The sequence below is a fragment of the Anas acuta genome, chromosome 1 (assembly GCF_963932015.1).
Source record: "Anas acuta chromosome 1, bAnaAcu1.1, whole genome shotgun sequence".
In the NCBI taxonomy this organism is placed as follows: Eukaryota; Metazoa; Chordata; class Aves; order Anseriformes; family Anatidae; genus Anas; species Anas acuta.
This window is the reverse complement of record NC_088979.1, coordinates 25446432-25568327: the sequence shown is the minus strand read 5'-3', so window position 1 is coordinate 25568327 and position 121896 is coordinate 25446432. Positions and strand designations below refer to the sequence as shown.

Here is a 121896-nt window from a genome sequence, read left to right as displayed (position 1 = left end):
GGACCAAAGTGGCAAAGAGAGGTATTCAGGGAGTTGCATTACATCCCCCTTCTCCCTCCACACACACATGCCTTGATGAATTTGCACTGCGGAGCTGTAATTCCATTGTGGCTTTCTGATGTCTACACAAACTGCATTAGCTTTTCTGTCATGTTTTACAAGGAAAAAAAAATTTGGCGAAAATGTCAGCAGGATGATATCTTTAATCATATTTATTGATTGACTTCAAAAGGCTCAGTGCAATTTAACTGGAACTCTCAATGCAATCAGAGGCAGGTTCAGCCAGAACCTATTCCTAGCATCGCCTAGAGCCCTAAATTCACAAGTACCTTTTGTCTCTGGTGTCCTCCTGTATGAGTGGCTGTAGCCACTGGACTTACCCGATATTTCTCTTTCAGCCTGTCCTTATTACAGCTAATCCAATATGCTACCCAATACAGCTGATCCAGCATATAGTTAGAAATGGTTTGCTGTTCTCTGGCCAGTCCCATGAACCGACAGGACCATTCAAAGCCCCTGTGGAAGTGTTACTAAGTCCTATATACAAAATATTTTATTTCCTTGCGTTGCTATTAAAGTCTGAGTGGAAGTCCTATGTGACTGGCTCCTGAAATCACCGGTTGGATTTTCAGGACAGCGAACTCAAGGTGCAGACTGCTCGGCCAGCGGGACCCCCACAGCTGTCTCCTGTGGGTGAAAGCTTGGGGGGGGGGGGGAAATTTCTGCAAGACACAGCACCTGGGTGACTGGGTGACAGGAGGAGCTGAGGGGGGAGCTGGTGGCATCCCCTGTGCCCTCAGGGGGCTCAGGAGCACTCAGGACCCCCATGGCGGGGAGCCATGGGGAGTTGAAATGGCGGCGCCTCAGGGCTGGGGCAGCTGCGGGTGCAGGACAGGCAGAGAAGGGCTGGGTGGGGTGGGCTGGGTGAGGGGGCGAGCTGTGCGTGTGCCCAGTGTGTGTGCATGTGTGAGTGTATTTACGATTGTGTGTGCAAGGTGGGGACAGGCTTGTGTGTGCATGAGGGGCAAGAGGTCTGTCGGGGTGGGAAGCAGAGGCGCCATGGGGTGAGGGTTCAGTGTGGGCGGTGGGGGTGTGCAGGGTGAACTCTGTGCGTGTGTGCGTGAGGAGTGAGTGAGCATGTGAGGAGTGGGGGTGTGAGGAGAGAGTGCGTGAAGAGTGTGTGTAGTGTGTATGTGTGTGAGAAGTGGATGCGTGAGGAGTGTGCGTGTCAGGAGTGAGCGTGTGAGGAGTGTGTGGGGGGGAGTGTGTGTGTGTGTGTGTGTGTGAGGAGTGGGTGCGTGTGTGAGGATGGTGTGTGAGGAGTGGGGGTGCGTGTGAGGAGTCAGTGAATGTGTGAGGAGTGCGTGCGGGGGGGGGAAGTGTTTGAAGAGTGAGTGTATGAGGAGTGTGCCTGAGAAGTGTGTGTGTGTGGAGGGGGAGTGCTTGACGAGTGAGCGTGTGAGGAGTTGAGTGAGTACGTGAGGAGTATGTGTGTGAGGAGCATGTGTGTGAGAGTGGGTTTGAGGAGCGTGTGTGCGTGTCAGGAGTGAGCGTGTGAGGAGTTTGAGGGGGGGAGTGTGTATGTGTGTGAGAGGAGCGAGCGTGTGAGCAGTTTGTATGTGTGTGTGTGTGAGCAGTCTGTGTGTGCGTGCAGTTTATATACGTGTGTGTGAGCACTGCCTGTGTGTGTGAGCACTGTCTGTGTGTGTGAGCACTGCCTGTGTGTGTGAGCACTGTCTGTGTGTGTGTGAGCACTGTCTGTGTGTGTGTGCGCGGGGCGGGCGGCGGGGGGGAGCGCAGGGGCGGGCCGGCGGCCGCGCTGGTGCTGGCGGCGCTCCAGCGCGGCGCACTAATACAGGCAGCCGGCTCCCGCCTGACTGACGCCGGCCGGGGCTGCTGCTGCCGCTGCCGCTGCGCCCTGGCCCCGCCACCGCCGCCGCCGCGCAGCTGCAGCCCCAGCCCCGCTCCCAGCCCCGCTCCCTCCCTGCGAGGCACCGAGACCCCAGCCCGAGCCGGCGGCAGGTAAGAGCCGGGGCTCCCCGCCGCGTCCCGGGGCGGGGGCCGCGCGGAGCCGTCCCCCCGAAGTTAGCGGAGGTGGAGATGGGGGGGGGGGGGAGCAGCGGCCGGTGCCGGTGCCGGTGTCCCCGCGGCGCTGGGGGGCCGGGAGGGGGCCGGGGCGGCGGGGGCAGAGAGGCAGAGACAAGGCGACGCCAGGGCTGCGAGCGAAAAGGAGGAGGAAAAAAAAAAGAAAAAGAAAAAAAAAAGAAAAAAAAAAAAAGCGTTTTTATGGATGGCTGAGCGCTGACAAGCCTCCCCGCCGTTATGATTGCTTTCCCTCTGCTTTAAGAAGGAGGGGGGGGGAGGAGAGCAAAAAAAAAAACTAAAGCAAAACAACAACACAAAAATCCCCACATGACACGTTTGGGAATAGTTTTCCTTTCAGAGGTTGCTCGCTGCTCAAGAAATGCCGCTCCTGGACACGCTCCCGAGCAGAATTTCGGGGATTTGGTTGCGGACCAAACGCCGTCCTGGGCTGCCTGGTGCTGGTCACCAAAACCCAGCAGCCCACCCCATGGCAAAGCCAGACCCATCCCAGCTCTGTCCCCGCGCCCCTGCAGCTCTCAGCCTCGGGAGCTCAAAGTTTGGCTAATTTGCAACAATTCCGATATTGTGTGGCAACTGCGTTTTCCTCCTTTGATTTTATGGGTAAATTAATTTGATGCTAGCCAGGGCTGCTTTAAAAGAAGGCTTAGTGGGAATAAAAATAAATGACACACGCTTGCATGCTCACAAACACACACATACACACACTGTTAATTACTCGCATTTTATAGATTAATGAGGAAAAAACTCAGCCCCGAATGGTCAACTTCTCAGTGAATGAACTCTCCCTGGGTAGCAGTAGGAAATGATGTGCACGTCTTTGGAATGTGTTCAAGTTTGGGGCTGTTTGGGGAGGACACTGCAGATAAGGCAAGTTTCTCTCCTTCGTACCTGCGACGTGGAGGAGCGAGGGGCTTTACACAGCCTGTCCGTGTGGTAGGAGCGACCTGCTCGTCTTCGGGAGCGTAAGCTCGAGAAAAAAAGCCACAAAATTCTTCCCCTCAGCGACGGTAGGACAAATGTCATCAGTCCAACAAGCCTCATCCGTTTTCATCCAGCCAGACAACTCCCTTCTTCGTCCAGATTTGATAAGTACCAGTGTCTGGCTGGTTTGTGTTTGTTTCCTGCTAGGTTTTAAAACAGAGGCTGGGAGTGTATTTTTTTTCCTATTTTAAATACTGAGTTAATTTGGTATAGTGGCTAAGATAAACATGAATTTTATCAAGAAGTATACGTTGTGTTACATTTACTGAGTTGTGCAGTAGTTTCCTTTTTCTGTCCCTTGCGATGTAATTAACAAACACTTTCTACTTCACCACGTTACAGGCATATAAGCTGATAAGCTGTAATTCTGCAGAAATGACTGAAATAGGGGTTGAGCGTGTTTCACCACGCATCCTGGTGGTAATCAGGGTTTGTGTGTTGATAGGGGCTGGAGACAGATGCTTTTATCCACATGCAGCAACTGAAACAAACACGCACCAAGGTTTACTCTGAGCTGTCAGCCGCACAACTCTGTGAAGAAGTTGAGCGCTAATATTTTATTAATGCACTTGTCCAAAGCTAAGGGGCACACGCGCGTATGACAAATATCCACAGAAGGTGGAGAGGAGTGCAGAGGAATTGGGGAGCCGCTCAGGTCTGGAAGCTGCTTTCACACGAGCTGGTAGCAGTGCCCCGTGCTGCCTTCGCTGGGGACGGATCAAGGCCTAATGCAGTAAAATAGGAGCAGAGAAGTGTCGGTGTAATGTATCACATAACATCTGGACAGTTAATCCTCCTTTCTCCCCTTTTATTCTTTTACAGACTTGGTGCATTTCACATTTGAATCCTTAGCTATCTGCTGTTATCAGCCCGGCAGATAGCGTGTCATCTAATCCTCCGCTGAATGCTAAAGTGCTGTAATTCTGATGGCCAGGCTAATCTGTCGCGATAAAGTTTTATTTTTCCATTGTTAAATTCAAAGGACAATGACTGCTAATTACAAGTGACCTCTAACCAAAACACTAGCTCGTGTTTATCACCGGTGCTGATACTTGCTAGCAGTATTCCGGCATCAGCTGCACGAGGCACCCGGCTTCAAAGAAACCTAACAGAAGAATTCAGGGAGCCAAAAGGGGGGAAAATACATGTGCTCTAGGTAATTTGCTGAAAAAAAAAAAAAAACAAAAAAAAAACGTGGTAAAAGTGTACGTAGATTCTATTTGCTGTGCAGCATATCTATTACAAACAATAATAATGACAGGGATGGGGAAGAAATAATTAAAAATTTCACTTAAAATATTTATGATAGCAGCACAGCAAATACATACATACAGAAGGCTGTTATGGTAGACTGCGTGGTTTCCTGCTGCAGGCGGGTATAAAGAACCATTAGAGTTATTGTACATTAACAGCCAAAGACAGTAATAGCAATGACAATTTGAGAGAATCACTGCTTTCCTATTACTGTCTTTGAGGACGTTTGTTGTAAGAAATATTAGATTGAATGCAGTGTAATAAAATTAATTTTTCAAAAATATTCTTAATAATGTTGGAATGGTAGTAGTGTGGGAATTCTGCAGATAAAGAGGTGAATTGGAGAGCTTAGGGCTCCGTGTATTCACGAGAGTAGCTGAAAACCTTGCTGAGCTTTTGCAGCTGAGGGGATCTAATAGACTGTGGGATCGGAGCCCAGACTGAGATCCTGACGGGTGTACGTACACGTTTACATCAGAGCAGGTGACACTCTGTCTGTTCAAGTTTTCTTTTTTTTTTTTTTGTGCAGATAGCTGTGATTTTAGACAGATTTTTCTATAGGACTGCTTGCAGGTTTCTGCAAGAACTGTTGCAGCATCCTAGACAGATGCATCCTAGGCAGAACAGTTTTCCCTGAGGTTCAGCTCCTCTGGACAAGGGCACAGCAAGGACACCGTGGAGGTGGACACAATTTCCTAGCTTACACGGTTGCCACTGTAAAAACAGAAAGCAGAGAGGAAAAGAAAATCTGATAATCGACCTTGTGGTTTATCTTTATTTATTTATTTTTGAGGCAGCGGGAAGCTCTAGGTGTGTTGCTCCCTGGGAGGAGAAATGCTGTATCTTTCCAGCATCCTTCTCTCCAGAACTTGTTTCCTTCCCACTCTTCTTCATTGTCAGTCACACCACCACCTCCTTCCCTCTGCCAAACTCGGCATCATCCTTTGACTGCTGTGTTTCCTCACAAGCCTTGGTACTCCCAGATGTCTCCTGACACTTCTTCTTCACGTTACTTCTTACATCCCCCCTTCCTTTCGTTTGCAGCTGCCAAAGCATTAGTCCACGCAGTGGCACCCTTCCAGCTCGATACTGCAACCTCCCGTTTCCCAACAGGCTCCCTTCTTCCACCTACGTTCTGTTCCCAGGCAGCACGACCCCTGCCAAAACCCCGGATCTTTTGTTTTCCTTTCTGAAACGTCTCCACGCAGGCTCCCGTTCTGGAGTCTTTATATACTCCTGGTTTTTAGTCAGGCTTTGAAAGATTTCCCCGCTTCCAGGGTTCTCCACAGCTATTGGCCTCGGTCCTGCGGTCCACTGAAAGGCAGAAAGGAGGAGGAAAGAAAATGACCAGATCCTTGGGTCGTTACAGTTTGTTCTGCTTCAGGCTTCCTTTCACCCTCATTACCTGGCTACAAAAGGAGCAAGATTGGTCGCTGCTTGATAACTGTTCTTCTGTTTGTTCTGCCCCGGGTTGTGCTTGGCCATGCAGCTGCGCTGTGAGGAGCACGAGGCAGCGGGCTGGTGGTGGTGGTACCCTTTCCAGAAGGTGGTGTTTGCTCACAGCAAAGCTCCGTGCAATTAGGAACACTTTATAATGCAAATAACCATGCTGCCGAGGTTGTAGGTGCACTTAAACAATGGTTAATCGCTTTGCAGTTCCTTGCCATGCCTTCCCTTAATGAAAAGTCTTTTTATTTATTTTTGGTAAAGCTTTCCCGTGTAGCGTTCCTCATCAGGAGAGTGCAGAGGGCTTTGCAGGACGGTCCTTGTCGGGATACCTACATGGTAGGGCACCTGAAGGAAAATCATTTACAGGATGGGGTCCCACATGCTGGGCTCAGAAGGGACCGAAGGCACCAGGAGCTCACATGGCTCTTTGGGACTCCCTTCTGGTTACTTGCTGGCCTGGCCTACCCACACCTACTTGGCTCCATCAGACGAGTCCAGCTGCCAACATGCAGTTTCTTACCCCGCAGCGTGTGAGGTAGATAATTTATCTCCTTAATTGAGAACTCCTGGATTGCTTCATGACAGGCATGAGGCCTCCACAGAGACATCTAGGATAAGGAAACTGAAATTCGTCCCTGCGTGAGGCAGCTCCCTGCTGCTTTTCTGCTTCTTGGTAGGGACCTGTGTGGGGTCTTGGGCAGATCTGAGTGGTAGGAGGGGAGAGGAAGGGGAGAAACTGAGTTGGGATGTTCCCTGGGCTCCTGGGGTGAGTTTGCAGAAGAGATGCATTTTTTCTGAAGGCTCAGGGCCCTCTTCCTGCCCTTTGCTCGGTACCCTGCGTTTTCAGGAGCTGGCTGTTACCACGGCGTGTCATCTTGCATGTCGAAGAGAATCCAGCCCTCATTTTGTGCTCCCAGGCTCACACGGAGGCACGTGAAGGCTGTTTAATCCCATAAGCAAGTGTTCTGCCTTGCAGAGAAGCTGAGCACCCACGTCTCTGGCTGAAGTTGCCGGGGCTGGCTGGCCGTCTCCTCCTTCTCTCCTCACAGAAGGCAACTAGGTAGGCAAGTTCCTGCTCCTTTTGTTTCCAGAGCTGGTGTGGTGAAACAGCTTCCACCGAGAGTCCAGGCACATCCAGATACTCCTCATGGAAAGCACCTCAGTGCGAGCCTCGGCCCCTTGTCCAAGGCAACCCCGGCCAGTGAATCAGATGAAACCCACTCATATCAGAGCCCACCTGTCCTCCAAGCCTCTTCTGAACAGTTTTAGGCCCCGTGGATGCTCCTCCCTTCCCCCCACAGGGTTTCAGGAGCCGTGAGGGCTCCATTAGCGCAGACGGCTGCGGATGTCGGAGCAGGAGAGCCCATATGTCAGTCGGAGCGCATTAGCAGCTTCCCACAGTGAGAGCCTTTTAGGAGAGACAGGTTTGCATGCGATACGGGTTGAAGGCAGCAGGCTGCTAGCGTGATTCCCTGCAAAACTGCTAACGCGGGGAGTTTCGTGGTCAGGCTGAGACCTTGCAGATCTGCCGCCGGGAGCCAGCCTCCCTCCTTTTCCGTGTGTCCCAGCAGGAAATGAAGGTGTTGGGCACCTGAACGCCGCAGAGCTGGGCCTCAGATCTCCTGGTGGGCAGATGGCGTGTGCTACACGGGGAAAATCAGTTGCCTTACCCATTTCCCGTGCACACGCTGTGAATGTCCAACTCGGGCTCAGAAAGTGCATTCCTCTCTAACAGAGACACTAAACTTTCAGGATAGCCTCTCCATCAGACCTGAGTGCCAGATCCTAGGTGAAGCAGCTGTTCTTCAGAAGTATCCCTATTCACAGCATTCTTCACATCTAACTCCAAGCAAATCCTTTCCCTAAAATGGGTGTTTGGGAATTTCTCCAAGAATGCCAGTGATTGATAACAAGGATTACAGGATCTGATTAGTGTGGATATAAACTTCAGGCCAGCAATGAAGCTGAAATTCTTTTCTAGTCCCCTTCTTCCTTTGTGAAGTGTTTGTTCTGGAGGCACTTGGCTGCGTGCTCTGTATTAGAGACGAGTCAGCGTTTATTTTAAAAGCAGGAACTCTATTTTTTTGCGTTATTTCCAACTGTTCCATTTTTAGCAACACCGATGGGTTTTGCTACAGTTTCACTGGGAATGGTGGGCATGTGAAGAATGCGGGACCGACTGTCTATAAAATGGGGATGACCAGAGCCACGAGGAGATGTGCTGGCTCCCCAAGGCAAGTTGATGCACCTCCCCATAATATCCCACTGCCTTCTCCCACTGATATGTCCTCAGAGCTTCCCCGCAGCGTGTTTACTCCTTGCGAGTGTTATCTCAGGAGGGGAAGGTGGTTGGGAGATGGGCACTTTGTCAGAGCTGCTGCTCTGTGCCCGAGCAAAGCAGCCCAGGAAGGGCTAAGGCAGGGGCTGGGTGAGTGGTTCGTCTTCCTGCCCGCGGGGAGCAGGGCGTGGGGCAGGGGAGAGGATGTATCCCTCCGGGGTTGCATCTCAGAGACTTCGGTGTGGCCCAGCCAGGGAACGCACTGTGGTTGACTCCGTATAAACATCACAGCCCCTGGTTTCCTTTAAAAATTAATGCCGAGGAAGGAAGCGCGGTCAAAGAGAGATCACAGTGATAAGTTGGTCCGCTTTCGTGTTTTTGCACAGATTTTGGTTGTGGTAATTCTCTGTGGTGCCTCCAAATATTGTGGGCGATTTTCAAAGGTGCAAATTAGTGAGAATTTCCAGTCCTCTGCTTTCTCTGCTTTTGTTTTTGGTGTTTTTTTTTTTTTTTTGGTGAGAGTGTTTATCCTGAGCAGCGGGACGCAGGTAGCACTGCCTGAGTTAGCCTAGGGCTCGAAACCAGCGTAACCGTGTTAGTGTAGTGCTGTGCCTGAACAGAGAGGCTCACGGGCTTCATTGTAGAGGGCCATAGGGCTTCTCAGTCCCTTCTTCCTCCCCAAGGCCAGCACAGCTATTCCTGAAGAAAGCTGTGTAACTCAGAGGGGCTGTGGGGTCTCCTCTTTGGGGATCTCCAAAAGCCGCCTGGACGTGGTCCTGGGCAGCCTGCTCTGGGTATCCCTGCTTGGGCAGGGGGGGCACCAGGGGCCTGCAGGGGCCCTGCCAACCTCAGCCACCCTGTGGTGCTGTGATCTGCTCTCTCAGACCTCCAACAGCAGTAAGTATCCAAACACATAGCTCTACTCTTACACATTTTCATGTGGACTTGAAAGACAGATTGCTCCTATCCTACTTGCAGCAGCCTTTTGCACATTAGCGTGCTGTCACCACATCCATGTCCTTCCCTTCTTCCCGGCTAACACAGCTTTGCTGATTCTGGTCCCCAAAAGATGAATTCATTCTGCATTCAGCCTGGGGCTGCACCATCTCAAAGATGCACTCGCTCAGAGTGGTCCCACCCCAGCGATTAGTACATCCTTTCCCAGTTAGGCACCACGGACAAACCAAAAGCAAACTGGGTACTTAGTTTACTTTTGTGACTGAATTTATGCCTCTTAAACACAGCCACAAGTGTTTGCCCTGTGGAAATTTATGTGGCTGTGTTAAGCTGTGCAGCTCATGTGTCTGAATCCGTCCTCCTTTATAGCAAACGAAGATGTGTTACTCCTGTCAAGAGAAGCTGGACTGTGCTGAGGTAATATCTGAGTGGTTCCACAAGCTCAGAGAGATTATGTGGAAGTCACAGACATTTAGACACTGGCATCAGACGTTGTCCTCTTCTAATCCTGGAGCTGAATGCAACGAGGGCTCCGCAGTGTGGAGGAGCAGCCAGAGGAGCACGAAGGGCTGTGGGATTTGTCTTTGATATCGATGGCTTTGCTCAAAGTTCAATGCAGAAAGGCTTTCAGACCAAAGTTGAAATAAACAAGAAAATGAGTTTCAGAAGTTTGCATTATTCATTTAAGCTTATAGGAATAAACAATGAGATGCTGCCAGGGCTGTGTGAAACATGGGTAAATTTGAGTCTCAAGTGCTTTACCTCATATCATTGCAGCTGTTTTCAATTGGAGCACTTCAGGGTCAAACCAGGAAGAAATTTGGTTTCTTAATTAAAAGAAAAAAAAAATCCTTCTTTACATCCTATTTAATTAAAACCCTGGGTGTCAGGTTCTGTGGTTGTGGAAGAACTCGGTAACAATGCGATGAATAATTCATTCCCTGTGTTTTGTTGGGTGCAAAAGGCAGTGGTTTTGGATGGGTTCATAACAACACCCTCGTCTTTCTGGTCCCCATCCCGAGAAGGAGCCCGGGGGATCCCAAATTACGCCATGGGTGCCACAAGTGGAACATGGGTCTTTCCGAGGTGATTTGCATCTGTCAGGGGTAACATGGGGCCACTGTTCCCGAGCCGTGAGCTGCCTGCTGGAGCAGCAGCACGTGTGTGTGTGTGTGTGGCTCACGTATGCATTTCCGTGGTGCTCTGCAGGGGTAAATGCATGCATAAAAACCTCCCTCCCCTGCCCTGCTCCCAGCAGCTGTGCCTGCGAAATCCTGTGCCAGTGCCAGGATCTCTGCCTCAGACTCAGGGTGTGTGAGCAGGCCCAGGGCAAGCTTGGTGAGGTTCCTCACTCCTTTGAGACCCAAAGTATTTGTAAACAGTCTTTCATTTCTTTATTTTAAAACCCTTTTTCCCCGCTGAGCAGTGGAAGATCCAGAGAGCAAACAGCAGTGACAACGTGACCGAGGAAGATCTTTGCCAGCCTGCAGTCCTCCGTCCGCTGCAGTATGCTGGCTGCTCTCAGCTGGGCACTAAATTGATTTGAAACCAAATCAAGTCTCAATTACAGCAATATCAGCTCTGGGAGAACTCACGTCCTTTTCCCTTTCCTAGGAGGTAGAAGTAACTCGCTCACTGCTAGGTAAAAATAACCAACCGCGTGCGTGTTCACAGCATTCCTTCTCACATTGTTCGACTGAAATAATATTCTCCCGTCCAATTCTGTTGTGATTTAGTCACCGAGCTGCAGACTTCCAGCTATAATTGTCTCGCTGTTCCGTTTTCCAGCCGCGTGCAATCTCCAAGAACTGTGCAGCTTCTGTCTAGACGACCCTCTGAGAGATCTCCCTCTGTGGCCTGGCTGAGCTGTGGCAGTGACACCGAGCCTGGTGATGTCAGCCATTTTCGAGACTGATAGCCGTGCCTCTCACAGCTCACTTAGCCGAGGCAGGGCCGAGCCTCGGAGTTCGATTCTGGCACCAGCTGCAAGCCCACATCTGCACAGACGTGCACACGCACGGATACGCTTTTGAGGATGGCCTGGGCACCGTGCTGGTGTTGTTTTAAGCCTGTTTCCACCAGCATCCGTGCAGCACTCCTCCTTGACTTCTTGCATAGAGCTTGAAGCGAAATTTAACGAGGACTGATCCCCTACGCCCACTGAAATTGAATTAGCAGGGAACTTCGGCAGCACAGGGACCTGCGCAGATGTTCTGCTGGGAGATGATGCAAATCCTAGTGGCACAGTGGATCCTTTTTGCTTGAAACCAGATCTAAATTTCCCCAAGTCTTCCCAGAGTGGAGGTGTCGGCGTGCTGCCACATGAGATACAGAGGGGGGCTCATTCAATTTCCATGAGCTCTGGAAGGAGCCCCTCTTACTGGCTTCAGCAGGGCTCGGCTCGGGTCAGGGAACATCAAGCCCACAGGGATGGTGTTTCGTCTGCTTCTCTCCGGTCGTGGCGTGTCAGGCTCTTCAGCAGCACAGGGGAAGTTACTGTAGAGGAGTTCCTGGAGGAACACGTTTCTCCTGTTGACCTGAGGGCCTAAGGGCTGGTTCTGCACTGCCAGGTGAAAAATGTGCTTAGGAGCAGGAGGAAGTATTCCAGTCCCCTCTGCTCTGTGTCCATAGCAGTCATTCATAGCTGAGGTGGGACTCATCTCGCCCAGTGTTCGTTGTATGCAGTGCTGGGTTTTGCTGATCTTTTTTCTGGGTGGAAATAGAGCGGAGAGCTCTGTTTCACATACCCACACGTACTTCTCACATATGTATTCAGGGATTTCAGGGTGACTAGGTCAGATAGGAGTGTCAACAATTTGGACGTGTTTATGTGGCCATGTAAATTCTACCCCAAGGCTGTCTCCAAACTAGTAAATTAAACATGCCTGGTACTGTTCTTGGCCTTGAGGCCAACTGGGAGGGAGACACTTGCTTCCATGCACTAGGTGTCTCATCCTCCAAAACAGGGTGGCTCTATGCAGACTTCTTATTAGGAGTGAGCCCTGCTCCCTGCTAACTCCTGAATCGTGCGCAAGAATGATGTGAAAGACTGCTGCTTGGCACAGATCAAAGCCATTTCAGATACCGTGGTAACAATTTACACTGTACATAATCAAATTCTCATGCTTATAAATGTTCCCCAGCATTGTTTAATCTACTAGCTTAGATGTAGCTGAGGTGGGCACCCTGTGTTTAGGGGGAACAGAACAGGTGAGCTGGGCTGAAATGTTTCCAGTCTCACCTTTTCCTGTTCCTGCAGACCACAAAACCAAAAAGTTTTGGTCCATGCTTACATGCAGTATGGCTTCTGTCTCTCCCATAAAGCAAATTTTAAACCTTAGGCTTAAACTTGGCAATGGAGTAAAGACGTAGGGCATGGAAGACTGACCATGTTTGGTCTTGACTAGTCTCTGACCAGCCAGACAAAGCTTCCCATGTCTTCCAAGAAGAAGGAATCGTGTTAGTTGTCCCCTGAATGATGCGTGACTCATACAATAGTACATCATGCTGTCACTGAAGGAGATAGAGGCAACCAGACCAGAACTCCCGTCACGGTATGGCCAGGGTGTGATACATGTGGTGGGGATGTGGATCACAGCCGTAACACTTCCCTACCCCTCTGTGTTCCCTAGCGGTGAGCATCAAGAAGCAAGATGGGTCGTCAGCACGGCAAATGTGTCCAACACAGCTCTAAAACCTTCCGGCATCGGAAGTTTCCAGTTGGGTGGGCAAGTTGCCTGGTGGAAAAGGCGTGCAGTTTAAACAACTGCTGTCCTAAGAGATCATTAAAATGAAATTGTGAATTAACATCTCTATCTTTACAGCCCTGGAGCAGAGTGGCTGCCTAGGTATTTCATAATGGGGTATCTAAGCCTGGCAATACAGGGCTTATGCTGCTAAATATGCTGAATAATATGCAGTATTATGTAATTTAATAACATTAAACTCGGATGTTCTGATAATTCTATTATTTGAAAGCTGTTTAATGTGTTTAATGCCACTTATATTTTGTAAGTCAGTCGGATTTGGGGCAAAAAAGATTTTAGGAGAAACTGGGGGGAGAACGATAGGAAATTGTGCAACGTACTTATCTGAGACTGCATCACATGGGCTGCAAAGCACTGCTTTTGCTTTTATACACATACCCTTGGCGACTCTCCCACTAGCAACAATAGTGCTCAGACTCATACTGATGTCACTGTTGAGTTATTTAATTTGACCGAACGAGATTAATGTGTTTATTTAAAACCCCGGTCAAAATGGAAAAGAAAAGCTCGGGACAATACTTCGACGTGAACACGTATGTTTTCCTCTCTGATGATTGCAGCGTCGCCTTAACTTTATCGGGGCAGCTGTTGACACACGCTAACGCCCGGGAGACCCCCGCAGATAAGAAGAGCCGGCCCTTTTCCCCTCCAGCAGAGCCTCCTGCACCGCTGCTGGTACCTCAGGCTTTCATCCCAGCCTCTCCTTTCTTCCTCTTGCTGCTCTCAGGGCTGACCCGCAGCCATCCCAGCCTTTGGCAGCCACCGGCGGGTTCTCTGCAGGCTCTGATGGGCAGCAAGGGACAGGCACCTGGGAGGAGCTGGAGCCCTGCAGGCTGAGCCCGATCCCACGAGGCCTGCCGGCCCCAAAGTTCATCCGCAGTATGTTTTACAAACAGCTCGAGGGTTTTTTCCTGGGATAAATCATTCTGAGCTCATTTCTTTCTCACTTGTTCCTTCTAAGTGTCTGGAATAAACTTCGGCTCTGATTCAGTATCAAGGATCCAGTTAAACGCTCCAGGTTGTAGGATTTTTGCAAATACAGAGGGAAAGAGAAGTCAAGGATCTGAGGTTTCTCATTGCTTGCTGGGCCAAGTTTAAGTTTGAGCAGTTCTGTGGGGCTGCTTATTGATTATTGAATGGTGCAAGTGGGGTGCTTGTTGCCGTACTCTACCAAGAGCCTCTCTCAATGTCTAATGACAATCAGACACATACACAGAATAAAAATAAAGCAATTGCACAACCCTGACCCTAATTCTGTGGTAGGCATGTGAAGCAAGGTGGGTTTCCTTTCCCTTCCAGTTCTGTAGTTGTTCTGTCCCTATTTTCACGCTACCTCCTGTCCCCTGATGCTTGGAGTATGGACCTCCTGGTGGAGCAGCAGCTACTGCTGGAGCTTGTGACATGCCAGGGAGGCTCCTTCATGCTCTCTCTCCTTTGGGACCCACAAGGGCCATCGAGTCCTACTCCTGGCTCCACGCAGGACCACCCCAAAATTAAACCATGTGGCTGAGAGCGTTGTCCACGTGCTCCTTGACCTCCAGAGCGTGCTGCAGGGTTGGGTGGTGCTGGAGGTGTCAGACCCTGCTCAGGAACCAGGCTTTGGGACAGGCCTCCTGACCGGTGTCCCCAAGCGCCCTTTGAACTCATTCTAACCGCTGTGAATTTAGGAATACTGCAGAATAACACGGTTTGGGAAGCCCTGCTGCTGCCACCACCAGGCAGCATCTCTCTGTCTCCTCGGTGGCTACGTGGGGGTGAGAAGGACCTGCTCTTCCCACAGGGTGGTCACGGAGCTGCTGCTCCGGAGGCATCCACTCACCAGCTGCCTCCATCTCCTGTTTTAAGTGCTTTGTGCAGTCCTTTGGACTTGGTATGCACAGGGGGTCCGTGAACTATATTTAAAGCAGTAAATAGCTTGACATACAAGGACGTTTTTCCTCAGAGTTCCAGTCAGTGGAAATATGTCATTTTCAGCTAAAATTAGACTGGCTCCAGCTACATTAAGAAAAGAAGAAAAAAAAAAAAAGTAAAATAAAAACAAAGAAAAGCCCTCAAGAACTAAACTCTTTCTGTTGGACTTTGTCAGAGTAGCAGCTCCTAGCAGAAACAACCCAGGATCCATCCAGTACAGACTGTGTCCAAAAGCCTGTGATTTTCATCCAAAAAACTTTGAATTATTGGAGACAGCCAAACAGACTGGCTGGGCAAACAAGGTTTTCTCTTGCAAAGTGAGACAATGTAAATAAGCTTAGAGAATAGTGATAGATCTTTCAAGGCACTAAATGAAATCTGGGAGTAGTTGAATTTTAAAAGAATTTCACAGTTAATATTGTACAGCTCTTGACAAGCAGAGTGAGATTGGAGGGGCAGAGAAGGAGTTGAATACAGAAAAATATCCTACTTGTTGCTCCCATACAATTTGCTATTACAGATTTAATTTTGTAGAAGACGCATGAGCTGAACCTACAGCTACCAGCATAGAAAAAAAACAAACACACTACATTTTCTTTCACAATAAATACACCCCCAATCTGCAACAATTTTCCTATTGCATTCAACTCTGACTACAAGTGAAAGTGACTGGACACTTTCTGAGGTCCAGCTGTAAAATGAGTGTGGAGGATAGTGGGGAGGAGAGACTTGGACACAAAATAAACACCACCAAACAAAAGCAAAACAAACAAACAAAAAAGCAGAAAATGATTGAAAATTAAATGCACATTTTGAATCATTTGTCTTTCAAAATATTCTGCTGAAGGAACAATGAAAGGAGTGTGTGAAGCTTAACTCTGTACTGTGTTGTTATTCCAGGCTTCATCGGCAGTTTCTTGATGTTTGGGAAGTTCTGAGACCCACCCTGTTGGACTACTCGTGACCAGCACCTGAGACTACAAAATCCTCTCTTGGAAGGAAGCGTCCATCTCAATACTGTAAAAACTCTGCAAGCCTTGCAAGGCAGGAGAGTGATTCGTGCTTCCGTTGACACTGGTGTGTGATCTCTGCTTCTTATGCACTCCAGCACCCCTATCAGCTCCTTGTTCTCCTTCACCAGCCCTGCAGTGAAAAGGCTGCTGGGCTGGAAACAAGGAGATGAAGAGGAAAAGTGGGCAGAAAAAGCTGTTGATTCCTTGGTGAAGAAGTTAAAGAAGAAAAAGGGTGCCATGGAAGAACTGGAAAGGGCTCTAAGCTGCCCGGGTCAGCCCAGTAAATGTGTCACGATCCCGCGTTCCTTGGATGGGCGGCTGCAGGTGTCTCACCGCAAGGGGCTGCCCCACGTCATATACTGCAGAGTGTGGCGCTGGCCTGATTTACAGTCTCACCATGAATTGAAACCACTGGAATGTTGCGAGTTCCCATTTGGCTCCAAACAGAAAGAAGTGTGCATTAACCCCTACCATTACCGGCGGGTGGAAACCCCAGGTAATTATTTCACCTCCAAATGATTCACATCTCTCCCTTAGCTCTTGTACTGGCAGGTCTGTACCTGGTGCATCCTAACGAGTCCTCCTTTGGGATCTGAAGAGGCAGGCTCTGTTTGATGGTGAAGGACCCTGGCTCTTTCCCTGCCCAGGGGCATCACAGTCATGGCCATGTGTGGTGAGGAGCTCCTGGCAGGGGTCCACGTGTCCTTGGACCCCTGAAGGATCTTGTCCAGGGTGCTGAAAGCGAGGTTCCTCTCGTGGATGTGGGTGCTGGTCATCCTCTAGCCCTCTCCCTATAGACCAAGGTCACTGCTATGCCCATGTGCATGAAGGCTGGGCACCAGCCTGGTCTTACCACCTTGGCTGGGTTTATGCCTCATTGTCTGAAAACCAAAAATCGTCTCATTGATCCAAAGGAAAAAGGTATAGCTCTCTCTGTAAAGATTAGAGTTGCAGTAAGATGGCTTGTTTTGCCATGGTTGTGAAACCAGCTCAGTTGACTCCTCTTAAAATGCCTGATGGTATGCCTTCAGTGGGATTTAATGACCTCAGTGGGTAGTTTATGTGGAATAAATCCCCCAAGTTCTCATAAAACTTTTTTTTTTTCCACCGATGATCCTGTGTAGACTGGACTTGGTCAGCGTTGAAAACTTCTGACCTGACTGAAGGGTCATTTAGTTGGGCTTTGTGTCAATGAGACAGCTGTTATAAAATTGCAGTGTTCACTGTTGACTTCTGTAGGCATCTTAGAAAGCAGGGTAGAGATCTCGAGCGGTCAACCTGTTCCCCTCTCCCCCCACTCCCAAGACAAAACTAATTGCCAGCTACATTCCTGACAGATGTTTTTCTAATTAGCTCTGAAAATCCCATGCGATAGAGGCTCCACAACCTCCCCAGGCAAAAGAATCTATTGCTTTGCTCTCCTTGCAGTTCAAAATGATTTCTAATGTCTAACCTAGCTCTCCCTTGCTGCCAAAAAATCGCAGTAATTCAATTTACTAATGGATACGGTTGGTAAGTGTATACTTATTATTCTGTGATTACTCTTTGTCTGGCATGAACTTTACTCTGAGGTGACATTAGGATCAGATAAGTGAACTGTGGGATGTTTCTTTTCACACAGATGAAATAAGGGAGAGACATTTGTTAACATTTGTTAAACAGGGGCTGTTCCCCTTCCTGATAGTCCACCCGCTGCAGCAGAGCTGTCATTTTGAAGTTGTATCTGAGCTGCTGTAAACATTGTCACGACTAAAATTTTACAGCTGCGGGGAGTGGTGCACGTTGTCAACAGTTTTCAGTGGAAAGAGCTGATCTTCTGCCTTGCTAACGTAAACTCTTCGAGAAACTAAGAAAAGATGCTCATAAAATATCCCATGTTGTGTATCTTTCTCCTTGAAAGCTGCAGTCTCCAGTGCCTTCTCATTTCTTCTGGTGTAACTCCCGCGTAGCTAATGGAGTCTCCTCAGCGCCGTGGCTGACAGCTCTGCACGGGGCTGTTTTAAACCCCCATCTTCTGATCTGGTCAGTGCTCACCGACAAGAAACAGTGCTGGGATGACCCAGCAGCTGCTAAATGGCTTTCAAGGCTGATACACAGAAGGTTTCAGCTGTGAATATGTCCCTACCATTAAGCCAGTGAAACAGACTGGCTGTGTCTGCACTAGTACGTGGAACATGGCCGTAGTATTGCTGAAATGCCAGCATGCTCCCCAGCACAGCCGTGACCTGTGCTGGCTGGCATGGACCCACACAAACACTTTTGGGCACCTTTGATGTGACCACCTTGTTTTGGAGGGGAAAAAGAAACAGCTTACAGCACTGCCAGTGGCAGTAACGCAGCTCGGGGCCAGTCGGAAAGCAGTGCTGCAAATGGGGGTTGAGGGAAGAAAAGAAATGAGCTTGGTGGGGAAGTTGAAGCATTGAGATCACCACAAAAAAGGCTGGGAGCAATTGATCTATGTGCCAGTCTGCTCAAACAACAGTCCTATTTTTTTTTCCTACAGGAAATCTTCCACGTCTAGGCTCTTCCATATTACTTCCATACCAGTGTCTGTCCTTTTGGTGCTTACTTTCATCACTGAGTCTGTCTTGCCGAGTCAGCCCCTCTGTGGCCAGGTTCATTACCTTTTATCCATAATGAGTGAGTCGTGTCCAAGATGGGAGGGCCTCATCCCTTCTCAAATGGCCTGGCAGATCCCTTCACCAGCGCGTGTTGGTCCTCAGGCTGCCCAGCCATGTCATGGTCTGTGCTGACCAGTGCTGCACAGGCTGTGTGGCTTTTGTTGCTGCTGCAGGTGTTCTCAAGTGGATCTCCCCCTTGCAGGTCTGTTGACCACAGGTGCCGTTTAGGAAAGAAACAAAAAAAGATTTCCTCCGTTTGTGCAACATCACAGTGCAGGTAGGGGTTAGGCCACCTAGCCTAAAGGAGGTAGAGATGATGGTTAGACTCCCTAGGTTAGATTCCCTCTTGAAGGGCTTGTCATAAGTCTGGATGTTTCATTTTCAGTAGAAGCTGCATTTCTGGAAAAATACAAAGCCACCTAAACACTCACCTTATTTTTATATGAGATCATTGATGTGCACTGTGGCTGTAGATAGCAGGAGCCGAAGTGAACTTAGACCAACTGATAGCTTTCATCAACCCCCTGTAGGACTGCAGTGTGGTATCTTCCCAGTTAGAAGACCACCTGATGGTCTTACTGTTGGCCATGTGTTTGATGTTTGTGAATGGTCCTGGGCATAGCGAACAGGTGGAACATGTGGGTCTCACCAGAGGATGGACCTCTGAAGGTAGTGGACTCTGCAGAGATGGGCTGATGTGTCAGAAGTAGTAGCACGGATGTTGTACCTGGAATCAAATAGTGAGGCAGACAGCTTGCTTGCTAGCACCTGAGGTCACAGGCTCAATAATCACAGTCCCAGCCAGGTTTCTAGCAAGAATTGTTGCAGCTGAGGAGAACAGGAGAGAGCCTAGAGCAGGAGAGGCAGTGGTGGCAGGACTTGGGACATGCCTGTGTTTGCCTTCAGTTGAACAAAGGTTGTCAAACCTTGTCTCTTTGCCCAGAGAAGCTGTGGGTGCCCCATCCCTGGAGGTGCTCAAGGCCAGGCTGGATGGGGCTTCGGGCAACCTGGTCTGGTGGGAGGTGCCCCTGCCCATGGCAGGGGGTTGGAACTGGGTGGTCTTTAAGGTCCCTTCCAACCCAAACCATTCTAAAGTGATTCTATGGTCTGTGAACACTTAGGGATACACAGAAGGAAGGATCCTGGCTCTGAATAGCAGGTAGAAGAAAAAGACCCCACTGAGTGGCAAAATGCAGGTAACTTGCAGGTAAAATGCAGGACAGACTGACCCTGATGCACTCAGTCACTCAGTCTCATGCCTTTGGTCACAATTCCTTCAGAATGACTGAGCCTTGGAGGGCGACCTCCGTTACCAAAGGAACAAGGAGAACAAGGCCCTCAGGGGATTTTTTTTTTAAAGCCACAAACAAACAAACAAAATCTCTGAATTCCTCACCACCACAGAGGCTTCAGCCCTCTAGGCAGCCACAGAGCAGTCAGTGGAAAGATTGAGTGAGGTGGCAAAAACTGTACAGCGGAGGAGCAGAAATGAAGAGTGCCCTGGTCAGAGCTGGGAATGAGTTCAAGGCCTGAAAATTCCTCTTGCTGACTCACTCAGGGCGAGTCAATGGCTTTCCCTGGCAAGTGCTGTTCACACATCTCCATTCTCAGCCCTCATTTAGAAAAGGAGCTGCTCCGAGTTCTCACAGGGCTGAGGAAAGCAGCTTCCCCAGCAGCGGTGCCCACGTGGAGGTGCCAGCACTGCTCAGCACCTCTGCTGGGTGTGGAGGCATCCCCGGAGTTCTGGCGGGTAAGAAGTTAACTTCTACAGTGAACCCCTGCCATCACTCCATTATTTTTTTTTTTTAAGTTTTTAGTGCTCAGTGCTTCACTTCACAGGTGACTGTCAAATGCTCTGATGGCACATGCCAGTGGCTGGGCAGGATCATGGCTTAACCCTGGCCCAGCATCGGCGTGGTGCCCCGAGCAGGGACCTGAGCTGCTGCTGGGACCAGGCACAGCTCCTCCTACCAAAACAGCCCCAGCTCTCCCTGCAAGCAGTGGGTGCTCATCTCCCAAGGAGGGTGTTCCTGCAGCCTCTTCTCATGCACATGTTTTGCATTATCTCTCTGGTTGCTTTATAGCAATTACTCCTCTCTTTCATTACACTGGATAAATGAGAGTTCGCTGTAATTAAAGGTGCTAGCTAACCTACCTAAAAAGAATTGGCCTTACCTAAACGGAGCTCTTGGGCCCAGACAATATGTTTAAACACGTTCAGACAATATATTTGTGTCAGCATTTACAACCAAGGGTGCCCGTTGCTGTTTGTTTCCGTAAGCCGATAAGGATGGACTGAAAGATTATGTGAGGCTGGGTTTTAGGCCAGAGGAACTCGACACCAGGTCAGTCGATACAAGCCTGCAGGATTGTTCCCGTTGTTGGGACAATTCATCCTTGTCACAAGAACCCAAATTGCCTCCCTATCTGTTCTTGCTTTTAGATCTTGGAGATTCATTTCCCCTGCCTGTGTTTAAGGCCTTAACAAAGGCAATTAGGTGCTGAATGAGCTAGTGACTAAAAGAGAAGTCTTGTGGTACGTTATAGGTGCTATTATCCCCTCCTGCAAGGACTGCAGAGGGACCCAGTTAAAGCCCAAAGCTGAACTCCCATGTGCAGAAACACTTAGCAAGCTTCCTTGTGTTCCAGCCTCAGGGCTACATCTTGTAGGTAGGTCACCTAGTAGGGTTTCCAAAAGTGTTCTGGCTCCAGTTCTGCTCTTGCTCCTGATCTGTCAGAATCCAAAATCCGAAATCATTCAGGTGAACTTTGGCTTTCACAGTGCTGCAATATCACAGCACAGTGTAAGATCCAAGTGAAAAGATTTAGTGAGGAGAGATGCTTTCTTCTATTAGAAGCATAATTTCTATTATTTTTCTATTTTACACAGATGAATTTGGCTTTCAGTTTTCTGACCTGCATTTTTCACGTCCCAATTATCAATCATTGACATTTGTCTCCTCATGCTAGATCTTTTCTAACTATATTGCAAGAGATAGATTAATATTACTGCGATATTCAATTGCCATTTACATTTCATTTTAAAGATCCCACTGTCTGGCTGGCAACATTTTCAGGTACCTGAAAACCTTTTAAATCTAGTCTCCAGCTTCTGGTCTGTGCTTTTTTTTTTTGCCAATCTGGTGGTAAAATAATGCCGTGTATTGCAGACTGCTATTAATTGATATTAAACTTGGCTCTGATTTTGGCAAAATCTGATTATAATATTAAGCAAACCCCTGATACTGTCATCCTTTCAGGAAGGAAAAGTAATTTCGAGACGGAGGAATGTGTCTGTTGCATTCCTGTAAGAGGGCTGTGTGCCCATGCTGTACATGTGAATTTTATGGTACCTTGCTTAAGTCAGGAATGAGTCCATATTCTTCACATGGAAATGCAGAAGCTGGCTGCAAATCTGGGAAAAAGGGTCCCAAATCATGTTTTGATTCTTGTTTTTGGACAGGTTTGTTGCCGTTCAATGACTTGTATATAGACAGCAATATTTGGGTAGCATGGAATATAGCTCTTTTTGACTTACAAAGAGAGATACTCTCAGGAGTGCAGTTTAAATCGATTTTTATCCATTCTTGTTTTTATTTTCAGTCCTACCTCCTGTACTCGTTCCAAGACACAGCGAGTTTAACCCTCACCTCAGCCTCCTTGCCAAGTTTCGAAATACTTCTCTGCACAGCGAGCCTCTGATGCCACACAATGCCACCTACCCCGATTCTTTCCAGCATCCCCCATGCACCCCTTTTCCATCATCACCCAGCCACATGTTCTCCCAGTCGCCCAACAGCATCAGCTACCCCAACTCACCAGGAAGCTCTTCTGGACCAGGGAGCCCCTATCAGCTCACAGGTAAGAACGAGCTCTCAGACATCCCAACAGAGGCTGTTGAGGCTGTTGCCAGGGTCTGGGATCAGGAGGCAATTCTATGTGCTCCCTCCAGACTGTAGCTACAGATTGAAATGTTGGACAGGATGTATTTGGAATGGGATTTCTTGGGACTGTCTCTTAGTATTGTCTCCCTCCTTCTAATGGAGGCTCAAGGAACTGAGAGCTGTAGTCATTCCACTCCTGAAGTGCCTGAATAAACTTTCATGTTTACTGTAAGGGAGAAGTTCAAAAGAGGAGCAGGTGTGCCCGGCCACCTTCTGCCCAGAGCTGCCCATCCAAGCTTCTGGGACAATCCATGGAAAAGAGCATTTGCAACACCTGTATCAGGCAACTTTAATGGAAGTGGTCAGGATAGGGATCTTTACAAACACCAAGAGAGACAGAATAAAATGGGGAAATCAACACACACCAATTATTTTTAATATATGATGATCCCACTTACTGCAAACTTCAGGAAGTTAAGGTGTTTAATAATCTAATCCAACACTTGGTGAAGCTACCAGGCAAATACCCATGACTTTGAAATGTGTTTCACATTTCCACAGTTCCGAATTCAGCAGGGTCAAGACACTCAGATTGTTTGTGTTGTGAACTCCTTACTTAGTATTGCTCTAATTACCAAAAATTTAACTATTCTTTTACTGTTAAATATATGAAGAAGGTGTCATGCAACACAGCTGAGAGCTAGCTTTAATATCAAAGCATGGTGGAAATTCACTTCTGCACTTTGTTGTGACTCTGAAATAGTTTCAGCAATCTCAGCTTTTTCACAAGGATGAATTCAGATCAGAACACTGTAGATTAATGTTTTAAAGTGTCAACTACAAAGCATTTAAATTCATGTCCTTAATGATATATCTGTTCTTATTTTAAGTGCAGGAAAGATGTTTATTTTCACAAGGTATTTGTAGTATTTTAACTTCCTTTTAAGCCGGACACTTTCAACATTTTTCCCTTCCCGGTACACTCAATGGATTTCTGTTCATTTCTTCTCCAGATCTGTAGTTGAGATTAACTCATACTTAGCAACATCCAAACACTTCAGAGAGTAGTAGGACTTGTTTGTCTTCTCCCATCTTTTTCTTTCACCTCTCTGTAACCGAGCTGGATTTAATGGAGCTGGTTCTGACAGGTAAATCAGGACCATTGCAAAGTACATAATGACTCTGACTCGTGTGATTTAACTGAACTTGGGGCCTGGCAAAGCTACTTAAAAATGTAAGTGGCTCAACCTGAGCTTCAGTATGTCACAGCACAGTGAATGCTGATAAACATAATTTGCCTGTGTAACGATCAGGGATGAACTATGTAAGGCAAACTAGGACTAGATCAAGAACCTTGAGTGGGATGGATGACACCAAATATAGATGTCAACAATGCAAATTTCTGCATCTGATGCAATTGTTTATACTCTCTCTGTAGTCAACAGAGTAAAATACGCACTCCTAGAACAAGATTCATTTCCTCTTAGGGTACATGTCTAACGTTGCTGAGATGCACCATGTCTGGAAGTACCCATTTTTCTTTAGGAAAGTTCATAGTGACTATCTTAGGTGTAGACATCAAAATACCTGGATAACCACATTATTTCTTTCTGTAACTTGTATTATCTTCCACTGTTTCTTGATTTTGTTTTATTGTCCTAGTTTGCTGCTTTTTCTGTGGGAATGGTATGCCCTCTGTATGTTAGGAATATTGTATAGTGTATGAAATTCCTAAGTCATGAGCACTACTTGAATAGAATTAATAACATTCCCGTGCAATGCATATTTAAAAGTTTCAGTGGTTATCCTATGAGACAGTCTGCATTTATCCACTCTGGGTGAAGTTGCTGTGTTTTGAGGGCCAGTCAACAGACCCCATACACAAGAGGAAATTTCAGCTTGGACCTGGGTTAAACCCTGGACTTCTCTTAAAGATACTCTTAACCCTTTAGGCTCACATATCACTGTAACTTGCACATAGGTCCATTGAATTTCTGTTCACTTCATACTTTCAGAATTTATGTAGTGAACATCGGCATTTTCCAATATGAAAACAAGGTCACTTTGACTTCGTAAAGCCTCCTGCATTTCTTGAGAGTCCCCACTACGGAGAGCCGCTTTACGTTTTCCAGCTTGCTATGCCATAAAGGAAATGAACCAGGGTCTGGGCAGGTTGTGAGTTGGTACTTTTTCTCCACGTTTTTCTTTCATTTCCATTGCTGTTTGATGGGAGACTGAACAAATCAGAAGAGGGCTGTGCTTCCCTTCTAGGACAGAGATGAAAAGGACAAATCTGGAGGTAGTTTTGCCAACTCTCACTTTAGAAGGCTTTCCATGGGCCTTCTTTATAGTCTGTGAAGAAAGCAAGCTTTCTCCCAGAGGAGCAATTACAGTTAGCTTCTGCTCTTAAATCATCCTCTGCAAGGGTTTTACATTTAGGAGAGAAGTCTGGAACTGAAGGATCAAACTGCTTTGCTTTCTTAGTGTAACCACTTGCATTACCAGAGGACTTGGCGGGACAGTGCTCTGGGCCTGAGGCACTGTTGTGACTGTTCCTCCTTCTTTCAAGTGTACCAAGTCCAACACGGTTGCCCTCCCTTGCCATTCTTCCTGAACATATATTGGTCTTAATCTGGATACTGCAGTCAGGTTCAGATCTTTGCTTTGTTTTTTCTAGCTAAACAGTGCAAAAGAAGTGGTAAGTATCCACCAGGAAATGCTGGGGAGCATTGACCAACGTATTGATTTTGGTTTCTTTTCTTTCTTTTCTTTCTTTCCTTCTTTCTAACAGTGGAAACTCCACCCCCACCTTACCATGCAAGAGAAACTCCAGGAAACTTAAATGGGCGGTCAATGGATGCAATATCTGAAAGCCAACTAGTACTGTCTTTGCCCAATGGAGGTAAATCTGCCGATGGAGAAACTGAAAGTAAATAACTATTTGTACTATTCTTCAAAGAAAAATGTTAAGCAAAAAAAATATTATTTGAACTAGGAGGTTCAGTGATCTGTAGTAATAGATTTCAGACAGTTCTGAGGGTAAGGCTATGTACTAGACATGTCCATTAGCTAGCAGAATAGGATGATCTAAGAATTCAGTGACTTATGTGCAGAGTTACTGAGTTTAGACCTTACTTGCGTCCATGGATTACTACAATCAGAAAGTTGTTAATGAAGGCAAACAGTGTTATCTACATTGTAAAGACAAAGATATCAAATCAAGGATGGAGAGGCAATACAACACAAAAGAGCATTATCAATATCAAAACTTTCTTTATCACCTTTAGTTGTGGTTTTCATGTACTTTAAAGTTGTACATTTGGGAACTTTCTTACTACCATCTTTGTGTTAATGTTACGTTAGTGACTGGCTAGAATGGAAAAGGAGATATTCTAGTGAAGTACAAAAAGGCTTTTACAGAAGGCCAAACTCTATGTCCTTATATAAAAGATTCTGTAGTGGGGAAGTGCATGGGTGGTTAGAGTAGAAGGGACTGGGATATTCCTCCCCCCTCTCAAAGCCTCTTAATGACCTCTCCAGTGTGGTCTCTGCTACCTCCAGACTATTAAGGCAGGTGATGCTGATCCTCCACCCTTTGAAGGCCACTGCTGCAGAGCAGCATGGGGGAATTGAGTTCCTTTGCTGTGTTTTCCTCTGGCTTCCTCCTGCTGTAAAAGAAAAACCACCATTGTCCTTGTAGTCCAGTGTATTGCAGTCCTAAACAAATGTCCTTTACAGCATATGGACTGAACTCTGCACACACAAGCACATTAAACAAGTAATGCCAGGCTTCTCAACCATGAAGTAACACGTATGTATCAGAGAACCGGAGGAGAAGCAAGCTGAGGATGGTAGTGTTAATAACAGATGAGTACACAGAATGGCTGGATAATTACTAGTTATCAGACACCAATATTTTAAAGTAAATTGTCGAGATTTTAATCTCCTTACCATAATTTGCCATCTCTGATCACTGCCACAGTGAATCTTAGTTGGAATTTTATTAGAGGTTGAGCACAAAGGTGCTCTGGGGGCAAGAGGTCTCACATGCCTGTGGGAGGCAGGCAGGATAAAGTTTCCCACTAATTCCTGCAGGACGAATGAGGCTCAGAGATTCTGTTACGGTATTGAGTCTTCGTCTCTGAGTTAGAAAACCTGGGCAGGGTTTAGATCCGAAAGAAATGACCTTGATGACATTTCCACTTACAGTCCCACATGGAAGCAGAAAGCCTCAAAGCATGCAAAAAATTTGGGGGGGAGTGATTGATTACTTCTGAACTTCAGCGTTTGGTACTAGACTGAAGGCTTGGCTCAGTTTTGACTTGCTTTGAGCCCATCTGTCATCCCTAGCTGCTGCTGGTGTGCAGAGCAGATGTATCCCTTACTATTTTCAGTGTAGAGGTTGGGTCCCAGTTCAGCAAGGAATGTCAGCATGTGCTTAATTTAATGCATTGGAGTTATCACTTTTAAGAACAAGTGGGACTCCTCAGAGGCTTAGAGTTAAGCTGGAATACCAGCCCTTTGCACATTTGGAGCTTCAATCATAAAATTAAGAAGAAACAGAAGCTGCTGTTGAGATAAAGCCTGACATAAGTGACTGTTTAGATGAAGAGCTGGGAGGATGGAAGGGGGAGGAGAGAGGAAAAGAGACAGAGAATGATTGTTTTAAAAGTATTACTGAGACCTGAGCGGCTGATTAATTTTGTTTCCTACAGACTTTCGGCCTGTTTGCTATGAGGAACCCCAACACTGGTGCTCAGTTGCATACTATGAACTCAACAACAGGGTAGGGGAGACTTTCCAGGCTTCCTCTCGAAGTATCCTCATAGATGGATTTACAGATCCCTCAAATAACAAAAACAGGTTCTGCCTGGGACTGCTCTCAAACGTAAACCGCAATTCTACTATAGAAAACACCAGGAGACACATAGGAAAAGGTAAGAGAAAATCCCTTCTCCTTGGGAGTATTCAGAGCTTGAAAGAGCTATACATTGCATTAACAAATTTAGCTGTGTTTGTCTTAAAAACAAAGCTGAGATTACTTCTGAAATAGAAGAAAAGCAGCTGATCCTTTTCTGACTGGATAACAATCAGCAGAGTAGCTCCTTACAAAAGCTATTTACTTGGCCAGCAAAGAGAAAAATGTTGTTTATAGTTGTATGTTCTAATTTAGCAGTATGTATTTTCATTTTATTTATTAGAGCTTCTGGCAACTGGGAATATTGCCATTGAAATGCCACTAAAAGGATAATTGCTGGTGCCTCAGGGCTGGTTCTCCTACCACCAAATAACAAAGGGAGATGGATGAAACACTTAGCAGTTGAGCTATTTAGCTGAAGAACTCTACAAGAGTTCTTGCCTTTGTAGCTTTTTCCCCGTAGCAACTTAAGAAAATCAGTCCAATCTGATTCCCTTCCTCATCAGCTTCTCACTAGTAAAACCAAGTCATGGATTCTGCCTCCAGCAGGTCTTGTGTGCTCCTCTTCTGGTGTGTGCACATCTTGGGCACACCAGCTCAGAGGTTACTGGTGGCATGTAGGATGAGACCTCACCTGGATACGCATGGCTCCACACGCTCCATCACAGCTCATTAGGGCTGTGTAGGGCCTGATATTCTCCCAGAATTTATTGTTGTTTGCTGTAGTGAGTCAGAAGCCCTGTGCTGGCCACTTCTCTGTGCAGATGAAGCTTTGCCTGTTCTGGTATATCCAGTCTAGACTCATTATCTTGCCAGCCCAGACTCTCACCAGTAGCTGCCTGGGAATGGATTCCCTACTGGGCTAATTAACTCTAATTGTTCCACTCCTATTATCTTGTCAACCTCACCTCATTTCCCAGGCCTAGAGCAGTATTTTAATTGGCTCTTGATAGTCTAGTGTTGAATGACGGTGTACGAGGAAGGTCTGAGACAAATGTGACATAGTTTTAACAAACACCAGTGAACCCGAAGGCTGGTGCCGGAGACATTGTGCTTAGTTCTTGCACTTTGCTCCAGAAGGAAAAGAAGGATCTGTGTTGCAAATGTGCAGTGTGAAGCTAGTGTGATGTGTCTAGGACGGAGTAGTTTAGTGTGAGGTGAGCAGTGGAAAGGAGTTGCACGTCTAGTTCCAACTTACTCAGAAAACAAGGCAAAGCTTCTCTATCAGCATAAGCTGTCAAAGGGGTGTAGATCAAAGCTGAGCCCGGCCCTAAAAGAAGAATGACAAAAGATCCTGGTCAAAGCTGTCATTTGAGGATGTTACATCCTGTGAATTTCTGCCCCAAAAGAGGAAGAGACAGAACAGGAAGAATATGAGGTAAATGCTAATGGTCCTCATCCTTTCAAATCTGAAGATGTGCCTTCATTGATTAAAAGTCCTTTTAAGTCTTACGCTAGGAATCTGCCCAAGGGAAGGGAGCAGGCTGCCCAGAGAGAAGCTTAGTGTATCTGAGATCCTTAATTTTAATGCTCTTCCCTGTTTATGCAAATCTTAAAAAAAAACATGTTCAAGTGGAATAGAAGTGGCACCAGTACAGGCCTGCAGAAGAGCACAGAGCAGCTCCAAAAGCCTGTAGTTCAAAGGCACGCTGGACAGATGAAAGCTACTGAAATGGATACAATTGTCACATGTTAACAGGGGAGAAAAAAAGAGTGAGTAAACAAGATTAGCTCAGTAGGATAAGGATATGCGATTGAATTGTCATCTAGTGTATCAGCGTGAAACGGTTTCCTGGAAATACCACATCAAAGCTAAAAACAATCCAGAACACAATGCAACATCTACTAGCAATTGGACCTGTTTCAGCAGTCAGACTTCAAGGACAAAAAGGGGACTTCTGATCAGAGTGGCAAAAAGATGTGGATGCTTGGAGACTGCTGAACCTCCACTTTCTGCAGAGAGCAATGAAATCCTGCTAAAACATATGGGCCCTTGATTTGGCCTTCTCCAAGCATGCATTCAGCTGGATGCCTTCCTTCAGGGTGCTTGTCTCTGGCGAATGAATACCAGAAGAATGGAAATGCACACTGACATTTCAGTGCTGCTGTATTTATTGCTTTTAAAAAGTCCACAAGGAAAAAGAAAATTATAGCCTCAGCTTTCAGAAGTTACTTTTGTGTTTTTGTTTTTGCAGTATGCAGTTTGGGTGATGCCTTTGGAAACATTCTCTTTTTCTTTTTTCTTTTTTTTTTTTTTTTGGAAGTTGAGTACTCAATATATTCTGAAAATCCAGCCTTTAAAGCTTTGCACCTAGAAGTGCAGTCACCCTAAATCAGTAGTCACACCTGAAGATCTGAGATGTGGCGAACATTTATGTCCTTGTTCTTCTCTCCTTCCCCTTTGCTCTCACTGTTTATTTCAGGAAGTTACACGGACTCCATCAGGGTCAGCTAGAGCCTTTGTGGTTTTAGTATCTAATGTCCTTCCCTTTCATCCTCCGTCCACGGGAGGGAAAGGAGCCTTAGGTCACGTAATAGCAGCCGCAGAGTGCACCTCCCCGTGATACCTGGCGCAGCTGGGCTGGAGCTGGTGACTGGCCTGATGGAGCTGTAGTCTTGCCTGTGTTCCCAGTGCAATACGAGCTTGTGCTGCGAGCCACACCTCCCTGTCACTCACATCTAATTTGAGATCTCGTGGGTGCACAGAAGTAAAAGTCAAGTGATGGCTTGAAGACAGACTAGGGTTCTTGTCTGAGTCACTCTGGAAGTCTATGGGAGAGCGTATTTTTCCCAGATCCCTTTCCCACTCAACCTGCTTTTCCCCAAGCCTTTCCCACTTGTCTCCAGAGGCTGTTTTTGTTTTCAGGATGTGCCGCTGCCCCTTGCTGTCATGACCACAGAATCAGGAACAGAGGCTGGGAACGTGTAACCAGTCTTTTTGTATGAAAGACAACCGGAATGAAGAAAATTATGACTGAATTATTAAAAAGCATAGTTATCACTAGCTTTGCAGACAGTCCACTTAGAGTCTGAATGTGTGCATTTATATGTCAGAGTTTGAATGCCATACCTGGGAGTAGGGAGGATTTTATTATTTTTAGTGGTGGTTTTTATGTGAAAAAAGGCCTGAATTCTTCCACTGCTCCAGGCCATTCATCTTATTTTCAAAGGATGACTCGGTCCCCTTCAGGGTGTGGTTTCATGCTCACGTTTAAGCAGCCTGGGTCCCCATGGCCATGCTGGCACTGATGAAGATCTCACTGCAAATAAATCTTTGTTGTTTCCTTTTGTTTGTTTTTAAGTTAGTTTTCATTGGGTTCAGTTCCCTGACCTGGGTGGCTGCCCAGTGTCCAAGCCTTGCTGCCAGCATGAAAGCAGGTGTGGGAAAAAGCATCAAGAACATGGGGAGAGAGACTTTTCAGCACCAGCACAGACTTCCATCAGTCTGAGCTGGCTGTGAACCTACTTTCTGTGGTGGATGGAGTGAGTCGACAGGTTTCTGTGCCTCTCATCATCTATCAGCTGAGGAAGGCATCAACACAATTAGCTTACACCAGATCTCTACCTTTAAGGTTGCCAAATTGGGCTAAGAACAATTCTCCCACCACTTTATATTTATTTTCATGCAAGCAGATGTCTGGGGGGACTGGAGTTCTTGAATGGATAGAAATGCTTCCATCTTAATTTCCCAAGGCATGGTAAAAGTTGGGGAGGTAGTGTTGGTAAGGCATTCAGGCACTGGGAAGTCCACCTGGAAATGAGTCAGTTTCTTGCTAAAGGTTGCTTTGAACGTGAAAGATCTGGTGAGTAAGTCAGGGACATGCAAATGTAAATATGTGGTTCTGATGTGGTGGATAAAATACAGAAAAGCTATCTTTAAGGGCACACCATGCTGTGTTTGAGCTGCGTCAGATAGGATCCAGTAGTAGTACATAGCGTGCAACGAAGTGGGTCTTGGTCAGCGTGCCTGTGCTCAAACCAAATAGATGTGGATGTGTAATGCGTAACAGACTTGTCAGTTCTCTGACAGATCTGATCCATGCTTTGTATATGGCTGACATATGTTTGACATTTTCTGTGTGTATACACATGTGCGTGTGTGTATCATAAAGTTCCATGCTGTTGGGTTAAAGAAGTAAGCCAATATTCACAGAGAAACAAAGCAAAATATCACATTGAGATATTTTTTTTCCTATACCAATACCTTGAAATGCTGTTTTTGACAATTTCCTCTTAATGCTGATGAATGCGCGGATACATGGATATACACAAAGTGTACTGTCTTTTAAAAGCCATGGTGTAGGCACTGAGTGCCTGGACTGACACTGGGCTTGTATGTCCACACCAGTGAAATAGTTAAAAAATTCACAGAAACAAACTAAATTACTGATATAACATGTTGTGAACAATGGAGGAATAATACCTGTCTTGTTTTCTTTCTCGAGGTGTTCATCTTTACTATGTCGGCGGGGAAGTTTATGCTGAATGTGTCAGTGACAGCAGTATTTTTGTGCAGAGCCGCAATTGTAACTATCAGCATGGCTTCCACCCAGCCACTGTCTGCAAGATCCCCAGCGGCTGCAGCCTTAAGATCTTCAACAACCAACTCTTCGCCCAGCTGCTTGCCCAATCAGTCAACCATGGCTTTGAAGTGGTATATGAGCTGACCAAGATGTGTACAATTCGAATGAGCTTTGTTAAAGTAAGGGTTTTTTGTTTTCTCTTGCCTTTCTGAAAAGGACAATCCCATCACTTGCTAGCTGAAAACTAGCTTGCTAGCTAGTAAAACTAGACCCTATCAAATCCTTCCCAAATAGGAATATGCACCCAAGCTGCAAATTGCATTCCAGAGACAGCCTGTTTTCTAATCTTGCCTTAAGCTTGTCTTGCAGGTGGTTAAAATCAATAGTTGTGGACAACCCTGAAATTTCCTAGACTCCAAAAATAACATTTCCATAGGCTCATGTGGAAAACAAGCAGAGACTGAACGGTGGTGTACCCCCACTGATTGCAAAAGGAGCTCAGCTTAGATGGGCTCAGCAGCATGTAAATGTAGCACATATCTTAGGCAGTTGTGATCTGTTACTGCTTTGCAAGGGAGCTTGGTAGAGCTACAGATTTGAAAAAAATGTCCTTATGTCTCCAGACCAATTTGTAGTCTCACTGTTACTATGAAGTTGTATATATAGAATTGTATACATATATATATGTATATATATAGTCAAGAAACACTAGCTCCTCCTTCAGCTCCCATTGAGCTTGTTGGGAACTGTCAATGTTTGCCGCCTCTCCGATCCCTGTTTACAGGTTTTCTTAATTCCTCATCGTCAGCCTCACTACCAGAAGGACTTCTTGCAAGCAGAATACAAAATCCAAAAAACCAACTGACCTTCCCCCTGTTATTTAGCATAAAGCCACCAAAGCCATTACTGTTTCCATAAGTGTCTTTGAAATCTGAATTTTGCAATCTGACTTCTCTGTGTGCAACGTATCAGCCTTTGTGGGAATTTCTTAAGTCTCTGAATGGCCCTCTAAGTAGAATGAGATCTCTTAAGCCCTTTTAGCACTTAAGATTTACTTGGGTGCCTGCTGTGGCATCTAAACCCCAGAGAATGGTGAGTATTTCAAGACTGTTTACAGATGTGCTAGACTTGGACTTCCCATAATGGTGCTGGGAAGAGCTGGCAGCAACGTTCAGCCTACAAATAGGGAAGTTGCACCATTAGGAGCAAGTCAATCCTGTTAGGTACCATAAGAAGTGGCTTGAGTATGTCCGTTCGTCTTGCAGGTTTGATTTTATACAAATGACGGAATCGAGCTGATTGAATTCACATCTAGGATACAACAAAACTGCTTGAGGCTCAAGCCCAGTTCCCCTGTATTCTGCAAAGCAGATGAGTAGAGTCCCAGGGAGCTTTCTGGCCCTTACTCTTCCCAGCCATTTTTGGGGACCCATCTGCTTAACTCTCTAAGAGCATTAAGGTGCCCTGTAAGTTCTCCCAAGAGCCCAAGCCAAAATCTCCGTGCTTGTGACCATGTTCTTGCTTTGTTCTTGGGAAGGAACTGACATCTTGTTCACACGCAAGCATTAGGGAAAAAAAAAAAGCAAGCGAGAAACCCAACAAACAACATTTTCTTTAATGGAAGACGTGAATGGGCATGTTGTTTGTAAAGGCAGTGTAGCCAGTTATGCAATATCTTCATTATCTCAGCAACTCAGGGGCAGTCTCTTTGATGTGTTATCTGCCTCCAAGCCCAGCATGGCAGCAGAAGTGGTGGCACTGATGCACTAAGTAACACAGCTGCTGTATTATCACCTTGCTTTGTTGAAACAATAGCAGCCACTATAGTGCCTCAGGCACCAGAAGACCTTTGCAAGGAGTTATTTTGAACCTTTTCCCATGACCTTTGGAAAATGGCTATGCAAATGTCACCCAGACTCTTCCTGGCCTGTAAAAACCCTTTCCTGTACTCAGTCTTCTCAAATTATTTCTCTCCGAAGGTGTGAGCCCTGGTGTGTTTAGTTCAGGGACAGAAACACTCTTGGGCATTGGGCAGAGGAGCATGTTGTCTATCAGACCCCCAGAAAATGCCACACACCACGAGACCCTAGGTACAGGGCAGTCCCGTGGCTTCTCCCCAGATTTGTGTCGAGGTGCTGCTGGGCAAGTTGAGCCAAAGGGCTCAGCCCTACACCACCAGTGCTTGAACTACCAGCTGGGAGGCAGGGCTGGGCAGGGACTAAGTCATGAGAAACTTGCCAGGACTGTATCACTCTCTTGAGGCAGGACACGGGACGGGGAAGCGAGGCTCCTGCCCTCTCTGCTACCCCTGGTGTGCCCCTGGAGCAGCTGGGAGGAGCTCAGCCCTCGGGCACATCTGAATGTACCATCGGTGAGAGCAGGTAACAATTTCCATCCACACAGCCTTCCTGATAAACCTAGCAAAACCAGGTTGGCTGCTGTCCCCTCTCCACAGGTGAGACAGCTGAAGCACAAACCAGAGAGACAGAGACCTTCACCAAGCGAAGGCCCGAAGGCAGTGCCCTCCCTCCCATGTTCCTGCAGGTTTGGGGGCTGAGGGGCTGACCCAGCACGGCTTGGTCATGCTTCCCAGTGCAAGGCAACTCAGTGCAGCCCAGTGCAAGGCAGCTTAGCACTTTGGGACGTGGCTGGACCCTGGCTGTTGCCCACGCAAGGTGGGAAGGGCTGGCAGGAGCAGCAGGCTTCCTCAGCAGGCTTGCCCCATGGTGAAAAGCTCGCTTCTAGACTCCCCCTGTGGGTATTGTTACCCTCTTCCCATCCTCTGTGCAAAACAACAACACAGCTTGGCAGGTTGTTCTCATTTTATTCCCATTTTAGGGGAGCTCCACCTCTGGGTTCACATCAGCCCTGGGGCTGAAGGAAGCTCCCTGCAGCCAGGGAGCCTGTGTGATCTGCTGTGATCTGCTGTGATCTGGGGGAGCCCAGGGAGCCCTGCCCCCGGGCATTTCACCCTCCAGCAGCACAGGCAGCAAGGGGGGAAGGTGGCTGGAAGTGTTTGGGAGCTGCCAGCAGAGGGAGATGCCCGGCCATCTGCACAGACTGCCAGACTCCTCACAGTCAGGCAGGTTGCATTTGCAACCTGCAATTCCTATTCCTACAGGTTTTCCATCCTGTTGTTCGGGGGAGATGCATCAACTCTGACACTTGCCCTTCTGGCCATGTTTTTTCCCTGCAGCTGAGGATTTAAGGCTCTTAACAAAGTCAGAAGCCTGACAGCACTCGAAGAGTGGCATTTTTTGCAAACATTTCCAGAACATTAATCTGAGTTGCCTATGAACACAGGCACTTGCTAGCCTGATAAATGTTGCTCAGGGCAGAAAAATGCTCTCTGATTAAAAGTACTCGTTGGGCTTTGGTGGGTCCATATCTTCATTTTCTGCTCTCTGCCCCTTTTCTCCATTAAGCACAAATGAATTTTATCCAGACCACTTATTATGGCATCTCGTTTTGGTCTTGGTCCTAGTTTTGCAGGTGGGTGTCTAGAGAACTGGTTCCTAGCATCCTCAGTAGTTTGAATTGTTCAGCACTCTACAATTTAGGTACCTTTGGTAAGCATTGGCGTTAATATATCTCCATGTCCCTCTCTTATGACAAAAATATCACCCCCCTGACTAGCATAACTGTAGGGTTCAGCTTCCCTGGTCAGTGGCCCGCAAATACAGAACCTCATCCTGTAGCGGGACAGCATTTTGCAGATTGCCCTGTGGAGATCAGAGCTCTGTTTTGTGAGGCCAGAAGTCAGCTGTGAGACCTCAGGCTCTTCCTTGGATTGCTCGTGTTTGTGTGAAATCACTGCACAAGCGTCGTGTCTCCAGAGCTTTGGTATTGGGCTGAAGACTGGAGAGCAGGAAATGCTGGGTTGGATGCTGAGTGTTATAACTTCTTTCCTGTAGTTCTGTGCTGATAAAAACATCTGGCTAGTCAAGTCCTGTGGCATTTTGTTGATCCCTCACACTGATCAGGAAATCACAGAATCACAGAATTTCTAGGTTGGAAGAGACCTCAAGATCATCGAGTCCAACCTCTGACCTAACACTAGCAGTCCCCACTAAACCATATCCCTAAGCTCTACATCTAAACGTCTTTTAAAGACCTCCAGGGATGGTGACTCCACCACTTCCCTGGGCAGTGGTATACACAGGTGGCTAAAATCTGTGCCCACTTGAGGCAGGGACTTCTGGTTCTTTTTTCTCCCTGCTAGCATCCCATGCCCACCTTCTGACAGGAGCTCCTTGTCCCTCATCTCCCAGAAAGAGCTGGCGAAATTACTGCAGGATTTCCCACAGCAGACAGCCAAGAATTCCCGTGTGAAAAAAGGATGTGTTCAAGGATAGAAAAACTCTGGAAAATGCCTATACATGAGTTAAGTTTAAGGTAAAGGAGGTAGAAGGAACCTTGCTGGAAGCTTCCATAGGCTCAGACAAATACCTAGAACTTTAAGAGTCTCAGACTGGTGGGATGCATCTCTGCTGATAAATGAGGCCGTGCCTGGCATCGTTACCAGTTCCTGCTAAAGTGTTATGACAGGGCCTGGTCTGTGTTTTGTCTGTGCCAGACAGCAGCCTGGCAGATTTTTGTGGGCATGTCTCTGGAGTGCAAGCAGCAGGGACCATTCCCTACAGGCAATCTGCAGGCAGCTGAGCTCAGAACCAGGCCAGTCTGTGCCGGTTGGTCTCAGCACCTGCAAGTGTTGCGAAGCACTTCTAATCCAATAGTATAAAGGTCCTGAGAACTAATGGTAATAACCTTAAAAAGGCAAAGTTTTCAGAGAAAATTATCCCCAGGACAAAGCATTATATCCTGGTGACTGGGGTGATGGGCTACCTGCAGTTGTCTTAGACCGACAGCGCTGGATTTGTGATTTAATGTATTTTTTTTTAAGGTCTCACTTTGTGGTCCTTTGATGCTTTTGTAGGGCTGGGGAGCAGAGTATCACCGCCAAGATGTTACAAGCACACCCTGCTGGATTGAGATCCACCTGCATGGACCATTGCAATGGCTGGATAAGGTGCTGACACAGATGGGCTCACCTCATAACCCCATCTCCTCAGTCTCTTAGGAATCATCTCTACAAGTCCCTTAGGATGGATGCTATTGCAGGCAGTGGCTTATAGGATTTCCGGTGAACAGAAGCTTCTATATGTAGATGTATGTAGATGTAAATATTCCTATACATAGTCTACTCTCCTATTTTTTTTTTCATGATATGTTTTGTGGTTTCTAGTTACTCTGATGCCAGTACAATAAGTTTAGAAATTCAGGTATAGCATATCTGTTCTCTAGTACAAAATAAGCCAAATTCCTGCAAAAGTGTCGAGCAGTTTCTGTGAGCATCTTCATTCCCCAGCCAAGCCAGTAAATGGTGCGAATTCTCAGCACTTTCACGTGGATTCAGAAACCTGGCTGTAGCTGTTCCTAGTAGGTGAAATTCACCCCTCTGCAGGCAACCAAAGTCAGATCTCGGCACCATTTATCTCCATCGTACATCCTAATTTCAGGTCTGAAAGAGGACCTTAAGTGGTGCACAGGACTTACACGTAGAGATGACTTTTTTCCAGTGAATTGAAGGACTAAACAGCAATCCCAGTCTGTCTCCCTACAGCAAAGCGCGATGGGACAGCAGATCCTCTGAGGAGCTGAGCCCCCTGTCTCCCCTAGGATTTGGCAGGAGGAGAGAGCCCTCGGGATGCCTTCAGCTCTGGAGCCTTATCAGAGCATTCTGGACACACCTGAGTAGCCTGATACTCTTAACACAGTAGTGTATGGTACTGCTGCACTGAAAAGTAACAAGCTCCTAAGAAAAAAAAAAAAAAGAGAATTTGAAATATATGCCTAGAAGTTTAAAATCTAATTAACTTCCAGTACTTTTTTTGCAAAGTACATACATACTTGCATATGTATCCGGCATGTAAACTGAATCCTATCCATTATACAGTATTGATGTAGTTTGTTTTAAAGTTAGGACTAACTGTAGTTAGACTACTGTGCTGATATCAAGGGTACGTCTAAAAGGGACTTGAACTGTGATTCAGAAAAAGGAAATGAAGTGTGCATTGAAGAACTGCGTAATTCGTCTTGGGATGGTCTCTGCATTGGGAACAGGAAGCCCCACGCTCACAAGATGCACTGAGGAGGAGGCGTGAACCAGTCACATATTGCCTGTGCTGTGCCAGTCCTCAGGATCTGACCGAAACGCTTGGGTTTGACAGAGGGGGCTTCCCTGTCAGTCACTTTGTACATCCCCATGGATGGTTCCTCATCTTAGATACAGGCTTCGTCAGCTGCAGCGGTTTTGCCTCGCCTGCAGGGAGTGGCGAGGCAGTGTAAGCCACGAACAAGCAAAGAGTGAGTCTATGTGCAAACCTTTTTTTTTTTTTTGAAAAGCTCCTTGTCTGTGGTCCTTCTGTAAGCAAGAAAAAATACTGTCCGTACTGTCACTCAGCCAGCCTTTCCAAATGTTCACTTGGTGGCCTTTTCTGAGGAGGCAGGTGAAACCCTACTGTCTTTTGGCGGTCCCTGTTACCTTGCTGAAAGGGTACAGGATTAGCTCCTTCTGGGCCACTGATTTTTATTTTTTTTTTCTGTAAGGGTCAAAAAGAATGGTTACTCAAATCTCACTCTTCCTTAGAACATAGTATACTGAGAAAAAATGTTTTACAGAAAGTTTCTTTTCCTCTCACACAATACCTGGTGCTACGCATTTTACTGCATGATTAGAAGAGGATGCCTGAAATTTTCAGGTCCATCGCATATGCAAACCAAGTAACATTCATTGGAAAGACTTTCTGTGTCTTTTAGATGCTATGTAATACGTGTTCTGAGGCGGTAATCATGAACAGAGCAGAAGAATGAGTAAAACAGAGGGGTTACTTCCTTTGAATGCACCATCAGCTGCCTCCAGCATTGGTAGGACACAGAAGGATAAGTGATCGTTAAGACTGAGCAGTATTGCCAAGTTTTATAGAAAATTTGTAAATGTGAAGAACCCTATTTTGTCACCATTTGCCATCAGTAATGTCAGTGTGGAATAGGAAAAGCTTTACAGTCTCCTGCAGCAATGAAATCCAGTAATAACGTTACACGGAAACTCCAGGCATGCCATTTACTGCTTCACAGACTAAAGAAAGGTTTGGAAACAGACATTTTCCTCAGCTCTTGTCTTCAATCTCCCTGTACTGAGTTGTTGGTAACATTGTTTTCAGTGTTTATTACAGCTTTTCTCCAGTAATTTCATTGTGCTTTTCATATTGCTCATCCCTTTGCTTACTTAGCAGCTAAGGGCAAATTAAAAATCACTTCTGTCTTCTAGCTCTGCCCTTTATCCTAAATTCATCCTTGCCTTTTAGGCTGAAACCTCCTTCCCTCCTAATATATAGGGAAGCCTATGGGTTGCTTTTAGACATCCCCAGCACTGTCATCTTCCTCCCAGAGAGCAAAGGTGGCCTTGCTAAGGTGCGCCTGCTCTTGAACATCTCCATTTTCCAGTTTCCTGTGATTCTGCAGAAGAAAAATTACGGTTAGTCAGTGGAGAGAAGCAGGTTTTTCTGAGGCATCATTCTTCTTATCATAAGGTGCTTTAGGTTGGTCAAATACACCGCACCCTGAGTATGATTTTGTCTGCCCACTGTGTGTAAGGGGAACATATGGTCACTAGCTCAAATATGGGCAAGCAGGAGAGGTGGGCCCTTGGGGAGGTGAAACAACTCACAGCCTGGCAGTGATGCTTGCTTAGTAAGCGTCTGTGTTTTTAAATGGAAGTTGGTAAATTCAGAGCAGCTTTTCCTTGCCTGTATTTCTACTCTTTTCTCTAATGCTCATGCAGATAGCCCTTCTGGCTTCACTGCAACCCACACGTGCATCTCATTAAAGGCAGTCACCTAAATATTTCCCTCACTCGTAAAGAAAGGAACAGGCATTTCTGGAGCGTGGTTCTTCTGTCCTACTTGGAATGTCTACATTGGGACGAGATGAATCATGTAACTCTGCTGAAAGTTGGATCAAAGCACTGATTCTGGGCAATCAAAGCCAACATCCACCTCAGAACCGTTAGCCTTTGGGCAAGCTGTTATCACTTTGTGAATGATTTCTGATTTTGGTGGCCTCTAGAGGCTTAGTCCTGACCAGGCTAGCCCCACTGCATGAGCTGCTGTGCAAACAGAGCAGCTGACAGCTCCTTCCCAGGAGAAGGGAAGAGCTCACCATGGGGGAGAAGTAGGAGCAGTGGATGAGGCAAACAAGTAAATAGAAAGATGATCTGCCTAGATGTAGTGATAAAAAATAAGGCTACTAAACCATTTATTTCCCTTCCTTTTTGATCAAAGTCTCTCTTAGAGTCCTCTCTTGTATACGAATTGAGATCAATTAAAAATTTGTTTTTCTTATGATTTACAGCAAGGCAACTTTGTATCTCGCTGTAACAAGACCCAAATATCTCCTTTTGGAAGGAAATATTTTCTGCTGAAAGATCTTCATGAACCTATCAACCTATATTCAATTTAAAGCCTTTAAATGCACTCATTAATAGTTTTGAGATGGACTTCCTGAGAGATTTAAAACCACTTACGGGGAGACTGCTTAGTTGAAGGCAGCTTTTTTCAAATGTTTTTGCGAGCCATCAACAATCCAAACCCTCTTGAAGGTTTCTGTGGATAAATACCATGCATCAGCAGGCAGCAGTGGGAGTTTGGGTGGTGGCATAAAGCACATCCATCATGGTATCAGACCACTGGTTTTCCTACTGAGTAGTTGAGAGATGACTGCTTAATTGCTGCCAGTTCTCCAGGAGCACCAGTATTAATGTGCCATTTGCATCCAGAGGTGACCAAAGCAACTACAGCTGCATGAAGCCATTCAGTGCTGCTGTTGCTGACTGCTCAGGCCCATGACCTTGCCCTGTAACAGGAGATCAGGTACGTTGGAGCAATGGCTGCAGCATTCAGAGGTGCAGCACATGCTTTTTCTCCCCGTCAAACCCTTCCTTGCAGACAACCCAGCTGGCCATGCCTGATGGTGATTTCACCCATAGCACGTCCAGGCAGCCCCCGTGCTTTGAAGGCTACACTGAGTTGACTTTTCACAACGGCTCTGCTGTGTGCTTGCTGGTATTCCTGTAAAGCCACAAGCATCTTCACTCCTCATCAGTATTTCATGTTTTGCTATGCTTGGTCTGTGTTAGCAACAAGAAGGGGAACTGTGGCCCCGAGTAACATCAGCTGGAGTCAAAGAAATTCCTTCCATGTCTCCAGCAAGTGCTGTGCCAAGCCTTTCAACGCCCTGAGCAGCCTCTTAAGTGGTCCCTGCTCTGAGCAGGGCATCGGAGTAGATGCCCTGCAGAGATCCCTTCCCGTTTACATTGCTCTGTGGTTCTGTGCAGACACCCAGTGCTAGCGGGCTGCCACAGGCAGGAGCTCTGCTAGCAGAGACGGTGTCAGGATGAAGCATGTTTATTTATCCTCAGCTATTTTTTCACGAGTTCAGTGCAGGACAGTTGCTAGGTATTAATGTTCCCTCAGTATAAAATCTGCGCTGGAAACACCTCTCACTGTAAACATCATCTCCACTGCACAACTCTTAAAATGGAGCAAGTCAGCCATTTGTGTCTAACTTTATCTCATCTGCCCTTGGTCTTCCTCACAAACCTACTGAACACAGCATGCCACGTGTGCTCTCCAAGCCAAAGGTGAGTTCATTGCTCTGGAGAAGCCAGAAGTTACTTGACCATCCGAACCCAAGCCCCTCTAGGTCAGTGTGCTTCCCTGAGAGCATGTAAGAGGTTAGCTCACCATCCGTTGAAAAAACAACTGATGGTAGAGTTGGTCCCATCTTGCAGTAGGGAGAGAGATTATGTGAGGCTTTACATCTGTGAACAAAACACTTCTCAACCTGGAGACTTCACTGCAGCCACTGAAAGAGGGCTTCTTCGTGGTGCAGCTCAGGGAGTACCTTTCTGCAAGGCACAGAAAGCCTGAGTGGGCATTTGGTCTTTGCTCAGTGAAAAGAAATCGCTTAGTGTCTCTAGTGCAGACTCCTCTGCATGTGCACCAGCACAGGACTTTAGCTTGTACAGATCACCAACTCTCAGGAGCTCCAGAGTGGCCAGGAGTGACCAAGATCCTGTTCCCTGTTCACCTCAGGGCTTTCCAAACAGCTTGCCCGGGGCACCTTATGTTACATTGCCATATTGATGCCACATTTACCTGCCAAGGAGGCGAGATGTCTGAGAGTCCCATCAGGAGGATGCTTCCACTTGTACCCGAGCCATGCTTGCAAACTTGGTGCCTGTACAGCTGATGAATCTAAGTTGCAGGCCACGTCTCTTATGCAAGGTAGACATAACCACTAAGTCCTCCAGAGTCAGCTACTCTTCCATTATAGCCAATGTGAACATTTGCAGCTATTTGTGAACGGTTTTTAGATCTTCAGTCATAGTGTTTTTATTATCCATGGATGCTGCTATTTTATATTCCGTGTTAGTCTTCAAATAATATTGCGTATGAATAGCATAGGAAGAAATAGACCAACCAGTTAATAATTTTAAATACAGACCTCATCAGCAAAGAAAAGCTAGAAAAAAAGTTGGTAAAGTCTGACCCCTTGCACTTTCACTGTAGTGAGCACATCATCTGTTTCAAAGTGATTTTTTGATGCTGAAGTGTGTTACATCATACTAATTCACCGTTATGTCCATGAGATGCTTTGCAAACAGGAGAGCAAGGGAACAAACGTAACGACAAGCAGAGATAATGCACCTCTAGATAACATTTTTTTCACTTATTCAAGTAATTGGAGTTCATTTTAATTATTTATAATACTAAGTACGAGTTAAATGTACCACGGTGTATTTTCTACAAGCAATTCAGTGTTAGCAATTTAATCCCTCATTTCAGTATCGCCTCTGCCATTCAAATTGGGCTGAGAAGTGGGACAAGAAAAACAAAGAAACAGGCCTTTTTGGGTGGATCGATGAAGCCATAATCTTGCAAGGATGTATGCAACCAAGGGGCCATAATGGTGGATTTGAGCAAGGTCTGTTTTCTTCGTGTTAAATACTAGCTATCACAGTCTGGTGCAAAAAAAGGGAAACGTGAAACAAAGATTTAATGGTACCACTTCTGCCTACAAACAATTCTGCCCTCTCTCTTTTCCATCGCAGTCAAGGCAAAACTTCTTCACCACTTGAAGAAGACAGTAAGTAGTATTCACAATTAGTGATACTCTGTACAACAGTGTGGATCACTGTGTAAATAACGCTAGCTGGACTCTTGCCTCTTGAGAACAAGAAATCTGAGACACACTTTCAGGAGTCTGCGAGATCAGGGCAGCTCAGAGCCCTCTGATCAGCCCCAGAGTACTCTGCCCTGGCATATCAAGAATACAACTGCTAATCAAGTGGATGATTTCACCAGTATTCCTACTGCTGCGTCTGCTTTGAGACATCCTGAAGTCAACATATTTAGCCTGATGTTTGAACAGTACACTTTTTAACACACTCCATTTTCTTTGGCTGGAACTATTCTATTGTAAAAGGGATTATTCACGTCTTGTGTTTTACTGTTAATAAAGTATTTCTGATTTAAGAACTCCTTCTCTTGTTCCCTCCTTTTTTCCTCCTTTTTGAAAGAGATTGGCCTCAGCAGTTCGATGACCAGTAACTTTTGAAAACAGAGCTTTTAGAAAGCCTTTATTCATGTATGTCTTATGAAAGAGGATGAGAATGAGGTGCTAAACACTACAAAATAGATTGAAAATTAATATGGCATAAAATCTGCCTGTTACAGTAATAACACGCATACCTCATTAACTTTCCAGTGATAGATGTGAAGATGCAAGAGGGTGGTTCTACTTACTTTCAGATGAACCCACCCAGACCCTGGCAGGCATTTAATGAGTAGTAGTGATGCTGCCATGTGACAGAAGCTCTAGCTGTGGGCCAGTAGATCTGCATTACTGGAAGGACAGATTTGTAGTAGCGCAGGTCAAGAATCATTCAAGGAAAAAGGTAGGTAGAGTAAGAATGTACGGTTCTTGGTTATAAAAGTCAGGATTTAATCTTCCTTAAACTCAGAATTTGGGTTCTACAATAGAAGCGTGGGATTTGGATAGGTAATGGTCTTGGAGCCACGCAGAGACTGCAGGGGTAGCACACCCCCTGAGAGCCCCCTCTGACACTACCTGAACAGGACAGCCCTGTTATCAGCACAGCTGATGTCTACACCAGGCTGTGAGGCACTGGTATCAACATCATTGCAAGCACAGGACAGCTGAGATGCACATCTCTATGCAGATCTTCAGCATGTTTCATTTGTCCTGAGGTAACTCATTCAGCATTGTCTTAACACTCCCTGCATCCCTTTTCCACCCCAATGTCTATGCACATCAGCTTCAAGCTTGCCTTGAAGCTAACTTCAGAGTTCTTGAGACATTTAGGTTAGCGTATGAGAAGCAACTGAAATAGAAGCTGTTAAATGCGTCAAAGGAACCTGCCCAATGAAAACATTTAGATAAAACATAGTTCCTAGAATTAGCAGCTCTAAAGAATTGTTTCTAAAACAGTTACATATTTCTGCAAATAACAATGCATCCCAGGCAAGATCTAGGGGCTGCCTGGTGGATTCACTGCTGAGTTGCTGGAGAGACTCATCGCATGTGCCTGCATGTTCCAGCAACCCTGTTCAGTGCGAGCTGCTGTGGAGGACTGAGAGGACCCATTTGTGCTGTACAAGCCTGGGTGAGTGCTATGTGACTATTTGGGTGCTGGTACGTGCATTGTCTTTTGAGCTGTCTGGCCAACACATGCTAGTTTTATGTGTGTGGGTCCGTCTGTCTGTTAGAAATATGTGCTACGTCTCAGCTATGGCTGAACCTGAGAACACAGACCAGAGGCAGACTCACATCTACCAGGCTGCAATAGGAAGGTCCCCCGGGTCTCAAGATCTGCTGAATTTGGCTGTCTTCTAAGAAATACATGGTCTGCCACAAAACTGATTTTTTCTTCCACACTGTATTTCCGTTCCTGGTGAAAACGGCCTGCTGTTCAGTGGGGCAGGATACCTAGTGAAAGGACACAGAGGCCAAAGTACCTAGTGCTTCTTGTCTCTGGGTTTTCTCTGATAAGGCTTGTCCTCTCCACTCCCAATACCTCAAGCCTGCTAGCAGCATCCAAGAGTGAAGCAGTAACCAAACAAGAGGAAGACACAGCTAGGGACTGCTTATGCCACTCAGGATAAGCACAAGTCCTTGAGACCAGATGGGATGCAGTCACAGGTGCTGTAGGAGCTGGACAGTATCACTGCACGGCCTCAATCAACCATTTCTGAAAGGTCATGGTGACCAGAGGAGGTTCCTTATCTCTAGAAAAAGATTACACCTGTCCTCAATGATGGAAGGAAGAGAATCTAGAAAACTACACGCTGCTGTCTCATCTCAATTCCTGGAAAGGCTACGAGGCAAATCCTCCTCTAAGCCATTTCCAAGCCCATACAGGATGAGAGAGGGTCTAGGAACAGCCAGCAACAAACTACCATAGGCAAGTGACAGCCAACCAACCTGGATGCCTTCCACAACACAGTGCCTGGCTCCATGGACAAGAGAGGAGCAAACAATGTTTACTTTGACTTTTGCAAGGTCTTTGACTTGACATCCTGGAATATCCACATACCCAAACTCGTGATGCATGGACTGGATAAATGGATGCTGAAGGGAGTTAAATTCACAGACAATTTTCTGTTTAAAAACCTCCAGGGTGATCAAACACCACAGAGAGGCTACAAAATTTCTGTCCTTGGACATGTTCAAAACTCGGCTGGGGACCCATTTCCAGAGGGCAGTTGAACTACAGTCCACTGGAGGTCCTTTCCAACCCATATAATTCTACAGTGAGACTAACAGAAACTACACATTTCACAGTGACTCATACCTTGCTGGTGAACTTTACCTTTCATTCCAGGGACTCGTATTAGAAACCTAAAAATATGAAAAAAAAAAAAACAAAAAAAAAACCAACAACTTACACTTCAGATGTCACTTCAAATCAGGCCATTAGTATTTTGTTGCAGAAGAACAATTATGCTCTCTTCAGCAAAAGCCTGACATCAGTACAGCACATCTTTCTGTTTGCTAAAGGAAGCACATTTTCTAGAAACACAAAGGATGTGTTTTCCTATTTTGTTAGTGAAAATCAAACCTTTATCATTTTTCCAAGTAGTTGTTAAGAAATGCATCAGAGAAAAAGTGTAAAAAGTAGAAAAAATAACTTGAGTACAACTAGACAAAAAAAATACAGGTAAGGACTCCAAATATTACAAATATCCTTGCAAAAGAAGAACTGAAACAAACTTCTTGAGAATTTAAAAATAACAAGCGTTATGTTAAAATAAGAACAGAAATGGGAAAGCTACAGAAGAAAAACAACTACCACTGAAACTGGTAAAGGCCAGACTGGGTACCTGGAATTGCTTCATTCTTTTCAAAACATTTAATCAGAGCTGTGTGCCTAAATGCTTTCATGAGCTGACCATCTGAAATAAAAACAAAATACTTCCTCCTTGACCATCTGAAATAAAAACAAAATACTTCCTCCTCTAACTTCAGCCCATTACGTTTTTGCATGTATTTTGATGTACTGAAAAAAGTAATTTCATTTTGCTTGAAGCAAAAGTAACTTTTTCTATGTCATAAGAGTCTGGGAACACAGAGGTTTTAATGTCACCTACCTAGAGCTTGTCATTTTAATATAGAAATAAACAACAAAGCAACATACAAATGGAACAGAACAAAAAAAAGTAGTTTTCTTTAAAAAAAAGACACAGATTTACTCAAACACTTACTGGTCCAGAGCTGTTGGTACAAATTTTTTAGATCTCTTTTAAAAAAAGAACAGCTTGCACAATACTAAATACAAGAAATCCCTACTGAACAATTTCTATACATACACAAAACACAGCTTACAAAATGTGTAACACTAACAAACACTCCTGAACAGATATTATTCAGCAGATCAAACAGCTGCAATATCCAAGTAGTACTTTAAGAAGCATCTCCACCATTCAGACAACCTCTGTTAGGAAATGTGGTTTAATACAAAACTCTGATTTAAAGACAAAATTTGGGATTCAACATTTACATAATACAGCATTTGGATTTTAACCAAATCAATTTTAAGTTCATCTGAATCAGCTGAAAACCTGAGAATTCCAGCACTTGAGCTGATTTGGTATCTGTTGTCTTGATCAAATAATTTTAACTATACTTTTTTGGAAGAGAATATGAAAAGGAAACAAATGCACAACTGCATTTTACATTTTGGATGCATTTGCTCTTAAAAACCTTAAGCATTTGAGTTAAAAGCTCCAATCTTATTCACTCACAGATAAGAATATCGCTCATTTTACATGAGTTGTGATACATGATTTCATGTGTAACACGTTGGTCCTTAGAAATAACTACACAAAACAAGGTCCAACTCTCCACTGCATACGTTCCACCTCTAAATCTTCTTAAAAGTACTTTGCTGTTTCTCTGTTTTGGAGATTTTTAACACAAATTCCTTTACGTGCACTGTACAGAGAGTGAAGCATTTCAAACCTACGCAACTTGAAAATAATGAATATATGGCAGGAGGATCACTCAGCTTGGACTTTTCTGAGCCACTGCTGGACTTCTTGATGGCACGTTGTCTTTAGTGCAAGATTCTACTGGACATAAGCTTCTCATATCCCTGAGGAATTACTGTTAGGTCATGCCACGGGACTGGCTCAAAAGGGACTTTTTATTTCACAACTTCCATAGAAAGTAACCGACTTCCTTCAATGATTGTCATCAAAGAGTGACTTGTTTAACATTAAACTTTTACATAGAAAAATGTTAATTTAGTGGAAGACTTTGGTAGGAAAAGGGTGCACAGCTAAGTATTACCGATATAAACAAATTTTCACTTAAAAAAAACAAACATTACAATGATTTTTTATAAAGAATCAAAAAATAGACTCCTCCAGATTTGCTGACAAGTTTGCAGACACCCAAGCAGCTCAAAACCTCAAAAGTGCAAAGAAGAGACAAATAAAACACAGAACAGCAGCAACTTCTCACTTCCTTTTAACACGGAGATTCTCTATATTTAAATAAAATATACACATCCTAATCCTCCTTCAGCACCAGACTCATTTGCAGGTCACTGATCTGTTCTGATTACCCAGGTGCTCCTTGAAACTGCTGCTGCCGTTGCTCCAAAGCCTGTTGACTTAACAGCTGCTGTTGTTTCTGTAAGAACTGCACAACTTCTGGACTTCTCAGTAGGGACTGCAAGAAAGAGAAAGGGGACTTTAAGTAACTCAGATAATTTAAATTATCTGCCATAGTGATAAAATACAAAGCAAGCTCACGAAAAACATCTCAAAACCATTTCAGGACATCAGCTGGTAACCACAACCAATGTTAACACACATTCTAAAAGCAGATTCAGAACCTAAGGAACAAGTGATATTGCCCAAACCATACAAAACAGCAAACAATAGTAATCTACAGACACTGAGAACATCAGCCTCAACTGAGCTTCAGTTTTGAGCCAAATTCCCAATTCCCTACTACAGACAGTACTTCTGAGCTACAATAAATATAAATTAAAATATTGTAATTCTGTAGCAAAGCTAAACTTCACCGAGCATTCCGTAATTTTTCAACATTTCTCAAAAAAAAAGTAGCCCAGCCACAAGGAATGTATTAAAAAAAACAAACACCTGCCTTCAGTCAGAAGACAGTTTTAGATACTCTTACATCGTATCACCTATCCTAGAATAGGAAAGCTAATTAGGAACAGATTAGACAAAAGCATCTGAAAACTTTCACTGCTCAGAGACAATGAAACCGCTTGTCACTGAATGTGAAATTTTAAGAATAAACTCCTTTTAAGGCAGATTAAATGAATGAATAGAGTAGAATGAATGAGTAGAATGAGTGAATGAGTAGAAATTTGCTAAAATAGAAAGTAAAATGAGGAAAAAAAAAAAAAAGCCCAAGGATGCAGACTGACATTTGCCAGCAGTATTGCGTAAACTGGCCCAAACATCTGCAGTCTGCCATCCAATTTGAACTGTTCATTCTCATTCCTGCAAGGTGGCAGCACTACCATTTGTAAGGTCAAAATGGCAAATGAGGTGGAAAACGGGTCAAAAGTCGATGCAGAAAAAAAGTGATTTTTAGCTGAATTAATTCCCTAGACTGGTTGTTCATTGTGCAGTCACTTCACTACGGCAACCAAAGAGGTGCTGCAACTCTGCAATTCAGATTCACACTGAAAAGGACCTGCAGCTTCCAAGAAAGTGTCGGAACTTTGTGCCCTTAGGAAGCAATTCTGCAGAGATTATTACTGAAAAAAAAAAAAAAGTAAATGTTGCATACAGCTTCAACCTAGAGCTGAATAGGTCAGACTACAAACAACAAGCCATCTCACTGAACAGACACACAGCCAGCTTTTCTGTAGCTTACATTTGCTTCCTGTGCTCAGTAAGAACTCCTTTATTTACTGCTGTTTTATGACTTTTTATCCTCCCTGGCTGCTACAGCCTCTAAAGCCAGAAGCCAGCTCCTCTTTGAGCACCTTGTGGCTTCTCAGCCTCCCACCTCTGCTTTCTACCTCTCCATCCAGGGCAAGCTGCACATCCAGGCACAAAGGGGCTGCCAAAAAAGCCCAGCCTCTCCTGGCAGAGATGAACACAACATGCAAGAAACTTAGGAGCAAGCACAAAGGACTTTGCTCTTACAAATGATAAACCTGCAGGCAGCTACCACTGACACGCAGTAACTTTCAGATGCCCAACATAAGGTACGGGAAGCCTCAAATGTGAGAGGTCACAAGTGTTTTTTTCCTGGTCACCGCATGTCCTTTAGGCCTCGTGTTGTGCAGATACATGTAAAGCAAAGAATAAATACTAGAAGGAATAATGCCGACCAACTGAAGCTGAGTCACAGCAGAGAGAGGAGCAAGAAACAGATCAAAGAGAATCTCAATCTCATTTCCCCAGAAAAATGTAAAGAAACCTTAATCCTCAAAGAGCCTTGACAGAACTCTGTTCACAAAGCTCTCAACATCTATTTATTCCAAGAGTTTTTGGTTGATATACCAGAAAAAAAAAAAGTTTCATTAATAAAAATCTGTAAAATTTCATTAAAAGCCACATGAATACAAACAGACAGGAAAGGGAACAACAATTTATTAATCAGGGCATAACGAACAACACATGATGGGGAAAATAAAGTTCATAGTTCAACTGAAGAGCTACAAATACCCCCCTAAGTTTTAGAAATAGCCATCAGATAGGTTCATCTGATATTCTCCAAATATTAAGAATTAATCCAAGAAAATAAGTCTGTACAGCTGTATACTTAGGACTTCTATGATGCTTCCTTACAGACTTCAAATTTGAGCCTGCTGGAGTTCAAGAAGCATTTGGACAAGGCTCTCAGAAACATGGTGTGATTTTTGGGTGGTCCTTTGGGGACTCAGGTGCTAGACTTGATTATCTTTGTAGGTCCCTTCCAACTTGGGATAATCTATGATTCTCTGAAACTTCTGAACAAGCAGTACCACACTTTAATGGCAATTGTTAAATTGCTTTGCACAGATAACAGGGAGAAGGCAAACAGTTCTATTAGTTTCTGGAGGAAGGAAATTGTAAAAAACAAACAAACAAAAAACAAACAACAATGAAGTAGAAAGCATTGCAATGAAGCATCCTAAGCAATGGTAAGGACTGCATTATTACTGTTCATTAGGCTCAGTTATTGCAATGTACTTAAAGGAGCAACAGAAGCAACACAAAACTTACAACGTAAGTCATTCATGCAGTCTACAAATAGCACACATAGTACTGTTTCCATTCAGTTTTTTACCAGCAAATATATATGCAATTTTAAGTGTGGTATCATAATAAGCCTACAACTTCTAAAACACACTATAGTAATTAAAGTTTACAGAAGACCTGAAGCCCGTGCACTGTTCTGTCAGAAGCTTTACAGAAAAGTCCAGCTAGTGTGTTTAAAACAGCTCAGTTATATTTTAAGTACTATTTACCCTAATGAAACAACTACACCTACTTAGTACTACCAAAATACTCAACTTCGGTTAACGTGGCAACCACCAATAAACTCTGTCCCCTTTGTATTCTTCATGCAGAAGCAGAGATACACACCTGAATTGCAGCATATTTCAAATCTACATGCACATACAGTGTATGATCACTGAACTGATATTCACCTTTCAGAAGGGCAACAGCTAAACATTGCTGCCATGCCTTTATTTATTTGAGTTCAAGACCTCCAAGAAAACAAAACTTACCAGTCTCTTTTTATTCAAGACTTGTTCTAGAAGAGTAGGTCTTGCTGGGCGATCTCCAATGGAGCCAGTCCTCTGTTTTGTAACAGAAACTGAACCTTCAACACAATCCTATTAAAGAAAAAAAAATAATAATAGAAAAGCGAGGCTGTAAAACCTGGTGTCATACACTTACTTTTTACCACCAGAGTAGGATTCTTTTAGAGTCCTAAAAGAATCTGCACTATTAATCTGCAGAGGAAAATAACAGCACTAGAACGGGTATGTATTTATGCAAGAATCAGCCTGTTTTCCTTCCCACATTATTTTCCTTATCCCATCACTCACAGTGAATGCAACTCCAGCAACACAGCTGAGTTAGCTTTCTAAATTGCAAACCTAACCAAGTTACCATGGCCAGCTAATGTCTTGAATTTATTTGATTGCATTTCTTAAGAGTAAACTAATTCAAAACACCTCAGTCTATAGTTTGCATAAGTGAATTATATTTAGCATTTGCAATCAGGTGGGAACGACAATATTCTTCACTGCAAAATAGAACAGACCAGAATACTTGTACGAACTTGTCAAAGCCACAGGCAAGAGACAGTAAGATCTGTATGCTTTTTGTTTGTATGTTTGTTCTGTTCCCTGTACAATCACCACTGGCGAATTAGGCTGTCTTCTAAACAATGTAGCCCTGTGATTTTCTGTTAGGAAAACATTCATGTTTTGGAAAACTTCAATCATCATGCTAACCTTGTGTTTATGAAATTCACAGGTTACTGACACTCTGACTCAAGCTGTTTGCCAAGACCCCAAAACACACTATCAGCACTGCAAAAAGGCACACCCACTTTATCACTAACTATCCTGCTTTCCTCTGCAAGTTCAGGCCTTAATTTCGACTACTGCATGTTAGTTTCAACATTACTGAAATGGGAAAAGCAAGCCCTCTCTTTTCCAACACGCAGTCATCGCTACTTCATGTTATAGATCAAAAAAACGCATCACTACGTGTTAATACTGCAACTGTACCATAATGTCCCCTTTTCTGAGCTATAGCAAGTATCTGTGTAGTCACATCATGAACTGACTATGCTGAATTATTAATAAATGAAGAGAGAGGAGGGGAAATCACACCAGTATGTAAATCTAGAGTTCACCTACGTCTTTTTGTTCACCCAGTATTTCTGTTAGCTGCTCTGCAGTTAGATCAGCTCCCTGGTCATGATCACACAGCTCCACAGACAGCTGTGCTGACACAAAAAGGCCACTTGTAGCAGGAGTGTCTGTGCCAGGTAAGCAGCTTTTTTTTTTCTTCTGGCAACCACTGTCCCACACTTGTCCCCTCAGGCTCAAACGAGCCAGCACCTTCAGAAGTAAAACCATTCCGGTCTCTTTTTAGGTGTGAATACAAAATCTTAAACGCTCTCTAACTCATTAGTGAAAACTATCATCAGAAGCAGCACTGCCTCGACTGAATAACAAACCAATAACCAGAACTATCAAAAAGGCTGAACCCCAACACCAAGCCCCCCCGGCGCCCCCCCCCTCCCCGTGCCTCACCTCAGCTCGGGGGCCGCCCCCCGCCCCGCCGCCTCCTCCTCCTCCTCCTCCTCCGCCGCCCCCCAGGGCCTGGTCGCTCTTCTTGCGCTTGTACTTGTCCTTGTACATCTTGTTGCGGTGCCGCTTGCACATCCAGGGCTTGCGCTGCTTCGCCACCTGCGTGGTGGTCTCGCTGCAGCCCTGGTAGGTGCAGCTCTTGCAGTCGCCGCCCGCCGCCGCCGCCGCCTCGCCGCTGGAGGAGGAGGAGGAGGAGGAGGAGGAGGCGGTGGCCGCCGCCGCTGCTGCCGCCGCCGCCGCCTCCTCGTCGTCCATCTCCTCCGGGCTGGCCGTGCTCTCGCCGCCCGCCGCCTCCTCCCCCGCCTCAGCCTCGCCGGGCCCCAGCTCGTAGAACAACATGAGGCCGCCCGCACCGGGGGCAGGCTGCGGCGGCAGCACCCCCCCTCCAGCCGCCGCCGCCGCCGCCTCCTCCTCGCCGCCGCACGGCTGCATCACGAGCAGCGCCAGCTGCGGCGGCGAGGAGGAGGCGGAGGAGGAGGAGGCGGAGGAGGAAGGGGGAGCGGCGGCGGGGCTGGCCCGCAGGGCGCCGGTCACCGGGCAGCGAGGCCGCCGCGAGCAGCAGCAGCCGCAGCCGCCGCCGCCGCCCCGCGGTCGCCGCGCAGGCGTGGCCGGGCCGCGCAGGCGCCCCGGTGGGCAGGCGGCGGGCGCCATCTTGTCGTGGGGTGGGGAAGGCGGCCTGGCCCCGCAGGGGGTTTTATAGGTTCTGAGGGGGAAGAGTGCCCAACTAGGCTGCTGTCGTGTGACATATGTGGTGGTAGATGTCTGGCCCCGTCCTGTCCTGACACATATACCGTCCCTATGCTAGCCATCTATCCGTGCCACCAGTGAGAGTGGGACCCAAGGGTGCCATTTGCATCCCCTCCTGCTCAGCCTCCTTATGACCACCGATCTGTTGCATTTGTATCTTTCATCTCCCTGCTACTTGCCCTTTCGTTCATTGTTTCAGGTATTCACTCTCACCTTCGCTCACTTCAACAGGACACCTTGGATGCATTTTGCCTATTAAAGGGTTCATCCGAGCAGCATTGTTCACCCAATTTGTCCCATTACAAATATGTTCCTCCTAAGTAAACACCTTTATTCTGCCATGTAAATTAATCCTGTGTCCATAATCTCAGCCATCATTTAATTCCTCAATCCATATTTTTTTTTTTTTCTCTGAAAAATTCTGCATTTTATTCCAGCAAAAAAGAACTCATAACTATTGTGCCTACCTTCCGTTTTCCTTCTGCTTCATCCATCTGTATCACAGGCACTGAATTTTCCCAACTCCCACCGAGAGGTTACACTAACCGTCTCCGTGACCATCTGCTGTTGGCTCCCCCTTCATTTTTCTTACCTCCTTTCCCCATGAGTTCAGCCTTTCTTGTTGTATGGGTAGGTTCATCCCATATTAAAGAAACAGTGCTGACCCTGTTTGTTCTCTGGTAATTACCACAGATCCCCTCTCTTGTCATTAAGGTAAATGATTGTGCTGTTTACAGTTGTAGCCATTCACTTTCACCCTTGACCATGCCTAGTACAGTTCTCCCTCATTTATCAACATAGCTAATCACATGGTATAGTCCCAGACAATGAACTGAGTACTTTATCCTTGTCACCTTTGACCCACCTCACCTTTAAAATTAGCAAAATAATTCCTTGCCTTAGTGCTGTTTAAACTAAAATTACAGACTATTTCTTTTTTTGGCAGTGGAGAATCTCCCGACATCTGCCTCTGTTTCTGTTTCAGCCCTGATGCAGACAAAGAGGACTCACCAGAGCCTCTCTTTAGGACTTGCATTTGTGCTGGTAGTGAAGCATGTAAAAATCACATGTAGTCTTGTTATCCTGCCTCTTACCTCTTTAAACGGTGAGCTCCTTGGAGCAGAGGGTACCAGTAAACGTTTAGAATTTTTCTCATTACAGCTCCACTGAAGTAATTTTGTTGATTTCTTTCAATTGGAACACATCTTGAAGGAACGCCTGCTTAAAATTCTCAGTGCCCCTGACATTAATTAGAATAAAATCAGAAGTAATAATGAATCCAAAATAAAAGCATTTCTCTCTACCCACACTACCTCTACACATCCACACTACAAGTAATTAAAATGCAAATAAGAAACTGGAAGCTGATACCTTTAAAATTACAGGAGGAAGAGTTACTTGTACCTCCCTCACTGCTTCTCTGAAATCCCACTGGGAGAGCTAGGTTTTGGCACAGGCCAGTAAGACCAGTAGATTTAAGCAGCTTGAGGCTAGAGGAGAAAATTATTTCCAGAATGAAGGCTTCCATGAAAATGCTCTTCTGAAAACTGCCTCTTTTTTTGATTCAGTTGGGTTCTGCCTCAGACACACTGGTAACATTTGGGAATCTCATTGGAGAGGATGCTCATTGGAGCTCCTTAGTTCTCTTTTTTCTCATATGAGGAGAAAAGAACAACAACAACAACAAATCAGAAAGCTGATAATACCTTACAAAAATATTAAGGGGGCTAATTAATCATAGAATCATAGAATCATAGAATATCCTGAGTTGGAAGGGACCCTTAAGGATCATCAAGTCCAACTCTTGACACCGCACAGGTCTACCCAAAAGTTAAGACCATGTGACTAAGTGCACAGTCCAATCTCTTCTTAAATTCAGACACGAATCAGAAAACTGATTTGATATTTAATGAAGCTGTTACTGGACCACAGTGTAAGGTATTACCCAATTCTCTTCACCACAGAACCTTGTCATCTGCTTGCTTGAGGGCATGGAAACATAAACAGGAATTAAATTAGCAGCAACTAACAAATGAAGCTCTTCTTAAAAAAGCTGTCATTGATGCTTTTTTTCTGCCTGGTTTGCTCAGAAAAGACAAACATCATGATGGAAAACAAAGCGAAGTGTAAGCTCCCATGGGCTGCACTTCCATCTCTTGCATTCCAGCTCTTGGGGAAGGAAGGTCATGTTTTGAGCATTTTGTAACTGGTCTGGACATCATTGCTGGCCAGCCAGGAGTGGCTGCATCATGTTTTGCCTTCCCAGGTGTAATTAAAAGGAGATGCCATATGTGATTATTGAAATCTAATAAGTTCATTTGTCCTTTGGCTGACAGCTTGTTGTTTAAATAGATTCTGTAATTTTCTGCTGTCTCATTTGTGCTTGGGAAATAGTTCATTTTAATGTTCTAGCTTTCTGTGCCAGTTCTTAGTATGTGGTTCTTAATTGTCTCAGGAAGAAACATGTATTAAAAAAACAACAACAACAACAACATACAATAGTACTAATGAGTATAGCTGCAGTAATATTTTCAAATTCTGGAAGTTATTTCTGCATGTTTCTATGAGTGATGTTATGAATTCAGTTCACTCAATGGCCACTTACGTATCTATCTATATTTTACACAGAAATGCATTTGCCTTTATCTTTAAGAGCACAGGCCATATTAAGAACTTCTGTGAGAAGTGGAACCATGACATTCATGCATCCAGTGTTGAGATATCCTTACAAAGAAAACATAATCTAAATGCAAATCATCTTGTAACCTTATTGCTTGGTTATAAAATGAAAAGGTCAAGTCAAGGAGAGCATTTGAATTTTTAAAACAGCTTTGAAAGGTACTTGAAAGATACAAGGGAATGAGGAGTTCTTGAGGAAGCTGAGAACTAACCATTTTTGAAGCACATCTCTTTGGGAACACTTCATTTGATGAGGGAATCAAAATGTGAGTATATAGGTAAGAGAGATTTTTCTTTGTTGCACCTCGTACTGCTTAGCAACTTCTCCATTTATTCCTCCCACTTGCTCTTGGGTTCAGGTCAAATTGCAAATCATGGAAAGGTACAGAAACTCAGCAACATCAAAACAGCTTTTCCCTTAAAGGAAGACAAAGTGCGGAGTGATCATTATGCTCACAGATACTAACTTCCAAACAACAATGAATGCTGAGCTCTTTCCACCAATAACAAAGCAAGTGTTGCTACTGTTAGCAGTTTGTTAAAACTTGTTTTTCAGATAAGTTTAAAAAACTTTGATTCCAATTTTATCAAATATTGTAAATATCCCTTTTCACACTGTTCAAGTGTCTCTGTTTCCCAACAATACTAGAAAGTCAGAAGCATATCAGCCTGTATGAATTACAGATGGATTTATTTTTGCAAATGAGAAATCTTAAAATAAACATATAAACAAATATAAATTTGACTTGAATTATAGATATATATTCTGTTTGGATTGTATGTACGTATGATGTAAAATGGCCATCAGAAATGGGTTTCTTTCTGCAGGTCCATCTCATTTTGTGTGGTTACCTTTGTCTCAAGACAGCAGGTAAATAAGTTTGCTGAAAGTAAGCCTGCCTTTTCATTTATTTCATTTTAATTCAAAGTAAATTAACCAACTTACAAATCACAGAATCACGGCATGGCTGAAATTGGAAGGCACCTCTGGAGGCCCCTGGTGCCAGCCCTGCCCAAGCAGGGACACCCAGAGCAGGCTGCCCAGGCCCACGTCCAGGCAGCTTTTGGAGCTCCCCAAGGAGGAGACCCCACAGCCTCTCTGGGCAGCCTGTGCCAGGGCTCCGTCACCCGCCCAGCACAGCAGTGCTGCCTGGTGCTCAGAGGGAGCCTCCTGGGTGCCCGGCTGTGCCCATGGCCTCCTGTCTTGGCACTGGGCACTACTGAGCAGAGCCTGGCTCTGTCTCCTTTGCATCCCTTTAGGGATTTACAGACATGGATGAGATCCCCTCTGAGCCTTCTCTTCTCCAGGCTCAGCAGTCCCAGCTCTCCCAGCCTTTCCTCACAGGAGAGGTGCTCCAGTCCTGTGACCATCTTGGTGGCCTTCTGCTGGACTCTCTCCAGTATATCCATGTCTCTACTGGGGGACCAGAACTATATGCAGTATTCCAGGTGTAGTCTCAGAAGTGCTGAGTAGAGGGGTTGAATCACCCCTCTTGACTTGCTGATGACACTTTGCCTAATGGAGCCAAGAATACCATTAGCTTTCTTAGTAACAAGGCTACATTGCTGACTCATGTTCAACGTGGTGTCTATCTAGGTCCTTTTCTGCAGAGCTGCTTTCCAGCTGGGTGACCCCCAGCACAAAAATCACATCCACCATATAATAAAACCAAAATACTGCTGAATAAAGATGTGCAAGACAGGATTTAGAATATGTCTTGAATCTCTTACTGGACATTTATTAGCCCCTGTGATCTCAATAGCTTTAATTACTAGAACATTTCTAAATTGCAGAACAGTGTTTCTTTGACGATGATTTCAGTTGCTGAAGTAGACCTTATCGGGAGGTCATTTTATTAGTCTAGGCAATTTCCATTTGCAGTGAATGGATGGTTGATTATTACTTTTAGCACAAGAGCAAATCAGCGTCATACTGCATGTTCTCCCACCATGCAGAACCAGCATCTTTGAATGCATCCTGAAAAGTCTTCAGTTCTATGTGAGTCATGATACACTCCTTTGTGGTGTGGAGTAGGAATCACCTTGGCAAAGGTCAGTATCTGCTAGTTCTAGTTAACATTGTTTCACAGATTGATTCCTTCTAGATTTAAATCATTTGGTTCAAGCCTATTTTAAAATAACATGCCAGATCTCTCTCCTTAAAGCCAAGAAAGAGTGAATAACAGAACAAAATTACTTACAGTAGTAAAAGTAGTCATAGTCACTCTGCTTAATGAAGCAGCAAGCATAAATAATGGAACACATTTAGGAAAAAAAAAAAAGTAATTAGCTCAATTTCATGCTATGAAACTTTCTGTTCCTTGTACAAACAGGGAGAGCCTTGCTTATTGAGGAAGTTAAAACTAGATGGAAGCAAAGCTCTAGATAAGGGAAGCAATCCTCTGTTGGCAGGAAAATATGTCTAATCAGCTGCACTGTCCATTGCTAACATCTGTGACTGCCAAGTATAGGAAACACATACCTGTCTCTGAATTTCAGCATCTTTCTCTTGCTAACTTTTTTTTTTTTTTTTTTTTTTCCTTTAGCACTGACATTATTTCAGGATCTAAAAGAGTCACACCTTGGGGTCACTCCTACCTTAGAGTTACTCACACAGGTTTTGTTCTGAGGAGTCTTTTCTCACTTTGATCAATCAGTGAAGTATTTCCTGAATAGTTTTTATAAGGTTTTACATATGCAAAAGTTGGAAGATACACTTCTTCTGGCATAGTTATCTTGGCAGCAAAATTTATATTTTCTATTTTTGGCCTAATGCCACACAGTTCTCACCACAAGTTTCTGAAAGTGTCTTGTTATTCTGAAAGATTTATTTCACACTTGAGAGTTCCCTTCATGGGTGGCTCTAACCCATTAACAGGAAGTTCTTTACATGAACTGGAGTTATTTTTACACACTTTTTTATCACTTTGTTGAAGCTGTGAAATAGCAACTTGGCAAAGTCTTCTACACAGTCACAGAAGTTTTGCTGCTTTGTTTTTCAATAGGAAGTTGGAGATTTTTGTTTTTATTTGTTCTGTTTAAGCCTATTCTATTCTTCAAAAAGCAAGAGAATCACAGTCCTTTTTATTTATTTATTTATTTATTTTACTGCATTGTAGATGAGTGCACCCATTCTTGGAGAAAGGGAAGGACAGAGATGTAGAATGTAGTTGACACAAGAAAGACAAAATACCCTGGTTTATGAAATTACATGTTGAGAACTGCCAGTGAATAAGATCTGTAGGTCTCTCATTTATACGCTTTTCTAGCTCACTCCTTTACAGAAAATCAGGAAAAAAGCAGCCAAACTCATGACTTTGAATACCGTTGTTGTATTCTGCTCAAGAAGTTGCTCCTCTGTTCTCTTTGAAATGCTTGGCAAGTACATGTACAAAGGGAGTTCATGTATAGGGACTTCAGAATGATCATATTCAGTCTATGAGAGACAGAAAATAACTTGTTTTGCAGGGGAAAAGGAAGGAATTAGCACTCCATGGGACTGAAGCATGGCTTGATCCTCAAAACATAACCAGTCTGTGCCTAAGAAGCTATTTCTTCTCCCCTTTCTCAGACTGATGTTACAAGATTTGTATATTTAGGAACAGGCATAACATTTTCTAGTCAAATATGCTCTCTTTGTACTCTGTGCACACAGCAATTTTCTGCCTTTCATGTTGATAACGAGGAGTGTGTCTAATTTGGACCCAAATGCCTGCCTGCAAACATCCAGGATTAACAGTCTGTTGGAAAGTCTATTGGGTCTCACCTCTTTTCAAAGCCATTATATTAAAGCTGGATGTTTAAACAGTTCCTGATTCTGGAGGAATCAGGGCCCAGACTACCAGCTGGATCAAGTTAGCTTCAGATTCAAGAAACCAACGGAGACCAGCACTTGGACAGCTCAAAATGGAGCCATTAATGGGCCATGAGAGCACTACATAGTCATTTGCTTATATATCACAATTTTAATTGCTTTTCTCCATCTTGTTTTTCAGGCATGTAGGACCAGCTCCTTGACTAGTTACTAGATGCCCTGGGACTGACAGTTCACTAGGAACTCTTTTCACAAACATTGAGTTTATTGGTCCTGTCATACAACTACACCTCAAGGATTCATACTGATTTATAGTCTTTATACCACATTGATATTGCAGCTACATACACCTGTTGCAAGTATTTCTGGAGACATATCACAGACTTTGTTGCACTTCAGCATCAACAACCATTTCTAGGCAAAAGAACTTCACATATTTTTTCAGACCCTTCTTGCAAACCCAGAAGTCCCTGTAGCCTGCCAACCCATTTGGCCGAGGCACATTTATTTTTGCATAACTCTTAACCATTACAGCCAGAAAGATAACTGTTGTGATTCGCTGGATGAGCTTCTCCTAGTTGGGCTCAATGGTTCTAGTCAGTAGACACTCAGACTCTGTCCAGATCCTGATTATTATTTTAGAAGCAGCTATTGGCATACAGAAAGCTAGAAGTTAATTTGGTCACTGAAGACTTAACGTCTACGCTGAATAATGCTACTGGCTTCATGTCCTGGTACAGGAGAATTAGTGAAGATTATACTGCTTTGTACACTTGGGATGGTCAGCTTCAGATACATAATTTTCCCAAGAAGCAGCAGATATTCATGGAACTTTGTGAGGAAGTTACCCTGTTACTACTTCAAGTGGTAGTCAGAGAAGATCACCTTCTTGAAGAAGCAGAGCACAATGTTCTCCTTTGACTAGTGCTGTCCCAGCTGTGGCAGATTTTCAGAAACTGTTCAGAACAGGAAGCCAAGCTGTTTGGACTGCATCAATGGAGTGTTGTTTAATCTTTACTATGAGTTGACAATGCGTAGTAAACATTATGAATTATATTCAAACATTACGAATACTATACATAATAATAATAATATATAATGTTACGTATGATATTTCAAACATTATGAATTACACAGAATAAATGACTTTCAGAAAAATAGGATTCCTGAGTTCCCAAGGGCCATCGGTGCTGTCGTAGAGGAGAAAATGAGTAGCTGAGTCTGCAAATTTAAGATGCCCTTATAAGGCAGAAGGATTCATGAAAGTGTATGTGGGAAAAATGGGAAAGTGCTGGCATATTAAATGTTGAGAGAACTAAGGACAACTCCTTCCTAAGGATTTTGTAATTATGATGTTTATTTCATTATTAACTCTATGGGATTGTGTAGGCTTAATGAATCATTGGTATTCAACATCCTTTTATATAGTATTCTGCAAGCAGTGTTATAATACTTCACCACACAGTCAGAATCTCCTGATCATCCATGGTGTTGTGTTTGGAGAGGAAGTAAATAATGTGCAACCTAGGCTTTTCTGCCCTCCACTCTCAATTTTCAATACTGTTGTGTCCATCCTATATAGAGTTGGGCATTTAAATTGCTCGAAACAGAGTAGGGAGGTCAAAATGGAATTTGAACATGTTCAAAACATTGAGGATTGTTTAGCTCCCCATGTATTAACATAAAGACAAATATGACTTGCCTCACTTCAACAGAGTAGTTTATATAGAAAATTCTCACTACTTCTAAATGTAGAAGTTCCTTATAATGCTGCTACTGTGCAATAACATGAAATAAATCAAGTGGTGCCTGTGGGTGTTATTTTATTATAAATTACTTTCGACGCAAGGGTTTTAGTGAAGAGAACTTTATTCCAAGTAAAGTATGAAAGTTGTCTAAGGACCAAGGTGTTCTTGCTTGGCTGCTTTTTCTCAATAAGCCATTATAAGTTGTGGTCAGAAATGTGTGAAAGTCTGAAAACTGAAAATCTGTCCCTCTTTGCTTCCGTGTAGCACAGCTAGTCCACCTAGAGGTTCCTCCACTCTTCCTTACCCTGCAATAAGGAGGGTCAATAGCTTTGGGCCAGTGCTTTGAGAATGAAGTTGACTGACAGTTTGCGTTGTAAGGAGAGCATAGGTGCAGTTTTTTGACTTCTTTAGTGGTGATGAAAAATGCAAATGCTTTGTTTTGGATAGTAAACACAAACTGGAAGTTTAGATCATTGGACTGCTCTGAAACTGCCTGTATTAAGAAAGATTTTTAGATGCAGAGAATCGTGATGTTACAGTTTACCCTCTTATCTATATTAATAGGTCCTAATGTTTTGGTAGTTTAAAAAAATAATTTAAAAGTGTGAACCTATGTCTATATATATTTGTCTGCTATCTAGTATGATAGACTGTTAATTGCCAAATTCAGCTCTGATTTAAAGCTTGAGCAGCCACGGTGAAATTGGTAAGAGCAAAGTCAATCCTGCCAATTTTCACATATCTATGCAAATATCACTCAAAGCAGAATTTGGACCTAGAAGCCATTTATTTATTGACAATGTCTTCTGCAGCTGAAGCCTTTATTTCAAATAAGATTGCAGTTTCTTTACTTATCCAGGTGGGGTCTTGAAGATCCATCTTGCTTGGAAAAAAAAAAAAAAAAGAGAATTAACGTGAAAACCATTCACCACTAATGGCCTCCCCTCAGCCTGCTCTGCTCTGGGCTGAGCAAACCAAGGGACCTCAGCCACTCCTCATACATATCCCTTCAGATGCTTCACCATATTCATAGGTTAATAATTTCTTGCACTGTTTAGTCCTCCTAGTTTGCCCATGACCTGATTTGGTTGTTTCAAAGGTGTGTCAGATGCTAGCAATGACGTGACCAGCTGCAGCAGGGTTTGACCTATTTCAACTGGCATCAGACGTGAGCTTATATATAATATCCTTAATTTCTTGATAGCTTGCTGACAGGCAAGACAGCGAGTACTACTTAGTGTATTAATGTAATCCATGAGAGTTGCTCTTTAACCTATCTCTAGCCTTATTAGTCTTACCTGCTTCTTTACTCCCATATAATAAACCGATTGTATTTAAACTAATGGTCTTTCAAGCATGTCCCAGTCAAGCAAATCAAGAAAATTTTCCATCCTTTAACAGTTTATTCTAAAAAAAATATATCCCATTCTAACTTAATATCCTATTAAGTTAGAAATGTAGAACACCAAGGAGGGAGGGCTCAGGTCAGCAGTGCTAAGACATTGTTAAAACTTCCTAAAAATTTGAGACAATAATTTTCTTACATGAGAGATGGTGCAGTAAATGTGAAGTGACTGTTTGTGGCAAATTATGATAAAGGAGAGGTAATTACTGCTTGGAAAAATGGTGGTTATATGTAGACCAGTAGTAACCAAGACTAGTTGCTGTCACTATGGAAAAAAGATATCTAAATAATAATTAAAAATACGTGCTACACATAAATATGCACAGCATGTGTATTAAAGATAAGATTTAAAATAGAAAAAAAAAATGAACAAAAGAAAAAAAATGAAAAAAGTTGTTTTAAAAGAATAATGTATTGGACGGTTAAAAAAGACAGTTCCAATCTACTGAAAGGGACAACTTTGGCATACAGCCAGTCTTGGCACAGTAATGAAGGCAAGACAAGATTTGTGAATAAAAAAAAATCTAATGAAAAATATGTAAGGAGCTATCTCTGGCAATGAATACATAATCATGAAATGTAGAAAAATTGCTAAAGAATGCTAGCATACTTATGCACACACTTATAAAAGAGAGAAGTTGAAGAATATTAGAAATGAAATCCTGCTTAGGCCTACTACAAAATGGAGATGGTAAGGTTAGTAAGGAAGAAAAGAGGTTTAATAAATATTTCTTGTAATTCATTCTAAAATGTATGATGCTTCTATTCCATCAGAAGAGGAAATGAGAAGTATTTTATAGTTCAATAGCAACTAAGGAGGATATTAAACATCTGCTAAAGAAAAATGTTCTCAGGTCTACAGGCAAATACAATTTGTAACTAGAGATCTAAGGAGCTGGCTAGATAGACCTGTCTGCTGAAATGTAGTTTTAATAAATCTTGGGACACCACAGCTATTCCAAGTGACAGGAAGGTTGTTAGTGCTGTGGCAATATTCCCAACACAGGGAGGGTAGCTCAAAGTAGTATAGACAGGATATAGTGGTATAAGTCACAGATACATAAATCTTTAACAGTGAGAACTAGAGAACTAGTTGTAGCAGTTAAGGAATTGAATAACAAATAGAATAAATGCCAACGAACATTCCTTTCAATAGGAAATAGGCCTTCTAAAGTAAGTCTGTTTTTTTTAAGTTGTGTTTTAAGATAGCATGTGTTTGATAAAAATACAAAATGTAATTTATTTAGATTTTAGGAAAAATCTTGTCACTTCATTCTGATAGAGCTCAGTATTGTATATGAATTGGAACTGACTAGTAAAGAAAATAGTCTGGGAACTGATTTTTTAAACAGTTCAGTGATAAACAGTTTAGTTAGATTAGTTTAGTTTAGATTAAACAGTTCAGTGATAAATTGTCCACATAGAAAATGAATGTCTTTGGTGGGATTGTACTAAATTCTTATATTTTTCAACATTTGAATTAATGGTCTGGAAGAAAAAAAAAACAAAAACAACTTGCAGCTGATGAAATTTATGGACCATTTCAAGATGCAGAGTATGGCAAATTACAGTAAGGCCTTGATTGTGTCCCTAGCACCCTCAACTGATACAGTCTTTACCACAGCCAAATGCAAAACTAAGAACATGAAATTCAAGCCCTGCTTACGGAATGGTGAACCTTTACTGCAAGAATGGGGTTCCGAAAATGGCTTAAAGGTCATAATGTGCAAGCATTTCATCAAGGGCTCCCAGTGCTGCTCTGGTAAAAATATCACTTTCAATACTTACAGTAAACTTGATTCTGAAAGACAAATAACAAACCTAGCTCATCTATTTTAAAACAAACATATAGAAAACAGAATAAATGTGAAAAACCTTTACAAAATAGGTTTAAGACCTAGAGAAAAATGCAGGGATAGCTTTGGAATAAGACACATAACATGTTCTCTCTAAAGAAGACTTGAGACATGACATAATTATGAATACCTTTATGAAGAGAAAATTATAGGAAAAAAAAAAAAGAAAAAACATTAGCAAAAACAATAGTTCTTGGAAATTTAAGTCAGTAGGTTTCAGATGGAATATTAGTCACGAACTCTTAATGGTGAAGCTGCTTAACCACTGGATTAAGCTAATAAAGCAGTGGTGGACTCTCAAGCTTTCAATTTCTTAGATTCACACCTAGCTAAATTGCTGGAAAATGTGTTTATCCAGACACAAGATACCACAATAAAAGGGGAACTGGGTGATACATCTGTGAAATGGTCTGTGAAATACAAGAGATTCAGGTTGGATGATCTAATATCCCCTTCTCATTTTAAACTCTGTAAAACAACTTCAGCTCAATTCTAGGTACCATTAATCTTGATTTTGATGGTACTCAGGTTATTCATATCAATGATTGTAGAAGCCCAGTCAAACTAGCTCAGATAGTTTGCAAAACTGTTTAATGTTTAAATATAATAAGTGAGTCAAATCTAGTGGAAATGTTCTGCAGATGTTTCTTTCCCTTCCACTGTGTCCCGGGAAAAGATCAAATGATGAACCCTCCATTGTATAGGGTTTTGACTTCCTTGCTATGGCAAACACAAAAACTTGTCCTCTTCTTTTCCACCTCTTCCTTTATACCTCTGAGCTGTTCCGTATTGTTGAGAAAACTCATATGAGTTTTCTTAGGCTAGATAATGGTCAGCACTACTACGGGTGGTATCTATTCTCTATAGCATTCAGAGAAGCAGAGCTGGGATATGAACAAATGGGCGTCTCCTTGTTTGTGGAGACAGGCTCAATGCTGCTGTAGCTGTAACACACTTCTGTGCAACAAATGGGGCTTTCCACAGCATTTTCATTTTTCTTCATATTGGACAGCAGTTTGGGAGTTTGTATCTGTTCTTGTGTCAGCGAGGTAGAGTGCAGCATACCCTGCAAAGCTGCATTTCAGATAATGCTGCTACTTCGTGCTTCAAAAGAGACCCAGCAAAGACAGTCCTGGTAATATCACACACAAACAATTATATATTTGAAACAGAGAATGATCTTACAAAGAGGAGGGTTTTCTTACAGACAGGTTACCACTGCAGTGGCTGTGGCTGAGACCACAACTGTACAATCAAGGTGAGGGAAAAGTTTTGCAGATCATATAGGGAGAGTAAAAGAAATAGACAAAATGTCTGGCTCCACTCTCTGTAAGTATTTCAGCATGGCAAGGAGGCCAAACCCATGATAGTGGTGGTTCTGGCAGCCTTTTCCATGGAGGGACAAAGCAACTTCAGAGCAAAGATCACTTTCTAACACTTTTTATGCCTCAAGTACAACCCCCTGCTAAAGGCAGCATTTCATCTTGTTCTTTCTGTGCATATGCTTCCCAATGAAAAGGCTTGGCTGAGGAATTCACGGAGAAGCTGGCAGGAACCAGGAAGCGTAACATACAGTAGCACAGTTCTCAGTCCCCTGCAGCCTGTCATTTCTAGCTTTCAAAGCCACCCCCTGATTTCTGGTCCAGAGGAAAGAAATTGGACAAAATGGACTTCAGAAAGTCCTTGACTTTAGCTTTCTCATTAAAGATTCTCTATAAAAACTTACTATTTTCTGGTCCCACTATCTGGTAAGATTCCATGCTGCTAGCTATTCATATAAAGAACTGAGTATATTCCAAAATTAACAACTAAAAGTTTCTAGCATTATGAAAACTGTTACTCTGTTTCTACAGTTTCTCTAGCTGTGAATATTATATATATATATATATATATATATATATATATATATATATTTAATTTTTTTTTAGAAAACACGTGTACTTTACAGGAGAGATGATAAACCATAGTCTTCTTTCCTGAATGTCTCTAAACAAGGATCATCTGATTGTTGCTTTCACGGTTCCATTTGCAGCCATCTGAACTCTTCTCTAACTTGACATCATTCTTTTTGCACCTCATTCTCACCTGCTACCCTTAATTTTCTATCAGTGAACTCATGACCTAAGCAGACCAGAAGAATTCCCTGCTTTAGCTGTAGTTAAACCCACTATGTCTCTGGATAATTACTAATATACAGTGTATATTTCTTTTTCCATAAAATAATAAGGACGCAGGGGCAATACCTCATTTGGCACAGATCTGTTTTGGCTGGGGTTTGTTGTGTAGGCAGCCGTTCTGACCTAATGTCTTTCTGATCTGTATGGTACCAATTCTGCACTGTACTGTCCCTGGGCAACCTCTGGACCACGTTACAGCCATCTCCCAAGTTCTGACATGCCACATAGAGCTTTATTTCTGAACTATTATGAACTAGTCTCTCAATCTCTCAGTAGTGAGAGACTAGTTCATAAGTCCCCAAGAATTCTCTTCTGCTCTGACAAAACTCACAATCAAACCTACATAGCTCACGCCTCCAGCATAGTAGATTCACTTCAGGAAGCAGATCCGCTTTTCTTCGTGCAAAGCTCTCTTTCATTGCAAAACCAGTATAATGTACCTTCTTGCACAAGGTACACATTTACTACAGGCAACATTATTTAGCAAATATCATTGTATGATACCACGGGAAGAATTTTCAGAGACTTTTTTACTCTACAGGACATAAATATTGAATCAGAGAAAAGTGGCATTAAATTCTTCAGCTTTTAGTACAGCAGTAAAAATTTTCCTGTTGCCTTTAAAATGTTTTTATAAAATACATGTTTGGAATTAATTTAAGCTTGGAGTATAGCCATCTCACAAAGTAAGTTTAATTACAGCTAATGTGCAAAGTTAATGATTATAGCAAAATGCAGGATAAGGTTATAGCCTTTCTCCTGTAGCAGCAGTTGTGCTTAATAGTAATATTTGTGCACTAATAGTTATGGACTGCTACTGGAAAATAAATTAAGGTGAAAATGGTTTGACCTGGTGGCATATTCCCTGTGCCATGTTACCATCAAGAGCCATTTTCTCTTGATTCTTTCTTCTCTTTTACTGTTTATGCCCTTATGCAAGATTCTAGCCAAGGGAGGCTGTGTTTGAATCTACAAGTCATCTCTAATGGATGTCCAATGAAAACATCATTGAAGACAACTTTGAATTTTTGGGTCAGTCATGTCAATGCCTTTCATGTTCTCTTTCTCAAAATGTTCCTCTCATTTCTGCTAAGATGCACAGCCGCTCTCTTCACCTTTCCTAGTGATAGGCTTGAGGAAAGAAGAAATCCTAAGGGAAAATTGGACTTTCAATTGAGATCTCAACTGGAGAGTGTTATAAAGTGAATTTTGGGAGGAATGACGAGAAAAGAGAGGGCATAATTTGACTATGTGGAGGGAAGTCAAGGCAAGTCAAAGAAAGTGAAGGGAAGAAACAGGGAATGGGAGGGCAGAGGAGGAGAGAGACGAAAAGGGAGAGGGAGGAGATGGAAGGAGAGGGAAGGGAAGAGGTGAGGTGTGAGCCATCAAGAAAAATTCCTTGAAGAGAAAATGTGCTAAATTCTCACTTCCTGTTCTCATGTGGGTGAAGTATGTCTTACCCACCAGATCATGTTCTGTCTGGTGCTTACCCAGATTTTTTTATTTTTTTTTTGTGTGGCACATAGGCTTTTTCTGTCATTTGCTGTGCTGCACCTACCAAGAGTCCCAGAATCATCAAGTGGCATTGCCAAGAATCATCGTAAGAAAAAGACATAAGCTAAAATTATCTAAATAAGTTAAAAGCCGTTAAAGAGGCCAAAAAAGCTGAAGTTAGACATACAGCTAAAGAACTGTTTGTTAAATGCCTGAAGGGGAAAAAAAAAAAAAAAAAAGTCCAGTAATTCAACTCCTCTTACTCCACTCAAAACACATAACTGATAAAACACTCGATACAAAAATTGAAATGTCAGAATAACCATTGACCAAAATGTCAGAATAACCATTGACCATTGCTTTCCTGCTCCTGCTAAATGCATGACACAGTATGTTTTTCTTAGAGATTGTGGGTTCAGAAGTTGCACTGTAGTGCAGTAGGTAAGGAATGACATTCATAATCCCCAATATTACAAGAAAACCCATTAATGCTGCTTTCATTTATTAGGAATAGTTTCCTTTCTTTCACACTTTATTCTTGCAAAATCTAGAGTACTGTTACTGAAACAGCATATTCTAGCCTTGATCTGAAATAACATATCTTCTTAATCTAAAGATATGGGAATTAGATTTGCCTTCACACAGTGCCGTGTGATTCTCCAGCATTCACATGGAAATGTTTCCAATTTTCTTAGAAATGAACACCTGAAGTAGTGAGTACTGTAGGATTCTGATGAGGCTGTGATAGGTTAAAACTTTAGTGAGTGCAGAAATACATGTGAATATGTGAACGTTCTGCTATTTTTTTTATTTTTTTTTTTTTTATTTTTTAACAGAGCCTCAACGGCTCTGTTCTGTAGATGAGGTCTAACAGTTTTAAATGCTCATCTCGACATCAATGTTTCTGAATAGCTTTAATAAATCAAGCTGTACCTGGTACTGAAAATGTTATGGATCACCCATGCCTTGTTCTAAATTAGTTCTGTCCCCTTTGGCTTCTTTTTCCTTCATTGGTCATTCTCAAAAGACAGATTTCTCTCAAACATCTCTTTTCCCAGTTTCCTCATGCAACTCTTAAAAATTCTCAGCATTTCTCACCAAAGTGCCGATATCACAACCATTGAAGTTCTCTTTTTGCTCTCATTCAGTTGATGCTATTCTGTCTCTGTTCTGTTCTTTACATATTCATTTTCTTCTTTTCCTGTCATGCCTCAAAATTCAAACCCTAATTACTTGTCAAAGTCATGAAATCTCAGAGGAGAATCCTCTTCACAGTGCCTGTCCTCCAAATGTTACCATGTGTTTGTGTTGACTCCAACCAAATCTGTATGGAAAACACTGAGCTAACATAATTGTTTTAGTATTCAAAGGCCTTTTGACGAATCAAAATGAAATCAGTCTAGATCTTTGTAATTATACCAAATGGAAGTAGTTCCTCCCAGATGAAAATCCTTTAATTGCTGGAACAGCCTTCTTCTGGGATAGTAGCTAACAATGTAAGGAAGCGGTCCCCTCACGTGTCCCAGCTTCCATGCCACATAATTAAAGATCCTTAGGATGCTGTCCCCGGCTGAGAATCATAAAGTCTTAATCTAGATCTCCTTCTGGCACAGTAAGCTATGAAATACTGCTCAAATGTCATCCCCTCTGAAATGTCATAATCCTTTCTTAGGGCATTAAATACTGGCAAGAAAAACACAAGGTTAATAAAAGCCTTTTTTTAATAAAAGCTCTCATTTGAGATGGCTCCTCAGAGTCCAGTAGGAGGCAGAAGTCTTTCCATGTTTCTTGACCTCTGAATTATGAGGATATATGACTCCTTTACTCCTTTAACAGCTTTTCTGCTTCTGCACTTCTGTTAAGATCAGTTCATAAATGGTTCATGCTAAGTGATAATCTAGGATAATTCCTTGCTATTTCTCTTAAGGTATATATGTATATATATATATATATATATATATATATATGTATATATATATATATTTTTTTTTTTCCATTGTTCTGTTTTTAACATTGCACCATCAAATCAACTTGCAGTCTAGATGCATTAAGCTACCTTTGCATCACGAATGTCCAGCATGATGAGAAAGAAGAAAACTAGTGACAATGTATGAACCTTGGCTTAGGGAAATCTCTTTAAACTATTGTTTTCGATGCTAATGGAAATAATTTAAGAACCCTTAAGAGTCAACTAGTTCATCCTCTAATCCAAGGCATAATTTACAATATAGTATGCAATACGGATTGCCTAATCTGTTCTAAAATTACTCTTAAAAGGCAGATCTGGACCCTCTCCAGGCAATCTATGGCCATGCTTTACTTACCACTGGAAAGTTCTTCGTAGTGTTTTAACTTGAATTTCTTTGCTGGAATTGTCATTCCTTACTTCATGTCTCATTTCTCATGAGGGACCAGCTGAAATTCAATGTAAATAAAAGGTGTACAGCTGAAAAAGCAAACAAACAACCCCCCCCCCCAAAAAAAAAAAAAAAAAAAAAAAAAAAAAAAGAAAAAGCTAACAAACATAAAAATATAAGCTCCGTGACTCAACTGCAGGAAAAAAGCTGCAAAGCATACTCAGTAAGAATGACAGCTCAAAAGTCACAGTGCAAAAAGCAACCAGTATGTTAAAAATATTAAGCAATAGCAAACTGAAGAGAAAATAATATTCACAGTATGCCTCTAGGAAGAGCTCACACTTCTGGTTCTTCTATCTCAAGGCAGACAGCAAAACTGGAAGTACAGAGATGAATGATAAGGATAATCAAAAGTATGGAACTGCTAAATAATAAATAGAAAAGTGAATAGACTAGCAGGGAGATAACCAAGAGGGTAGAAAGGTCTATGAAAATCATTGGTTAGAAAATACAATTATAAATAGTTATTAGATGCCTCACCCAACACAAAAGCAAGAGGACACTGAATGAAAGTAGCAGATGACTAAATAAAAGCAAACAAAGGGTTTGAATTTTCATATAGTATTCAGTCGAGCTGTGGAAGTCTTAACTGCAGAAATGTATGGAGGCTACAAGTTTATATACTTCAAAAAGTGAGTGGACAAATTCATGAAAGAAAACTGCATTCAAAGTAAAATGTGAATTCAGTGTGTTATATGCGATAGTGCATATATAACTGTATATGGTGTATATTTTAAATAGCCATTGTGTATAACACAATTGTATTACACTATTGTACAATACAGTTGTAATAAACATAGTGGCAAAATCTCTGACTCAGAAAGTCCTCAAATCATTATTTGCAGAATGGCTGCCATAAGAGCATTTGGAGGAAGTACTACTGTGAGCATACTCTTCTTATTTTCTTTATCAAGCACCCTGACCTCTGTTTTCCTGGGGATGTGAGATGGTGGTCCTACAGCAGTGGGTGCTGGAAACTGCTCTATAGAGTGTTTTAGCAAATATCCCTTGACTGGGGTGGCTTCATCACCCATTCCAGCTACTTTTGAAGTTGGTTTGCTGCCATGAGCACAGGTTTGGCCAAAGCCTTGCTCTACTCCACTGAATGGTGTTCTTGTCAATGTGTGGAAGAAAAGGAAATTAAAAAGTGAGACGTGCTTGTATTTCATAGAGTCCCTGCATCTACACCACAGCTGGAAAAGTGCAAGGGCCACCCCTAGTACATGTAGATGATGCAGTGAAAGATACTGATGTGGTGTGGTGAAGGGACCACCTGAAGCCTCCTGTGCATGATGAGGCTTGCAGAAATGTAGCTGGGCAAAGGTATTGAGGTAGTCCCTCAGCCATGAGATGACTCACTTCTGTTAGCACCTCATCCCACAACTTGTGTTCTTGTCCTATTGCACAAAATCACAGAACAGCTGAGGCTGGAAGGGACCCCTGAAGATCATCTAGTCCAGCCCCCTTGCTGAGCAGGATGACCTAGAGCACATTGCACAGGATTGCATCCAGGTGGGTTTGAATATCTCCAGAGAAAGAGACTCCACCTCTCTGGGCAACCTGTCCCTCTTGTCACCCTCACAGTAAAGTGCCCTCTCATAGTCAAATAGAACTTCCTGTGCTTCAGTTTGTGCCCATTGCCTCTCATCCTGTAACTGGGCACCACTGAAAAGAGTCTGGTCCCATCCTCTTGACACCCTTCCTTCAGATACTTGTCCGGAGTGATTCACAGAATAACAGAATCACAGAATTTCTAGGTTGGAAGAGACCTCAAGATCATCGAGTCCAACCTCTGACCTAACGCTAACAGTCCCCACTAAACCATATCCCTAAGCTCTACATCTAAATGTCTTTTAAAGACCTCCAGGGATGGTGACTCCACCACTTCCCTGGGCAGCCTGTTCCAATGTCTAACAACCCTTTCAGTAAAGAAGTTCTTCCTAACATCTAACCTAAAACTCCCCTGGCCCAATGAGTTCTCATGATCTTGGAGCATGCTAAAGAGTTATTACATATATAGTACTATTGATGCAAGTCATAGCCCAACATACTTTTCCTGCAACTGAGGAGCAAGATGCAGTCTCCCAGGTGCTTCTTCTGTCTCCAGCTGTTTGCATAAACCCCGTAGCTACTCACCTGTCACTGCCCTCATGTCCTGATTCTGTGATTTCCAGAAGCATCAGTCCTAGTACCAGATGTTTGAGTCTGGCGATTACTGATGTCCACGCTCCTGAGAAATGTAAGGCCATTGCCAAGAGGAGCATAGCTAAACGGAGACATCTGAGGAAAAATGTGCCACATCTCATGAGCTCCATCTGACAAAATACAGTAATCTCCTTTGAAGGCTGAATCCTGGGCTAGAGGAATCACTTCTTTGACCCTGTCCAGCCAATCTCGTATCCTTACAAGCATCACAAAAAAATTATTCATGATTATACCACAGTTGCTTCTAAAGTTAACTCTCTCATAGTAGCAGTTGTAGCAGACTTCACTGAAACTAACGGCTAATGTCCTAGTGAATATGAGTTTTATGTGGCAAATATCCTTATAAAGCTAATTGTATTGATCAAGATCAACAGTATAATTAACATACTGAATTGGTTTGTTAAGGGCATTGTCATACTTGTAGGCAGCAGCTCATAGCAAGTCTGCCATTGAGTCCATATGCCTTTACAGTTGGAGTAACAAAGGAATAGCTTCCAGACCTGTGTCCGTAAAGTAAGCTTGAGTTCACAGCTTCAAGTCCACATCAGGAGACTTTACTGAATCTCAGTGGTCCTACCTAAGTCACAAGCATGCTAACATGGGGTTTGGCTGTAGTTAAAACAAAAATATGACAGAATATCAGAAAGTGTATATATATATATATATATATATATATATATATATATATATATTATATATATATATATATATTCTGAAGCTGGAAAATAGGAAGAACAACAAAACAGTTAATGCAAAACAGTTAATAGCTATTCCGAGTGTTATTGGGAAATTGTGCTGTGGTGGCTTCCATAGCTGAATGTAAACTAAAATGGAGACTTCTGGTTTTCTGATATCCACATTTGATATACAAAATGATAGGATGAAAGCACCTTCTTGCAATGTTTTATATTTTGTTGAAGCATACAACTAGAAAAAAAAATTGTCACAAGAATTCCTTCCATCTGCTCCCTTTGGCTACAGGTACAAGGCTGTCAATTATCATACACAAAATAAACCTGGGGACAAATTCTCTGTTGGCATACCTCCATAAAAGTCTTGGACTTGGCCTTCCCCTAAAGAATTGTTTCTGAAAGATTCAGTGGAAAAGACAGGAGAAAAATGGAGATAGTAGTACATGACCAACTTTTTCTCATAGTTCATTTAGCACGGCTTCCTGTCCTGTTCGTCATTTGGTGTGTTTTTAAACAATTCAAAGAAATGGATATTTATCTTTGGGCAATCTTATAACCCCTCCCCGCTCCCGGAACAGTTTACTGAGGCAAATACCTTTAAGAACCAAATACACCAGCAAAAGATTGAGGTTTGCTGGGTCATACTTGTTTCTATGTGCAATAGGGAATGAATGGCATCATATCTGTAGCAGACGCTGGATATGTTGTCATTGCATTTTAAAACCTGGCCATCTCTTTTTGCAGATCAGTGCTGTTTCCATTACAAACAGCTTTGATCTCTATCTATCAGTTTGTGAAATGCCTTGGAATAGCAGATGGACGAGTAACTACCTCATGCAGTCCCTAGTGTTTGATGCCATACATAATATTAAAAAAAAAAAAAATAGAAGAGGAAAATGTGCCTTCCGTTGTCTTCTAGGCTTGAAGTTCATTGTGTTTGTCAGCTCTAGTGTGTGAAGATTTTCCTCTATGAACACAATCTGCAGAAGGGATTCTTGTTGTTACAAGTCTACTGCACAGCCAAGGCATAAGCAGCACTTGGGGTAAAACACAAACGTCAAATGCCACATGGGGTGTTGAGACTTGAGGGTTTTGTGTGGAGTCAGGTCCAAAAGGTTGTCCACTATGATTGACACTGTCTCAACTGAACAACGTGAAGCAAACTGCATAGCAAACAATATAAGCATCCAAAAGAGCTTTTCTGTTCAAAGACTGCCCTGTATCATTGACCTACTATTATCAGATATGGTAAATATTAGCAGTGTGTAAAGCATAGGTAAGCATTGAGTGTGAAGGGTCTATTTGTGAGAAAGAACAGATGCTATGAAAACTCCAGAAAAACAAAACAAAACAAAACATTCTGTGTTCAATACTGAAATTGGGACTACAAGTGTGTATTATAAACTGCATTTTTCTCCTAGCACCAGATCTTCCTGCATAGGAATGTCCTATTATTGTTTTATTTTATTTTTTCTTTGTGAATGGTCTATTCTGAGAAAACAATGCCATCTGACTGTGTCAATCCATTACTCAACCAGGAAGAATGAAACCTATCCTAGGAATCCTAATTACTCATAAGTCACTGCAACCCTAATGTGATCAGTGTGTCTTTAAAACTGTAAATAGGCAGCTAATTGTGTACAGCATTTGGCTTGTCATGACTCATGATTGACTCATAATTCTCTTGCAGATGCAGCTAGCACCAGCCCCGGGAGAGGTGATGGGGGTGAGAAATTAAGAATCTTGGCATAAGATCATAGAATTAGTAATGAATTTAAAAGCTGGGGAACAGAGTTTTTTAAGGGCTTGTGAAATAGGTCCCATTTGGAGTCTAACTGTGACTGGGAATTTGGACTGAAGTTGATTAGTATAATCACAAAGCTAATGAGACTTCTCTTTTTACATTACTTCAGAAAAATCATAGAATCATAGAATATCCCGAGTTGGAAGGGACCCACAAGGATCATCGAGTCCAACTCTTGGTTCCCAAAAGGACCACCAAAAAATCAGAGCACATGTCCAAGAGCATTCTCCAAACACTTCTTGAACTCTAGCAGGCTTGGTGCCATGACCCCTGCCCTGGGGAGCCTGTCCCAGTGCCTGACCACCCTCTCAGTGAAGAACCTTTTCCTGATATCCAGCCTGAACTGTCCTTGTCACAGCTTCAAGCTGTTTATGTGCCTCCAAACTGAATGCTGCATCCAGACAAAAGCACTTAGATCAGAATTCACATCTTCTAACAATTTCAGTCATCCTAGAAGTGTGAGGATTGGATTCAGCATCCTCATCAACCTCAGAGTGTGTGCAAACTGCCTACCCTTACTTCCAACACTGTGTTGACCTCCAGGCTGTACATGTGAGAAGGGCAGGGTACCCACGGAACCTCCCTCTAAATAAAGTCTGTAAGCAGCACAGAAGGCAAACACAATGAGGTCAGATGAGGCCCCAGTGAGAAGTTTATAAAGTGAAGACCTGCATTCCCTTCTCTGAAGTGATCCCGCAGTTTACAGAATCCTTGAATAAAACCAGAAGTTACCCCATGGGCAGGAGCCACAATGCACAGCTCCCCACACCCAGTATCATGCTCTGTCTACACCATGTCTTGTCTAAAAGGGATCCTTGACAGTCACTGCCAAATTTTAATATGGTGGCTTCCACTGTCTGGGGATATTTATAAAAGTTGAGCATTTAGGGAGGAGAGCATATGGAGGGGGAAAAAAAGTGCTTAATGGTGGTGTCCTGAGGAAATGTGATAACAAGCTGTAGGGACCTCCAGGATAAGTTTATCGTGGGAGCTGGGGCTTTGGGATCACCCTTTGAGATATTTTTCAAGCCCATTCAGCTTTAAATTCAGCAATAAGTGAGCATATGCTCCAAGGTATTCTTAAAAAATGTTTATTTTCAGTCATCTGTCCCAGATCATTAGCAACGGGCAATTTAAGGGCCTTTGGTAGTCCATGGGGAGAGAGAATTGTTACACTCCTAGACCTTTTGTCTTGCTGTGTGTGTTAGCTAGTTCAACACATTAAAAAAAAAAAAGAAAAAAAGAAAAAAGTGGATTTATAGGGGTTCTGTGGTTCCTTCTGGCAACTATAGATAATTCTTCCAAATTAGGAAGGAAGTAGCTCAAAAAAGAAGTCTGAGGAAACTTGCAATAATTTTACTGTACCATTAATGCCCATTAATCTAGCTGCTTACGTAAGACCACATTTCCTTATTAAGAGGCAGCAATGATCATTCAGGGAGATGGCCAAGGTCGTGATAAGGATCGAACAGCAGCAAGGCAACAAGAGTCCATTTCAGAGGAAGATGATGATGAGGGGGAGGAAGCAATAGTTATTGAACTCACTGTTCTACAACAACTGCAAGGATGCTGACAGTTTGTGCCCTTGCCACACCACCTTATGTGATCATAAGTCACCCTATGCTGGTCCAAGAAGGGAGCCATCAGGACTACTTCTGTAACAGAGCTGCTGGTGTGCTCCCTGCCAGCTTGCATGCTCGTACAGCAGCACGTAGCTGGCCTGCATCAGACAGGAATCACGATGATGGTGTCAGGCATCGGAGGGGAGAGCGTCAAATGTCCTTCAGGAAGTTCCTCGTCAGCTGAGGACAACCTTCAAGGCTTTGATTCATGCCAGGGGTTCTGCCTGTGCAGCAGTTTTTTGTGCTGCTTGATAATGCGTGTCAGAGGCATTTTGCTGGAGCCCTCTAAGGGCATGCCAGCTGTGTGATCGAGTGCTCTGGGAAGCTGGGTGATTGCACCGCTGCAGGCTTTAAAGGAACCAAACTGTCAGGGACGATTTACAGCCCCGCTCCCTCTTCACTGCCAAGTTTTGCCCCTGATGAGATCCAGAATGTCTGAGGGCCTGGTCTTGCACCATGTTAGTAGGTAAAGCTTTGAACAGTTGATGTTTTATAAAATCTTTTTCACTGATAACACTGCCCAGTCACCTTCCGAGTTTCCTTGACTGTCCCACATCTCTCATTCTGATTGAAAATGGATTTTGTTCTTCAGGAGTACATAGTAATTCCCAGTGGTGATTGTTACTGATAGCTTGTAATGGAGCTCAGCTGTGTTGCTCCTGGATCTCTAATCAGCTTAGTAATGACAGGTCTCCTGTCGGAGAATTGCAGTAAGCCTATTTCATATTCAAAACTAGACAAGCAAATAAGTAAATACATAAATCCACCACCACCACCACCAAAAACCACCATAAAATATTTTAATATAACTTATCGCAGAAAGTAGGGTAAAATAAAAAGAGGTGGCCAATTTCACCCCTGGGACATGAATTCTGTTTATCCTTGAATCTAGCAGAAGTGACTGTGTGAACAAGTTACCGCAAGGCAAGTTTACACCACAGCAGCTACTCTGATGGGAGAGCCTGTAAGAACATTTTCATCCTACAGCACTCGTGATTTAGCTTAGCCTATTTTTGCCAAAGCCACGCCACTTGATACTTAACCATAATATAAAGAAGAGTAGCTGCAGGGTGACAAATACTTTGCAAAGCTACAGCTTCTCTTGCCCATTAGTAACTGCTTTTTGTTGCTGCATTAAACATATCAGGGACGTTGTCGTCAAAGTAGGCTCCTCGGGGCTCTTAAATGACTTCAAGTGGAAGTCAGAAACATTTTCATTATAGCTTTTGGATTCTTACTCACCAGATTCAAGTTCCTTTTCTGAAATGGTCACAGGCTTCCTGGTGACCTTTAGTAAATCACTTTGGCTCTGATCCTCAGAGATAATTAGTCCCATTGAATTCACGATTAATCATCTTTGAGGATCTAGGATTAATCCTTCATTTCCTCAATTGAGGAACAAAAGCAGGAGGCAATAATAGTCCGCTTCACCCTTTTTGTCTATATAGCTTGTAGTCTGCAAAGTACTGTAGATATATTTCCTAGCTTTAAAATAGGTGGGTCTCCTCTCCTCTCCTCTCCTCTCCTCTCCTCTCCTCTCCTCTCCTCTCCTCTCCTCTCCTCTCCTCTCCTCTCCTCTCCTCTCCTCTCCTCTCCTCTCCTCTCCTCTCCTCTCCTCTCCTCTCCTCTCCTCTCCTCTCCTCTCCTCTCCTCTCCTCTCCTCTCCTCTCCTCTCCTCTCCTCTCCTCTCCTCTCCTCTCCTCTCCTCTCCTCTCCTCTCCTCTCCTCTCCTCTCCTCTCCTCTCCTCTCCTCTCCTCTCCTCTCCTCTCCTCTCCTCTCCTCTCCTCTCCTCTCCTCTCCTCTCCTCTCCTCTCCTCTCTTATCTCCTCCTAAAGTGATAGCTTTTCCCCTCTTCTGGCTGTCATTTTGAAACAAAATCAACTCATTTTGAATTTGTAAAAAAATACTACCTACTGATTATCACGCATTATTCACATTTTTATTCAGCTGTTTGACCCAGATGGGCTCTACCACATTTGGTCAGCACTCAATACAGAGTAAAGCTCTCTATGACACTGATTTTGGATGACCACGAATAAAATAATGAACTTACATCTCCTAAACTGAATATGTAGCTACTCTGAAAGAATCCAACCTTATTTTCATTCTAGGCACAGTATTGATATCTCAGACCACTTAACATTTGTAAATCAGTGAGAAGATCCATTTAAAAACTGAACTGGATGCACATTTTTGGCTGCAATCTCTGTAATGAGACACCAAGCAGCATTTCAATATGACAAATTGGTTTCATTCAAGATAATTATCTACATAGGGCTGAGACAACTCATTGAAAAGGCACTAACCTTTTTTAAAAGAAAAGTTCTGAATGTGAGGTGAAAACACTCCTAAAGAAATGGATGGTTTCTTTACATCTCCTTTCTTGTACTCTGCTCGTATGCTTTGAGTGAACCTCCTTTTCTCTCTCTCTTAGTTCTTGCAGTGAGAAGTATTCTGTGTTGAGAGGTGTTCAAAGGGTGTCTGTGAGATGCAAGAGGTAATGGTTGGGATGTTTATAGCTGCCATTTTAGGTTTTCCTTTTGGTCAGCAAAGGGAATAAGTGAATTCAGTGTAAAGTGTAAAGTAGATAGCTAAAAGCTTTCATCGTGCATGCCCTCAGAGTGCCTGTGTTTCATCGTTGGTAGAAAAGGCAACCCAGGGTTCTCTGAAGTAGGTGCTCAGTGTACAAGGTAAATGAGAAAAGACCTACACACAACTTTGCATGATAGAAACTAGTATTTTTTTTATCACCTAACACTATTTTTGTGTTTCTAAGCCCTCTTATAACCTCTGGCATTGCAGCTTCAGTAAGCATCCAGTTATTCTTTTCTCCTGCTAGCTTTTATGCTGCTCTCAACACCACCACTTCCTGGGCAGGTCCCAGTTAGCACTCGAGCTGATGAAGGGGGGGAGCATATTATTAGGGGTTACTGCTTTTTTGAGCCCCTTTTCTGTGGAGAGATAAGCATGCTTCTTTGGATTCCTCTCTTTTTCTTTTCTAAACTGAGTAAGCTGAGAAAGCAAGATGACCAGCCACAGCAGAGAAAAAGTCTTTTTTTTTTTTTTTTTTTTTTTCACCCTTCATAAGAGAAGAGAAGGGAGAGGGAATGTTCTTGCTACAGTTGCATTCTTCTCACTGTGCTGCTTTCCTGACAAAGCAGCATTTTGAATTTGAAAATTTTGAAAAGGCTAATTTTCTAGGGGTGTGTGGCTTCCTCATTAAGAAAAATGAATAAAAACTGTAATTGTCATAAAAATGAAGATAGCTTGAAGATTGTAGAGATGCATAAGCAAGACCTCCTAATTTTTACTGCAATATAGCCCAGTTACTAAAAGCAGAACTTAAGATGTTATGAAGGTGACAAACAATGTAACTAATCTCAACCAGTTAGCAGGGTGAAAAACAGAGGTACATTATGGCCCACTGTGGCATACCTGTGCTGTCTTTCAGATATTCCTGGATGTTAGCAGACTTGGCTTGCTTTAACTGTCCCTTCTTTTCAGATAGCCTGCTGGTTACACTGAACTGCTGGCTTGGCTGCAGCATCCTTCCTAGAAGGGTCCCAATGCCAGCTACCACAGGAGCAGCTGAGACCCATGAGCTGTCCTGACACCAGCTGGACATCTAATGCCACCACAGACACCATCCCAAACCTAGCAGCATTGGAGAAGAGTCTTTATCACATAGGTGTTTAGGGCTGGGTGGCTGTCCCATTTAAGAACTGTCCGTGAGCACAGGCAGCCATACCCTTGGAGGTGGGGTGAAGGCGGTGATGCACTCAGGGCCTTCATGTGGATGCTGCACAGGAAAGAGGGAGAAGCGAAAACTCTCCCTTTCAGCAGCAAACTGCTAGGTAGCCTGAGCCATGGTATTTAATTTCACCTCCAAATTTTGATGCTGAAATCGATGTGATTCTGATGCTAGAATTATTCTCCAAATTCTATTGCTAATTCTATCTAACAGAATTAAATGAAATTACTAAATCTTGATTCTCTGCAATGTGCAATACAAATTTAAAGTTACTTTATTCAAAGTACCCCTTGGACAGAGGAGGCTATCTTTGTCAGAGAAGTGCTGGATAAAACCAGTATCAACCTCACTAACTCCTTCCCAGGAGTTAGTTCCCGTACTTACAGGAGTTTCTAGCCAGATTTCAGTCTTAGACCAGCTTACTCTTAGATGACCTGGCAATCAATTCACTGATGTGTTTGCATATATCACTACAATACACAGAAGCAGTAGTACAAGCTATTCATTAATTTAAGACCTCTCTAGTCAAAGTGCATGCATCCAAAGCTGTGGTTCAACGACACCTTAAGGCACTGCCATCTTCCCTACCCCTTGCCTTTTCACGTCTCTGCAGTACAGTTGTGCTGACAGGGCTATTTGTGAGGGTATGTTGTAAGTATGGTAAGGACCTAGATCAATCCTAAAGCAAATTCAGAAAGATAAATCTTTGTGCAGTTGCTTGTTCAATCCACTAGCATAAGCTCAACGGAGAGGGTGAGCCTCCAGCTGTGGGGAAGAGAGCACCTTAGGCAGAACAAGTTTGACTTGTGCAGTTCGTTGGTCAGTAGCCACACTGGATGTTCTGAGGCAAAGCCACCATTGTCTTTTGATCGTAGAAATACTGAGTGAGGCACCAGGGTTTAAGTCATAAAAAACCTGTGAAAGGGACACTAAAAGCCCACAGAAGCAGAGATGTTTTCAGGAAATGAATTCCCATGACAGATTTGTGTTGCTTTGATCACTTGGTTCATGCAGTCTCCTTTGTAAATTATTAATACATTTCAGTGCTAATTTATTCTGATATAAGAAGATAGAATGACTTTGGACTTCATTTTGGTAGATGATATCCTAAGAATATTTGGGTGACGAACAAAGAACTTCAGTATCTTGCTCTATAATTTGCGAGTTGTGTAAATACTAAATTGTCTGTTCTGAATGGTCTTTTAAAATGAAAATAAGAGACACTCACAAGTATTAATGACCACTGTGTACTAAATATTTTATAACTCTGTTTTTTTTTTTTTTTTTTTTTTCTCCTGAAATCAGTTTAACAAAACAGGTCTTATCAACTCTTCTGTTACCACACTACTACTGAAGGACAAGATATTCTTTGTCAGGATCTTGTTTTTTTTTTTTTTTTTTTTTTTTTTTTTTTTCTTACCTGTGGCCTGTCAGCATGAAATCCATGACAGACAGATAATTTGGGCCAAATAATGTAAAGGTATACATAGTGACATATTTGACATATCTAATTCTATTGCACAGAGAAATTTTACAAAACCGTGAAAATTGAAAGGAGCAGGATTTCAGGTGTCTACCTGACAAACAGCAATCCCAAAGTGGTTTGGAACTTTAAGACATGGCATAGTATACCGAACTGGCATTTTGTTAAATTCTGTATCACCATACCTCCATCAAAAGACACTGACACATATTCAGAAGACATTTCTTGATGTAAATCTGTTTAGGACCCCTTTATATTACACTTAGTAACCTATTAAAAAGATACATTGACAGTCTTTAACACACCTCTTTCTCCTTACATATCTGAGCAAAAAGAAGCTCTGTTTCATGCCCTGAAGATACAAAATTGATTTTAAAAAATCATCATGGATATTTGAGGCCTCAGCTGCCTCAGCTTCAAAGATCTGTTCTGGTTTCCATTAGCTATGTGTCTGGATTTTATGTCATCCCCACACTGAAAAGATCAGAGGATATCTGAGGCAGCCTATGAATTTGAAATGTTTCTCACACTGAACTACGTCTCCAGTAGTTTTAACAGAAAGTTAAAAACCGGGCAACAAAGTGTTACTGAGAATGTGCCCAGGATCGCACTTTGAGTAGTTGTGATACTGTAATTTCCCTAACAGAAGCTGGCAACTTCCCACCTAGGGGAAGTGTTGACAACCTTCATCAGTGGTGAGCCCATTTCTTCCTCACTAGCCCATAACTAACTTCACTTCTCTTCAGTGACAGGTTTCTCATCTCTATTAGAAACACAGTTGATGGGAGCAGTTATACTGAAGATTAAAATGTTCTACATTTCTACGAGGCAGAAGACCCTTATTTTTTCTCACCTGACATTATAGACATCAAAAAGAAATATAGAAAGAGAAGTCAGTTGGTGTGCTCTTTATTTTTTATTACTAGATTCCTGTGGCTCATTTTTGTTGCCAGCAGGTAAAAAATAACAAGATGGAGGTATTGTAGTCTTGCCAAAGGTTTCTTATCTGCTCAGCTGGAAGATTTTTTAAATGATAAGACTGAAGGGAATTTATTAATTTATTCATACACTGTATGAATATGATTAACTGATTTTTCCATCTCACCAGCTGTTTCTCATAACCCTGTAAAAACCTTTTGAAAATGCAGCTTTGAGTGCCAAAGTGTTGGGGAATATCAGTTTAATTAAACATCTTTAAAAGTCTTAGGATTCTGTTTCCACTTACTCTGATTTCCCTACCATGGCTTATCAAACTAAATGCAAAGATCTTTCTTTACTTAGCAGTGAGCAATACAACCACCAATTTCCTGCTTTCTCTTGTAGAGAGCTCTACACAAGGCTACCAGTATACACTGTAAGCTTTCCTTGTGAAGTCAATGCAATAATGGGCTTGTAGAATACCTCGAAGCACATTCACTCCTGGCAAAGTCAATGGGTGAGTTTAAAGTTCAGCATGTATGTAGGACTGACTCAGCTTTTTTGCATAAAGTTGCAGAATTATGCATGGTTGTAGACAACAGCACTCTGCAAGTCTGGCTCCCAGGCCTATCCTGAAGATACTAGAGTGACTTCTGATCAATGTTTATAAATATATAAAGTGTGGGAGATAAATGGATGGGGCCAGGCTCTTTTCAGTGGTGTGCAGTGGCCAAAACTGGAATGTGGGTAGTTCTACACAAGCATGAGTAAGAACTTCCTTATAGTGAGGGTGACAGAGCACTGGAACAGGCTGCCAAGAGAGGTTGTGGAATCTTCTCTGGAGATATTCAAGAACCTGTCTGGATGCTTTCCTGCTCAACCTACTGTAGGGAACCTGCTTTTAGCAGCGAGATTGGACTTGATGATCTCCAGAGGTCCCTTCCAATCTCTACGATTCTGTGATTCTGTGATTTATCTTCTTTTAGTTTCAATTATCAAACCCAAAGTGACTGTAATTCCTCCTGCTAGAATACACTGACGATACATCAACATTTCCTTTCTGTTTGTTACATTTTGTTACGAACTGGCATAAGGTTTAAAAACTTATGAAGGTAGACTGACAGAGTATGAACAAGCCATCTGCTTAATGTTTCAACCACCCCATGCTCCAGAGAGATCTCAGATCTGGTTCTTAGTGAGCCCATATAGGATTTACCTTCACTGTCCATGTAGTTTCAGAAATTATTACCCCTTAATAAAGCCCTCAGGGACTTTGATAACAAAATTAGATGATTCTCTATTTAGAAAGGAGTTTATTGATTCAGGAAGATGAAATCAACATTGTTTCCTGGATTGAAGACATCCAACAAAACAGGAATGTGCATTTTGATTTATTCCCACACTTAAAAAGAGTAAAACTGCACCCCAAAGTGAGCAAGACATGCTTTCTCAGCAGCCGAACATTCTTGAGTTAAAAGAAACAGCTACAATAAATGCACTTTAGGGTCCATGAAAGAGATTGGAATGACTTCACCCTTTGTGACTGGCATTGCGCAGAACAAGGTAGGTGGCATTTAAAGAAGCAGGTCGCAGCAAACAACTCAATTTTGCAGGTATACTGATCAATTTTTTGAACATAATCACATGGTTTCTTTCTGTAAAAGATCCACCATCCTCCATCAGAGGAACCTTATTGGTTTATTATATTATTTTTGTTAGTTTATATTTCATTAACCTACAAATAATCTATTTTCCAAAGCACAAGACTCTACTTCTGCTGGCAGGTAAATGGACAAATACTTGCTATACAGACCTGATTCTATAATTAACCACTCCCTGAGGATATAACAGCAAAGTGCTGCTGATCTACCTGACATTACTATGGCTTCATTAATTTTACAGAATACATCAGAGTACTTTAATGTATTGTCAAAAATAATTATAGTGTAGTCATACTCGAGAAAGCAGATATGTAAAAATGCCATCTTCTTACTCAACAAATCACTTCCCTGGTGCTTGCACTCAGATCTTTTGTGGCAGAAATACTCTTTTTTGGTGTTTCAGTTCTGCAAGTACCTCATATACATAGTACAGTTAAAATCGATTATAGAGAATCCCTTAGGGACAATCTCAACAAGGTAATCACAAAACTTGGGGTTTTAGAGTTGTGTACAAATTAAAATAAATAAATAAAATATAGAAAATAAAGCACAGTTGAAAGATCTTAGGGCTGACAAATCTTAAATGAATTCACAGCTTGACATCTTCTACGCATTGAAGCAGACATAAGGAAAAGAGAAGCTAGGCTGGGTTTTAGAAAGCAGACAGGCTTTCCAGGGCTGGCAGAGCACATCACTTATTGATAAAGGAGGTGTGTTCAGTCTGGAAGTAACCAAGAAACAACACACATGGAACTCCAGAATGTCATTTTACATCACTTTTCATTTTGAAAAAGACACTGTGAAATTAAGCCATAGCTGTTCAGTGTTACATTTTGAGATGCAAGAGCCTTGTTTTGGCAAGGTTACTCTTGTAATTATGTTGCTTCACTTCTTTATTAGTTCACATAACCTTATAATTTTCAGTGTGTCATCTAGTTAAGCACGGAAATAATTCAGTTATCCTTATTAGGTTTACAAGCGAATTGCAACTTAAATATTAAAAGATAGGAAAGTTCAGTTTTACAACAAAAAGTGATTTATGCAATAATTTATAAATCAGTTTCCCCCTTCTAAACAGTGTTGTGCTGGACAATTTCTCACGAGCCAATAAACATCATCACCTCAGGTGATATTTCTGCTCAGCGTATGTTCTCCAGACCTGTCACAAAGAGCCATTACTGAGTCTTCCCATACCTTTAAATATCGTACTGTCTTCTTCCTGTCCTACTACAACCTTTTTGGGATGATGCTGCACACAGTTTTCATGATACAGATAAACCATGGATTTCTTCAGTAGTCTGAGGATATCCACTGTTTCTTTGTGATTTCCTTGTTTACTTGACCACAGCTGAGAACTAAGCCATCATTTTCATGGGTCTGTCCACTATAACTCCATGAACTCATTCCCGAGTGAGGATGATCATCTTGGATTCCGTTAATTCAAATGTTAATTTAGGGTTTATTTATTTACTTGTTTTTATTTTGAATTATATACTTTTATATTTACCTACAGTGAATTTCGTTTGCCATTTTATTGTCTAGTCACTCACTCTTTTCGGATGTCCATCTTTCTTCATTGTCAACTTCATCCTTACATGCCTGAGTGACTCAGTTTCAACAGCAAATATCACAGTAGCCTGTTACCAAACCCCTCTGTTAGTTCATTCAAACTATGTCAAAAATCAAGAAGATTCCATGCTTCTCCCTCCCTTCAGTCTGAAAAACTCCCCAGGTTTGTTTTCTATCCTCCTTTGCATTTATTTATCCATGAAAACACTGTTTTCCTACCTCCATGGCTGCTTGGTTTCCTAATTGACCCTTGGCAGTGGGCTTAGTCAAAAGGCTTTTGGAAATCCAAGTAGATGGGATGATCTTGATCACCTCTGTTTGCATTCCTGTTCACCCCCTCAAATAACTTGTTCACAATGCAGGATTTCTCTTCACAAAAGCCACACTGATTCTCAAAAAGACCAGTTTTATCCAGATGTCTACAAATTCTAATCTTTGGTATAACTTCAATTAATTTGCTTGGTATAGACATGGATACTAGGAACCTCGAGTTCCTCAGAGCTCCCATGGAGCCTTTTTAAAATTAGCATCACACCAATTTGCCACCCTTCATTCTTCTGGTATCAAAACAACACAGCACAGCTGCTTCCCAGACTACTCTGATTTATTTATTCATAGAAATGTAACAAGCAGAGAGAATAAGATTAAAACAAACAGAGCCTTTATCCTAGCCCTTTCTTGCTAATTCAGTAGATTTTTTTCTAAAATTGAGGTTCCTCCAAGACCTGCCCAAGAAAAACATCATGTCATTTCACCTTCATTGGTGTCTCTGTAGGTTATCCTGCAAGCAGTTCCCCCTTCTCCTTCCCCTTCCCCTTCCTTTTCCCTTTCCCGTTCCACTTCCCTTTCCCTTCCATTTTATAACTTATGTTGGAGCCTTTTTCTATTTCACAGATTCTAGCTGGCTGTTTTCTCAAAGTTTCTTTTTATTTTCCCTTGGGATGTTCCTCTTTCAGACTGTTGCTCTTCCTACCTACAACAGTCAATTACCAAACCAAGCCAGTATTTTGATGCTGTGTTATAGCTGTACTTGCACTCTATACATAGCTTAGAAACATATCCACCTGTTTATCACCTGTTTATTCTCCATGAACACAATCCTGTCCTGAGACAAATGTCTGCAAAGCAACTTCAGGGGGTTTGAGGAGACAGGGCTGATTTCCCCAGCATGGGCCATAACTCCAATGGGACAGGACCAGGAGATGCAGTCTGAGCACCTGGCATGGGTGAGAAGCCCGTGGACATACAAAAGCATCCACGAGATTCTACTGGTTTCTGTGGTGGTACCAAGGAGCCCCAAAACAAGCTTAGGACAGCAGATGATCAAAAGTTAGCAGAGTAAAATATTCCCATGATTCTGGCTAGTTCTGGTGTCCTGGGTTCTTGATAGGATGCACGAGACGCAGTGGGTTTATTAAGGCCAAGAGCAGCCCCCTTTTCTCTTGAAGCTGGAGCAGATCCCTCCACTATTGTAAAGGTCTATTCGATCTGCTGGAGAGCTTTCAGTAGATGTGGAGAGCCTGTACTTGCTCAGGCCCTTCCCAGCTCCCACGCTTTGCTTTCAATGTAACATGGCACATTAACAGCAAGTGCAAGTCTGGAAGCAGAGGTTTTCTCAGCTTCCCACTTTTTGCTCAGTCCACTTGGCAGCAACAAAGCTGACAATAATTTGTCTTCAGTTATGTCTTACCAATAGTTTAGTAACTCAGTGCACTGGGCATGATCATAGTTGTTTTTCCCTGTGTAATTATCAGAAGCTTCAATATGCAACCTTTAATTCACTGGCAGTGCTGCTGATTGCATTTTAATGAATAACAGGCTTGCAGGTGAGTGCACAGCTTCAAGCATCCACAGAGATATGAAACTAAACCACAGTCTACATTAAACAATAATAAAAAAAAAAAAAAAACAACAAAAAAAAAACAACCAGGGAAGAGATTAATATTCACAACACTTTAAAAAATAAGTATGTGAGGGTGCTCACAGAGCCACCCTTGGCAAGTGGCCTGAATAACAACACGTAAGACAAGAGTGTGAGCATAATTTGTATGTGTGTGTGCTGAATACAAGAAACTGTCTGGAGGTTGTCTTCCATGTATTGGGGGCTTGTGGAGGGACCTTCCTTCTCCTGCAGGAGGTGTGGTTTATCTGTTCTATTGCTGATATTGATCTTGAATGTATTGTGGTAAATTGCATGCCATTAACAAATCAGTAAAGTGCTTCAGTGCTTATTTGGTTTAAATTATGAGAACTAGGTGCTTTTTCCCTGCTATATACATAGTTACTTGGCTGGTGACACAAAAGGAATCTTTCCATTGGAAATCACTACTTTGTTGATAAGATTTGTTGTTTTCAACTGTCTAATAGTCAATTTCCAATTTAGAAAAGAATGAAACCTGCTCCAGCCAGCAGCCATTGATAAAAAGAGCTGTAGAATTAATAGGTTTATAAAAGGCAAACCTCAAGCTTTGTCTGCATTAGTATTTTCAGCTGTCATTTAAGAAAGATAAATCTTTGATCCCTGTTTGGTTGGCCTTGGTATGTCCAGAAAAGGGAAATGAAAAAACAGTGAGTTACAGCTCGTCTCTGACAGTTTAGCATCAGGGCCTTCAGAAAGCAGACGTGTGGGGAAGTCTCCTGTCCTGGCATGAGCCTCTGCAGCACCAAAACCTGAACTGCTCACTCTGGACTCCTTTGACTGTCAAAACTCAGGTCTAAGTCATGAAGTGCCTCATCAGAAAATAGTTACCTGAAGCAGATCAGATGCTTTGGATCTTGGAAAGCGTGTTTCCGTTAATCCTTTCTCTCTATTCATTGTCATGGGAATCTGTAATAGCTGCTTCAGGAGTGGATGCCTACCTTGTAGGTACCTAAGGTGGGATTCTGCTTTCAGATATGAGATCTACATGTAGGTATTTACAAACAACTCAGTGCCCTTCCACCCATTTCATCTGTTCAATGCCACTGATGAAGCATGGACAGTGACTCAGCTGACCTTATGCAGGAGCATTTATGTTTAGACAGATAGATCCATTGCATGTATTTAGATGTGTCTCCCTTTCAGTAGGAGATGCTTATGCTTTCTGGACTAACCAGCAGTTAGTAACAAAACCAACAGAAATCAACATAACAAAAAGAAAATGAAAAGTGAAATATTTTAAAGTCTTTATGATAATGCAGGTCCTCATCTTGAGCACCCTTTTATATTGTAAAGTTTTGTGACATTTTATCAGCTGATATATAAAAGAGATGGGAACTTAGCACTGAGTGCATGCCTAATACAGCTTTGTCTGCTGTTTTAGACAGAGGCTGAGAGACACAGAGCATATCTAACTGAATATTCAAAGAGCCAGAGATCCTTGTAGGCGGGACCCTGGCCAAGTATTCAAAATACTGAAGTCCAATTCACATATTTGCTGTATGCCTTTAATATGACTTGGGCAAAGTCATTTAACTTCCCGCTTGAAAGACCTAATCAGTCAGCTGCAAAAGAGAAAAATAGCGCTGTTTTTCTTCCTTTTCTTTCTGTGTTTGCACTGGGCATTCTCTGGGACAGGGATTGCCCAGTACTCCTGCATTCCAATGTCTTTCAGGCTGCAAGTACAATAAAACAAATAAATCGCAAAACAAAAAGAATGCTTCATGGATGGGGCTGGTAAACTAGAAACAGAGGCAAGGATAGCTCCCTTGAAATGCTTTGCAAAGGTATCTGGCACATCTTCTGGCAGGTCTGACCACTGCTCCTGAAAGCCAGTTATTTCTATTGCCAAGCACAGTGGCTCAGCAGAGTATACATGGTGCCTGCATGGCCTGATTGCAGCAGGAGGGATCTCAAACACTGTGAAAACTCTTCCTTCTGAAATGCATGAGCAGGGAAACAGCTACTGCAAAAACAATGCTTTTGTCTAGGCTTTCATTTCATGCAGTAAGTTTCAAATTCAGTGACAGACCCACATTTCTCTTCCATTTACATAAATATATTCATGTCTAAGATTCACTCTGATGTGACTACATTGATAAGACACACTGATATTTCCAAAATATATTGCGAAATATTCCAAAAATCCTTTCAAGGAGATTTTGCTTTTATTACTATTTCAAATAATTTTCATGAATTTAAATGGATACTGTAGTTGACTACTGAGAAAGAAAAGTGGCCAACCACATCCACATATTTGAAAGCACAATTTTGAGTCCTTTAAAAAGAAATAACTTTTTTTTTTTTTTTTTCTGAATAATGCAGTCAGGCTTGAGATATAGTATTTCATGCCCTATTAACTCTTCCTTTATGGACATTCAAACATTCCCTATTTCAGGAAGACTTCTGTTAAAATCTTTGTGCTTAAAACTAAGGAAAGCAAAAGACATTGTTTCTGCATTCAGCTCTTTCACTGAGCATGGCATCTTGTGGTAAGGCAAATGCCTCTGAGTTGACAAAATGCCTTGAAGTATTTATTTTTCGTTACCTCTGGTTGAATAGAATTTTCTCCATTGGACCAGGACCAGAATGTAGAACCAGAATTTACTGCAGCAGATAAACCTAACACCAGCTGAAGTGATGGGATGAAGACCTGAGTCTGTGATTCTACAGAACACGGGGCCCTTCTATGATTTTCATACTTTTTCAGTCATTTAATAGCAATTTCAGCAAATGTTCTCTCTGAATAAAAGCTATGGTGTGTACTGTGCTTTAGCACTGCCATGCTTAGAGATTGCATGCCACTGGCTGGGGGTCTAAGTGTTTTCAGTGGCCAGGAGTGGGGTTACCTGTAGGCCTGTTAAGCCTTCATAGCAGAAAGCACTGTTCTTTTTGCATTTAATTTCTTAAAGATCTCAGGATTTTTTTTTGTTTGCTTGTTTGTTTTCGTTTTGTTTTGTTTTTATTTTCAACTCACCATCCTTATCTTCAAGTCTAGACTAAGTAGCTGCACAGAAAGAAATGAGATTAAAAATATTTGCAACAATAAAGCAAAACGAAATGAGAAAATCAGCTAAGACTTTCAAAGAAAAGGTGTATGTAAAAAAAAGCCAATAGAAATGCAGTTGGAAGTGATCAAAGGACAAATGAAAAATGGAATGCATTTTAATGAAGGACACTTCCTGCCTGAAAAAGGCTTCCATAAAGGAAAACATCCAGAAGTCAGGGAGGAGACTAAATTTGCACAAGAGGAGTTTTATTTCTGATTCTAAAAAGGTTATGTCTGTAACAAGAAAGAAAAAGAACGTTTAGGAAGTAAAGGAGACTTAATAAAAGACCTGTTAACTGCAAACCAGCCATGGACTCCTGGAAAATATAAACATAAAATAGTCATTGGATTCAGATCATGTGGTGACTGTGATATTTATGCAGAAACATAGGGTTTAATTGGGAGTAGCCACATTGCTGCTGGTTCCTGAAGAGCCCAAGAGAGTTGAGGTGGTGCCTGTGAGATGCCATCAATACCAAGTAGCCTCATTGAAGTCCCAGAGCTGGAGAAAGACCTGGATGGGGCTGTGCAAGGAAAGCAGAAGCCACAGTGGACCGTACTGTAGATATTACCCATCCAGACAGCAGTCTGTGTCTCTCCCAGCTGTGTTTTCTCCACAGTATTCCATGGCTCAATGCACTGCCCAGGCCCCTCGACTGCTCTTAGGCCTTGTTCTGTCTCAGACAGGCAAATCATAGAATCACAGAATCATTAGAATTGGAAAAGACCTCCGAGACCATCTGGTCCAACCATCCCCCTACCACCAGTGTCACCCACTAAACCATGTCCCTAAGCACCACATCCAACCTTTCCTTGAACACCCCCAGGGACGGTGACTCCACCACCTCCCTGGGCAACCCGTCCCAGTGCCTGACTGCTCTTTCTGAGCAGAAATGTCTCCTCACTGCCAACCTGAACAACTGGTGCAACTTGAGGCCATTCCCTCTAGTCCTGTGTCACTGGTTACCCGTGAACAGAGGCCGACCCCCAGCTCCCCACACCTTCCTTTCAGGCAGTTGCAGAGAGCAATGAGGTCTCCCTGAGCCTCCTCTTTCCCAGCCCAAACCCCCCCAGCTCCCTCAGCCGCTCCTCACAGGCCTTGTGCTCCAGGCCCTTCACCAGCTTTGTAGCCCTGCTCTGGACATGCTCCAGGGCCTCGATGTCCTTCTTGTCGCGAGGGACCCAACACAGTGCTTGAGATGTGGCCTCAGCAGAGCTGAGTACAGGGGGACAATCACCTCCCTGTTTCTGCTGCCTGCAGTATTCCTGATATAAGCCAAATGAGGGAGAAGGAAAGCAGATGAGGTAACAGCAACAGATCTACAGATGTAGCATACAGCTCTGACAATTTGCACCAATATAATTACATTTTAACAATGCACTTCACTGAGTCACTTATGAAATATTATTCTCATAATTGTCTGAATAGCTACTTTGATTTGGATGAAAACTCCCTGAATTGTAAACAAAGGGTAATGATAAACATTAATGTATCAAGTTGGTGCTTAGTGGCTTACTGCTGAGATTGGTATTACATCCAAGCTTATTTAACATTTTACTTAATGATCTGGAAGAGGGAGTAAACAGAGTATTAAAAGAAATCTCAAGGGCAAGCAAAACTGGAACAAGTTGAGTACAGTGGAGGCAAAGAGCTAGTGAAAAGATGCTAAGGGAACAGATGGCTTGGGGTTAATGGGATGGACCAGGGTTCAGTTTTCTGACTGTGCCATGTACATCTTCCTTCTGCCCAGGCTTTCAAAGTTTCTAATTGATTTCGGATTCTCAGAGATGCTTTGGAGGATAGGGGTAACAGTTTCTCTGTAGCTTGTATATCCACAGGTTAAACCCCTGATATCTGTGTTTACTTCCTCCAGTCCTGTTTAGATTTGACTCAAATATTGAGTCTAACATGGAGAGGGCCCCAGGCAACCTCTTTTGTGACCTTACAGCACTGCTGGCAAACAGATAACAATGATTTGTGAAAAATATGGGAAGAACAACAACAACAAAAAAAGAATTTCAAACTGGAAAAAGGTGAGACACTGCATGTAGGAAAGCTCAGCTGAGACAGAGATTCCCAGCAGTACCACAAAACCAGGGCAACAGCATAACAAGGTTCAGTGTGTTGAGGAACAAAAAATGATTAAATGTAAGGTTGCCTCAGGTTATATGGCCAATTTGGGGCTGTTTACGCAATGATATCTCCTTGCAAAGCTGAAATCCAGCCAAAGTTCTTTATGCCCATGGGGTGACTGGAGCTGCAATACTGTGTGGGATGCTAAGTATCTTCCCAGAAACTATTGATAAATTCAGTGAAGAAAGACAGAAGTGATATAGAGAATGGAGGAGTTTTGCGGCATACACACAAGCATGCAAATATATAGATGTGTGCATGAGAGTGAGGGAAAGCAAAATGAACTTCTTTGGCATCATCAGCAAACATTTGCAGGATGTCAGACAAATCTGTATTTTACACATATATTCTTTAGAAAGTCCACACTCTCCACACATTTGTGTTGATGATGATCCAGGAGCTTGGTGGTAAATTTGAGGCTGTGACTACACAGAAGGATGGGGGAAGGATAGACACATTCCCACCTTTCATATTACCTGTTTTGCCCCAATGGATCTGTGCACGGATCGGTGCCCATATTCCTTTGCATGATGCAGAAGGCGAAGCTGCTCAAGGCAGCACAAGGTCACCTTCCCTTTTTTTCTTCCACAGGAACACTACAGAGTGGTCTGGGCAAGTCTCTGGGGTGACATAGTTTCTGAGTTTATTCTTGTTGAAGAAAACTGTGTTTTAGTACACCTTTACCAGTTGGGTTTTTATTATCTGACTTCTCCAGCAAGTATTCCAATGACACCAAGCTGTGTGGTGCAGTCGACACACTGGAGGGAAAGGATGCCATCCAGAGGGACACAGGCAGGCTTGAGAGGTGGACCTGTGTGAACATCATGCGGTTCAACGAGGCCAAGTGCAAAGTCCTGCTTCTGGGCCAAAGCAATCCCAAACATGAATACAGGGTGGGCAATGACCGGGTTGAGAACAGACCTGCAGGGAAGGACTTGGGGATGTTGGTGGATGAAAAAATCAACATGAGCCAGCAATGTGGGCTTGCAGCCCAGAAAGCCAACCATGACCTGGACTGCATCAAAAGCAGCATAGCCATCAGGGTGAGAGAGGTGATTCTCCTTTTCTCTGCTCTCTTGAGGCCCCACCTGGAGCACTGCATTCTGCTCTGGGACAGGCTGGATGGGCCATTGGGCAACCTGGTCTGGTGGGAGGTGTCCCTACCCATGGCAGGGGGGTTGGAACTACATGATCCTTAAAGTCCCTTCCAATCCAAACCATTCTGTGATTCAGTGGTGACTTGTGGAAATTCAGCTCCTTGCTCTGATCCTGCTGTCTTCCCTTTTATTGTGTTTCTTTCACTTGCTCAAGATGCACCACAGTGCTGTCATTGCTCAGGTTTGTTCTTCCTCACTGATGTTCATAGGGGCTGTATGGTCTGTGCTATCTGGAGGCAAGGGGGGTTCTTACTGATGTTCTGAAAACTGTCATAAAAAGGCTAGTTTTGGTCCATAGTTTTTGCAAAATGATAGCCTTGACAAGCCCAAAAGCATGTTTCTTGAATATTTTTCTAATGACATGACTTTGCTACTGGATTTTGCAGGGGAGCAAAATAATCCCTAAATAATAAGTATATTAGTTAAAGTACTGAGATTCCATTCTGCAAAACCCCAAATCTTTGCGGAAACCAAAGAAAACCAGAATGCAGTGGTGCAGAAGTCTGACTGTTCACATGCAGGACTGGGGAGGGGTGCTATGAAAACAAAACAGAAATTATCTTATATAAATTAGAAAATAATGTTTTCAGAATTCATATTTCAGAATAATACCAGTACTATTGTAAAAGAAAGAAAAAATAATCTCTGAGGTGATCCCACCATAAAAGCCTGGCTTCTACAAATTCATTTAAATCAAAAAGTGTATTAATGTGTATTCAAGAACATTTGGCAATGATTTAATTTTAGAGGAGGAAAACCATACCATGAAACAAAATGTTTGCTACTTATGACCTATTAAAATTCATAGATGTTAGTCTGCACTAAAGGAAATTGCTTTTGAAGTGATTACTTAACAATTTCTTTACTGGACGTTAGCCCAGAGATACAAATTATTCAGAATTTGAGTATCAGATTATGGATGCAGATATTTCATAGAAATCACTGAAACTTTTCTTTAGCTTTTGTAATACAGCTGTGGACAGTAGAAGAGTCTCAAAAAGCCTGATGCCCTCAAGGAACCAAGACTACTGCTTTCACAAGTGTTAATTTATGGTAAGCATATGATAATACTTTAACTATGAGCTGTTAATCATTTTATCATACGGAACTTTATTAGGATTGTGTTGTGAAATTTTAATGAAGATACATCTGATATAGCAACCCATTATTATTAATACAAGTAACAAAGTTTTTGGTTGCCACACCCTGTTTGTTTACTTCTCTATTGCCATGCTGTGTTCCTTCTGGCTGAAAGTTCCCTGCCAGTTGTCTGACTGAGAAGACTTTTCTTCAGAGTTTCATGGGAAAGAAAAATCATTTCCAGAAATGAAAAGAGGAATGCCTCCCTCCAGATGTAGTATGAAAGTAGTGCCTTTCCTACATGCTAGCTCAGGTTGTCCAACTCTTAGGAAAGGGAAAAATGATTATGCTACATTCCTCATCCCCATTTCTCCCAGTCTGAGCAGTAATTTGCCCCCTTCTGAATGCCATTTTTGATCACATATCCTTCCCGGTGCCTGCGTATAGGAGAAGAGACACCTAATTCAAGGCTGAGGGGTTTGGTTTGGATTGGTTTGGTTTGGTTTGGTTTGGTTTGGTTTGGTTTGGTTTGGTTTGGTTTGGTTTGGTTTGGTTTTGTTGGTTGTTTTTATGGGCAGGATCCACTCCAGGAGAGTGGAGAGAGTAGCTTTCTTTAATAATGACTAACATAGAAATGAAGAAATTAAGTGGTTCCAGTGAAAGGTGATAGCACCTGCAGTAGTGATACGAGCATTTCATAAAACGGCTTTGTAAAGAATTGCTGCAACACCACCTTTAAGCACTGAAAGTAATTGATCTTTATCTTACCTAGTAAGCATATTCCCTAAAAATGTATTTACAGCTCATCCTTATTTAACAGCAGGGACTTTTCAGATTGCATACTCATCAGATAGGCACAGTGAATTTACTAGAACTCAGAAGATGCTTGGAGATACAAAGATTTCATTACTGTTACAAACCCCAAGCCCAAATGAGGTGCTGCATATTGATTTCAAGATGAGAGGTATGTGTCTGAAAATACATCTTGTCAGCTATGATTTTTGTTATACACCCATTCCACTTAAAATGTACTACAGACACCCAGGATGCGTGGAGTCTGCCTGCAAGACATACTTGTTCCCTACTCTTTTGATCTCAGGCAGATGTTACCTATTATCAGCAGAAGGCCTGTGTTGCATACTAAACAAAGTTGATAGCATTCAGTAAAAGGGCATTGGTAAAGGTATGCTTATTATTTACTGCTGTCACATTACCCTACTGTTTCATTGTGGTTTTTATTGCACAGGTTTTTCTAGGCTCAGTAAATCAGCAGGAGGTAAAGTCACACCTAGTTACTGCACCAGAGGGTTTCAGATTGCTTAGCATAAAGTGCCATGTACACAGGGTAAGGAGTAATTTCTGGAACTAAGGAAAATAGGGGAAAAGAGGGCTTCCTGAACTACTTGCCTTCTTGGAGAGCATTTTAAAGTCATTGTCATGTTGTTTCATCTGAAAAAACAGCATACTTCCATCATCATCAACTATTCCCCCTCTCCGCCCTGCTGAATTAATGAATAATGTGATTAGATCCATCCTGTGGGCAACTCACGAATCACTGTCCTTAATGAAGACAATCTTTATAGCTCAGGAGCTCTATGTATGGTGATGCACACGTATTAGTTATTAACACTCGGTTTCTCAAAACAGATGTTTTACACATTTTCAGGGATGTGGTTTTCTGAATACAAATTAGTTGAAGTGGCAACGGAAATGGAAATTGGTGGTATTTGTAACTCAAATGAAAACATTCACATTTACCAATTGCTGTGTTTCTGGAGCTCTATTATAATGTTATCCATTCTTCTTATCTGATTACGTTCTCATTCCAGCATAGATTTCTTTTTCCCATTAAAAGTAACTTGGGCTCTAAACAGCGGAAAAATTAAACACCAATTAAAGCAATTAGAAAAACACTAATTTTGTCTGCTGAGTCTGGCTTTGCATTCCATTTAGATGCATAACTTCCATGGAGGTCAACAGGAGGTCTATGTGCAAGCGTGCATTAGGATTGAGTCATGAAAGAAAATTAGATTAAAGTTTTATAAATAACTGACTTTTTGTTTTTCCGGATGAGTTAAATAATTGAAAAAAAATAATCACAGGTCAATCTGAAGTAAATTTTCTTCACAAAGACATGGCCTTTTTTTTTTTTTTTTTTTTAAGTCCAATTTTAGGTTATTTTTAGGTTAAATAAAATTGTTTGATTCAATGTGTACAGCCATGTTTGGATGCTTCTTTTTAAATCAGAAGTATTTAAATCATATTCAAATATATTTCAAAACAATCTTTCAGAGTAGTGCTTGCTCCAAAAATATCATTATAAAACACTTCAGTTTATACTATGTTTTATTCAAACCACCATTAAACTGTAACCTGTATTTTTCAGGGAATAGTAATAATAATAATAATAATAATAATAATAATAATAATAATAATAATAATAATAATAATAATAAAAATGATAAGAAAGATAAGAAACATCTGCATAGGATGCTCCCACAGGTGTGAATGTTTGCAGCAGGTTAATTCTGGTAAAATCATTGCTTGCTGCCTGCACATCATTTGTTTCAAAAACACAATAAATAATATATATATATATATATATATATATATATATATATTTTTTTTTTTTTTTTTCTCCTGCTGAAACCAGTGCCTCCTGCCTTGCTTCCCAAGCAGGTGCATTGTTTTAAGCATAACAATTTTCATTTGTCTTTAGCTGTAAGGGTTTTGTAGAATATAATAAGGTGAATGGTACTGAATAATAAGAGGATCTTCAGATGGAAACAATGACCAATAAGCACAGTGGCTGATTTTAAATGGACCTCAGACATGAACATGACTGAAATGAAAACCATTTAGACTGAAATGATGTGGAGGTGAGCACAGCTCCATCCTTGTGTTTCAAGATGTTCACTGTAATGAGGCATCAGTCACCCAGAGTACTATTTTAATACAACTTATGAGGGATAACAAGGCTAGTGAAAGCTAAAAAAAAAAAAAAGAAAAAAAGAAAAAGAAAAAAAAAGGTAATGAGGTAATGCAAAGTCATACTTGTAGTATTATTGTTTTCCCACCTTTCTCAATTGCAAGTGCAGAAACACAAACTGGTGTATTGAAACTTATGCAAAACATATGTTTTGGAAAAGAGAGCAAGCAAAGTGGTGGCATATGGCAGGCTGTGCTGATGTCCCACCTGAGAAACTGGACAGGGCTGGCACACCAAAAATTAATTCTGCACTGAAGGCATGGTGTTACTTTAGGGCTAGTGATCTTCACGGCTCAAAATGGTGGCAGTCTCCTTCGCAGACTTGAACCGTCATCTTCCTCGCATTGCACTAGGAGAATGTGTGTGAAATGACACAGCTGCTGCTTTCAGTAGGATTCTTAAAACATTTTGAAATGAGAATATCAAGAATAAACACAGAAAGTGCTCAAATCATAATAGGATACATATTATGTTTTATTCAGAACTAGACTTTACTAAGTGTAAAAACTGGTGCTACAACTAATATCAAAGGACAATTTTTGTATTTCTCCATTAATATCTTCCCTTAGTCAGCATTGGCCTCAGATTAACTCATGGAATCATAGAAAAATTAAATTGGAGGTGGTCTACAGAGGTCATTTAGCCCACACCCCTGCTCACAAAAGTGCAAACCTCAAACTCAGAGCAGTCTGCCAGGGCCTTGCCCAGGTGAGTTTTAAGTACCTCCAGGGATGGTGTTTCCACAGTCTCTATAGGATGTACCTATAGTTTATTACCTGATGTCTGTACCAGTACAACAGAAGGATGATTGATATCTTGTCTGCAGGAATGGATACAGATAGTTATGAGCTTTCCCTGCTTAGGCTCTTAGCTAGACAGACTTTCGAGCTCTTTTAAGAGGACGACTTATCAGACTAGGGTATGGGAGATGGCAATGGCAGAGCTCTGTCTTTTTGACAACCATTTTGAACAGGTCAGGATGACAGAAGCTAGGAGGACCCAAGCTGAATAAAGACATTTATTGGGAATCTGTCTGAGTGTTGCAGTTGCTATTTTTTTCACATTCCCCTTCTCTCTGTAGCCAGCCTTGTATCATGAAATTACAATCATTTTTGTAATGCAAAATCTCGCAAAGCTATGTTTTTTCGTTTTCTTCCCTTCCACTTTGAATGAAGCACTCTGACTCTAGTACCTAACTAATTGCTTTTGATGTTGCTGAAGTTCAAGTTACTGTATCTGGTATTCTTCATCACAGCAGCCTACACTTCCACATAATGAATACTGATGAGATTGATGCTAGAAAGTGCCTTTGGTCAAACAGCTTGCCTTGTTCTGAATTCTCAGTAGATCCAAGCAATTATATATCTGTCAGTCCAATCTTCTTTAACTTCAACATGAGTTACAACGTTCTCTAATACAATGGAGAGTTTACCAATACATTTTCCTGGAGGTTATTCTGGGGGGTGGGATTGGTGATGTTACAAGCAGCTGCCAAGTCCCTTGCGAACACATACACATGATACAGAAAACAACTGAAGTGTGCATCAGTGAATTAATATTCTTATTTACCTTTAACAGTCTTTATGATATGGAAAACAAAATAAAGTTCTGCCTCCTAGATGGAAAAGCAAACAAACAAGCCCAACAAAACCAGAGATTCAAGAGGGGATGGGATGCCAGTAACATTTTAGTCTGTAACATTTGACTCCACATGCCAGCAGGGACAGAAAAACACCTGAAGACTGCAGCTGGTCTAATAGATGTGTGTTACAGGTGCAATTATAAGAAACATCAGAGGATGAGGTGTTTCTCTTGTCAATGGTTGTGTGTCTCCAGAACAACGCCATGAGGTTAGACTTTGGTCTTACCTGTTTTCCCCACAGGGATCTTGTTTTTATACTCAGGGCTGAAATTGTGCATCTGGCCATTTCTTCATGAATATAACATGTGGATATAATCTGGAAAAGTGCATTTGAAAATTTTTCAAATACAGAAGAGATAATGAAGGAAAATTATCCCTGCAGAGATATGAGATGCTTACTGAAGAGTTATTTTCCAAATAAAACCTCTCAAAACGTGAATGAAAATTGAAAGCAATGAAGCAGCTTTTATTTTACAGAAATTACTGAAACTTTATATGTTACTCATTCTCCAGTCTTTTTACCATAGAGACCAGGTACAGACCTTTGGGTTTTCCAACAGTGTTCCAATGACATGAAAAATTACTCTGAAGATAAAGGTATTTTGCACAAAAAAGCCCTCTGTGGACATGCAAACAACTGTTCCTAAAGAGTTGCTAGTTCCACATGTGTTGAAGCTTGCAGCTATGCAATGCAAAAACTGGGGAATCAGCAGGTGGTAGGGCTGGCAACACCAATTCAGTGTCTGCACTGCTTGTATCTCCAGATGCTGAGGTACCTGCTGGTGACACTGCTAGACCCAGCCACCTTTCAGGAAGCTGTGCACCCCAGGGTGCTGGGAGTTTGGCAAACATGCAAGCCACAGCTGTCCTTCTGTCTCCTCGGTGTCTCAGTGTGAGCATGGGATGCAGACTCGTGGGCTGTGTTACAGGGGTGACGTGAGGTGCTCCTGCCAGGCTGCTCCAGTGGTCTGTGACTGGTGCCTGCCCAGCAGCCCAGGCTGTGTGGAGATGCAGTGTTACGGTATGAGAAAGCCCTTTGGTGGCATCCCAGATTAAGCATGGTTTGTTGAAAAACAAGAGAATCACAGAATGGTTGAGGTTGGCAGGGACCTCTGGAGCTTGTCTGGTCTAAACCCTGCTCTAGCAGGGAATCCTAGAGCAGGTTGCCCAAGGAGCACGTCTAGATGGCCTTTGAAGATCTCCAAGGAGGGAGACTCAATCTCTTGGGCAACCTGTGCCAGTGCTCCATCACCCATCCAATAAAGGAGTGCTTCGTGATGTTCAGATGGAACCTCGTGTTCCAGTGTGTGTCCAATGCCTCTTGACCTGGCACTGGGCACCACTGAGAACAGTCTGATTCCATCGTCTTCTTTCCTTCACTTCAGGTATTTATAAACACCGATCCTCCTGAGCCTCCTCTTCTTCAGACTGAACAGTCCCAGCGTTCTCAGCCTCTGCTCACAGGAGAGGTGCTCCAGTCCCTCCATCATCTTCATGGTCCTTCAAAGAGCTTTTAATCCTTTGGAGCTTTTAGACACAAAAAAAAAGCTCTAATGCATGGGAAGAAGTAGGACACTTACATGCCCTTTTGCATAAAATAATTTGCCAGAGGTGAGAGAGTGATGGCAGCAGAAAAGCTGTTGCCCAGGGAGGTGCTGTGAGGTGTGTGACCGTGGGCCAGTGAAGCAACCTGCCCAGGTACTGACCTTGGTGCCCACCACACATTGCCTGTCTCCATGTCCCCCTGTGGCAGCCACACTGAGCATGGGAGGAAAAGGGACCTTGTGCCTCCTGGGGGATGGTAATCCTACTTAACTTTTTGCTGCAATATCACTCATTTGTGCCCAATTCCCTGCCCTCTCTCATCAGAAGATGCTTTTCTGTCACTGCTGCCCATGTCTTTCCCACCCCCAGAGTGGTTCTTTTCCACTTTATTTCTACCTCAAACATTAGTTTGCATGTTTTTCAGGCTGCATTTCATTCTGCTTCCTGCCATGCTTCTGTTCTCACTAGGTGCCTGGGTATTATTCCTCTGTCTTGGCAGGTGTTTGAAGCTTGTCCTGGTTTAATATCATCTGCAAGTCTCTGTGTTTGCTTCCGTCCTCTGAATCCTGAGAAAGCCGTTTGGGAAAAGGGGACCAGTAAGGATTTAATCCATTTCATCAGCCTGGCATAGAAAAGACTTTTCCGGGAAACAAACAAACCAAAAAAAAAAAAGTCTGAAGTCCTCCAATACAGTAAGAATGCTTTGCACTTATTTCTCACCTGGACTCAAGACAGGAAAAAAAAAAAAAAAAAAAAAAAAAAAGGAACATCGTCAGGCTACTGTTGCACCCTGAATTTGGGGCATGTAATCCTCTGCTGTAGCCACAGCGTGGGGCCGTTGTCCTTGGGAGCTTGCGAGGGGCTGCAGACATGAAAAGGCCATTCAGCTTGGGAAGCAGCTGGGCTGCAGTTCACACTCTTTCCTCAGATAACTGTGAGACATGCAGCAAAAACAGTCCCATCAAGGAGAATGGAAGGTGTATGGGACCTTCCCATGCAGATGTGTTTCCCAGCAATCTCACTGAAAAGGAGACTAAAGGAAAAAAGCTCAAGTACAGCAGAACACAATAATGCTCCACGGGGATTCAGCCTCAACAGAGTCCCACAGGGCCAGATAGCAAAAGAAGAGGGCAAACAAACTGAACAGAAGGAGAGTAAGAGTCATTCCCAAGTCAAAAGGTAGGAAAAAACAGGCAAGAATTTAAGCTTACAGAGAAAATTCTTTCAGGTGAGCTGGCACACACAGAAGGGCTGAGAAAATTTATTCAATGGAATAAACTCTCTACACAGCTGCAGAGCTGCTAAGTGAAGTGTGTGACACTATATCAAGAAGAGGATCAGAAAAATCTGTTAAAAGTGAGGAAAGGTAAATGTCATGGGTTAACCTGGCTGTGGGATCAGGGTGGCCAGCAGTGTAAGAAAGTCTAATCTTAGAAACAGAGGCTACCATGGGCTTCAACAGGTACTTTTGGATTAAATATGCCTAAACAGAACATCTATGTCAAAATAAAGTATTTTTTTCCCCTGTGTGATTGAGAAACTCATTCCTTATCCATGCTTTACTGTTATTTTTCTTTCTACAAATTTCCAGGTATGCATTGCAACTATCTGAAGCCATGCAGTCTCTTAGCTGAGAGCTAATAGCACAGTCACATTCAGAGAGCTTAGTAAAAACCAAACCAAACCAAAACAAAAACCACCATAACAGCAAAACAAAACCAAAAAGGCCCAGGGCAAAAATTGCCTGTGAGCGCTCTCCACAAAAAGGCAGTGGAAAAGATGGAAAAATGTATGACCACAGGCAGGAGGAAGAGCAGAACAACCCTTTAATTACAAAGTATTGAACTAATCATCCCCAGTAAAGATGTTCACTCAGCTCCTGAGATGGGAAAACACACCAGAGGAGGCAGCGAGTTAGAAGCCACTGAGGTTTTTGCACTGACAGTGACAGAATCACAGCATGGGTGGGGGACTTCTAGGGACCACTGGAGACCCCCCTGCTCAAAGCAGGGTCAGCTGCAGTAGGCTACCCAGTGGATACATGTGGATAAGAGCTATCTGGGGCCATCTCCTCTTCAGGTGAACAGCCCTGGCTCTCTCAGCCTCCTGAGGTAAGAGGTGCGCCAATCCTTTAATCAGCCTCATGGCCCTTCGGTGGATTTTCACCAGTATGTCCCCATTCCTCTTATACTGGGAAGCGCAAAACTGCACCCAGCACTCCAGGTAGATCTCAGAGTGCTCCTCATAATGAAGCCTCCTATGCACCATGGGCATTGATGGCCCATGGCCAATTTGGGGTCCACCAGAACCAGCAGATCCTTCTCTGAAGGGCTGTTTTCCAGTTGGTCAGCCCCCAGCATGTACTGGTGCATGGGGTTGTTCCTCCCCTAAGCAAAATTTCACATTTTCGTTTGCTGAACTTCATGAGATTCCTCTCTGCCCACTCCTCCAAGTGTGTTGGTGTGTCAGTGACAGAAAGGAGACAGAGAAAACACAGAATTTTGATAAAAATGAATAATCTAATCTGTTTTTCAATTTACCATCATGGAAAATCCCTGCAACTAGCTCAAGTGAACTCAAGGTCAGGTTCTCTTTTTTTTTTAACCTTTCCTTTTTTTTTTTTTTTTTTTTTCTTGAAGGCCAAGTGCTTAGCAATCCTCAAAATGGCATGGTGCTTTTTGCCTGTGGCTTCTCCTGATGCTGTTCTGTTGGATCCAACTTGTTTTTACTCAAATCTGTCCTGAGAAGAACAGGTGCAACTCAGCTGAAAACATGATGACTCTATATAGTCCCATATGTCACTGCAGAGTGGAAAAAAAAAAGCTAATAGCATCTAATAAACTACAAAGCAAAATCAAATGTGTGTTTTCAGTCACCTCTTCTACTTTGTGCAAACTGAAAAAATAATTTTTGCTCTTGTGGAGTTTGATAATAGTTCATTGAACAAAGCCAATGGATGTTCAACAATCTGTATTTAATATGAAATGTCTGTACATCCATAAACATAAACTAGTAAAAAGAAACATATCACTGGTAATAAATAACTCTGTCAGACTGTGGTCTCATCTCTGGGTTTGATTAAATTCCTGCATTTGCAGCAAAGGAAGCAACAAGTTTACGACTTTGTAGGTAAGAGAATATAGTGGAATGGCTGCTCTGTCTTGATTTAAAGTTCATTTATTTTTATCTACAAGTCAACACAAAAATACATTCTATTACACATTTGGGATTTTGAACAGCTTTTAAAAACGAAAAATCTTTCCCAATGACTTTCCAATAGTAAACTCTTTTCCCCATCAATTACAGTGAAAAGCGACTTACAAGGAATATTTGGCCAGATGAATAAAATATTCAAGAGACTAAATATATTCATAAGAACAGTTTGGCTCAGAGATTCTTTGGGCTTAATTCCTCTGCTAGTCAGCAAGTTCTTTGACCTTTGTAAGGTGCTAATCAACACCATAATTGATTACCACTTACCATGCTGTAGGTTCACTTTGAAAAATGGAAAACAGCAACTCCAACATCATCTGTATGTTGTTTGGCATGGAGCAGCTGTGTTTTTAATGATTATATTCACACTGGAGTTTCCAATTTCCTCTTTCAAAGACTGCATAGTTAATGACAGAACGTGCCTTGTTAATGACCCAGAGCTAGATGTGTTCTTGCACCAGGAACAGATACAGCAGGGACATTTCCACACCCTTCCTCTTGTCTCCTGACTTGGACACTGCCATTATAGGTGAATATGCAGGGGCTTGAGGCAGGACTGGGCTGTGCTCATGTGTTGCAACAAGGACTACAAGAAATAACATGGCATACTATAGAGCTGCAATCCTCATAGATCACTTTTGGCATTTCAAGTCTTTCTTTTTTTTTTATTTTTTTTTCCTTCATTTTTTGATCATTTGGTTTGATTTAATTCACAGCCGACCACAGGATCCTGTGCACAATACTGCTAGTTATCTATTACACACCTCCTTAGTGTCAAAGCACAGGTCTGGATGGCAACTACGCACATCCCTGTGTCCACACCAGTGTGCCTTCATGAAATTACAAGGCAAAATCTGTCCCAGTAAGCCTTCACCACACAAGTAATATCTGTCCCTGCTGGCTCTGCATAAATCGGTACGAACATCCTGTGCCTAAAGAAAGGACAGTCACAGGTGCTATTCAGCTAGCAGCGATGGTCACAGTAAGCGGATCTAAAAGAAAGCATCAGTTTGTACTGGTACCCGTCACGAATAGGCTGCGTGATCAGCAAAGAATGGAAAGGAGTTGTGCAATATTTGTGATTCAGCAGCAAAAGCTGCCCCCCAGAGGAACAAGTCATTAGGCAAATTATATGCAGTTGTGGTCCAAAAATATCTTTACACATTCAGCAGTGAGCAGTTATTGTAGTCGCTTTACTAAATTAACCAAAGATTTCAGCAATTCAAAAACTGAAATACAGACACTTTATACAGAAAGATTTAAGTACAAATAAACCAAAGTAACATTCTTCAGGAAAAGGATTTTAGTTGTGTTTCATAAACACCAATAAATACTGAAAAAAAACAACAAGGAAATTACAAAAGAAACAATAGCAACAACTTTAAATTGTCCCAAGGACTATATTTATAATTAAAGCTAATTTTTGATACTTTTGCAATGGGGATTTAATCCAGAAATTCTTATTTAATTAAAAATGAAAAACAAACAAACAAACAAAAAACCCAACATTCAGAGTATTACTGATATAAAACAAGGAAAGGAGTCACAACTAGAGCAGAAAAATGACACATCTGGTTAGAACCATATTACAATTTGTCAGGAATACTAATGAACACTGTGTATGTGTGAGAAAAAGACAGCATCACAGTTACAGGCATGAAACAATGATTAAGAGTCATTATCCAAAATGAAAAGCAATGTTAGTAAAAGGGAAAATGAAGACTAGAAAAGGAAAGAAAGAAATATAAGGAAACTTTAAAAGCCACCTCTTCATCATAGTCTTCTAAGGCAAATGTTGCATGCACTACCTCCCCGAGAAACTAGACAAAGCTTTCCCGTTCCCCACATATTCCCCTTCATTTAGTTTCAGGAAGAAAGGTTTGAAAGGGCAGACCGCTGGGAAGAAATACTACAGACTTCTAAATTAGTGAAAGAACTTCCAGCTTCACTGTTATATTCTGGGTAAGAGGAACTGGAAGAAATTATATTTTTCAGCCTCTGAAGTGCAATGATCAATAACAAAAGGAGAAATGCTAGGAGACTAAGGAATATAGAAACATAGACATAGACATTAGATAAACGGCCTGGTGATGAATCCACGGAAGTTGAAAGGGATGTGGGGTATAACTCCAGAAAAGTCCCATTTTCCATGTTTCCTACAAATCCAGATGAGGGGTCGGGTTCCGACATCTTGGGGTTTGCCTTTTAAAAATCACCACAGATCTTGGATTCAAAGGCAGTTTTAGCAGCATAACAGAGGGCTTATTTTAGATGAGCATTTTCCCATCACAACGAAGAGATAACAAGTCAGCCAGTGATCAGATTTATCCTTTACTGATCAAACCCAAGAAAGTGGAAGATTGTATCCTTCAGAACTGTGAGGAAAAAGAAAAAGGGAAAAAAAAAAAAAGAAAAAAAAAGGGAAAAAATGTAAGATTAATTTACTAGCAGATAACGTGATTTAATGTGTACCTGAGACAATCCAGTTCTTAAGAGTTATTAGTCCTTAGCAGTGAGGTGCAATTCTTAAGGCATTAGCTAACTTCTATCTTTACATCTCTGTATGGCAAAATGCAGTGATAAGAGAAATCCCACCCATCAACAAATTAAAATTGATCCTTTCCCAACAGGAACTCTTTAACTGAGGAACAGCCCAATCAAAATAGCTTTGTACTTTATGTGGGATAGACACGTTAGAACCCAAATTTGTTTTGTGGATAAAAGCTAATCAAGGAATGAAAAATCCCTCTCAAATCATCAGCTTTTTAACCTAGAGGAAGGCTGTTCAATGCCATGATGGATTCCACAACAGAATCCACTACCATTGCCCACTTATTCTCTGTTGTCTTGCCTGAGGTTACCACAGTGAGAAAATCTGCCAGACCTGGCTTCTTACTATAGATTTATGAAATGGATCAAATGGTTTCAAAGATCAAAATGCATCTTGCTTTCATGCTGCCAGGGTGATCTCAATGGCAGACACGTTTCAGTGAAGTGTTGCAGCTTTTGACACCTACGAGCAAATTCCCGAGGAAACAGGCAGCCCTGGCAGCCCAGCAAACATGAGGGGTCTGTCTAAGGGCAGCAAAGCTTTGCCTTCAGCCTCTTTGTGTTGAAACCTGGAAGCTCTGGTGCTGGCAAAGGTCAGACTAGAACAGGAGGAGCACATCAGGGTATGCTGAACTGCTTTTTTTTTTTCTTTCTTCTTTTTTTTTTTCTTTTTTCTTTTTAAACCAATGTTGTCAATCCCCAAGTCTGTCTGGAAGAGTAAGAGGAAACTTAGTGGTAAAGAATTGCTTGTAAAAAGCCTACATGCTGTAGCTGAATTATACACAGAAACCCATTGCCTTTGTTTTGATACAAAATAGATAATGCAAGGTATAAGTGGGGAGCAAACGAAGCTCATTTTCTGTATATGATTATCCTTATGCAACCTTTCTATCCACCCATCCGTGGCCAACCTTTCAGTGCAGATACTTGGCATGGCAAGAAAAGGTGCCCAGATTTATTCTGCGCTAAGAAGACAATATCCATACAGTCCTAAGTTCCCAGCATCTCAACCTTGTTTTAGGCCTGGCTCTATACAGTTATCTCTAACTCCCAGGTAGAGGTTTTGAGGAAAATCCCACTGGTTTTCATGGCAACATAGATAGCAAACTGTCAGCAACAGTAAGAAAGACAGAATAGGACCCTTAGAGTATTGTGGTAGTCTGTGGTCTCCTTCTGTGTGTCACACAACTGCTGAAGTCTTTCCATGGAAGCATCCCAACATTATTCTATGCAATGTTCTGCCTTCTAATTTCTCCTGTAACCATATTACTTCTGTTAACTTGATAAAGTTCCTCTTTCTTCAAGAGGGTGACAATTTTTAACACTTTATTTGAGCACAAACCCCTCAGTCTAAACTGAAAATCCTCAGGAAGGATTAGATACTTTTCTGCTGGTGTTGTTTCCTCTCAAGAAGCCTTGGAGATACCCGCTGAAAATGCTTTGCAGCCACTTAAGTTATTTGCCCAGGTACTCACTGTACTTCCATGCTGTAAATTAAATTCAGGAGGTTATACTATAGGCTGTAAAAAGTCATAAGAGCCCTGAGTGAACAAAGACTACGTAAAGAAGTAGGTAGAATCTAATCCTGTATTTTAAAGTTTTAAATTTTTAAATTTATTTTCTATACCTCAGAATGACATCTAAACCACTGCATAAAACAGGTCAAGACTATTCTTTGGTGTCACAGACAAGTTGCATGGCATACTGCATGAAGACATCTGAACTCCCTTTTATGCCCATGAGCAGGATGGCCAAGTTGCAGCTGCCTTTGGGGATGAATGATGACAGTCCTAACCCCACATATGTCCAGCATGGCTTGGAGAGGAGTATCTGGCCAAAACCATGCCAGGAAGTGTGCTAGTAATTCAACAGGAGAGATGATGACAGGCCGATGGCCCGGATTAATTTACTAGTATATTCACATCCATAATACTCTGATGGATAAAAGGTTACATTCCAGATGTTGTTTTATTGCAGAGCTTCTGGTAGTCTTAATCAAGCATCCCAACAGCCTACAAGATACGCAGGACTGCAAAAGTGCATCTGCAAATGCCAGATAAAATATTCATACCCTTGTGGTATACAACTCATACAAATGCATAAAATATATTTAAGGAAACCGTTTTTATAACACTAATAGTATTTACCCCAACAAGAAACAGTATTTATTGTACCTTGTGAGATGAATCACAATACACTGAACAGAGAGATCCTTATGAGATTATACTCCTTTTGAACTATCTTTAATTCAGTGATCCAAAATTAACTAATGGTACAATACATGTTCATTTCATGTTCTGGAAGTAGTTAAGTGTCTTAAAGCTAATTTATCCTTTTTAAGAGATAAGCTTTGAAATAGAAGATGTTTATCCTTGATTACTCGTCGTAATGAAAAGCAGATCCATTAATAATTGAATTTCTCTATAATAACTTAAGGAATTAATTCACATAAATTCTTTAATATGGCAGAAGTTAAAAGCCTTTAAATTCTTCACAAATTTGAAATCTGCTCTGTTCTACTTTTACCATTAATGGTTTTGGCCCTGGTACAAGGAAGAGCTTCAGCATAGGACTTCCTTTGAAGTGAGCAGAAAATTTATGGTCTTAAATAGGAAGCTTACAGTTAAGCAGAGATGTGAGTGCCTTGCTAGATCAGAGCCTTTATAGGTCTTACAATGTCAATTGGGCTATTTTTAACTGAATATTTTGTGGTGAGATCAGAGGCTCTGTAAACTCTGACTCCAAATGACTATGGTCCAGATCCTCGTTGCCTCATTTACACTGCATAGGGATGTGATATGTAACTGTATCTCATCGTAAAATAAAGCTTCAGCTAAAGTGACTCTTCAGGTGATATTTTAGGAAGAAAAAAATTGTAGTGTGTTGTTTTAATTACACATTTAAAAAAAATAAAGACCTGAAACATAGAGTCCTGCTCAGCCTAAAAGGATTTTTACAAACCATCTGTACCCTGTTGAAGTAAGTTAACAGCAACATCCTATAGAAGTGTGAACATATGAGCTCATAACATCTGCAGAGCATTCACAGGATAGGTACAAAATGTGTACAGAAATAAAATGGGTCCAATCCTGATCCCTGATGAAGTTCCCTAGTGCTATCCCAGCACTGCAAAAAAAGGCTGGAGATCAGCCAGGGTGGCTCAGCTGCCAGCTGCTGGGCCATGAGGGACAGGGGTGCAAGAGTAGTTTGGACTGAAACGTGCATGAACCTCTGCCACGAGGCACATTAAACCTCCCAGCCTTGAAGAGCAGCTTTATTCAGTGCACTACAGCTATCAGGTCCCTGCTTCTTCCAAGACAAGAAGATAAGTTGTGCAACCATTTCTCTCTCTCCTGGGGCCTAATCCTCCCAGAGAAAGAGTCCCCAGAGAAGCCAGATGTTGGCTTCATCTTCTTCCTTGGTAAGAGGTTTTGTGCATTTCTGAAAACTAAATAGAACAATGTCAAGGCCAAAGCTGGTCCCAGAAAAAAAGATTAGGAAGTTTATTACTGACTTCAAAGTATAATGAGAAAATTGACTCAATATTTGTGATGTAGCTGGATCCAGATGACCTTCTCAGAGGCACCTATGTCATCCCAGGACAGGGACACACAGCTTGAGGAGGCTTCATGAGTCATCGAGCCCAACCTGACTGCTGTCCCAGGCCATACTCTGTCTTTCCAACTCTGGCTGAGTTTTTGCCCTGCTGCTACTCCACTGTTACACAGCCTTGCTGCTCCGACAAATTGCTGATACAGATTCACTCATTTTAGCAAAACTACTCCTTGCATCAAGAAGGCACAAACTCCACCTCCACTCTCTGCTAGTTTTAGATATAAAAGAGAAGAAAACATTATTCTGTTACTTCAAGTCCCCAAATATGAGTGCCAGCACACAAGGAAAGGCTTCGCTAGATATATAGAGACATTTATAAATGCCCACTTTTCATATTGAACCATTATGCAAGTATTATCCTGCAGTTTCACATTGTTCATCCATTCATGTCCTCTGTATAAACCACTTTCCACAGGTGATACCCACTCCTATTCCAAGGGCAGGGCTACCTGACAGATACTGCAGACAGCCTCAGTTGCAGTTTTTCATCTTTTCTTCTCTCCATAGTAAGGGGGAGACAGACAAAATGACCTTTACCAAAAGTAATGCAAACTGGGAGGTGAGGATTAAGTAAGTTGTCACCACGTAAGAGCTAAATCCCTGCTGATGTGAAGCATCGTGTCTGGGTAGCTGCGCCAAAACTATCAACTGTTTGCACCTTTGATGGCACCTGTCATAAAACTTATTTCTTCAGAACACTGCAGAGTGGTCAAGGGGAGAGACCTCGCTAATTAGCATATGCTCTGAGTGCCAAATGATATGTAACACATGCAATTTAATCTTGAGCATCACTGAGACATCAGTCGTCATCACCCTCTTCAGTCTAAGGTGAATTTCAAACAGGGCTGCAGCACTCTCCCAAGATGGCATGGAGTAAACAGAGAGCTTTTGCATAGCCTCAGGATCATAAATCTTTTACCATCCAGTTGCCTGTATTATATTTCTCTACATATCTTGATGCAACAACTCTATTTCTCCAGACACAATGAAATATAATTTAATGGTGCATACTCCCTAACACCGAGGCCCTAAAACTTGAAGAACAGGAGGTCTTTCTCAACTTAAATGATTCTACGATTCTATGATTTTATTTGGAGTTTATCAGCCATAGGTAAAAGCTTCGTTTTCTTGGTTCTTCCTGGCTTTCTGTGACTACAGGCTGTGAAATACCTTGGCTGTTTCAGAGGCTTCAAAGTGCTTAAGCAGAGAGACAAACAGACATCAAAGAAAATCAGTGTTTTTATGCTTGATAAACTAAGATTTTTGTCCTGATCTTCCATCAGCTCTTCCTTTTCAGGTAGAAGGTATCCTAAAAAGTCCTTTTCTTATTGTAAACAGCTCCTAACAGTGGAGGGCTTAATTTGCCTTTACAACAGTTGCAACAGTGAGCTCCCTTTTCCCTTCAGACATCAATAAGGGACACATCAGCTTTCCTTCCCTAAAAGCTTAAAACCCTTTTGGCTGATTTCAGCCCAATGTATACAGAGAGGCAGAGGATGAAAGCAACGTAAAAATTAGATATCTACAATCTTCTTTAAAGCAGATGGTTCTGGGGAGAGCAGGGAGTTGCTCAATGATCCAACAAGGGACTGGTGAAGCTCACCCATGGGCATCTGCCCAAGGAGCCTTGGGACACCAGGATTCATTCCCCCTGTGTGCACTGTCCTCCTGTGGATCCATTTCTCCAGCTTGCACATACGTGTGTCCAAAGGGATACAGAGGTGTGGGTGGAAGAAGCACAGCCCCACCACTGATCTCACGTGGGAGGCAGGGAGAAACACGGAGGGAGTCAGGGATGCGGCTGCTCCTTGCACTGCTCACAAGTCCTCCAAGGAGCCTCGTACAGATGCTGGGTAACACAAGGGACAGAAACAAATCTTCCTGTTTGCATTCCTTTCTGCTTTCTTTTAGAAGCCAAAAACCAGCACTGGACATCTTCATGTATAAATAGCACAGTAAGGACTCATGGGGACACACTTTTGGTGGTCTTTGTGGAACACGCCCACAAAGGATGATGTGGGACAATCCCCTTGATGGTGATCTGGTGGCTAGCAAAAGGCACTGGAATTACCGACTGGTAATCTCGCTAGGAAATGGCTAGGAAAGAGAGATCGATTGTAAGATGGTACTCTGGCTCTGAGCAGCAATTACTTGCTCTGTATTAGGCAGACAGTTCTTTGTTTTGAATAGGAGAGGGGAGGCAGAGGACTTTCATTAAAGATGACACTGATTATCTCGATTAAAGGACTCATGAGTGTGTTCTCTGCTCTCTTTTGCCCTTTTGGAAAGTTGGAGCAAGGAGTGAACAGATAATGATATCATCCCCTTGTGACCTGAAAAAACACACCATCTCCTTTGTTCAGCGTTAGAGCAGATAGAGCAGGATAATAACTGTGCAGCCTCCCAGAAGAGAGCCAGAAGAGAGCCCAGACGATGCCAGTTAAAACCTCCTGATGTTTAAAGGTGTCGCCATTCCCAGTCCTGTTATCATGTTGTTACACTACTTCCAAAAGCTAGCAGCAAGTTTTCACTAGATCTGTTACAAAGATTAAGATTTCTCATGACCTTTGCTTATTTGATTTATGTATGAAGGCCAGCAAGCTTCTGGTTTCATTTTCTAATCTTCCTCCCCAACACCTTTATTTTATGCATTTATTTCCTTAGCATATAGGACTGAACCACCACATCTATCTAGACTATTAGTGTATCCAACTAATACGCAACACAAAACATTTATTGCCATTAAAATACTTTTACATGCTCATACCAAAAGACCAAATTAACTTTACATACAGGGAACCCTCCAGCCAGTTTGCTCTAGACTCGAAAAATGTAGCATCTTGCAACTGAATCAGACAATAGTGCTAGGCAGAAGAGGAGTTAGCAGTATTTTACTCAGCTGAAAATGTAGAATGATTCAGTAGGAAAGGCAAACAATGACTGCTCACTTGGCAAGAATATGATCCTTAATGCTTCTTATTCTTGCATAAATGCCTTTGGCAACTGAAAGACCACAAGTAAATAGGGTGCTGTTTCTTCATGTCCCCAGACCCCTCCAGGAGCATTGAATTCCTTTGCCACTCTCCCTGGGAAGCAGGATCGGTCACCTATTGACTCAATAAAATGTGCACACAAGGAAAAGGAAAAACTATTTCCTGCCACAAGCAAGGTCTTCCCTTTAATTTATGATCTAATTTCATCTTTTATTATGATCTAATATGATTTAAATGTATGATTTTTAAAATCTAAGAAGACAAGAGCCCAGATGGCTTGGTTGCAGGTTAAAATCAAGTTATATTTTGTTTGGGGTTTTGTGTGGGGCTGGGAAAAGGAAACTCTTGGAGACATAAGGATACTTAATTCATTCAAATAGGCTCAAATGCCTTTATCATTTACATTTCCCATGGATCTGCACCCTATGCAGTTATTTATATCAATGTAAAGCAAAGACATCATGACTTGGGACCAGACCCAGAGCTTCTACCCCTTCAGTCACTGCCAGATGAGTCTGCTTCTAAAAAGTATAAGAAAACAAGCAATGACAAGGAATAAAATACTTACAAGCAGGATGATATAGGGATGTAGGACAAATGTCCAATGTGCAGGATGTGGATGGTTATCACGCCCAAATCTAAAGGGACTGCATGCTGAGAAGAGTGCCTATAAAAAAGCAATCAAAGCTGAAGAGTTTAGTAATAAATATATTAATTACCTCCCCCCCCCCCCACACACACATAAAACAAACAAACAAACAAACAAACAGGGATGAACGGTGGCAGAAATTTCAGGGCAAAACAAGGAGAATGGAGTCCTGGCATGTTTTTCATTTCTGGTAGCCACATCCTTCTGCTGTCCAGCTACAGCACTGCATGTATAATAAAAAAACATGCTTCTCTCTTGATCTCCTCTTTACAGACATGTCTGGATAACACCCTGCCCCTCTTCTTTTGCAAAGTACTCCTGCACCAGGACAGCCTGCTGTCACCTGGTGCTGCTTTAAGCACTGAAGCTGCACATCTCCATTCCAGTTCACTTCACATCATCACCTAAAGGCTTCTGCCAGGAATCAGGTCTTTCTGGATTACACACCATTATTTATTTATACTCTTTATTTCAGACAAACTGCAGTTTAAATTCACTTACCTGAAACACGCCATCTGAATATTGTATGTGCACAAGCACAGATAGCAGATTTTTGCATGCTAAATTCACTCAATACTTAAAATTAAAACCTGGCCCCTGAACTGTCTTTAATAAAGCAAACTAAATTGATTTTATGTTTGAAGAAACAATCCCAGACAACACAGATTAAGGCAAAAGTATGGCCACTTTCAAGACGATCCTCTCCTCCAGGAAAGAAAAGACGCTCGCACAGTCATTATCTGTCTCAAAGCGCTACCCTTTCAGCACATTTGGTTTGAACTGCATTAGAGAAGCAGATCTCTGGGGATGAATGTTAATGCATTGTTATGTTGCTTTCATCCTTTCCATCACTGAATCACTTATGGTTTAAGCCAGTCCAAGTTCAATAAAGAAAATTATCTAGTGCAGCTGTTAAAAGTCAGCATCGTTGAAATGCAAATGTTTTGATAACATTGCACTTGATAACATTGACTGTATTATGATGTTCCACCCAAGGAGAGGCAGACAGCTTCCTGACCACCTCCCAGCCTGGGAGGAGAGGTGTGTGGCTGCAGGTAAACCCTCAGGTCAGCTTCCCCAGGGATAGACCCAGCTTATGCCTGGACATGAGGGCAGTGCACCCCAGAACCTGCTTAGGAGCATGTTGGCTCCACCAGGTGCTGCTACTGCCATGGAGAGCGGTTTGTAGCCCCCGTAAACCTTTTCTCGGGCAAATATGCCTCATGTAATAAAGAGCTCAATCCCATGCCCCGCAATTTCATCTGCTCATAGCAGAGATCCTTTCCCTTCCCTTTGTTTCTTTCAGAATGGATGTCTTGGGGAAGGAGGCTCAAACCTCTGCAGCAGAGACTTTATCTTGGAACATGACAAACATAAACGATTTTGCTTCTTTTCCAGCTCTCCTTTGTCTCTGCAGGATCTTCTTTAGCACATCTCTCCCGACATGCACCGAGCACTGCTCTTGCCCATCCAGCCCTTCATGCAGCACAATGCCCCAGTCCCCAGCAAGAGGAAGGGAATGGAGCCTGGGAAATCTTGAGCTGATTAAACACTCCAGAGATGCAGCGTGAAACACAATGCATCCTCAAGGCTTTTTAAATGTCCGTATTCATATTCAAATGGATAGCATACACAGTGAGACAGCGAGGTCTGAGCTTTTAATTACCTCGGAAGAACACAGAAATATTTGGACCAGAAGACCAAGAACTGAAACTACAGGATCTCCTTTGGTTTATGTAGTCTTTCGTCCTTCTTACACCAGTCTAACACCCTTCCCAGCTACTTTGAGGGTCTCAGTTACAGCAGTAGCCCCCAGTTGAGGCCCATGCTGACCATGTTCTGACACAGCAGGACTTGGCCTGACCACATCTGCCTCTCCCACTGCTAACAAGACACACAGGGAGCAGGGACCTAGCTGTTCTCCATGCCGCTCAGGATGTGAATGGGGCAAGGAGTCTCATCACTGTACATCTGGGAGATGGGGCCCTCCGTGTTTCTGCTTCCCATGGGAATGTGAGTCTGAATCTCACCCAGTGGACACACAGTCACTGGGGAAATCAGTCTCCTGCCTGTGTTAGTTTGCTGAAAATATGTATTTCCCACTTTTGTTGAAAACTTCCTGTGGGAAAAAAAATGAGATAACTGGAAAAAAATAAAAAAGAAATCCAAAATCCCATTCTCAGTCTGTTTTACCACAGCAAGTACTCATATTTCATGTCTCAGTTCCCAGTCCCAGCTTATTCCCTTCCATCCCACTCTGAGCAACTTTTGTCCCTGTTAGTCACCTTCAGCCAAATTCAACCCCAAGCAGAAACCTCAAAGACATTTGAGCTCCTAAGGTTTAGTGACAACAGATGATCAGGAAGAGGAAACACTAAGGTTCAAACAGCCATTTGGTTCCCCCTAATGGCTTTAGATCTCTCTAATTGACTTCTGCAGGCAAACACAGGGACCCAGATGTCACTGCCAAAGCAACACACCCCTCCATGGGTACCTGTGGAGGCAGCAGGCTGGCAAGGGGAGACCGTGCAGAGAGAGAAAATGATGGGATTGGGATTCCCTAATTTCTGCATTTATGGAGTGACTTCTTGTTCAATCTCTTACAAACACAAATTCAAAACTTTCATTTGAAAATTTAGTGTGGGGTGGGATGACTGCATGTTTTTACATCGCAAAACGAAGGAAGACAAACCCACAATATCCATTTAAAGCACACTTCCCTCAGTGGAAGGAGTACGTGAAAATATTGCAGCTGCTCCTGGCTTTTCTTCCCTTTCATTGCTGCATTACCCTGTTCCCGATGCCCCTTCTTGCAGATCCTCTGTTGTGCGGAGGATCCCACCAGCACTGATGAGCCTCTCTAGACAAGAAGCCACCCAGCATGTGTGCGGGGATGCAATTACCTCAGAGCAAACAGAAATTAATTAAGCTTTGCTAGCTTGTGCCTGATTCTTAACAGCAGCTCCCGATCACCACCTTTTGTATCTGATGCAAGGGAACTGGTACTGGGCTCCACGCCTCTGGCCAAAGGGCCGGAGGGCAGCTGGCACTCCCTGAACCTCTGTGGACTTCTCCTGGGGCAGTGTTCCAGCTCCTATGCATCGTTTACTCAGAGTAAAACCTGCCAGATAAAATATCAAGCCCCGGGGCAAGCAGTCATGATTATCAGGGCTTGCTTTCATTCTCCATTGCACTCACCTGTGAAGCTGACAACTTGCAGGGCTCAGATCCGCTGGTTTGCATTCCTCCAGGGAAAACAGAGGGAGAAAAAAAACTCAGGAAGATCAAGCACCATCCCCTTCACCTACCAGGAATACAGTCTAAGGGCTAAATGTGGGTAAATCTGGAAGTGAATGGATCTCAGGTCTCTATTAACCCCAGCGGTGCCGCAGCACAGCATCCTGCCTGGTGCCGGAGGAGGTGCTGGGAGCCCCCATCCCTGGTGCTCCACAGGGGCCACGTTTAGCCCTGTGGTCACATCATTCCAGCACGTCTTAGGAGCCTTCCCTGCAGGCTTCTCCAAGGGGCTCTGATGAACACGAAGTGGCTACTGAGCTAGAGAATGGGATTATTAGCCCTTAACTAATGACGTTATGATGCAGGAAGTGGAATCCAGAGTAAAAGAGAACATATTTTTACAGTAAAATTCAGGTTACACCCTGTCTTCCATATATTTTATAAAAACAGAGTACACGGTCCACATCAAGACCTAAAATGTCAAGCAGACTTCGTTTAAATCTGCTTAGAAATCCTGGCACAATATAAAGCTAGGACAGGAACTGTACAGTGTATTCACCAGAAACCTTTGTTAATGCATCATTTTATTTCAGAAATTTTTCTCCTCCAAAAAACAGATACAGTACGAACAATGTACTGAGGCTGAGAACTCAAATGCCAGGTGAATTTCAGGCACAGATGTACTATCTCAGTACCTCTGCTTGCTGTAACTCTGCTTTCCAGCTCAGGTACCTGCTTTACCAAGAGGCGTAAGGGGTGAACCTTTCCTTTTGATTCTCTGCGTATAACCAAAAATATTTCCATTCTTATTCTACCAACTCAGGCTGCGTTGCCTCCCTTGACAAGGAGACTGTGGCATTACCTATCTACAGGTGTGTGCTTCACATGCATGTATTTTCACTGCTTGCACAGGGGTGTGCAGGAACTTACACAAGCACACAACGCTGCTGTGAACCACGCTGTGTTGTGTAAGCATAAGGGGGCAGGGTTGCACCTGAAATGTCAGAAAGAGCAAGCGAAGATAGCTAGCACTAATCACAGACCACAGAAGGGCAGCTTCTGCTGGTGGTAGATAGAGTTATCTGTGCAACACTGCCTCTCAAGTGTCCTGGCCTTAGAGGACACTGTTGTGCTCACATCCAGCCCTAGACTAATCCCAGTGACTGGGATGTGCGGCAGTGCAGGTGAGGGCTTGTCTCAGCATCTCACCAGGCAGCTGCTGAAGGCATCACAGCAAAAGCAAACGTGTTGGGACATACCAAGGAAATTAATGAAATGATGGACAAGGCACCCATACGAAGCTACAGACAAGCAAAAGGCAAAGCTCAGGGAAATACAAAGATAATAGCATGACGGAGGTGGATGCTGAGAGCATGGGCTGACCAAATCCCAGGGGTTTTGTCCTGAAAAAGCAGGAGAGGTGAGATGCCATGTACGGGGGGACTAGCCAGGATGCTTGAAAGTGAAGCCTGCAGCTGGCATGTCCAATGTGGTGGAGATGGGGCAAAACCAGGACTGGGCAGAAGGGGAGACGCAGCCAAAGCGGCAGACACGGAGGTGGCTTTTTGCAGCAGCGCTGTGGATGGACCGAGCCGTAACAGGATTTCCTCCGTGCCAACCAGGAAAACGAGGCAACTGCAGTCGCAAAGACACAAGGGGAGGAGTGCTTGCAAGAGATTTTTACAGGGAGAGATGTAAATGTCATGACTTTTTAATATTTAAATTCCAAGTCTCAAAACCTATCAGAAACATCGTATTTTTCAGTAACTTCTCGATGTGCTCTGTGGTTGAGCTAATTCCTCTTCTGCTTCTACGTAGACGGGGCGCCAGGAGGAAAACTGCGCTGCTTCCTGCCTTTGATGGGGAATTTGCAGAATACAATTTATAACTTGCACTGCACCACTAAGACCCAATTACGAACCAAGACATTTGGCAGACACAAGCTACCCGGGTCAGCCTGTTACGTCTGAAAAGGTTAACGAAATGCAAAAGGCAATAACTTCCTAAGCCAAATATATCCACACACGTGCACTCACCAACTTGGTGATGGTACTGGAGCAGACTTGGGTGCTAAAACAGCCCCAGACCCCTTCCCCACCAGCTCAAGGTCCTACAGCATCTCTGCGGCTGCCAGCGATGCACAGCAAGCAGCAGGCTGCAGGCAGGCAAGCCTGCACGCCAGAGCAGGCAGAGGAAAGCCTGGGAAACATGAAGGAGGCGGGCATGACATGCTGCTTCTTCCTTCACCTTGGGTGATGTGCATGGCCAAAGTCTGAGGGAAAGGTGGGGAAGGAAGGCAGCCCGTACCCAGCTACAAGCAGAAGCGCCCATCCCTGATGGGGACAAGCCTTTGTAGGTATTATGGCAGAGAGAAGGACACCAGGGCTTTCAGGTCATCCTTTGTCTCAGTCTGTTCAGGCTCAGAAAACTCAGAGTGGGGTCAAAATGACTGCAAAAGGCAAGACTGTAAGGGAACAGACATGACCCTCCAGCCAGATTCCTTCTCAGAATAAAGCTGCCAGCACTATGCACCTTCTATATCTCCAGGTTTTACATATTTCTTCTGTTTAGCTTTGTACCATTCTGCTACACTTACCTCCACATTAAATTTAATAATACTTACTATGCATTCCTAATTTTCTTTGCTTATATACATGTCAAGAAATCTGGCAAATGCTCAGCCTTTTACCACTGTGTTCATAATCTCCCTCGGACTACTATTTAGCATACACAAGATAGGAAGAGTTTGCTTTGCTTGCTTTCTGTCCCAAACTTCCTTACCCCTACTGAGATGATGCTGCAACAGCCTGGAGCTCTTAGCTAGGTGCCAGGTGGTTGGGAAGGACACATTTCTGTGCATCCATCCTGCTTTGTTTTAACACATTGTGCTGTCTAAGCTCCATTCCTCTCCCGGTACATACACAGGACAGGCGTTTTAGAATTTATTTGCAGAGGGAGCAATTCCTTTGCCGTCATCTTCCCGCAAACAATGTGAAAGAGCACACGCGTGGCAATCTCTGCTTTTGCCCAGAGAGCCGAAAACATGCTTGCACAGCGATGACCCCATGCTCTGCACCATCAAAGCCTGCAGCATCTCGCCGAAAGACCACAACAGAAACCGACCTGTGCCTCGCTTCCCTCAGCATCCCTCCTGCCAGGAGCAGCACAGCCACGGCCCCACGTTCCTCCAGGGAGCCTCCTGCTCTCTCTGTCCCCGGCAAAAGCAATTTCTCCCAAACCAGAAAGTCTGCTACGGGAGCACTCTGACAGACCATGGGGTCAACGAGGGCAAAACCAAGTTCTTGCCAAAATGCCTTGGGGAGCGACCAAAGGCAGGCCCTAGGACAAATGGATGTGCGAACCCAACGCCCTGATTGTGGCACACGAGGGGCCAAGCACCCCACTGTCCCCACGACCACCGACACTGGGTACGAGACACTTTGTGGTGGACCGGCTCCTGTCAGACC

The 121896-nt window shown here is 42.8% G+C and overlaps 3 protein-coding genes across 4 annotated transcripts in view; 1 reads left to right on the top strand and 2 right to left on the bottom strand.

Annotated features, from left to right (window-relative positions):
* Positions 1 to 1555: 1555 nt before the first annotated feature.
* SMAD9 (SMAD family member 9) lies at positions 1556 to 43265 on the top strand. 2 transcript variants are annotated; one of them, XM_068673215.1, is made up of 7 exons: positions 1556 to 2022; positions 15604 to 16212; positions 21941 to 22198; positions 25013 to 25123; positions 26937 to 27158; positions 31585 to 31841; positions 36599 to 43265. In XM_068673215.1, the coding sequence occupies exons 2-7, from the start codon at positions 15801 to 15803 to the stop codon at positions 36740 to 36742; spliced, it is 1404 nt and encodes a 467-aa protein (XP_068529316.1). In that variant the 5' UTR covers positions 1556 to 2022; positions 15604 to 15800; the 3' UTR covers positions 36743 to 43265. The 2 variants fall into 2 exon arrangements, with proteins under 2 accessions (XP_068529316.1, XP_068529310.1); XM_068673209.1 differs by having other exon boundaries at positions 1559 to 2022; positions 25013 to 25150.
* A 3199-nt stretch (positions 43266 to 46464) lies between these two features.
* RFXAP (regulatory factor X associated protein) lies at positions 46465 to 53281 on the bottom strand. The gene is made up of 3 exons (XM_068673230.1): positions 52559 to 53281; positions 51014 to 51121; positions 46465 to 47979 (listed from the first exon to the last, which is right to left on the bottom strand). Exons 1-3 carry the CDS (start codon positions 53264 to 53266, stop codon positions 47869 to 47871), a joined length of 927 nt encoding a protein of 308 aa, XP_068529331.1. The 5' UTR covers positions 53267 to 53281; the 3' UTR covers positions 46465 to 47868.
* Positions 53282 to 105333: 52052 nt separating this feature from the next.
* The window catches only part of SERTM1 (serine rich and transmembrane domain containing 1), a 16916-nt gene continuing 353 nt past the window's right edge, over positions 105334 to 121896 (bottom strand). Inside the window, exons 2-3 of the mRNA XM_068673198.1 lie at positions 115112 to 115210; positions 105334 to 107760 (exon numbers count right to left, since the gene is read on the bottom strand). Coding sequence (XP_068529299.1) covers positions 107252 to 107575 — 324 coding nt within the window. The 5' untranslated portion in view covers positions 107576 to 107760; positions 115112 to 115210 and the 3' untranslated portion in view covers positions 105334 to 107251. The remainder of the gene's footprint in view (positions 107761 to 115111; positions 115211 to 121896) is intronic.

Coding starts and splice junctions, on each gene's coding strand:
- SMAD9 (XM_068673209.1), top strand. CDS start 15,801: ATGCACTCCAGCACCCCTATCAGCTCCTTGTTCTCCTTCACCAGCCCT. Junction 22,199..25,012: donor GAGCCCCTATCAGCTCACAG/GTAAGAACGAGC, acceptor TCTTTCTAACAG/TGGAAACTCCACCCCCACCT. Junction 25,151..26,936: donor TGCCGATGGAGAAACTGAAA/GTAAATAACTAT, acceptor TGTTTCCTACAG/ACTTTCGGCCTGTTTGCTAT.
- RFXAP (XM_068673230.1), bottom strand. CDS start 53,266: ATGGCGCCCGCCGCCTGCCCACCGGGGCGCCTGCGCGGCCCGGCCACG. Junction 51,122..52,558: donor GGGGCGGCCCCCGAGCTGAG/GTGAGGCACGGG, acceptor TTTCTTTAATAG/GATTGTGTTGAAGGTTCAGT. Junction 47,980..51,013: donor TCTTGAATAAAAAGAGACTG/GTAAGTTTTGTT, acceptor TCTTTCTTGCAG/TCCCTACTGAGAAGTCCAGA.